This window comes from Streptopelia decaocto (genome assembly GCF_964273445.1).
Source record: "Streptopelia decaocto genome assembly, chromosome: 4".
Lineage (NCBI taxonomy): Eukaryota > Metazoa > Chordata > Aves > Columbiformes > Columbidae > Streptopelia > Streptopelia decaocto.
The window spans coordinates 14,664,741-14,786,636 of record NC_138658.1 but is presented as its reverse complement, the minus strand read 5'-3'; the positions used below and the strand labels follow the sequence as shown (position 1 = coordinate 14,786,636).

The following is a 121,896-nucleotide window of genomic DNA, read 5'->3' as shown; positions in this document are numbered from 1 at the left end:
TTCTGTTTTGATTAACAGAGTGTTACTGAAAACATTCAGTATTCTTCATGTTCATAGAGGCGCAAAATTTTAATTAATTGGAAAACTTATTTTTCCTCCTCCATCACCAATAGCCAGATATTCAGAGAGCACTCTGAGGATATCAGTTTATCATTTTACAGTGAATATTACACACTGAACAGCAGTGAATGTACAAATTATGTGATGTTTTCATATAATAAAGTTATGATCGGGATAAATTATTCAACAGTATATAAAAAAGAACTTTGGTTTTCTGAAATTTTTTAAAGTATTCAATTGATGAGGTCATTAGAATAATCGCTGAAGTTTTACCTGTGTCACACCACAAGGTAGATTTTTTTTTGTTTCTTTGTTAAAAAGCATTTCAAACATAGGCCATTGGTGGGCACCACAGCTGATTTCATTGGGCTTTATCCTGAAGTGCTTTAAGGAGGTGACAACACTGTACCAGGTGGCTGAATGTTCCGGCTGCTCATCTATGTGGCTAAGCCAAAGGACAGTTTAAAGGCCAGTTCAACAGCAGCTTCTGTGACTGAGTCATGAAAGCAGACATAACACTCCTGAGGTTTGGGATGTAGAATGAGCCTCCTGCAGAAAAAAAAAAAACAGAAGAAAATTATCATAGGTGTTAGCTTTTTCTCCTCAACCGTTTGATATATGGTGGTTGTACTCTGAGACAGAATTTTAAATCAAGTTATTCTCTGCTCAGTTTTCTCGAGACTGCATATGAAAAAATCCTTCAGGTTCTCAGCATGTGTACAACACTGGTGTGTTTGCAGTAATCCAAGTTTCTGGGCCACAAACAAAAAACCAAACAAAACACACCACAACAAAAACCTAACAACTACAATTGTTCATCCTCCTTTGTATCACTGAATCAGTGTTATACATGGAGGCAAAACAGGTGGGATTTACTTGCCAGGCAGGGACTGGAGAGGTCAGGAGGGGTGCGAGGAGCACACAGAAAGCGCAGGGTATTAAGTGTCTGATTACAGCACCTGAGCACGTCTGCAGAGTGCAGTGGGCACGGCCAGGGGCACCAGCTCTCCGGGGTGACGCGCTGGCACGCTGCTCACCCTAGTTGCCACACGTGTGTTTTACAGCAGGTGGAACATCACACTAACACAGCTTCCCAGATCCCCAGAGCTAGCTCCGGGGGTCGGCTAGAGTATTTCTGTGATGTGCTAGAGTTAAACTTATTCTTAAAGAGTACAGGGGCACATTCAATATGGGAGACTTTGGGAGAAATACATTCATTTGTCTTTAAACTCACCCCACAACCCAGTAATTCATTGTTGGTGGTGGTTTCTTCTGATCAGTCCAGTTATCTGGAGAGCACTCAAACAAAACTCCATGTTCTGTTACTACATCTAGGTCTTCAGCAAATTCTGAAATCACATTGCCTGCTTTCTTCTGTTTCTGTAAAACAATTATAACAAATATAACTTTAATGTGATCTCTTCAGCAATCTCTGATGAACTATATTGCTGTCAAAAAGCCAGACTTAGGAGATAAAACAGATTTGTTTACATGGTTCTTTTCTCCAGTTTTGTTACTTTGGCATCAACCGGATTTTTTTCATTGCTATACAACTTGGAGGTAGACACATGCCTCCTTTTTTGATTTTTCTTTTCCTTCTAGCTGAACACCATTTCTCTCATGAGACATCTGAGATAATACAGCTTCTTTTAAAAGTGTGTTAAAACAGCTAAAGCTCCAGTCTTTCTTTCTTTCTTTCTCTGCGTGCCTCTCTCATTAAGAACTGTGATGCCAAAAATCCTACTGAATAAACTTGACCAGGCAGGAACTTCTTCTTGTAAATAAACAGTTGAAGCACTTTGCTCAGACCATCTTCTTGCTCTTACTCGGTACAACTGCAGAATTATTTTCTATGTGTATGACATTTTTGCATTTTGTTGAGTTTGAGTTTTGTACGGAGCTTTTGAATAAACCTTGTAAAAGCTGGATATTTGATAGAACTATGAGGGTCTGTACTTTCGTATTCATTAAAACTTCTTTCCTTCTGATTTTATTTAAGAGTAAGAAAATACCAAGAAGATGATGAAGAAAATGAGGCCAGGGCTGCTTATTACATACAGTGACATGTATTTCAGAGTTTAAGACTACAGAGTTTATTTTTGTTCAATTTAAAATTTATTCAAAATTTCTGTACACATTCAGAAATTAAATTGTGAATTTTCAGTTCTTGAAAAGGCAAAATGAGTTATTGATCAATTTACAACAATTTTGCACTACTGGTGCAATTCTGTGAATCCTAAACTATAACAATATTTAACTGATGCCAAAGAATAATCAGTATAATAGAATGCTTCTATATTTGACTTTTCTGGTCATGCACTATGGACAAGAAAAACTTCTATTCACTCTTTTACATTTTCCTCATGCCATAATACAGCCTGGCAATTTTTCAGCATTCATTGTTGGAGCCAACAGGCAAAAATCACCCCAAATTTCTCTAAACGAGACACCTAATTCTGCAGCACACGTTCATCAATTACTTCTAATTTTCAAAGTAGAATGAACCCAGCTGCTGTCTACTGTACTCATGTCTGAAGAAGCCAGAAAAGCATGTGCTGAGGTAGTTGTGGCCAAAACAGAAGTTCTGACTTTCAGGTGTCAGTTTTTCCACTTTTTATGAGCTACAACTAATTCTTTAAAGTGTCTTTTTAACAGTTGTAACCAAAGGTAGTTTGCTGATAAGAAATATTTGTGTATTCTCTCTGTTTGCTTTTGGGTTTCTCCATCTCCCAACAGAAGTGCCCAAAATACAGGACTCATTACCAAAGTCCTGCTCAGCTGAATCTCAGTGTCATTAGCAGCTGACAGAACAATCCACCAAATTAACCTATTTTTCTAACACTTGACAAAATCCTAGATTATTTACAAAGCACATCAGTCTAGCCAGAAGTGGTAACTTTGGTAACTTCAAGAAAACGTTCAGAAAAATTATAAATTATACTGCTATTTGCAAACTGTGGTCATTCAATTTGTACTGTTATTTCCCATTTCTCATTTAATTCACTTGGATTCTTACTTTAGGATCTAAAAATTGCAACTGATAGACAGTATTTCACTTGGGTTTATATTTAATTATTTCTCTTTTCCAAAAGGACTAAACAGGTCACAAAATTGGCAAGAGATCAAAAGTTGCCCTAATTTGGTTCATGTCAATAAAAATCAACTGTGCAATTAACCAGAGTTCTAGCACTATAAAATGTGCATTGAGCACAAAGTGTCTGATCTGAATGGACTGTCTCATAAATTGATTCTCACACCTATTGGTCAGAGTGTTACTACTACCATCTTACTCCAGATGGATCATTTGGAGTAAACCCAATTTTTTAATCAAACACAAGGCAGTGCAGTTGCTGACATCAGAGCTGTCCAAGTCTAATTTAAATACCAAGTACCTGCATCAAGCTCTTGCAGCTGGGATCAGGCTTCAGCCCAAGTCTAGATCAAGACTTGAACTGGTATATTTTGTAAGGCAAAAAAGCCTTACCTATTCTGGCATCCCACCTAATATAAAATCCAAGAGATTTGACAGCATAATTCAAAGGAATGAATCATTAGACACAGTCTTCTTCTAGACAGATACCCATGGGAACAAGCGCTTACAGACATCAGTGGATGGCAAATGTATAAGCAATCTCAGGTGGCACAGAAACCCAAGATGCTCAGAATGAACAACTGTCTCGGTGTTGGAGACCCTCTTCACAACATTGTTCAGACACCTCACTGTCACTGCTCAAATGAAACATGTTCTGTGAGAAAAGAAGGCCTAAATTTTCTTCTGCTGCCAGCCTGAAATCCCTTCCCAGCACTAAAATAGCTAAGCCCTCCTCTTTTGCTATTTACAGTTCTCAAACCCAGTGCACAAAACTTTTTGCCAAGTTACAAATAAGAGTCCTAAAATCAACAGAATAAGAAAATACTATATACTGGAGACATGGAGTACTTACTTTGAGGATGTTTTTGGTGGGAAAGAGAGCCATAAGTACAAGCATACTTGGTTGGGTAGGTCAGAGAAAGAACCTGCCCATAACAGTAAAAACACCAGTTTTCAAAAGAACCCCACACATGCAAAGACACCTGCTAGTGAATGATTTAAATAATGAAGTGAAAACAGTTGTGAAATACTGACTTGAGAATGTAAATAGAAAAACAGAAAACAAAGCTTCCATACTTCTTTCATCATGGATTGCTGAAAAATGGCACGAATTGACAGACAGCAACGATGGAAATTCGCAATTAACTGAGGGTGGATGGACCCACCAAGCTGTGCTACTTCTTTGTGAGTTGGAGTGATGAAGATTCCTTGCATCGTTTCCAAAGATAGATAGTGGAAGAGGGTATTCTCAGGACCAGATGTCAACCTTCAAAAATAGGATAACTCATTTAATATTCAAATAATTTTTAAAATAATGGCAATTAAACAACAAATACTTTTGTTTCTTAAGACAGAATTGTTTTTCTGGTAACTACAATAGAGTACAAAAATGGATACAGACATTCAAAAGGTACCTGTTTCTACATCAAGGAAATACTTCTAATTTGAACTGTTAATCTTCAACTACAACAAAACAAAAATCACCACAAAACCCCTGATGGTACTAGTTAGATATTGCACTTCTGTTCTCAAAAGTTCTCATGCAAAAAAAACAAACAAAAAAAAACAACAACAAAAAAAACAACTTAGGGAAAAATTAAAAAACCCCTTTCTTTAGGGCTCAAACAAAACACCAGAGCAGACTGTGCTGTCACAGGCAACAAGTGGGAACTGGGAAGATCACAGCTGCTTTGTCCTTTGTACATCTACCAAGATGTACCAGGGAGGCACAAGGTATATGCATGGTCCAAAACCTCTTTTATTTGAACTCCCAAAGTCACATATATGTAAGACGTGCATACATTTTACTGACACATTCTTGAGAAACAGCTTTCTTATTAAGCTTTCCGTTTAAGAGCATCACTTTTGAGAATCCTTACACAGCAAAGTTTTGTTTGAATTAGAATGATGCAAAACAGTGACCTGTGAGTCTTCAAAACACAATATAAGTATGGCCTTAAAAATTAAATGCTTAATAAAAAATAATTTCTTACTTGATAGCATTAAGAAGTTCTGTATCTTTATCTGAAAGGTTCTTTCTGAGGTTTCCTAAATTAAATGGATTTGGTAGGGTATGTTTTTTTCTAGTGACCTAAAAAGCAAACAGATAGATGAACTAATAGAAAACACAGCTAATGAGAAACCAGGATCAAACCAACAGATCACCTACTTAAAAGAAAATAACGTAGCATTTTTTAGAAAGGCTCAAACAGTTGCATCAACTTACATAGATGTATTACATAGCCTACTTTAGACTAAGATGGATGAGAAGCAGTTGTTCAACTGTACAGCAGTTTGTTCTGATTAACTTATGTTTACACCATTATTATTTTGGGAATATTCTCCAATTATTTCTGCTGAATCCAACGCAGCTGTGCCCGCTTTGGTCATGGGAAAAAACCCAGATATTTACAAGCAATGTTAAATTTTTAAAATGTAACGGCTGTGGAGCTGACCCAAAGATTTCCAAGGCAACAGAATTATTTTTTACTGAATTCAGGGCCTCTTAGATTTACCTTTTTGCACTATGCTTTTTAAAATTAAAAAGTTACTTCAGTGAGGTTTTTAAAGAATTTCCACCTCCCCCAAGCCCTCCAGAACGTTATCAGTTCTCTTTGCCTTTGTTCTCAGACCTGATCCACTACAGATTGTGGATTACTGCTTTCATCTTCCGCAGGACCTTCGCTACCATGGTCGGGTCCTCCACTGTACCTCGTAGGACTTGGCTTACATGTCATCAAGGAAGAGTCACCAAACAGGGTCCTTTTGCTCGCTGGAGTGGTTACTGATTTGGAAGTATTTTGTAGCTTACTGAGGATGGGTGAGGCAGTTGAGCTGTCCAGTTTGTCACAAGTGGCAGGAAGGAACCAGTCAGCACAAGACAGAGGTGGGATGGAAGGAGAATTGAGCCTTTCCTCGATGCCGGCCTCTATTCCTTCCAGCTGAAGGATAGTGGCTTTGACCTGATCTACATAGATACAGTCTGGTCCTGGATTCCCGATAGCTTTGGATGCGCAGCCTCCTGCCTCCAGCAGCACACACAGCATAAAGTGTCTCTGTAAACATGGAGGTAGCAACATTAGCCTGGGGTTTAAAATATAGTATGTGCTGTATTACATTTATTTATATCTTATCTGGTACTTGGGCTAAATACAGAACTATATTCAACACTCCTTCCTCACCTCCAGAGGAGTGAGCTATTTTTTTTCTAATCAAATCATGTCCAAGGACATCTTTCTGTTATCATGTTATTTAGGTTGAACATGAAAACATAAAAGATATCATTTACATACTCAGTTGTTTGCTTTAAAAAAGTCCACATTTCAAAAAAAATCAAACGCAATTCTGAAGTGTGTTGCCTGAAAATCACAAAAGGAAAAAATATCTTCTACCAAAGTGAAAAAGTATAAAATTAATGAGAATTTATACTTAAACTTGCTAGCTTTACAAATGTATAAATAATGCTATTCTTTGAGAAATTCTATCCCACAAAACACCTATAATACAAATGTTTTGTAAAATTGCCAAGTAAAGTGAAGGGAAAGTCTTGATCTTACTGAACAACAGACAACACAAACCCCCAAAATAGAGCATGAGAGAAAGGGCCCACCAGCAACGTTAACTTACCAAGCCAACTATCAGTAAGAAGTATCTTGCTTCAGGTTCCCTGTATCCTGTGAAACTCGGAGCTTCGCAGGGCTGGATGTGATGATGTGGAAATACTTCCCGCCAGATCACTAACTGCCCCACCTTCTGCTCCGCTGCCAAGGGTAACAGACAATAGTGCCGACAATAGAAACCTATATCAAGAAGATCTTCCTTTGGCAAGTGATTAGCAATCAAGTAACCCTTAATTAAAAAGAGAAAAGGAAGTGCGCTCAGTAAGAAATACAACATCGCTTCTCACTTAAGAGTACTTGTCATCTAGAGATATCCATGCTCCACATGCATCAAGACTGTGAGCTTTCTGGGCAGAGACTGTCATTTTGGTATACAGTTGTACAACAGATAATACCGAGTTTTTGCACCACATCTGAACAATCAACATACTGAACTATAAACAAATAAAACATCAGCATAGATGCAAGTTATCAAAGGTGAGCTGGGAAATACAGGGCTTTAACAGCTTGCAAAACAGCTACAGACTTAAATTACTTTAATTCTCATTTCCTGCCTACCAAAAAAACTGAGCTTTCACTGGAATTAATAAAATTTCCAAAGAAGCTACATAGTACAACAGTGTTTCTAGCGCTAAGGGCATTAGTTAAAGTGCTGTTGTGGTGGATACTGTGCAGTTCCATTTGTGCTAACAGTTTAGTGTCATAACACTACTGGCATAAAGAACAACTGCCTGACAAAATCCTTAAAATGTAAGTTTCCTTCAAGTGAAGGCTGTTGTCTTCCTCTTTCTTTATACTGTTGAATACATTATCTACATTTAATAAAGAGAAATAAATTCACAGAATGAGGCCGAAGAGAGAAAAGCTCTCAATCCAATTTCTCAAGTCTTCAATTTAAAGACAAATTTAAGGTAGATTGTCTGTTATCTTTATTAAAAGACAGCAATGAGCAAAAAATGAGAATATCATACAGTCTCGCCTGAACTGACTCTTTTTACTCTCTTATTCCTGTCTTGCTTCAATCCTTGGATCATATGCAACAAAATACCCATACAACAGTTTCAAACAAGTGTTTTGTTCTTATTGATCATATAGTACAAATCACTTCCCAGCATCATTTTTTTTCTGTTAGAGTGTGTGAGTTTTACCTCTGTTACTAGAAATACACATTTAAAGCAATCATAGATTTTTCCATATTTGTGAGGTTCTGAAAAGAGTTACTCCACGACTGAGTCAGATTTTCATAAGCATTTTCCTAATCTTTAGGCCTTAATCACTTATACTACCTTGTAGAAGAGACAAGAGCCCATAATCATATATAATCTTCTCATATTGTAATAATCTTCAGACTGTGGAAAAAAAAAAACATTATATAATTTTTAATTCAGAATTTTTATTTTATTGACCAAATGCAGGTAAATTAATTCCAGTCAATTGTAATCAGTATCTTATTTAATACTTGAATTTTTGACCACTTTTTATTATCAGTACAGTAGTTAATACTGAACAGCTAAGTGAGATACCAAGTTTTTAGCTTCCGTTATTGATTTTAGTGTCACTACATTTTTTTCTAATGACCTTCAGCTCAAAAGGACAGATTTCCTATTCAGTTATCTGTCCATAGACTATTTTGTTACATTTTGCCAATTCTCAGAGCTGTTAAGAGCACAGCAGCTGAAGCACGACTGTTGACACCAGAGGCCCCCCTAGAGCAAAACTTCCAAGGCAAAGCATTTTTTTCCCAGGATTTGATATTTTACCCAAAATATACCCATTCATTCAATCTCTTAATTTAGACACCCAGTGCTGCTCTCAGATTAGTGACACTAACTTTAGGTGGATATAGTGTATTTTAAATTAAGTGGGTGTGATCAATTTCCATGCAATAAACTACAACTTTTTAACATCGCTTTCTATAAATAACTATGCAGTTTGATTAGTACAGCGATTCTTTTTTTTATTCTTTTGAAAGATGGACTATATGTCTGTCTGCTTTGTATTTTAGGTTTTAAGAATCATTACGTATCTTTTTAAATTAAGAATATGTACGTCCTAAATTGTTGTGCTAAATATGTGATCAAACACGTTACCTTTATGCCCAATTATAAATATACCTATAAAAAATACAATTTAAAAATAGCTGTTCTGGAGCATGAGTTTAAGAAAGCTGAAGTAAAACTGAAATTTCAATATGTTTACATCCCACTGTCCTATACAGCACAGTAAAGTGCATGCACAGCAAGTGATACTTAAGTAAATTACTATCTTCTCGTTTAGCAGGAGAAAAAAATATGTATAACTTGTAATTGCTTTCTGTAAACTGGAAAATTAACTTCTCTGTGCTCCATAGAAGTTTTCAGGTTCACAATTGCTCAGGAAGGAGACAGTTATCTACATGGAAAAAAGAAATGTACCAACAAACAGCTATGTTGAAGTTAGGGTATCTTTGTAGACATCCCATGAATTTAAATTACTGTAAATCATGGGTTTTCAGTGACTAATCCTATGAGATCATAATATAGTTGTAATGTTAACCACAGAGAGAAATTCAGGATAAACAGAATGGGTAAAATGGAGCTATCTTAAAACAAGAATAATACAGTACACCTTTGCTTTGACTCTCATTTGATTAAAAAAAAAGTAGATATTTGGAATTAGCACTTTCTTAAACTACTGAATACGACACCAAGGCAAAGAGACACTGTGCAATGCAAACAGCAAAAGTAAAAGAAAACCATTTACCAGCTCTGCAAAATCAGCTGCTTCCAGGTCACTCAGTACTGTGTCAATTTCAATCTAAAATATTTAAACAATACATTTTAATAGACATTTCTAACACATTAACTTACAGTAATCACATTGTTTACTCTATCTTGCTAGTCTTGGAAGATTAGGATTAATGAGTATAAAGAGGCCAGATAAAAATTTGCACCTACTTTTTAGGAGTAATATCAAATATCGACAACACATCAGTTCATCAGATTAAATAAAAATCCTTCTTAATTGCCACGTATTTCCCTCTTCTTTGAAACTGTAAAACTCCTGTGCTTGTTTGCGTCCTGAACCCAGTGTTTTGTATAAAGGAGATGTCGCTCTTTGAGCCTGCTTTAAAACATGAGGGCTCGAGACTACCCCTTGCAGGCTGGAGACAACTCTGAGATCTGGCAAGCTATTGTATCCAACTGAGTTATTAGAAAAATCTTGTTCACAATGGATTTAGTTTTTGTCTCTATGGAAATTGCCCAAACTTTCTCACACATTATTTTTGTTCTACTGAAACTGCTTTAAGCTTGCACATTTCTCTCACTACAAGAGCTGTTCATTAATGTCAGTTTTGCTAAAAATGCTTTTCTTTAAAGAACATGGTACTTGCCACAGATGTTCACTGCATAGATGTGCTAATTAATGAAAAGAACCTAAACTCTATCACAAAAACTTCTTGGGCTGTATTAACAGGCTGCCTCTGATTAAAATACAGACAGTTTTTCAGACAGGGAAATGTCAGCAAGGCTGTTGGCAGTCAAACACGGATCAATCTCTCAGCTTTTCCCCAGTTAAAATTTAAATGGCTTTCTGCCCAAAAAGAACAGACATTTTTAGTTTTATATGCTTTATAGAATATAAAGATCTTCACCAATACTTAACCGGAAGTTTCTTTTGCAACATTTTTTTTTCTGTAAAATGTGGATGATCTAAGACAATTTTGGAAAGCAACATCCTTATCGTAAGTAAGAACTGCGTTGTTACCTAAATCTCTTTAAAACCTACAATTTTACAAGAAAGAAACAACCTGCAACCTAAACTAGAGACCAAAGCATAATAGAGTCTCTCCACAGAAACTTGAGAGAAAGTAAAAGAAGCAAGCATGGAGGGGGAAAAAAAAAGATCACTAAATAGTACAAGAAAAAAAAAAGTCATTTCCTGGATAAGAAAAAACCATCCAACAACAGTTAGAGGCGCACTAGGTTGTATTTCAAACATACATTAGGTTGCTGACTGATCATATTCTACAACGCCGTGTTGCACAAATGTTTTATTCCCTTCACTTACGGACCATGATTTTGCAAACAAGCAGACGGGTGTGTTACAGCACCATGCGTGTACCTTGACATTTTTCACCTGGATAGCAGATTTAGCTCTGGGGTTATGGCATGAAAGCAACTTTTCTGAGACACTCCATAACTATGTACTTGTGTAGCTTAAAACATATCTAACAGGGTGTTCATACACACAGATTATAAAAGTAGAAGTCTGATTAAAATTGTTGCAAACACACGGCCTCACGCACATTTAGCAAAAATGTATCTAGACACGTACTATGGGGCAAGGTGGAAAGAACTAAATTATCAGACCACTACTAAACATAAAGAAGACAAAATTCATATAACATAGAAAGGAGAAAGAAGGCCACACCAGCAAAGACAAATCTGTTTGGTATGATATGCAAACAACCCTTCCTATGTTACGGAAAATAAATTCCTAGTTGCAGAATTGAAAATATTAAAAAATAAAAATCACAAAGGCACCACCGAATCCTAGATTTGCTAATGTTCAAAAGGATGGAAAATGAAAATGTAGTGAATCTTTATTTTATCGGCTTCAGGCCCTAAAGTGAAATGGCTGAAAATGTAAGGGGCCTACTGTGCCTTAGGACAATGCCTGATATCTAATACTTTGTGAATAAAGGACAATATATAAACTATTACCAAATCACAATTTAAGTATAGGCACTCAATGGAAAGCTATCATCTTAACTGGAATCATATATATTGGAGTTTTTATGTTATATGTAAAATGATTGCACTAAATAGAAAAAGAGGTCCAATTTTAAAATATGTCTCATTAAAGGCCAGCAGATTTAAATAGTAATTAGCTACTTATTAATGTGTTTAGCTCCTTGAATGATACTGCATTTCACTAAATACCTGCAGTGTAGATAGTCTTTATGTGAGCTAGTCCTTTCTTTTCAGGTTCTCTTCATAGTTAATGCGGATGAAGCCACTGGAGTCCTAAGGTGTAATTCATCTAATACTAAAGTAAACAACTGAAGTTGAGCAGTTAAAGTGCCAGATTTTCTCCATTAAATAACAGGAAGAGTTCAGGATTAGCACCTCAGCTGTAGTCACTTATGGTACAGCTCTAAAAGAAGGCGAGATGGATGCCGCCCCGAGCTGCTACCGATTCAGTCAAGTGAAGAAACCTCATTTTGCCTCATTTTTACCTTTGTTTTTCTGGGAGGCTAAAAACCTAATTAGGAAAGAAAACCTCTACAGTATTAAAAAAACAAACATTAATAAAACCTAGAAGGGTGTAACAACTAACACTGATGAGATTACAGAACTTAGAAGAAATTAAAAAAGCCTGGAGAGAGCCAGGGTACTTAGTACTGCTTGAATTTTTGCTTTAGTGGTCTACGAAATAATTTCTTGTGGGTGCTTTATCTATGTGGGCTGTACCATCTTCCAAGAATAGCTTTTCATTTAAGAAAACAGAGAAAATAGGAGTAGGTTTAAAGAAATAAAATAGGAGAGCTTTCATCAACTCTGTGCCACACTAAAGTCTCAGGTCTTCCTGATAAAAAATGAACAGCAATAATTTCATGATCACCATGCCTTGAAAGTAACACATTGACTTCCATACTTCCAGTATAACTGAAAGTAAAGCAGAAGGTGCAGCTAGCAAGCCCCAGGTATCTACACCTGACGGTCCTGTCAGATCAAAACATGATCTAGCAATGCTTTACATGGAACACATAACCCTTAGGCACTGACGCTAAATCGCTTCATAACAAACTGTAACAGGAAAACAGAGAAATAAATCAGAAACTACAAGCTTTTTGAAGGAGAAAAGGAAGTCGTCTGGTTTGTTTCTAAACAAATGAATACATCATTGTGTTAATAAAGAATACATTTGACACAATAATTAACAAAAAAAATACCCAGAGGGGTTTAAAAACAAAAGACTGAGTGAAAGATGATCTGGATACAAAACAACAAAAAAAACATACAAGAAAAAACATTTCAGAGGATCTTTCTTTACATGAGACACAATTATCAGTTTTTGTCTTAAATATAAGTTCATAACAGTTTTCCCCTACATTCTCTGAGGATTGCATCCTATTCACTTCGCAGAACTTACTCCATTGATAAAAGCTGTTAAAATCGGTTGTCTGGCACTACTGTGCAGCACAGCTGGGACTTGCTCAGCGTGCAGAGCCAAGCTCTGCTGGAACTGTGTCACAGGATCTGCCACTCGGAGAACTCCTCTCGCAGACAGCGTTTCGCATAATTCAAACAACTCAGTTTTCATTTTGAGTAATGCAAATGAATATATGATTTCAAATAATACCATAATTTTCTGAATAAATGAGATGTGTTAGTCCTACAACTCCACTGCTGAGATCTCATTGGGATTGTTTTCTCTTGGACAAAAATCATTAGAATTGTTTCAAATTGGAGAAATACCACCTTTATGTAATTTGGTCTAATAACATCAATTCTATAGCGTGTATGAAAAACCACTTCAGAGAAGACTTGGCAAGGATCATGCATCACACGTATAAAGTCTATTATTTTTATTTAAAAATATTCTAAGTAATTATCCAATGATTCCTACTTTAGCTTCCTCAAGTAATGAAAACGAGGTTTAAGACTCAAAGCTGTAATTCTGTTTACTGTGATCTAGCTTTTCTCTTACAACTGCTTAAAGCAGAACTCAGTTTCTCATTGGGAATTAACCAGACACAGTGAAATGGTGTCATACAAATGATACATGGGTATTTATTTTGATTCTGCAACAGCCATTTATAACTCTCCTAAATTACAAGTTACATATGGGCTTCTGGAGTAGTATTTTATACCTAGAAAAAACTGTTAAATGGCCCAAATCAAACATAAAGGCCAACAGCATCCTGGCTTGTATCAGGAATAGTGTGGCCAGCAGGACTAGAGAAGTGATTGTGCCACTGTACTCGGCACAGGTGAGACCACACCTGGAATCCTGTGTTCAGTTTTGGGCCCCTCATCATAAGAAGGACAAATAATGGAGTGCAGAGGAAGCAGCAAAGCTGGTGAGGGGCCTGGAGCACAAGTCTGATGAGGAGTGGTTGAGGGAACTGGGGCTGTTCAGCCTGGAGAAAAGGAGGCTGAGGGGAGACCTTATTGCTGCCTACAACTACCTGAGGTTGTAGCATGGAGGGTGCTGGCCTCTCCTCCCAAGTAACAAGTGACAGGACAAGAGGAAATGGCCTCAAGTTGCACCATGGGAGGTTTAGATTGGATATCGGGAAAAAATTCTTCCTGGAAAGGGTTGTCAGACATTGGAACAGGCTGCCCAGGGCAGTGGTGGAGTCACCATCCCTGAAGGGGTTTAAAAGGCGTTTAGACGAGGGACACAGTTTAGTGCTAGAGTTAGGTTAGGTTATGGTTGGACTTGATGATCCTGAGGGTCTCTTCCAACTGAAATGATTCTATGATTCTATGATAAAGCAACATAGATGGGGCTGTCTTCCCTACTGCATATGCTAGTTGTTATAGATGTGTGTGTATATATATATATTTTTTTTTTAAATTTCTTTGTCATCATGTGTTCTTCCCAAATATCCCTAAAGTCACAAACTACACTCATAGTATCAATCTGTTCCTTGTTGGAATGACTGTGCAGTTCCAAACTTAAATCAAGGATCCTGTAAGAAAACGGGTGGTTTGGGATACATAAACTACACAATAACAACAGAAGATCTCTGCATCAGTTTTATGGTCTCTCATACACGAGTTGTTCCAGAGAGATATGGAGGTGACATTACCTTGATCTCCTGAGGCAGCGTCAGCCAGCGCAGGCCCGGGAGGTTGTCTAAGAATAAGGCGCTGCAGGCTTCATAGTGCTGCGTGCTGGGGCTGGCACTGGGGTTGAGTCTTGCAGGCTGAAGCGCACGCTGGAAGAACAGGTTGAAAAAATGATCCAGGCGAGAAACATTTTCCACCTGGCAAAAAGCACTGAACAAACATGAACTCCAAGTTAGAATAACATCGAGAAACTTGCAGCTTGTTTATATAACCCTCTGTGCTATACAAGTCTCTTTACAGCATGAGACTACGTTTGGATTTTTTTTCTAACATTCATTTTAAATATGAGAAAAACCCAGCGGGCTAATATCCAGGCAGTACCTACAAAGAAAAAACTGCCTTGCTGCCAGCAGTTTAGTGTAATAGCAGATGTCTCACAGCAACTTACGATGAGACAATCATCAGCTTCATCCTTTTGGAAATTAAGGTTACTCTTTGCTTTAGTAATTTATTTAGCTATTTTGCGTGTTATAGATCATCTTATTTTCTTCAGAAGATATAAGAAAGCACTCTACTATTCCAAATGGTCTCCTCTACTTCTATTAAAATCAAGTAGTTTATCCCTCACATTCAAAGCTAAGCTTTTTCTGAGATGCATTTAAACAGCTGCAGATATTAGAAGTAAAGTTACTCTTTGCCATGAATTGACATAAAAAACTTCGTAAGAAAAAGATAAGGTCTGACATTAAGTGAGATTGTTCTTTCTAGAAACTTTTATGCTGTTCAGCACAGAAAAATGAATATTAGGCTTTTCTCTATGGCGTACACACTTTAACCCTGAATTCAATGCAAGCATATGGATAAACCTACCTTGGCAATTTTATTTAGGTTACAGTCAGACTGAAAATTTTCTGGGAGATTTCCAAATGCAGAGACTGACAGACACTGTGCCAAATAAAGTTGAGAAGTCTGGATTGTTTATTTTATTAAAAATATAACACTGATTCATATGTATGTCTTACAAACAGTGCTTTAACACAAAGGATAACAATTGCAGAGTCCTGTTTGCATCTAAAGTGACCAACATTATGTTAATGATTTAACCTAATCAAGGACAAAGCTTTCTGAAGTAACAGACTGTTTAAAAGGAGTCTTACTAGTGGCAAGAACAGAATTCTGGCTATTTTTTTGGAAAGGACCGTGCAAAGAAATTCCACCTAAACATTAAAAATGAATGCTACCAGTTGTCTTTTGCAGTGAGGAATGAAAAATTAGCGACTGAAAATAGTTTTGAAAGAACTCACCTGTCTAAAGAGCTATACATAAATTTCAAGGTCCTGACAACGTCTTCAATCATGTTCTTCAGCTGAGCAAGTGGCACACTAAAAAATAAAATTCAAATGTAAACCTATGTTTGTAACATCTTTACTACGAATAAGAATAGGCATCTTCTGAAGAGCTGTATTCTTATACAGTGATATATTACAAACAAAAAATTCTTCATCGGACTGTATGAGATATTTCCTTTGAGTGACTTGCCCATGATGACACAGACAGTAGGAAAGCTGGGGACAAAACAACCCCCTTCCTCCTAGAACACATAAATATGTAATACTACTGCTGTTATTCAGTAGTCTCTAACCAGGACTTGACTTTACTGTTTTCTAGCATACACATATATCTAAAGGGAGTAAGGTGTCATTAGATCTCAGAGGAAATAAAAAAGAAATTGTAACAATGTATATAAAAGATGTGAACAAAGTCCATCAAAAAGTGGGATTACAAGTATAGAAAGTAGTTGTAGTAAAAAGAGTACTTTGTAAGCCCTCCCTTTCTTATTTTTTTGATAGGGGGAGAGTACAATTTGAGGACACATAATAGGAAATAAAATAGAATTTAAAGGAAAATAATTCATTATATTTGAAACTCACTTTTCTTCAGGAAGGCCGATCACAAGCAACTTGTCAGACTCTTTCCAGTAAACAACTTGAACCAGTTTTTCACATAAGAAAAGGGAGGAACTGGAAAATTGAACCAGAAGTACTTCTGTTAACACTATGAAGTTATAAAACACCATTGAAAGAATAATTTATATGTGTTTTACATGCAAAGTCTTATGCTCATGTAAAATAACATTGTACGCAACTGGGCTGGGTAATTATATGTATTACAGAACTCAAAGACTCCCTGATTTCTATTCCAAACAAAAGATCAGATCACACCATTAGTAACAGTATCTTCAAGTATACAAATACATAGGACGAACAACTGCTACTGAAGCACCACAGTCTTCCTCTGAATCAGTCAGATGCTCTTTAAAGGTTTTCCTGGCATTATACCTGCGGAGCTTTCAACACAAGCAACTCCAAAAATGAATGCCATTTGAGATCACAGGGAGGCAACTGGAGGTACTAATGAAGGTTGTGAATGTAGTAATCACTCACAAAATCCTTTTAAAAGACCCCGCACACATGCTTTGGAAACAAGCCCAAGAGGTATCTGAACATACTGCCTGAGTGACAAACATAAGCTTGAACTCTGATGCTATCATCCTGTATAAAAAACTGCTCCATGAAGCTCAGCAATCCCAGAAAGACACAGAAAACTTTCATCTGAACCACAGGGTGGATTAGAACATGAAACAGGATTAGACCCAGTGTTCTACTTAGCAATAAACCATACATTATGCACCAGATTATCATATTAAATATACTGGTTGCTGCTAAAACAAAGGCCTGTAAGTATCTCCAATACTAAATTCATAACAAGACCCCACCTTTCTTATTATCACATTAGAAATTTTAAATAACAAGATGACACTGCTGCAAAGTGAAAGAAGAGCAACTTCAGTTTATGCTTGAAATATTCAAGAATTTACTTTATAGGATAGAGCTCCATTACTGATTCACTCATACTATAAAATTGATGGTACTGAATAAATCAATAGTATAATTTCATTAGTTATGAAATACCTTAGTATTTCCACAGGTCACCAGAAAAGCTTTATCCTTTGAGTAACCAAAAGTGCTTTCCAAACAAACCAAGTTGTATATTTATAATGCAATTAACTACAAGGAAATAAACATCCCCATCCCAAAAGATAAACAGTACTTGTACAGACACAGTAAGCATAATTTACTCTGCTGACAGAAAAAGCTACACAGCAGAGCTAGGGTCTGTCCTGGTTTTGGAAGAGCTGAGACAGTCCACAGAGATCAGAAGTGCTTTTATATTTTTAGAACTCAAAAAAACGTGAAATTGAGAAGCTAACAGGAAAGGTCTATGTTATCATGGATTTCTGTATAGATCTTCTGATGCATAAGCATTTAACACATTTCACTAGTAATTAATGTGGCACTGCATTAAAATACTGCTATATCGTGTTTGCTACCTGTTGCTAAAAGTCAATCGGCATTCTTGTTGATCAATACATCAGTAACATGACTTTTAGTAACTTACTAATTAGAAAGTTATAAACATGGTTAAAGCACAGTGTTGCAGTCAAAGTAACAGGATACCAACAAGTCTGAGACAAAAAATAAAAGAAAAGAAACAAATGTAAACAAAAGTGAATTCACCAGTACTAATTTTCTGATAAACAACAATATTCAAAATCACTTCAAGAACTGCTTTAAGGAAAAATGTATCAGTGGAAAACCGAACCTAAATCTATTAAACAGGCTTTATGAGTAATTCCTTATTATCATCAATCTGTTCACTCCTACAGTATTGTTCGCACTCTCTATTCTTGGGCTTGCAATCCTACTTATATTTGGCTTTTTTTATACCAAATCCAGGTCTTGTGTCTGACACACAAGGCACGGTTGTGCAGAAGAGAATCTTGCCTGAGACCACCAAAAGGTGTAAACTGATATACTAATTCTCAATGGAAAGAAGTAGTCTGAAACTGAGAAATGATACTTGCTCTTCACTTCTAATTATTCTAATAATCTACTTTAAATATTCAATAATATCTTGACATATCTCCACTATCTCTACACTGCTCCAAAAGGAGTCATTTTTATGAGACTTTTTACTAGAGTCCTAGTCTGTGGGTACAACAATCTTTTGGGGTTGCATATTAAATGTTAATTTTAAAGTAGGAGGCACTCATGAATTTAAGTAAATTACATTTAATCTTTTTAAAAATTTTTAAAAAATTTGATTGAGGCTGTTGTAGAATTTCCAATCTGCTGTCCCAGTTTATATAAGGATGTTTTAAGACATCTAAGAAGGGATCTAAAAACATTTTCACAGAACTGAAAATCCTAGTCATTGCCAGCCATGACAAAGTAGTTACCCTAAGTCCACGTACATCCAGACTGACCAGTCCAACTGCGGCATGCTGTCCTAGTTAAAATATTACTGCCTAAGAGGAAGAGTTGCTCTTGTTTTCTCTAGAACTTGATGCATGACCCATGTGTATTTTTCTGTACACGTATGTGTAAAATAATAAAGTAATAATACATTACATTTCAAATACTTTTACCTGATAATCTGGGTACCAGTAACACTTTCCACTATGTCAGACAGTGTGAGAAATATTCCTCTTACACTTTTCAGTTTTTGGGATGCTTCTGATTTGGGATACTGATAAAGAATTTCTTGCTGTGAAGAAAGTTCACTGTTAGTTAAGCGAAGGAAAACCAAAACCAAAAATCACAAACCCACAGAAAACAAGATAACATTTTTTTTCCTTCTTCTTTCTTTCTTTCTTTCTCTCTTTCTTTCTTTCTCTCTTTCTTTCTTTCTTTCTTTTTATTTAAACATGAGAGCTTTTATTATATATTTTTGCATGGCATCAAAGCAAGCAGTGGTCTGCACAGGTATGCTGGAAAGTTCTAAAACACACATGAATGATTACAAGTTTAACATGTCTATTTTATAAAAAAGTAGGACTTATTTAGAAACATTATTATATGGAGAAACATAGTATTACAAACATTACGGGCACTGCATTTTACAGCTTGAAGTGCACTTAACAAATCTGATTCCAAGAGATAGTTAATATTTGTATGTTTCTGTCAGTATTTTCATTGTGATTTAGGAGCCATGTTGTCCATCAAACATGCAACTCTTGAAAACCAACAATATGAAAACTCCCACATCTCTGTATAATCCCACCTAATTGCTTTACATGAGTAGCATAAAAGATAACTGAGGTATATACTGAAATAACATATACACCATTTAACAACTTTATCACTACTGATCTTCAGTTTCAAGATGACTTCTTTAAGAGTATGCTGACACAGACGGTCAGAAGCTTGGTGACAAATACTTGTGACAATTATTTTTCTTTTTCTAAGCAGTTCTTTAAAATAATTTTTATGTAAGCATTTTCGAAAACGATACATTAATTACTTCATCAACCTAACAATGTAGTAATAATCAAACATATGATTCCATGCATTTATTGCTTTCTGCCAAATCATGATGGGCCAGAAATAATCCATGTCATATTAAGCATGTCCAGTGCAAAGAGCATACTAAATCATCTTTCTACACAAACAAAAGAAACACAGATGTGATTAACTTTTCCTATTTATGTCACTAACCGCATCCAGCCCATGCCAACAGCCATTAGAAGATTTTCCTTCATCACTACTGAAAGAATGCAAAGTTTGATTACAAAAGGACCTGGCAAACTCTTAATTCTTGTCCACTTTAATTAGCTGTATTTTCAAATACTCATTACTGACAAGGATTTTCTATTTTTCTTGAATCAATCCCTCAGCTGGAAAAAGCCCTGCCATTTTCTAATTACAACACTACAAAGGGTGAGAAAGAGCCTTTTTTTCTCCTCACTATGAACTGGGGCCTTTACACAAAATTCATTTGCGAATTATCTGTACACTTTCCCAGGGAAGGAAAAGATAACTGTAAAAAAAGGTCATCACTGCATCATATATTTATTAATGAGTTAGCAAGGTTCAGCACATTACACCATACAAGATCAACTGTCTTCACAGAAGGGCAAAAAGTTCATAAGCCAATGACAATGCAATTAATAAATGAGAAGTAGCTCATTTCTTAAGGAGTATAAACCCTGTCTCAACCCAAAAAACCCAAACCTGGACAGAGTATCTAAACTAACAGAATATCAAACAGCTTCCAATTTTTGACCTGTTTCTGAGCCTAAACAACAACAACGAAAACCACCACCACCAAAAAAACAACCCAACAAACCAAACCAAGCCAACAAAAAAAAGAGACAGAGTACAGTCAGGAGAACATAGGAAGTGGTTAAAAGAAATTGTGTCAAAACGGTGCCAACCTGCTAAACACCTATAATCTTCAGAGTGCACTGATGCTTTACATTGCACCTTACATAAATTAAAAAACAAACAGTAGATGGAAAGACAACTATGAATTGTTAAAGATTAGTTCAGAAGTTACAAAACCAGGGAGAAGTGCCACAGAAGTCCAAGTCAGCATCTGTTTGCACCAAGCTATCACAGCAGCTGCTCAGTAGTATCTGCAGAACACATGCCTCCAGTAACAAAACCATGAACAAAGAATATTAACATTATTCCTTTTAAAACAAGGTATGGCCAAAATAATTTCAAACAGAGGAAGAAGTTACAGTGTTACACTGGTACAAATAACATATGTTATAATGGTATACGTACCTTGAGCAAAAACATAAGAGAGACAAGCCCGACCTTACTCACTGAAACCATTACCATATGGGACACTCCCCACATGCACCCACACATCCTACATTCTTTCTAGTACCACTTTATCATTGAGTAGATACAGCGTACAAGTCTTAGAGCTCATTAATTCTGTTTTTGCGTGCCAAAAGCTCCCAAGTGGAAGAATTAGTTACTAGTTCTAGTTGCCATTGTTGTTGTGGGTGTGATCTGCATACCATGGCTCCTCTGGATATGGGTAAAGAAGCTTCATAAAGGACCATTATATTTTTACTGTGCAATATGGCATAGGTATGTAGTAACTTCAGCACTGATTTGAAGTACTACTGTAAACCAAATCTAGAACAGTGTATCTACAAGATAATTGTCATTTACTGTTCATCAAGTTAAAGACAAATGCCTTGAAGAAGGCAGCATTCTTTTTTTAGGAAACATTATAAAGAACTTGATTACACCAGCAAAGCATCTCTCAACATTAGAGACTATTTGGGGCTGCATAACTGCCAAGACTTCTCAGGAAACATTTCTTCCATGGTGTGAAGGGAGAACAAGTGCATTTCAATTCCTCTTTTACCTCTGCCCAACATTCAGGGTTAATCCTGTTTCTTGGGAGAGTGTAAAGAAATCATGGGGCAAGAAAGCAGTACTCCATTTACTCTGAAGTGCAGGAATTGCAATTAGGTATTTGCATGTCTATTCATCTACTAACAGAGGAGCCAGAGCCCCTAAAATATTTTTTAATACTTTTTTATATTTCAAAAAGCTTACTTACGTGACCAAGAAAACACCGGTCTTTAAGTCTACAGCAATTGTCCATAGCTGTTCTATGCATATAACATAGTAGTCTTGGACTACAAACTTAGAAGTGAAGAAAAAAAGAACCATTTGCAGTATGTAAGTGAACTTTGATAAAGCATCTTAAGTTTATTTAATTCACAGTTAAATTAGCTCTTTTCCTTTTTGTTATAGGGAAATAAAGCAGAAAAATACTGGAGTATTTTTTGTTTTAATAGGAGCAGCTTCAGGGTGGCGAAAAAACATAGAATGACTTTGCCAAGTTGCAACACTATAAAAATAATTATAAGAGACACTTGTATAAAGTAATTTCTGCTGAAGGTACCTCTCATTAAAAATTTTAGTACCTTAAACAGGACTGTTAGGAACTGCAAACCAAAGCTTACAGTGTTAGTATCTTGCTGAAATACACAATGAAGCATCCATTCCCTTAAAAATATTGTGTTAAAAGAGCATGATTTATATTGCAAAGTCACATACTCCAGAGTTATGAAGTACTGGATTTATGTCTGCCTAGTAAGTCTTAATTGTATTATCTGTCTGTCTTGTCCTCTGTAGACAGGCACCTTTCAGAAAAAGTGTAACAGTTCAAGACAACATCATGCTGTGTATTTACAAAAGGACCAAATTAAAGTTGCACAAGTAGCCGTAAGTGTAATTTCCTGGATTTCAAGCACTTAACTCTTCAAACTTCATAACATTTTTAGTGATATTATGATACCAGGTAATTTTCTAGGGTTCTCCTCCCCAGCCCTGTGTCTAGAACTCCACTATGTGTAGCTGTAACACTTATTCTCTATTACACAGCACCAACAGAGAAATACAGACTTCTATCACTTGAAAAATAGTACCCCAAAAATAGAGACATCTCAGAGAAAGGGTGGAGCACTGACTGGATCTAAGGATTAATTCCAGAGGAGAGAAAGCAAACTGTCTTTCTTCTATTCTCCACTCCATCACTGTCTTACCATCCTGCTCTCTGGGGACTGTCAAAACTTGTGCTTCATTTGATGTCTCCACATCACAGATAATATAGATCACTGGGGCGCTATGCTAAATCTAAGGGGAATTTACAGAAGGGGAAAAGGCTAATTTTCCAAATGTCTGTTCCTAACAAGTCCACTGTGGCCATTCGTCATTTTCAGATCAGGGAAGAGGCCAAACTGATCCCTCCACACTGTTCTGTATCTTCCCAGCATCCTCAGTGGAGCATTTGTAGCTATGGCTACATCACGAACAACATCTAAACAAACTTACAATGGGTAATATGTACTCTGGCAAAATTCTTCTGAAGAACACAAAAAACAAAGAGATGTGAAAGAAAACTTTACTGGACAAAAGAAAAGTTCTTCAGTAGCTCAAAAATGTTGCCCAAGCAAGAATCGAGACCGCAAAGAGCAGATGTGAAGAGTCCTCTGAGAAAAGACACATTAGCATTTCAAAACAGGAGGGGCCAGATGGATCATGTGCATGGGCTGCACACGGCTCCCGCTGGGCAAAAACTTTTTTGACTAGGCTGATTTCATAGTTGGAGTTTGAGAGGCATATTGAAAACATCACTGTGAGCAGCTGAGAGACAATAACGAACTTTAAATTTTCCTCTGCTTTGTCTGTTAACACCTCTAACCTGCTCTTTTTACATAAAGCCTTTCAGCAGCACTGAAGTGATTTCAAGTCCAGTTAGTTAGTCAGCAGTGACACTAACTTTTTTTTTCCTGGAACTGCAGACCTTATTTCTGTGAAAATGGACATTTTACAGACTATCCACTATTCAATGACTAGCAAGATTTTTTAATTTTATTTTTAAACATCAAAAGGCATAGCAGTTGCTGTTTTAAGTTGTTACCTTTCACCTTCAGTTTTAGTTAGCCACATACCTCATCCTTCGATGTTTCAGAGTCCAGTTTCAGTGTGAGGAACATGACAATATGAGGCAGGTCTTGTATAGCTTGTTGAAGGTCAGTACTGTCTTCTCCCCACAGGAGCCGAACCAGATTGTTCATACTCGACTGTGTCTGTTTATACCTTTGCTGAGAAGTTCCTTCAGGCTCAAACATTGATGTTTCAAATGTAAGTTTAACCTATTAAGATAATTATTGTGACAATGAGGCTGTATTTACAATTATGTTCTAGTATCAGATGAAACAGATGCAGTCTGAGCCCTTTAAGAGATAAAATTCAGCTTTACTGGCAAAGATGTAAGCATTCAAAAATTTCTGTTCTTTCAAGAAAACCAGCTATATATTCAGCATTGCATAACCATCTATTATTAAGGACAAAGCCAGCTATTACATGCTCTATGAACCATGTAAGTAAGCATGTGGTTTCGTGTGTTTTCATACTTCATTCTTACGGTTTTGAGAATGGAAATGTACACTTACTGCTCTGAGTTTGTTTGAACACAAAACCTATTGCCACGTTTTTGAAACATACACACCATTTGACTTATTTCAAAATGTCAGCACTTTCATAAGTACATATCCTCAAGGTTCTTTCATGTGCATTTCTTTGCTTTTCGAAATGTGCTGACAGATACATTTGCACAGGAATATCGACTTACATTAGACTGCAAAAGTTTGTTAATTTGTAACACTCAGTAACAATGCTTTTTTTAAGCTGCCAACATTTTCACTGTTAACTGTTTTTTTTTTAAATGTAAAGTCAGCAAATAAGATTTTCATTTTCGTATTTCACAATTGTAGTAGCAAGAAGCACAAAAATTGTTTACATCACTTGTGTGCTGTCTTCAGAAGAAAAAATAATGAAACCACTGACAGAGCAGTCCCTCTTAAAAAATAGCTTAGATTATTAAGCTTACTTCGGATAGTGTTATTTTTTCCCCCAATACAACAAAAACAAGGAGTTTTAGGATAAATGCGTATTTCCTGGCTCACAAGCAACACAAAATCCAAACCTGGTGTGGAAATATACTTCACAATTTGCTTTATAAACCTCTTTTTTATGAGCACTGCCTTACAAAAAATATTTTAGTTGTTCCAGCAGTGAGGAGAGATTATTGTCTTCTGCGAATGAACACTTCATCCTAAGTATGAAAGAAGGATATGTGAGAAATACCTGGCTATAGACTGGGCATAAAATTGTAATTTCCAAAGAGAAATTTTTCTTGCATGATACCTTAGTTTTTGTCATTGTTCAACGTGACCTAAAATGTATCAATCTGGACTAAGCAAGAGCACTCTCAGGTCCCTCTTTCATATGTTTTGACTCAAGACTGATTGCTTGCCTTAAAGTATCCTTGACATGCCTATTGACGGGCAAGTTCTAAACATAATACATCACAGCAAATCCTGCTTCTCTTTAAAGTCAGTGACAGTTTAGCCTAATGATTGATTCAACAAAACAGGTTTTTATTTTCCCAGTTGCAATAAATTTGAAAAGCCTAGGCAGAGGTAATTTACACATTTAAATATAGATTATTTATATTTTGTAATTGTGTATATACGTACTTCTGGAGCACCTTTCTTATGAAGAGAGACAGAGAGAGCTGGGTCTGTTCAGCCTGGAGAAGAGAAGGCTGAGAGGGCATCTCATCAATGTTTCTAAATATCTCAAGGGTGGGTGTCAAGAGGCTTGCAGTGGTTCCCAATGACAGGATGAGGGGCAATAGGCACAGACTGAAGCACAGGAGGTTGCATTTGAATTTGAGGAGAAACTTCTTTACTTTGAGGGTGCCAGACCCCTGGAACAGGCTGCCCAGAGAGGCTGTGGAGTCTCCTTTTCTGGAGACATTCAAGACCCACCTGGACACATTCCTGTGTGATCTGCTCTGGTGGACCTGGTTTAGTGGGTGGGTTGGACTAGATGATCTCCAGAGGCCCCTTCCAACCCCAGCCATTCTGTGATTCTGTGATTAAAGAGAGGCGTGCCAGCAAAAAATAATGATGCTTTAAAACACCCATTGCCTGTCAAATTAGATCAGAAAGAAGTGCCATCATCAGCTCTTCCAGCTACAACATTTATGTCACTGGCTGCTGCCTTCCCATTCCTGTCTTCTCCCTCCTGCCAGTTCTCATTAATCTTTTCCTCTCCTATTTTGGCTGCTATCAGCTTTTTTTCTCCTTTCCTTTGCCATTCTCTGGAACAGCATTGCATTCAATCCTGCTCTCCAGCCATGTGCTACCACTTTCTTTTCTGACAGTAACTCATGTGTTGCTCTCTCCTCATCATTTCAGTTTCAATTCATACACTGCATATTAACAGGACTCCAGGAGCAGAAACACCCAGCTAAGCAGCAGTGGCTTTTTAAGACGTAGTAACTTGATGGTTTACAGTTTAGTAGATGTATGTTTTCTCCTCTGGTATTCTGTGACTCAGTTCTCTTTCTTTGTCACACCATCTGCATGTATTTCAGATGCCCTGTTTAACTTCTTGCACGGTTCCTCAAGGCTCAATAGTTATTTCTCCTAACTTCTACTACAGCTTGTCTGTGGACACTTATTCATGACACTTAGGCTAGAGTCTCTACACTAACAATGCACAGATGTAATTCTTGCTGCAGTCTTTTAGTCTCTTAGTTTAAAAATAAAAAGACCTCACTCTCTCTTGTCACAGAGACACAACAGTATGGCCCTCCAAGCAAGAGCTCAAAACCAGCTGAGCCCAAACAGAACTTTAACTCTCCCTCCTCCTGTGGGCATCCGTGCTGCCTCCTGCATCCCCGTGGGCGATACCGCACCGCTCGGATGTGATGTCACTGTATTTTGAAAAAGGTCCCTCCCCACAATTTGACCACAAGTCCAAGTAACACCACAAAACATGACATTTTCTGTTCCTCTCTACTTTTGTCCAAATTCTAATATAATTCCCACATTTTTTTAAAAAATTACTGTGGAAAAGACCAAATAGGCTGGAAAATGCTGTAATAGAAAATGATCAATACACTAAACAGCTACATACCCTAAAAAATTTATGTTGTTTTCGTGGAGAAGAAACAAATCTTCATCCTGAGCAGCGCACAGGATCTGATTAGATACATGACTCTGAAGAACACTTTTGTAAATACTGACTAGGAAATCTTTCACAGCTTTGATTCTATTTCTCTTAATCAGTCCAATGCATAGCAGAAAACACAAAAGGAAATGAAACAAAGAATGGGAAAAGCACTGAAAACACTACTATTCCACACTATAAATATACAGCATACACACATTCTCAATACTTAAAACAGTTCATTCACCCTGCAAGAAGACAATGATGAAGGTGACAATAACAGCAAACTATGAAGCACACAGATGGGGATTTTTCTAATTAGGAAAGATGTGACAGAAGTGGAACATGACATAGCTCTCCAAAGTTGTGGAATGATAAGAGTAAGACACAGACAGTTAACTACTCCTCATAACACAGGAACCTGGGGGTATGAAATGCACTGTGTCAGAAGGCAGTTGGAAACACAAACAAATGTAACACTCAAATCAGTTCTGTAAATCACTGCTACAGGATGCTGTGGAGATCAAAGGAATTTTAAGAACTAGATTAAAAAAGGAGAAGGTACAAAACCTGTAAGTGCCCCAACGAGTCCCTAGCTATTAACTGCTAGAAGATTAAAAGTGTGATGGGAAGGTCACTCTGTATTTTATTTGTTTCTTAATACTCTTTACTTAAAAATTCGTCAGTGTGAGAAATAGAAAATATTGCTGTTGTACTTCTGGTGTGACCTAGAAAGTCGTGATTTTTGTTTGTCTGCAAGAAAGCTCTATGCCTTAGAATATGGATTTTATTATACACAAAGCTGGTAGCACTGCCTGCCATTTCCTGTTGTTAGTCTCTGTTTTCCATTTGCTTAACGTTTGCACAACTGTAAGTGAAAAATTCAGGCTAAAATTTCTGAATATCTGCCTCAGGCTGAATATTATGTGAAATTTTGGGGTAAAATGGTTCTACTACTTCTGAGTATCAAGATAAGGAAAAGTATACTCTTCTAGCATATCCATCCTCCTCTTCCTATTCAGTCTTCTCTGTCTTGTGGAGTTAGGAAACAGCAGCTATTTTGACTATAGAAATACAAAATTGTATAGACTGCAGAATATAATTTCCTCATACTATCTCAAGCTTTGATTGAGGGGTATGCTTTGGCCTGTCACATTCAGTGACTGCTGTAAAATTTCTAAATGAGATGTCCAGTGCTTTAATCAGAATTGGGACATTAGCTTACCAGGTGACATGCAGGCACCCAAAAAAAAAAAAAAAAAAAAAAAAGATTGATGTAGCATTTGTACTTTTATTGCTCAATAAATACACTAAACTAGCCCTTACATGCCTTGGAGCTAGTTTCCCTAAACTGAGGTAAGGAAAGCAAAATTCTGGAAATAAAATCTAGTAATGAGAGACATTATGCCACATGCTGCAAATGAGAAAATCTAGGTAGTTTTTGAAACTCCTTCCAGTAATTTTTAACATTGAACCCAGAAGAGCAGTGACAGCTTATGTAAATAACTTGTGACTATGGTAAAATGGCTTTAAACTGCATCTTTTTTTGATATTTTGCAATGAATGAGACTACACTAACAATCTTGCTTGTGTAATAGCTGTCTTTATTACTAAATCTCAGAAACAACCAGCTTCTTTCTTCAGCAGCATGAACAGTGTTCTACACTGCAACAAACCCACAACTCTGTACTTGAATTCTCCACTGGTTTATTTCAGCAATCACTCTTCTGGCTTGACTCAAACTGCACACTAAAAAGGGAATAATTGCACTTTAATAAAAGGCTTTGGAAAGCCAACACGACAAACAGCTACACATTTCAAGTAATCTCTGTCTGCTCAATAGATTTACTGAGAATGTAAGCATTAATGTTTCATTAAAATTAACTACTATGTATAATGGGTTGCATTGCATTTTAGCAACAAGTAATACATATACTCTAATATACCAAGGATACAATTAAATAAACTATATAATCTCTGCTTTTTAAATCATTCTGTTTTTAATAACAGTTGCAGCAACTCCATATTTGGTCAAAGACAGGCAAGACAAGGTTTTTCTACCATGGAGCTCTGCCAATATCTGACCACAAGTCTGGTAGCTTAGGCTCGCTTCATACTGTCAGATATCTTGGAAAGCTTCCTGAACTGACAAACGAGCGCCCAGTCTCACTGTAGCTGCAGATATAGTTCTACAGCCACTTATGCTACATAACTTGCAAACAGAAGGATGTTTAACCAAACCCGAAGATTTCTACTTCTTTTTATCTCTGGACAGTAAAGCATTTCTATTATTATCACCTCGTATATTCTAACTGAAGAAAAACTACCTAGAGGTTACAGACATACTGTAATTTTAACCTGCTCCGTCTCATATCTATAAAGTTGCAACTTTTACTTTGTCTTCCTGTCTATTAGTTATTTGTCTTCCTATTCTATTCGTTATTTAATTCTTCATTATAGCTAGAAGAGAAGATAGGTGCAGCAGGTTGGGGGGGAGAGACATTACTCATTCACGTAATATTTTTTTTTAATCAGTATTTATTATTGACTTCTGTCAACCTTCATCACTGTTCAGTTTTGAAAGGTCTTAAATGTATTTAATCTAAAAGCTTTAAAAGACTTGAGAACTAATTTTTCTATTTAAAGATGAAAGTGGCATCAACTTCTCCAGTTAAGTGCTCTTAAATATCTTTAATAGCACTACTTGTTTATTCAGGCTTCTTTTTACTCTCTTGTGGTTTGGAAGCCTCCTTTATATTGATGAAGATATAATTATTTTGTTTAAGTATTTCCATACCAAATATTAGTGTTTTAAAAACAGTACCTAACAAAAAAGCCACTACTATTCTGTGGATGACATATTTATTTTTAAGCGCGGTATCAATGTCTTGTTTAATACATGCTATTGGTAGATTGCACGCCTCCAGTCCTTTTACCCACCAGCAGCAAGGCAACACATTACATACCCTGTCCTTCATTTGCCGAGATCGGTGTTCCAAATAACAACTCTCAAAGCAACAATATTTGCCACCTTTTCTCGTAACTACAACTATCACTGGTTAAAAGTATCACTGTGCATGTCTCAAAGGAGTTACCTCCCTGTATTCAACAAGTAATTGATTTTGATGCAAGTGGTAACATAATAATGAGCTTGTTTTCTGAGCAGGAAAAGTCATGAAACTTGATTTTCCACGTAGGTACATACTAGTTCTCGTAAACATGAATACTCAGAATTCTGCAAGCATAGAATACCTTGATTTTCACACTGGGCAAAAAAAACAGGTGTTACGGTTAGTCTAAACCTACAAGTATGCCACCTCTTGCACAATGTTGCGTGTGCTTTCTTACTCTGGCTGATGACGAACAGAACATCAAACAGCTGGACTGCACCTCATGTCCCTTAATGGGAAACTGGCTTGAGTCACTTATTTGCAGCTATTTTCACAAAACTTAACAGAATTAAACTCTGAAATTTCTACTCTCAGTTTTAACTGAAGTCAGCTAATGCATTCAAAAAGTAGATAGGAAAGTTCTAAGAAAAAAAACACCTAAGTTCTCTTTCCTAAGGAAAAAAAATGCTAGAAACAATATTTATTTTTTATAGAGGACATTTAGAATAAATGTTCAACTACTGTACCTGCATAGGACCTGGAATGCAAGACAAAACCCTTTCTATGTTTTCAGAATTCACATCAACATCATTTACAGCAACCAGAGCATCTCCTGGAAATAAAACAGACAAAAGCATAATGAAAGTAATACACCACAGTGTAAAGTCAAACAGTGTTTTGTTTGAAAAGGGAATATGGCATTCAAACAATCATAAGTGTCTTTTTGTTACATTTAAATAGATGGTTTCTACATGCAACATTTACTGTGTTTAGAAACATCCATTTATTACCTCAATGCTTTTAAGGCCTCACTGCTATGCTTGTATCATTTTACAAAAATAACTGTCAAAGCATCTTCCCCCCCATGCAGGCTTATACCACTCTTGTTACTTGATCAGAAAACCCAACAACTTCACCAATTAAGTTACGCCCAAGAAGTATTATTTTTTTCCTCCAAAGCCACCTCTGCTCACTTGCCAGTCCTCCTCCACTGCTCCCTGTTTTGATGTAAACCCTGCTGTTTCCAAAAGCACTCCAAAACTCCCTCCTCTGTAGCAGCTGACAAGCTCTAGGGCCATCACTTACACAAGAGGTTTGAAGCGTTGGCTGCACCTAATTATGGGAGAATCTCAGCAGCCCTGGGCCCCTCTGTCTGAAGCAGCCCTGGCAGTTACCGCGCACCTCGGTAACTCAGTTCACTAAATTGACAGAAACCCATTCACTCTTCCGGCAGCTGATCTTTGTAACCCAGAGACTTGATTAAACAAGCACTAGAATTGGCAAAAGGGAGACAGGGATTGTGCAAACAGAATGTAACAGGCTTTGGACACCCTTATTTTGTGGTATTGAGAGTCAGAGTTTGGCTTAGCTCCTTGTGAAATGTCACTTTTCTTCTTTCTTTTTTTTTTTTTTAATAAATCACAGCTACCTCATCCCTATGCCTCCCTTGTCTGTCAAGCCACATCATGATTTAGTCCTTTCTCTTCCATGCCTTGCCGACCGCTGTGGCTTCTTACTTAGCACTCTTCATGCTTTTAGCTGCCAGATCTTCCTGCCTAACCACATCTTGCACTTTCTGTCTTCCCATTATTGGAAATGGGGATAAAAAAAAACAGGATCTCATAGAAAGTCTTTAACTGCAAATGTAAAAGGTTTGAAAAATTAAAGGCACTAGTTACAAAAGCAAACAGAACCAAATTAGAGCTTGCAAACTTAAAATAGATATTGAAATTTAAAGTACAAAAATCAAACTGGGACTTCTGTCTGAAGTGAGGGGAAAATATTCTAGAGAAGTATACCAGTAATAATTAGTTGATAACCTCTGCCTCAAAAAGATGCATATGTAAGCATGGAGTGTGTAAGAAGGATAAAAGAGACCAAAGGAAAAAAAAACAAGCCTGTGAAGTTAGAAAACATAAAATAACACCAAAAGATAAAACCACTTAAATCTGGCAAAAGGAATAGAAATAGAAATTGAAAAGTAAAAATAGAAGGTTTTTTGGCCATTCATCTACTTAAAAAAAACCAAAACAACAACAAAAAAAACAACAGAAAAGGCAGAAGCAGCAGTAGATATTTCAGGTATGATAGTGGGAGACTAAATCACCCCAAATAATTTATTATTTAAGCTGTCAATTTAGAACATCAGCCCAAGATGTAAAGTGTGATTTTAGGTTAAACCTAAGTCAGAAGAACTGTCACTAAAAGCTTAGTCCTTCATGTTTTCTCTAATGTCAACATCAAAAACTGGAAGCACTTTTCAGTATAAAAGAAACACAGTATCACAGAGGAAAAAAACCCAATAAATATTACTGGAACAACAGAGATATAATGGAATTAAATAGTATATTCATTCTCAAGAAAGCAGTTAAGTAACTCAAAACATGAAAAAGACAAATACAACACCTGGATATGTTAGGAAATGCATTCCCTTTGAATGTAGGTGAGTAATAATAGGAGCTGACAGGATCCTGTCCAGAGCACTCCTTACAATTCTATTCACCTGTGCTCAAGAAAAGTGAAATCAAATGAGATCAGATACATAGAAGTGATACTGCAGTGACCATGGGAAATGGAGAACCCCTTTATGTTGGTTGAAGGTGAGGTGAGTAAAGGTTAGGTCTGAAAGCAGCTAGAGTAGAAATCACAAGGTTCTGTAGTCTCAAAGAATTTCTATAAAGCTTTCCAATAATGCCATCTAGGGCAAAATAGCTAAGATGACATAATGTAAATTTATGAAAAGAACTGTATGAGTTGACTGCCAGTGGCACCAGAATATAGGACTGGATGGTTTATTAGGTGCTTTCCGGAGCCCAGTGTTCACGTCAGAGTAGCAAAACAGGCCTTATTTTCTACTTGATTTGCTTTGGTGTCACTTTCAGTTGTCTCTGCTTTCTGTCCTATTGGGTGAAAAACCTGATTAGTTTACAGCTTCTATCTTCTGTCTGTAGAAAGGGAATAAAAGAAATTAGCTTCTTATTTAACACTGAAAGTGACTTGATTCCCAGGTCATTCTTATTCCTTACGGGCATGAACTGAAAATACCAAACCTGCTCTGGAACAGCAAATGGAAAATCAAGCCCAATTTTGCTTAAGCTACACAAAGACTCCATTAAAAAAGTACCTCCACATCCTCTTAATACTAGCATTATAAAAAGTGTAACATGTAGTATGAGACACTAAATAAATGACTGAAAAAAAAACAGAAAAAATGATTGACTGAGGTACTAGGTTTTCTTTCGGCCTAGCTACTATTGAGCTTTTTTTTTCCTAAGGAAATGAGGCTTTTACATTTGTACCATGAATAGCTTTGATCTCATTACTAAATTTCAGCCAAAGCTGGAAGAGAAGGCACAAGTCATGTTACATGCTACAAGTTCTCTTAATGGGCTGTTGGATAGAGAAGCCCCTTCTGTTCTCCTTCCCTGTCCCACCCCAGGTGAAGCTGCACCCTGAGCTCACCCCCTGTCCTATGGGTGCTCCAGGCAGCACAGGGCAGTTCAGAATCAGACACAGCAAACCCGGACTTGTCCAAAAAGCTGTCAGAGGGCAGCAGAGGGAATGGTGGTGTAAGAGCACTATGAGGCATCCCCTGTATGGAGAAAGGCGTGAGGGGAAGAATTCTGGGACTGGCACAGCAACACTATGTGCATATAATGTAAATTCAGAGATAGCTGGACAGTTCACTACTTCCTCTGTTCACAAGGTTTTTTATTATTTGTATCTACATTTCTCTCTCATCACACTTAGGTGAGCCTTATTGAGAAAACTGAAATAAACCAGCGTGTCCCTCACAGCTGCTGCTGCACTTGCAGGGCTCAGGGAATTACATCAATTCCAGAGCACACTGAGCAGGCTAGAAGCTGCAATCATGATACCCATCCTTTTTTCTTGCACCAGGACATGTGAAAAGCCATCAGAGGCAGCATTACAGCAGTGTTCAACTACAACTGCAGTAGAGAAATCCTCAGCCAGCTAGTAGCAGCAGTGCTCATCACTCTTTCAGGCAGAGTAAAGAGATTAGAAAAAGGACATGGATTTGTAGCAAATGTGCATGTTAGTAAAGCTATATTTTAAGTCCTGACTTGGCAACAAAAATGTACTCAACTGCAGAAACAGAGCGCTGAACAACTGTAAGGTCCAGCATAGATTTCAAGTTTTCTAAGGAGAAGACTTGCTCAGCACAAACTAGTAATAACATGGTGATAATAATAACATGCATAGAGACACAGATTCTCCTTTTCTTTAGTATGCATGAGAATCTAGTAAAGACAACAGAATCTGAAAGTTTAGAAGAATTCTGACAGTTTATAATTATTTCTATCTTCTACCTTGTTAATACCATCAAATATGACTGGAATTCTTCCCAGGTACTAGGTCAACTGCTTAAAATTGGTGTAAAACACAATTAAGGCCAATGAGAGAAAGAACATTCTTCTTAACTAACCATCAGAAAGGAAATACAGAATCCCCCCAAAATGTAAACAATATTCCTCTTTACTGTACTAGGCAACAACCAACAACTGTTATTTTACATCAAAGCAAAATTCATTCCTGCTCCTTCTTACAGCAAAACCAAGAAAAGGTTAGGCTTTGTTATACATACAAAAATGTTATCATCCCTTGGACTGAATTAAATTGCTTTTTCTAGTTCAAGTAATAATAGTTCTCTCCCTAACCTATGTGTTTCTACATGTACAGCACAGTAAAGTTTTAGCCTATTGAATCTCTGACAGAATAATAAATCAAAGACAGGAAAGTTGAAAGTTAAACAACATTTAAAAGCAACTCAGTAAGTCCATGCCAGAGCCCCAGGACTTGAAAATTAGTAATCAAAAGCAGAGCATTCAGGCTCCTCTAATATAACAAGAAATTATAAACAGAATTACTACGTTCTTTGTTGAAGAACAGTGTAATACCGTGTATTAAAGATCATCATTCACTAATACAAGAGAACGCACAAATTGCTCTTGTGCTAATGTGAAACACTGTTTAAACAAAAGTTGTTGGTGTTCTCTTTGTTTCACTAGAGGCATTACAAATTCTGTTGTAAAGACAGTCATATAATCCACAGAGACATTCAAACCAGCCGCACACATTTTGTGAAGACATACGCACCTTACCACTTCAGGCAATATTTTGGAACCACATCTCCCAGGGTGGAATATACAAACACACTTTGAAAGGAGAAGCCCCATCAGTATTTACATGTTATATACTCAAAAGTGTGTTATTTATTTTGACATCTAATGTACATATCTAAAAACTTTATAGCAGCAGTAAATATTTATTCCATTCAATTTGTAAAAATATAATCACATACCATAAATGGAACAGTTTTCCAGAAGCCACAGCCAAAGCAGTCCTGCAAGGCTGCCTTCATTTTGCCAGAAAATGCTGTATCACTATCAAAGAACTGCAACTTGATGTACAACTGAGAAAATCTACATTTATCAGTATGGACTTTCAAAAACCAGAGGTGGGGCAGAGAAGGATGTGTGTTTGCGCTTTTTCCTTCTTTGCTTTTTTGCCAAACACAACAGCATTCAAAGAATAGAGGCTATGAAGTAACAGAATGAAAGACATCACTGGCACAATAGGAATTACGTAAAATTCTAAACACAGAATATCTTAAAGCAGAACATGACCACAAGATCTACCCAGTGTGATAATGCCAGTGAAAGAGTTTCTATATACAAGTGTTCCTTTGTTAGTTTCACATCCACACTTTGAGAATTGTTTCTTCCCCTTTAGCAGTGTGAAAAACTTACGGAAAGTGAGACTTAGTTCTGCAGACATTAAGTCTGTAAAAAAAATAGCACAAATGTATAAAGTTGAATCTAATTTCACTTACAGCTTAATCAGTTTAAGTTAAATGAAATAAAAGGGTAAATGGTGTTTGCAATTGTTGCAGTTGATCTAAGAACCACTTGATGGTTTGCAGAGTTAAGTCAAATTTTCCCAGACTGAAACATCACTGAAATTCAGATGTAGAGAGACATTTTACTAGCAGAGAGAAAAAAGTTGTACGGAGGGTACTGCAAATACATTTTCCAATCATTGTTGTACTCCATGAAGTTGGTGAAAAAAAACCCTTCAAGTGACTTAATTCTTAAGTACAACCAAAGTGAATTTTTTCCTTTTTGCTTAATGTATATACTTACTTAGGCAAGCAGACATTTGCATGAAATGTTTCAAACCTGATAGGAAATAATGTAAAACTGCCTTTTTTTTTTGGTTTAGCTTTTTCAATAATACGGTTGTATACAAAAGCTTTACTGTAAGTATATGGAATAGCACTTGACCTGCTCTTATTGGCTTGCATTTCTACCGGCCAATAAGATCACTATTGTCAGTCATGAAAGTCACCAGTACGTATGTTGAAAGATGAACAAATTCTCACTCAGTCTCATTTTTAGAGACATGGTGAGCAACTGCAATAGAAGAAACAAGTTTTCTTCAGGCACCTCCAGGTTACTAGACCTTGAATAAATATATTTATATTTAGAAAAATACAGATCCTTCTCTTCAAGGAATAAAGTATGCTTACTTTTTTTTAATATCCAATAACAGTGAATAATCAAGCTTTTGAGTTCTATCACAAGATTACAAAGTGATTCTTAGTCCGCAAAGAAATTATAAGACGTCCGTATATGTTCTCCACAGAGAGGGAAGAGAGGAAGAAATTCTTTCCTGTGTTCTTTGTTCTGCCTTTCCATCTTCTCACTAGAAAAGATTCCTCACATCTAGCCAGTATTAGTTAAGAACAACGTATATTGATCTCAAACATCTAGTTTGCACATGGCTGATGAAATTATTCCTGGTTTGTTTTTTTTTTAAACAAAGTTTATAAAAGTATTTGGGACTGCTGGCATCCCTAAAATGTTTATTTCAGAACTGCCTATCAATTTGCCACGAGGCATAGGTATATTACTTTCGTTTGCACCATTTCTAGAGGTAGATCTTCTTTGCATTAAGCCAATGGATACTGATTGATAAGCGAATCCCACTTCCATACCATGATGGAAAATGAACTTTTTTTGGCTGAATTAAAATCAAAACCATGCTGTTCACATGGGAGAAGATGAAGGACACTTTTTTTTTTCCCACAAAGTCCCGAGATTTAGTTTCCTCTGTTCATGGTAATGACTTGGTGGAACTACTTATAAATGTTCACACACTCCTTTCCAAAAAAGGCAAAGTATGGAACACATTCTGCTGAAGAAAGCCAGATCAATTACTTGTTTTATATGTTAGCAGGCTGCTTTTACCCAAACCAATGCTGCTACGCTTCAAGAGGAGATTAAAACAACATAAACGACATCCCAAGCTCCACAGTAAGAACACAGCAAAGCTTACGCAAGCTCTGTATTTCTATCTTGCATGCCCAACATCTCTACTTTGGAGAGCCTTTTCAACAAGTACACCATATATGGTAATTCTTCATGAAAATCTCAAATTCTCACAGTATTTTGGTCCTTTCAAGGACATTTTTCTGACAGGACTCTTAGTTCCACAGTCTGCAAATGACAAAAAACAGCATTTACTTTATCAGAAGATGAGTGCAAGTTGCTTATTTTTATGCAAAGGGTTCATAAAGGGTTATGTAAAGCCAGATACACTTGGCTTTCTAGTAATGATGGTCTGTTTTACCAGAACTTCAGAACTCCAACAGCAATATCTGTGCTTTTACTATTAAAATTAAACGAGCAAAGATTACTATTTAAACATGTATTTATTCAGGGGAAACAAGCAAATAACCCTCCCACATAACACCAACAGAATTATCAGATTAGAAACCCATAAAAAACCCCATTTGTCAGTAAATGGGGCTGGGATCTGGACCTTGAAGCGTGCAACGTGCATCTTTTGTATACTTGTTCAAAACTGGATTATTATAGCCCATCTTTACTATCATCCAAGATTAATCCCTGTCCCTAGGTAGTTTTCACACTTTTTTTGACAATTGTACCTACTGATTAGGTGAGAGAATTCATGCAAACCATTCAGGTATTTGGTGATGAGAGCAGGAAGAACAGAAGATCATTTCAAAGAGCATAACAATAGTACACTTTGCTAGTAAAAAGAGCTTTCTTGTATTTTCAGTGTCATTGGAATGACTTCTCCTTTTGTACTGTAGTAAAGCTGATGATCATCGGCATTTCTAAGAAGCATCCCCCACTGTGAAGCAGATAGACAGGTTCCAATTTGAAGAGGGAAAAGAAAAATCATTATAATGGCATTTCCTATCACAATCCTTATTTGCCTGGATCTAAGTGAGTACTTGGTGAAGATAGACTCAAAAATGAGACTAGAGAGTTTTACATAGCAGACCAAGCTTTGCATATTGTTATTCATGAAGCCAGGCAAGAAAAAAGTTTTGCCCACAACACAAAATACACTTAAAAGACATGAGACAAAAGCAACTGTATTTCATCTCAAGCAAAATAAAAGTGACAGCAAGAATTTAAAAATCAGCAAGGGCTTTTTTGTTTTCAAAACTGAAGATGGATGCTGAACTGCTAAATATAAAAAAAAAGATAAACTAACTGATAAACAACACAAGGATAGAGTGGCATCTTTTTACAGAGTTACAAAGTGGCAGGTTTTATTTAGCTTTGCTGTTGTATTTACTTTCATATGGTCAGCGTCTGCATTCTACTTGGCTAATAAAGTACAGCAACAAGACTTATTACTTCCATATGCAATCTTAAAAAAGAATAAAGTGTAGTACACAAATAATAAACAGATGTTTTAAGTGTTCAAAGCTATAAGGGATACACATTTCAGAATAAATTGAAGAAGCCACCTAAGGGAAGTTATTTCTGCTAAAAATGTTAACGACGTTGTAACTGGTTATTCAGAGTGAAAAAAATCAAGAGAGTTTAGTCTCCTTTATGATTCAACCCTGTCAGCCATTTAAGTGGCTACCATACTTATCACTAACACGTTAACGAATGTGCCAATGAAAATACAAAGTAATCAGTAACTCGGTTATTATTTAACATATTACAAACCCAAGACTTGGGAAAAATCATCTAGAGAGCTCAAATTTTAACTGGGACAGGAGAGCTGGAACACTCTGTGGGTTTAAGTGGCAGGATTTTGGTGGCAGGTGTTGCAGGAGTGACCTGTGTGGCAGGACAGCATGAGCTGCCTTGTGCTGCTCGTAGCCAGTTCTGAAGGTGGTGGAAACAACTTGCTGCGTACCATCACCTGGCCAGGGCAGCTGTGGCACCTCTGCCCAAATGTATTTAAAAAAGAGCAGCAAGTGACTGGGGGAAGGGTTGTAGCCCACAGAGGGGACCCATCCCTGAAGGACCATGGCCTGTGGAGGAGTCATGCTGCAGCACGGGGAAACAAGTAATCAATGAGGGGCAGAAGGAAAACATCACACACACAATCCCACCCATTACCTCATCAAAAGTGTCGGGACATAGTGTTAACATGCAGTGAAGTTAGTGTAGATGAGACCAGGAAGGAGGAGAGAAGAGGTGTTTGAAGTTGAGCCTGGAGAAGGCAGAGAAAAAGGCATTTTCTTAATCAGGGTCTTGTTTAGTTTTCATCTTCTCAGTTCCTGGAACAGTCATCTGAATTTTTATGTTAATCAGCAAAAAACTAAATTCAGTAACAACTCCCTGAGTCAAGATTGTTTGCCTGCAACATGTGTTGCAAACTGGTCACCAGGAGGACCACAGTATGCATTTTAAATCATGTGTTCTAAAATGAAGATATAATTAGTATTTGCTTCACAAAAGACTACTACAAAAATGGCCTGCACCACTGCAGGTTATTAAAATACTAAAACTCAAAACAAGAACATGTTCATATCTATGCATATGCAGGTCAATGAAGATGAACAAAGTTACAACCAAACCAGCCAGCAGGCATCATGGCTATACTGATCAGGGATTTCCCACCTGTGATGGCCCAAGAAGCTGCTAACTTTTGTGCAAATGCTTCAGTTTTAGACTGACCACATAAATATTCTTTACTGACTGTTTCCACAATTCACAACACGATTCTTAAAATTTACTTTTAGCGACAACATAAAAGCAAACTTCTATTGTATTTTTCTTGAACTTTCTGTCCAACTTCAGATCCTGTAATGATCCAAACTACAGTTGCTTCTAAATCAGGTTTTGGGTGTGTACCATAACTATCCCATCCTCTGATGTACAATACAGAGGCAGTAAAGCAAACAGCTTTTTGACTGGATTTTTTTTTTTAACTGTATGTTCTTTATGCAGACAGCACTGAAACCTGAACATCTAATTTATGCAAAGCATCCCTGTTTCTAGATACCGCATAAAAATTGCAGAGTGCTCAGTGTTCACTATAGATATATAATTTGAAAGTATTTTTACATGAAAATTATACATTTCATGCTGTTGGCACAGAATGCAGCCCCTTTTCCCAGTTAAAAGCTGAATAACTACAGTATGCTTGAAAGTATTTGTTTCCAACGTCCAAAAACAAGGCAATACCGGTTGATGATAGCCTAGGACATATTAAACTGCTTGACTCTTTAGATTTATTTAAATGTTCTTCTATTTAAAACAGAACAAAACCCCCACAGTTTTTGTCCTCACTAGCTCTGGGAATCATCAAGTACTGCACATGAAGTACCATCAACATTTAGAAGGTTAGCTTTATCTCCTGGATCTGGTATTCGCCTACACTCTTCTGAGTTCACACCTGCTTTTACAACCATGCATTTGTATGCAAATTTGTGTCCCAAAATAAACTTACAGGTTATAAATACCCACTCTTACACTAACTAGATTAAATACCATTAAGTAGATCAAGCTGAAACTCACTCCCTCCTTCCCCTCGTTCTGCATCCCCCCATTCTTGACTAATCAGTTCTTTCTGGTGAAATTTGAAAGCCCTCCAGTTTTCTCTCTGGAGTATTCTTCAGCATCCCTACCAAAAACATGTGCCAGAAGAATCAGCTAGTCAAAGCACGATTTGCCTTTTTACACACACAACACTGGAATTTAAAAAGCATTCACGCTGACTCTGTGGGATTTGTGCTACCATAGTATTTAGATTTTCATGATCTTCTAACCAACATCACATCTTTGCTCTCTCCCTATGAAGGACCAGTTTCGGGGGTAATTAAACAACCTTCCCCCCTCTGCAGACATAGGCTAGCTGTCTGCATTTACTGTCTCTGGGGTTGGGGTCTTGTGAGTGCTGAGGCCTTTCAGTGGCCTCTGGATGCTGGAAGTGGATGTATTTCTGCTCCTTCACTACTGGCCACAGAAGTTCATTCCTCTCTGTGATTCACACTCAGGTGTTTGTCGGACCTTCTGTGACCCAAGTTTAACTCACTATACCAGCAAAAACTAGAAAGGCAGTTTTTCTGCTGGGTTAGTTTTCTGCTGGGTTATTTAGTTGCATCAGCTGATGCAAGTGTCTGACAAGAGCCAAACCAACACAAACAAAGGAGAACTGCTATACTGGCTCACTGCCTCCTCAAACTGCAGGCCCACTATGCATTTGGAGGCCTTCTGAACACAACTGCTGAAGAAGCACCTGTTCTACTTGCTAAACAGAATATCCAAACAAGTCTGTGCAGAAAGTCTGTAATATATAAATATATCTTACTCAATATTTTTTCCTAATTTTTATCTTGCAAAATCCATTTAAAGCGTATACCTTAAACCTTTTATCTAAGAGTGGTGGTGTGGAAAAGAATGAAAACCGAAGTATTTGGCAGACTATAGCTCTTCCCCCAGTCCCACTTATCCACTGAGCAAATTCTGCATTAAATTAAAGGTGGTGGGGGTATTTGTTGTTCCAAGTTCAAGATGCTCACTCCCCGCACACTTAAAGGATAGTCAACTCCTTACTATATGAATACCTTCTAGTTTACATCACATGCTCTTAAAACCAGTAATGTACCACAAATGAACAGGTAACAAAACATCAGATGCAATGAATTTATTTTAAAAAATCCCTCAAGAACTGACAAAATAGTTGTAATTACTTAAGTCTCTTCAAGTCAGCTGCCACAGAAAAAAAATCAAAAAAACTTCATTTTAAAGGAAGAGTGCAGAAGTTAACTATTAATTGGATTACTTACCAATCAAGATTTGACCCGTTTTCATTGCTGAACTACCTGGCACCAAGCCATGTACTACAAGCTTCTCTTCACCGATGCCTCTCATGACTTTATCCTTCTTGCCTTGTTTTTCTGCTCTTCTGCTGCTCCATGAAGACTGATGGACAATCCCTACTAAGGCCTCCAGCAGCTTGTGCTGTTCATCTTCTCCAGCACTGTACAGTTTTCTGGGATTTACATAAACATATACGTCTTTGTACTTTTGCTGAACAATGACACCCATTTTCTGAGTGGACTGGTGTTTCAATATGGAAGTAGGACCAGCAGAGTGCACATTACAGCTTCCACTGCCTTTCTTAGCAGAATGCTTTGGTAAAAGATTCTTCTTTTTTAATATTTTGGTCAATTTCTTCAGTTCATACTTTCTGTCTTTCCGTGATCCCTCTTGAATAACTTCAGCTTCATTTTCACGGAACCTGACATGATTCACTGCTGGCATTTCTGGACAGCTGTTCTGAAGCAGAGCTTCTTCTTCACTTTCACTCAGTTCTAAGTAAAATAATTCCCCATTTTTCTGCACATCATCCAACCATTCAGGCTCAAGGTCACTGGGAAAGAAAGAAAGAACGAACAATCAGTGACAGCTCTGATAAGGAAGACTGCTACGCAAGCAGCATCTGATTATTCAATGGGGAGGGAATAGGGAGAGTGCAAGGAGAAAATGAACAAACCAACCAAAACCCAGCTCTGTTGCCTCCTGAATATTGAAAGCTCAACCAGTTTAAATTTGCTATGAGGGTAAGAGCTCTTCTCAGACAAACGACAGATATGGCCAGGCAAGGCATCCCTCCCAGATGTTAGAATAGTTTTTTCAAATGCCTTACCGGAAAACAGCCATCATAAAAGGCAATATTCCCTTTTCAGAAAACAAACAAACCCCCAACCCCAAAACCCTCCATGAGCAAGTTTTAATTAGTAATTATATTCATGGGCACGCTGAGTTTTCTCTTAGAGAAAAAAATGCCATTCTATTTGCTCTCTCCTATTGTTTTTCCCTTATGCATTTATAAGAAGGATTGTACTGCAAGCCCTTTGAAAGACAAGATTAAGCATTTTAAAATCACCTCAATATAACCAAAAAACAAAGACAAAATCAAGGTAACACTTTTTAAGACAAGTTAAAAATAGCATACTCGAGCTCGCATGCAAAAATACACAACAAAAAAAAGTAAAGAGGCAGCACTGCTATAAAGAAAAGTTTGAGCAGCTGGAGTGGATCAGTTTAAGTCAGTAGCATCAAGCTGCCGCAAGGAAAAGGCAAGGCAGCTCCAGCATGTATTAACAGGACAGTACCATCTGCACAGCACAAAAAATTTTTTGTCCTAATTTGGCAATGGCAACGTGTCAACCATGTCCAGTTTTGGATAGTACATTTTAAGAAAAATGTAGTAACTGGAACAAGCCCAGAGCACAGAGAAGAATAGTAAGTAGTTTATAAACATGCTTTAAAGGGGAAGAGACTGAAGAAAATCAGCCAAACAAACAAAAAAATGCAAACAAAAAATGATAGCTGAAAGGGCACAGGCCAAATTGTCCACTCCCACCCCAAGATGAACCACACAGCATTACTACAGAAGGATAAGGATCAATAACGGTCGAAGTAGGAGTAGTTAGTGGTTTAATTTACTAAAATATTTAAGCTAAATGTTAAGAGAGTTTTGAGCACATACACACAAAACCAACAAAAAAGTCAGGAGGCTAAGGAACATCTGGGATGTTCTGTAGTGAAAATTTTCAGGAACAAACACGACCAGTTCATTCTTTGTGTCCCAGTAAAACAACATGGACTCACTAGGTCTCTCTTTCTATGAATCTGAGACTGCATTGATAAAAATCAAACAAGGAAAAAACTAGAATGGAGACTTAGATAATAACAACATTAATTGTGTAAAGTTAACATATATTCTTACATTTTATATGAGAACCATCTAATTTTACTAAAGATACAAATTTTGTTTAAAACTACTATATTATTTAAATAGATAATATGAACTCAAATAACTAATTTGAATACACAGATAAATGATCCAGCTTCAAAGTTCTGCTAAACAGAGAACATTATACACAGACACTGCACCACAGCACCTTTAAGGGCTTAAAGAAATAATCTGGCTGGACGAAGAATATAAAAAACATTGGTATTATTCCCTTCCTGGAATCCCAGTGATTAAAGAAGTCTATGGATGTCGCAGACAGGAAGAAACATCATTCACTTTCTTTGCATTTATTATTTTGCCCAAGTTGATGTTTTTAAAAGAACAGCCACAACTTATGATAATTTGGCTATTCCTGATGTAGCTATGGTCATGAGTAAGTCAGAGTTTGCATCTTCTAAAAATTCTTACTCAATATAAGTATCAGAATGAGAACAACACCTACTGGCTGTTAGGATCAGTCAGTTACCTGATCCAACATCTCTCAAAAGGTGACATGTAAGAACAGTTCATGCACTCATGTTCTCCAACTTCGTTGTCTATTTTTATTAGAACCTACTATACAGCCCAAGGGAAACAAAAAAGGTGGAGGGAGTGTTTACATTGGGTCTGCTCAAACAGAGGCATTTCAGGGAGAAGGCTTGTCAAGGAAGAGCACATATGGCAAAGTCACTGCAAATAAGATGATGAAGGCAGAAGAGACTGAAAAAGTGTCTCAAGGGCATTAACTGCTCTCCTTGAAGGCATTTTCATGAGTGTACTGTAAAGAAACTATCACTGTCTGAATTCAGATCCCTACAGACGTCTGAAAAAGCAACATGAAATAAGAAATCTGCACCTAGGATTATGAGTTTCTTCCCTAATGCTGCAGTTTCACAACTGATTTAAAACAAGAAAGAAAAAAACAAAACAAAACCTCATTTCCATTTCTCTTCCCTAGTGCCAAAACAAGCCCTTACACAATAACCTGATCTTCTATACAGGTCCAGAAGCTTCAATCAAGTGATCTAAAATTCTTTAAGACCTGCATTCCTCTAACAGCAGTTTCACTGATTCCACACAGATATTTCTTCTTTGGGATAAATGTGTGAAAAAGTATGCAAATGGAAATTGTCCATGTACAGAAGAAACATACTAGAAACCTGCCTGGACGCCTTCCCGTGTAACCTCATCTAGGTGTTCCTGCTCCTGCAGGGGGATTGGACTAGATGATCTTTTGAGGTCCCTTCCAATCCCTAACATTCTGTGATATGAAGGATCCAAGTTCTGATTCTGAAGCAAGAGAAGACTGTTCTCAGCCAAGGAAACTCAGAAACAATAAATGGGCAACATCTATAAGCCTTGTTTAAATGCAGTTAAAGATGACAACAAATAAAGGGTTAAATGTTTCCTTGCACTCTATGATTAAATTCTACCCATACGACACTTCATAGAAGTGAAGATCATTATCTTTAGTTTTCCCAGCCTTTGCCTATGCAATGATAACTTATCATTTCACACTGAGGCATGAACTCAGTATGAGCAAAGCTGCCACCCTCTTAATGGCTTTGGCTGCCTAGAGGGGCTCTGATCCATCACCATCAGAGAAAGTGACAGCAAATGTTAAACTCTGTTATCACAGATAAAACTATAAAAACAAACACACTACCTTCACAATGGTATATGCAAGCATTCATTTTACAGCTCAGTCTGAAAATAAACCTTGCACAAAATCATAGGGGTCTGGCAAAGAAGCACTTGTATCACCCCTGTTTCTACCCCTCGGTGTATCTTTGTTTGTCCACATTTGCTCTATTAGCAAGTAGTACAGCTTCAGCTGTCAGAGATTATTCTGGAAGTCAGTAACTTTTAATTCAGAAAGCCACTCCCAAGGTTTTTCTTTCCTACATTCAGTAACACCACATACAGATCATCTATAGAGAAACAAATGCCATTATCTTAAAACAGCAAACAGATCTATTTCACCTACTACTTCAAAAAACTCTTACTCTGTTTCTCACTCCCTTTTCACACCTTAACCTCCTCTTGTTTCAGAAGGCTGGAGTGTTATAGGTCCAACAGAAGAAACTGATTGGACCAAAAATTAAAGCTTCACAGTGATAGAAAAGATGGATTGCAATTTATCCACCGTTATTATACATTGCGTTCTATGTTGAAAACTGTAGAATACAGATTTGTCCTCTGAACACATACAAATGATGCAGGTAAATAGGCATTTTAGATGAAAGAATTGGAAGAGAGGGAAAAAAACCCAAGCAAACACACACATACAAAAAGCATGGCTTCAGGCAGAAATGTGTTACAGTTCAGTTCTGGCTTATAAACATGGAAACCAAATGATGTAGGTGTACATCCAACTGCTTTGTCACTCACCAAGCCAGATGTATGGGACAACTACAAAACAAAGTATACTTAAACACACTTCAAACCTCTTGCATCAACATTTTCTTCTTCACTACATTACCTAATGAACATAACATGCCAAATAAAACGTTATTAGACCTTGAAAAATACATTCGAACTGTCAAGCGGAGTTGCTTTAATGCAGGGAACTGGCAGAGAATAAACTTTTATACAAAATTTTTAAAATAACAAATGAAAACCCCAGTGGTTGCATATATGACTTTAAAATATGTACTGGTATTACAGAGCTGTCTTCTGACCTACCATTTCCCAAAGGACAGGCCACTAAAATAAGAAGACAGCATCTCCAACGCTAAAGTATTTATACTCTGTGAGACAAGTCCCTCTTTCCCACCTTTCCGAGGCATCTGGGACACAGGTACCAGCCCACAGCCTGCCCGCCAGCTCAGCTCACGCCGCCGTTCTTTGCGGGGCTGCGGCAGCGCAGCCCCTGGCAGCGAGCGCGGGAACGCGCAGCCCCTGGCAGCGAGCGCGGGAACGCGCAGCCCCTGGCAGCGAGCGCGGGAACGCGCAGCCCCTGGCAGCGAGCGCGGGAACGCGCAGCCCCTGGCAGCGAGCGCGGGAACGCGCAGCCCGGCAGCCTGAGGAGACGCGCTCAGGGAATAAACCACGCGAAACGCCTCCAGGAGCCACAAGCGGGGAGAGGGGGAGGCAAGGAGCGCACAGTGCTCGGGCACACGGCACCACCGAAGCCTCGGTCTCCCGAGTGTCTAACGGCACTCGGGTGTCAGGGCAGCGCGTGAGAAGCCGCTTTCCCGAGGCGCTCACCCCCCGGCCCGGCCCCCGGGACGCGGCGCCTCGCCCCCTCCCCCGCCCGCCCTTACTCGGAGCTCGCGGACAGCGAGGTGGCGCACGAGCCGCTCTCGCTGCCGCCGCTGCCCGCGGGCTCGGCGCCTTCTCCGCGCGACGGCTCCGGGCCCTCGACAGCGCCGCGCCCGCCTGGCCCCCCGGACGCCATGACACCCGCCGCCCCGCGCGCCGGGCGGACACGTGACCCGCGCCGTGCCCTCCCCATTGGCGGCCCCGGCTCGGCGCCATGGAGACGGGGGAAGCCGGGAAGCGCCTCCCGCCCCGGGCCGCCGAGCGCGCGGAGCCTTAACGGTCGCCCCCGGGAGGAGCCCGCGCCGCGCCTGAGCGCCGGGCTGCGGTGAACGGTAACCACGGCACGCACCGCTGATCCACCCGCGAGGATGTAAACTGTAGTTTTGGTGCAGCACCTGGCAGAAAGGCCGCTCGCCTTCCTCCTGTGGCTTACAAGAATGAGACACGAACATTCGAAAGCGCCCCACCTCCCAAAAACGAACAGCTGAGTCCCACTAGTCCCTTGAAAGTCTTTCAGTGCCTCAATATGGAGCACATAATGGAGAACAGACTATTTATTTAGTTGTCTGATATCAAGGTCTCAGCAACAGTCCCATAAAAGAGACTATTAATGAAACTCATGCTCCTCAGAGCATTGCTTATAATCAAAAACTGATTCGGAGAAAGAAACCTGAGGTAAATAGTAATTTTCTTCAATTCACACGGTTAACAGTGGAATACTGCTTTACTCTGTCATGCTCCATTATAATAATTTAAAGCCTTGTGAGAACTAAGATAACTTCTCTTTTGGTTAGTCAGGAGAGTGGTTGGGTTAGGGAGGAGGGGCAAGGATGCGAGACAGAACCAAAAAATCTGGATGATTTGGCACCTTAAAGCAATCAATGAAGTCTACGAATGCAAAATCATGCACAGTCGAGAGAGATATTAAAAAAACTACTCAGCTTTCAGGACTTAAATTATTCGCATCCATGAAAAACAAGACCCATGGCAACCCTGCAGGCAACTTGCTGTGTAGCTGTGTCAGTAAACCTATCAGGACATGCATAGTGAATCAGGGAAGGGATGGAGAATAATTATTGGAATATTTTTAACGGCTTGGATTTAATCTCTGCTCAGTGGGATACTTGCACAACTTCAGCAGTGAGATTTTATAGTGCTGGAGCACTGTGTAGGAGTCATAGAATTCTCGTATGAAATGCTTGTGCTTGAAACTGTTGGGGAAATGTTTGTTAATAAGTGTGATTTCAAGTGAATTAATAGACAGGAATGTTTTTTACTCATAACCATGTGATTAAGGCTTCAACTAGAGTAGTTAGAGATACCCATATTAAATTTTGTGGCCATTCCTAAGTGCCTATATAAGACCTGATTTTACAGATAAATCAGCGTGGCATGGATTTCAAGAATACAAACCTAGCCAAAGGAGGAGACAAAAATATTCTCTACCTAAAGAAGAAAAAATACATTTGTTCTAGTATGGTTTCATTCAGTTTTGAACATGACATAGTAGATAAGTTGTGGGGTTTTTTTTCCTTCCTCTTCATAGGAAGTATGCATGGTAAACAATTATGGTAAACAGATCTGTTTCCAGTTGTCAGAATGCAAGATATACATGCCCCAAAATTCATTCTTTCTACCACTTCCACAAAAACGGGTGGAAAAAACATTTTAAAAGTACCCTACTTCCCAAAAAACTTACTTTGTGAAAACAAAATAGTCTGCATGAACTGCATTTCCCAAAGAGCCTAAAGAGTTATGATTTTCTAAGGGGAACAACACAGGACTTAGTTAATAGAGATAGGTGAGATATGCTGTCCCGCCCTCCCTGATTCTGCTTTTATTTGCAAGCACTTTTAATACAGCAAAGAGCACACTGAAGTATTACTGCAGCGAAGTGATAGTCTGTGCCAGATGGTCCTGTTAGTTAAGTTAAATTTCACTGAGTTAAGGAGTTGGTTAATTGTTTCCAGTTGTTTGCTCAATAAGTGAGAAATACAGGCTCCCCAAAAAGGAGGGGAGTCTTATGCTACTTGCTTTTTTATAGGGATAGCCTTATGATGAAGGAAAGGATGGTGGAAGATTTTGGTCCACTGAGAGAAGTAGTTGGGATTCACCTAAGTATTTTCCTGAAATTAATGTGGATTTTTTGTTGCTGTGGGAACAATTAAAAATCATAAGACACATCTCACACAGCAGGATTTTATTTTAGCGAAGACACAGATTTTCCCACATGATCCCTCTTGAGAAGACACTTTCTCATTTCTTGTGTATAAATATTAGGAAAAGATTTGAAATAATTTATTCTCTGGCAGATCCTTTACACTTAGTCCAATTAGTTGGGCTGATGCTTCTCACTGAGGAATCCACGAGCCTTCTATGCTAGGCTGCTGTTATTAACAAGATGGTAAAATTTGCCCCAGGGCATCCTGGCATCAATACTACTACTCACCCTTACTGGATAACTGGTTAACAAGCATTTAAAAGTGGATAATTAAAAAGCACTCTATTTTGCCTAAAGGTTGTTCTGATTAGGTGTTCCTACAAGGAACTAACTCCATGTGTGGAAATTCATTTCAGAACAAGAGTTCCTTGTTACTTTTTTGGCTTAACCTTCTTCAAAAGCTGTTGTGCTTTAAAGATAAGAACAGTCTGCCTTGATCCACATTTATATTCAGGAATAGATCATAGTCAAAAGAGGACAGTGTATAGGACACACCAAAGTGATATACTGGTCCTTTCTAATGAAGGAGGAAAATAACTAGGGCATAACTCCATTTTTTAGTCCTGTTGCATGGATACTTACAAACCCCTACTCCAACCACTGTCCATGTAACTGAAAATTTAAACTACTAACATTTTTTCATTGTTACACACTGACAGCTGGTTTTTTTCAACCTGAAGAAGAAATGAGGCTGGAGTTATAGCCTTTTCTAGCAGGTAGATGGGAAAGCACAGGGAAATTTAGATCGGTGTTTATGATTATTCTTAACTTCTTGTCCTGTTTGGTTTTGTATAGTTAGGCCTGATCTTGGCAATTTTACCAGGACCCGTGATTTGCTGATGACACGCCAGATTGATTTTGCTGATCCACGTTCAGCAGGCATCTTGGGCCTGAATCATGGATGTAGTTGAGCTCTTCTCAACACAGGGCTGAAAATTGAGACAGTGTTATGCCTTTGACATACTGGGGCAAACTAACGCTCCCTCTGCTATAAGTGAATGCTACTTGATGCTTAGGAGTGCCCAATTTATGCCTCTGAGGTGCCAATGCACTACCCAGGAATTATATCAGATCCTTGATTTTTCAGCAATCTCCTGTTTTTGGTTCAGGGGTTTTCCCCCTGTTAAATGCCAGTGTGGGTGAGGAAGAACACAGACTGCAGTGTTGCTTCTGCACTATCTGAATAGTGCTCCGAACTGGGAGGATTCTCTAACAACCGGATCTGACAGCTTTCTGGTGGTTCTGTACAGTGTAGGCAGTATAAGCAGGCCATGGTAATACTGTGAGACACAAATAAGTTCATCTTTTTTCAAGATTAATGACGACAGTACAGCTTTCCCCTACCCTGCCAAAATTTTTCCTTGCTTAAGAGAGGCAAAAGGCTTGCTTCCCTAGGCATTCCTTAACAAATAAGATTTTGTGACTTCAATAAAGACATGAATATGACTATTGATTACAAAATCTTCTGTTCACAGCTTTTCTGACATTATTGCGTAGAAACCATCCGTAGCAAAGTGGCATGAATTGAACAGTGATACCAGACTGTCATTTTAATTGGGATATCTACACATAAACAGACTTAAATGAAGGCTACCTTTGTAACCAAAGGAACAGAAATTTTGTGAGAAGACACTGCAGCGCTCAATAAATAAAATATGCTGTTCTTTCTTTTTAATTTTTTTTGCATCAACTTCCTTCTATGCAACTGTTAAAATGGATCATAGAAAGTATCCTAGAAAAAGAACATAAAAATAACAGGACAGCCATGAAGAATTTGGGAAGGTTAGTTCAACCCATCTCATTCTTTTGCAAAACAGCCTTACAGAGTTAAGAGTTCCATCCAGCATGAGAAGCAACTGTAATTTCAAGTATGATTTTTCCTACTGTTTTTACTTCACTTTAAATCTACAGGCTTTTTTTAAGGATCACCTGCTATGCATACCAGGCATGTCAAGCATGAAAGAAAACCATTATTTGCAGTCAGTCAACATGCAAATGTTTCAAGTATGAATAGTACCTTATTACAGTGAAAGTATACTAATATAAGCACTACCACGGGGCTGCATGATTTTAATCCAACTTTGAAATGAAACATTTTTTGTTAAGTCACTGACAAATGCATCCATGGGGTTTCAGATACCAGAGGGTTCCCTGGTAGTGTGTGGGTACATTTATTGCTTATAAAGTAGCTTCTGAGTGCAATGCAGGTATGGGCTGATTCTAGCGTGCCCTTCTTGCTGCACTTCATGTTTTCATCCTCAGTGTTCACAGGACTGGATTTCAAGTGACTATTCAGTTTGGTGTTTTGAGCTGGAAAGATGCTGAGTTGACGATTAGTTGTTAGTTTCCATAGCAAGATCTGTTTGGAGTTGGCACTGAGAGAGAGTGCACTTTTTCTTTGCAGTAGGAAATAAATCAATGAAGCTGAGAAAACACGTTAGGAAATGAATGGTTTACAGAACAACTGGAGATGAGCTTCTGTTGGATACGCTGAATGGGATGGTGTTTCCCTTGTAACATTTAAGCAGCTGACAGCCGCTTAGAAAATGGCAGTGAGAGCGGCTTTGAAAGTCCTGCACTGGCCTATTGGATAAGATCTTATTGTCAAGATTTCTTTGTGAGGAAATACTGTGGAGAATTGCTCGTTAGGGCTGGTGAGGGCAAGGGAAAAAGCTGCTTCTTTCTCATACAGTGTGCCTCCTGGAGTGCCCATCTTGAGTTTGTGTGTACGCATACTTTTTTTTTTCTGTATACAGATTATTCCCCCCCCCCCTTAAAGAAAAGTTCACAATGCTTATAGAATCGATGCAACAGAGTTTCTGTCAGGGCATTTACACGTGTAAGAAATCCATGGGCAAGCCTCTGGGTTCGCACGCAGCCTTGCAGAGGTCGGCGGGCGCCCTTCAGCAGCGGCCGCACCAGGCAGGTCCGCCGCTTCTCCGGGACGCATGGGAAACCGAGGGCGAGTGGGTGTCCCGCGGACAGCCGCTCTTTTCCCTCCGCGCCCACACCGGGCAGCCCCAGTTCCCGCTGCCCTCCTTCCTCTACCCGCGGCGGGCACGGCGGCTCAGCCGCCCGCGCCCCCCGGCGCTCGGGGCAGGTAAGGAGAGATAGGGACACGGCCCTTTTCCCTTCCTGCCGCAGCAACAAAAGGCTGCCGCAGGGAGCCCCTCCGGAGAGACGGGGGTTCCCGGCCGTCCCACCACTGTCCGCCTCCTGCCCGGGGCGCCGCCGACCGGCAGCTCCTGGCCGGGCTGCGGCTACCTCCTCCTGTGCGAAGGGGCCGGGGCACTTCTCACCCGGCCGCTCTTCTGCCAGGGGAAGCAGTTGGAAAGCGATGGGCGCCGGAGCCACCCAAGCCTGCGAACGAAACTGCAGCCGCCCCCCGCCGCGAAGTTTGCGGCGGGCCAGGGCAGGAGCCACCTCCCCGTCCCCGCCACTGACCTGTGCAACAGGACGCTCTGCACCGAGTCCAGGTCCTCCAGGTTCCTGGTGACGGGCCGCGGGATACTGTACCTGCCCGCCCCGAACATCGCGAGCGCCCGCGGCCCCTTCATCGCCTGCCCCACCGCCTGTCCCGCGGCACCGGAGACTGCGGGCGGCCGCGGGCAGGTGGGAGCCCTTCAACCCGCCCGCCTCCGCCGCGCCTCCCGCGCGGTCCTAGAGCCCGCCGGCGCCACGCCGCGGGGCACGGGGGAAACGCGTCCCACGCAGCTGAGAGCTAAAGCGTGCGCCGGGGAGACAGTGGGACTGGTCCTGAAGAGATGGTGGTCTGCTGCCGCCTGCTCACGTCGAGGGATCTGCCCCTGCTGTTTTATCGGCCGCTGAGGGGGGCAACCTAACGCTGCTTCATGGTATTGTTTCTCTCAGGAAGGAGCAAATGCTGAAAACACAAGTTTAATTTAAAGGTAGTGAAATCATTCCTAACTGCAGCCATACTTTTTTCCCCAGAGCTGCATCCACAGCTCTCATTGTGTGAAAAAATATTATTCCCCACGTGTTTTCCTGTAATAATGGAATTGGTCAGTTGATTCAAGTTCTTTAAGTATTAATATGAAAAATTATCAATCCAACAAAATCTTATCCAGTCTTACTTTCCGTCTTTCACGAGACAGTAATTAAAAACGCTTTCAGATGATCACTGCATTACAGGACTCCTTACTAGTTTCCCATCTGCAAAATTCTGACACAGGTACAGGTATGTGAATGTATAAAAGTGGTGTGACCCATATCTTTGCCATTTTTATTTTTTACCCATGAACTATCATCATTTATGTTCTCTGCTCCTTTTACAATCCATTTTCTCTAATGTTTAGAATTTGGCAAAAGTTGGTCCTTGCCTCCAGATTTTCTTCCATAGGTGATTTAAGATGAATGGCTAATGAGGTCTTGCAATCAGTTATTAAAAACATCAATTTTAGTTTCCCTCAGTCACTGTGTCTGACATAATTATGGATTTGTTTCCCAGAAAGACCATTAAGAAGAGGACCATTAGCATGATACAGAATGGATAATGGATTTGGGCGTTGGACTATATGACTTTGAAGGTCCCTTCCAACCCAAACAATTCTATGATTCTGTGATAACAAATTGGAAGTTATTGAATATTTTAGCACCCAAATCCATGGGACATTGGCCATTACATGGAGTAAAAGCTTATACTTTCTTGAAGACTTTGGCTTGTGTAGACAGTGACAACAGCTCGGTTTGGAGAGGGTGAATGCAGGATAACCATGAGTCTGGCTGGGATTCTCATCAAGTAGTATGACTCTAATATTTAGGTACCTTACAATTTTTTTTTTGTTGTGTGTGTGTGTAATTTTGCTTTCCTTTCTTTGATACCAGCTAGAAATTTTAAGAGAAGGACAATCTCCTCTGAATTCTACAACTGTCAATGATGTGAGAACCACCATCATCCACTGAGGTGAGCAACAACAGTACTATCTAGGATTATGACTATAAAACCTTTTTATTGATCTTTAGCATCAGGGCTATGGTGTTAGGGAAGCTGAAGGTGTACCAGGATTTTGGGTCCAAGTAGCTGTGGCTGGAGGAGTTTGGGATAGACAGTATCAAAATAAGCACAATTCTGCAGTGGTCTCTGTGAGAACTTGTAATACCCACATCTCAATTTCAGAAAGCTGATGGAAATTGCATGGTGATCGTGCACCCATCACTCTAAGAAATCACTTAGGCACAATCCATGTTTCTAGGTGACTGCACCACTGGGCAATGTATTATGTGAAACTTAGAATGTTTCATACACAAATGTTCCTGGAAGTATGGATCAGATGGCAAGGTTCAAAATTTTCCCCCTGTTCATAGTTATAGCTACTTTTGTGTCTTCACAGCATGCCTGCTATGGTAACTGAGTCCTTTGAAAGTGGGGAACAGACAGTTCAAGTCATTTTAAGCTGAGTATTCAGTCTTCATGCTGAAACAAACAAACAAAACAAAACAAAACAAAACAAACCCAAAGATTATCTGATGATGCTTAAGGTGGCATTGATTAATCTGAAAATATTTTGTAACTGCTCTTTGAAATAGTCAAAGAGCTCAGCAACTGACAGTACGATGAGAAGCCAGAGCTGCCAGCACTGTGTGTATTTTCCTCAAGCAAACATGAAGCAAAAGTCCCTGCACATGCATGCTGAGGCTATACATTTTTGACTTCAGCAACTTATCTGGACCTCTGTAACAACATGTTTTTCAGAACAGCATTATATAACTGCAGCAAAGGAAAAAGCTGCAGAGATTTATTTTGTACTAATTTTTTCCACTCTTAACACTATTTTTATGTCCTGGGGGAGCAGAGATGGTTAATTTTGTATGCAACAAGGCTGTATTTTCCCAATTCACTTAGGACACCACAAACCCCACTTCTGGGGCTGGCATTTGCTGGTAGAAAACAATAATAAACCCAGACATTACCATCAAAATCACACTGCATTGCCAGAAGGCCTTTCCAAGATGCTTGTCAGCTTTTCTTCCTCCCCGTGCTCCTTCTCCCAGGAGACCATTTTTTGTGTTCCTTGAAACTACTGACCTAATACTGAGCTTAAGGATAACATCATCTGCTACTAGTATTGTGCTTTTACAGGGGCTTGTGAAGATGTTTATTAGAATTGCTTCCATCTCAACAAAACTAGAGCATGTAAATCTAAATAAAGAGAGCCTCAAAATGTGGCAAAATTAAAAAAATGTGATTTAGGTTTTGTGTGGATTATGAAATAACAGATCCAACAGCACCATGCTGCTGGAATACAGGAAAAATAATTCACTTTAAACCAAAATATAATATTTTTCTATATATGAATTACAACTTTTGCTACATTTAGAGTGCAATGGCTCGATATTTATGGGTGACCACACTGGAAAAAGGAAAGAGGAGCAGAAAGAGGAATAGAAATTCAACAGTGATACAGTGGATACTGTCAGAGACATGTGTTTTTTCTCTGAATATATTTATGTTACCTTAGCTGCACACAAGTTTCTTAAGTTAAACGAGAGAGTTCTGAGCTAGAAGGATTAATGCTCACACACAATTTTTGCAAACCTTCCAGCCTTTGACATTTACAAGAATTACTATAGTTGAATCTTGCAGAGTAAAATGCAAAGTCCCATTTCATTGTATTTTCTGCAAGATTTTAGCATATGATCAATATGCCACAGAAAAATGAAGGTCACCATTCCAACTGAAGTCTGTCTGCTCTTGTATTTAACTCTCTACATATAGAAAACGTGGCATTACAGTGTATTTCTTGAACCCAATGAAATACATGCAACTGAAGGAAGATTTAAAAGTTCTGTGATGCAGAGAAACAAACCACTAGGGATTGGGGAAGGAGGAAATTTAACTGTGTCAAAAACAGAACAATGACAACAAAAGAGAATTTTAATAGGCACCCTGCATACAAAATAATTGTATGCCTGGGCTCCCCTTCTGTTTGTGGTACTTTTATTGCCAGCTGAACTGCCTTATAAAAGCCCTTCTGCTTTGTTAAAGAGTGATTCTGGTGCTTCTGATGTAAAATTAAAAAAAAAAAGCCAAGTATTTTGATGCTATGCTTATGACAGAGATCTCTTTCTGAGATTGTAGTGTGTTTTTTTTCTTAAAGAAGCAGTTGTTAGGCTCTTGATTATGAAACTATTTCCTATGCTGACAGGCTCAGGAGTTTTTGAAGCATAATCCTCTTTTGCAAAAGACTAAAAGAGGTATTAAATTACTTTTGCTGTATTTGAAGACCTTTGGCTTCCTTGACTTGGCTAGTAAGTTTTAGCGTGCTTAGGGATCAAAGACTAACCTGCTTTCAGCACAAGGCTGAAATCAGGTTATCATTATTTCATATGTATCATTTGTCGTTTGTATCGTTAGCCAGGAGATTTAGCACTCCAGGGATGGTTGAAATCTTTTGGAAGAGCCTCCATTCCTTCCACTGATTTTGGAGGGGAAATATTAGATAATTATTAATCAGTCCCCTTCTCTTGAGGCAACACATGCTTCCTAGTCCAATATCCTGGCAGTAGCCAACTGTGGGCTATTGTTGGCTGCAGACCCAGGCCGGGTCAAGTAAGAGACTGAAAAGAAAGTGGGTCAGCTGCGACTGCATCTGGATAAGACAAAAGTTGTGACAAGATTGCAAGAATTTAATGGAAATTAGGAGTGCCAAGTAGGAAGAATTTGGAAGATTTGTCTTTTTTAGATAATCTTTGCCCTGGTGATAAATTCATAGAAAAAGCTTATTTTTCCTGCTCAGTTATACCTATGAGTAAGGGAAACTATACCTTACCATACTCAGTTCCCAAACTAAGGGCTATGGCAAATTGTGTTTGGAGCACAAGGTTACTTTCCTGGCTATTCTATCCCTTCTCACCTCTTTGCTTATGAAACTACTCCTTTAACAGAGGCAGCAGAACAGGCACTGAGAATGCATCTTACCAGCTGCAATTCATAGTCCAGCATGTTAGCTTAAGCCCCCTGTCCACTTCCACCTGGTTCGTTATGCCAAGCTATAACTGCGGCAGCTGTGTCAAGTTCACATATCACTTGCATTAAGCTGTGGTAACTGAAGGGATGTAGGAATGATGAACCAGAGACCACATTTTCTACTGATCTGGAAAGCCAGAGATTTGACTGCCTAAGGATTTTTATTTTCCATCTGACTGGGTGATGTGTAGTTTACCTTTTACTTTTAAATAGGGGATTGTTTATCTTTGGATGTACTAGGCAAGCTGGTGCTCTACATTAACTCAAGGGATGAAAACCCATAGAGGAAATGGATCAGTTAGCACTGGATTATTCTCTCTTGTGTTCGATTGCCTTTTCTGCAAGTGGGTTCATTACAAAATAAGCTTCTACTGTCTTAAAAACTTAAGAGTAACTGCAAAGATTAGTAAAAAACAGTGATTTACATCAGTGAATGTAGTTCTTCAGAATCGTGACCTGTCAAGAATGAATATGCACAAATTCTGCCGTTCTGTGTAGGGACATTCTTCAAGCCTGCAGTGGTTTATTTCTAGTATTACTTGGTCTTTTGGTAATTAATAGTGGATAGCGATGGCAATTTTGTGGAGTGGATATTTGTTCTCAGGTAACAGAGTAGGCTCTCACTCACTGTAAGGTGCATACTTGGGCTGCTGCTGCCCATCTGTTGCCACATTTAGAAGATTGATGGGTGGGGTATTTTTGCCAAGGACATGTTTCCAGGCTCTGCCTTCTTTCCAGAACCAGCTGTCAAGGCTACAGGAGGCAGACACAATACTATACTTTTCATTTCTGATGGAATAGAATGTGGTCATTCACCTCTGGATTTGCTTTTCATTCTACTGAGGCTAGATGTCTATAAAAAAACACCAAACACAGATTTTGGTGCCATTGCATCACTTAAAGAATAGCTCCTTATTTTCTGTCTGTATGAAGAAAGCTGGGTTTCTCGAGTTGTCCTGTTATAACTCACTTGTATTGCATCAGGACTGCACTGCAGAGAGCAGGTTTAGCTCTGCTGTGCTGAGTTTAATGATCTGTCCTTCTCAGTGTGTGTGTGGGCACTAAACACTAGGTGCAGTTGCTATGTCTGCCTTCAGTTCAGCCTTTCACCAGAAAGAGGGAAAATCCACTTTATTTGTCAAACAAATTTCCTGTAATTCTGGGATGTCTTCAAAACCAGACACAAAGGCAATGATTTGGACAAACTGGTGAAGTCAGTAATACAAGAAAACATGGAAATAAGAATTAATAGTCCACAAGTAAATCATAACTCCAAGGAGTAAGTGATAAACTGAAGAGCAACATGGGGTGATGTCACTCGCTTCGTATCAGTCTATCAGTTCACCTCTGCAAAGACTTTTCAGTTTGCAGAATAGTGTGAATAGGGTGGCAACATGCAGCTGCTTTATGACCTTTAAAATAATTTGCTGTATTCTTATTAATTCTTTTAAGACAGTTTTTTTTATACTAACAAGGAGCCTAAATCTAATTGAAAATTCTACCTTAAAAATTATTAGATTGTGCGTATATTGCAAAGACTGCTAAAACATAATTAAACTATGTTAAACTGAAGCTGATAAAGTTCTCATTAATTTGTCTATAAATATGGTTTGTGACCATCTGGTCTTCTGAGAACTAGATGAGAACCATAAAACAGGCAACTTAGGTTTCATACAAACATCTGGGCAAAATATAAGAATTTCTGGCAAACACACCAAATTTAAAAAAAGAAAAAAAATCCTTGAACTTTGACCCCAGATTTATTTCCTTTCATGGATTTCTCCTTTTCTATAATTGTTTTTAAGGCACTCTCTCCCTTTTATCTCCACCTTCTGGACTTGCCTGACTTTCTGGAGGCAAAGATGTTGTTGTTCAGCTAACTCATTCCTGCTGTTTTTATTCTTCCTTCAAGCAGCAAGTGGGCCTGTTTGCCTGTCTCATCCAAGGCAAACATCCTGATGTTGTTGTGTTATGCTTTTATTTGCAAACATTTATTTGAATGTGTGTTGTTTTTTTTTTTTTTACAAAAATTAGCACTTTTCCTCCAAGTCCAGCTGCCAGAGACATGTGAAAATTTAATTTTATTTAGAAAAAATTTGTTCCTACACCTAATTCTAGTGGCTTTGATGTAGAACGTGAAAATTCAACTCTATTGATACTACATAAGAAGGCAAAAATCATACTTTTATTATTTTCAGATCTCATAATTAAAAATAAATCTAATGGTTCATGAGTTGACTTGTGCTAATCAATACTTGGGGCTCTCAATGCAGTATATGGTACAGTAACCCATGGCAAAAAACATTCCGTCCTATATTCATGTAAAGGCAATGTTTGGCATTGTGTATTAACCTTATTTAACTCTGAAGGCAAGGGAAATTATGGGATGTTAATTAGACAGGCTGTCTATAATTTAAAAAATTACAAGCAAATACACATATTTTGTATGTGTCATCTCACAAGCAGATACTCTGCTTCCTAAGTATATAAATGCATAAGATTGAAAGCAGTCACAACTGCCTTATAGCTTGAGAAAATAGATACTTTTCTCACTTGTTTAGGTTTAATAGAAGTTATTCTTTCAAAATATTAATATTTTAGTAGCTCACAAGATTTTTTTTAAAAGCAGACTAGCACCACCTGGTGCTGAGCAAAGTTTTTACGATCCGTTCAAATAACCTTTTTTTGGGATTATTGCTATACTGTTAAACTACCCCCTTTCACAGTCATGATTTTGGGTCAAATAATTAGGGACATAAAATTATCTCTATTTTTAATGCTTCCTGGCCGTTTTTTCTTATGGGCACTTTTTTTTTTTTCCTAAATCTTTATCCATTATTTACCAGTTTTGGGGGACTTTAAAAGAAGTTCTTCTCGTAACCTAAGCATTCTGGACACATGTAAAAAGTTATTGATTAAAATCTGATTTCTCAGCTTTTCTTCAGCTGGTCTGTATTTGAGGATGATGAAGAACTCCACCTAAAAGTGTACCTTGCCACTCTTTTTCTTTATTTTTATTATTTCTGGGCTTCCTTATGGTGCTCAGAAGTAAAAGCGTAATTGAGGTTAAAACCTACATCCTGAAATGACTTAAGATGCCTAAAACCTGTCAAAATCAATGGGAAGATAAGTGCCTGAGGATGTATCCCTAAGAACTAAATTTCCTGGCATTATATATTTGTTTCTGCAAATAATTAAAGATAGTGTCTAGTTTTTAAGTTATCTGTTTCCTGCTTGATATTTATAATGTCCTCAATGGAAGCCTATGAAAAGTATAAAAACCCCTTTTGCATGTGAAATCCTAGCAGGAGCCTTAAATTCCAGCTCTATATTGAAGATAGTGACTGATAGCTAGTAATATTATGATCACTTTGTCCCATTGACACCACTTTGTGTGTCACTGTTTTGATTATGTTACTTTTTAAAGATCACTTGCACATACTTTTTTTGTGAAGAAAGTTACTTTTATAAAACCAATACATTTGTACAATAAACAGCAATACATTCACAAAATAAACAAGCCATAACTAGGTCAACTGTCACAAATGATTAAGGGATAGTTTGTTTGTCACAACAATGGTTTGGAACTTTTTTTTTAATTTTATGTGTTTAAAGTATTGAAAACAGTTCAAAATGGTATTTTTTTCAGATTAATGAGGCAGAACTAATCACCTTTATATACAGAAATTGCTGACCGGGAAGCTAATGCGAAGAGCTATTAAGAGTATATCTTGAGCGCACACAGCAGGAGGGTAGAGATCTCTGAACTACTAAGCCAAAAACTTACACAATAAGAGTGATAGTGTATTATTTGCTTGACCCTGAAAGTCTGATCAAAGCTGGTTAACTTGGGCGTAGTGCTGTAATGATACATTACTGTGCTGTGCTACATATCAGGAAATCAAAGCTCTAAAAATAACTATTATTTCTTAGATAGTTGCTAGCTAGATGACAAAATCCTGGTGTTAATGTAGCCTTTATGATTTCTGTCATTTGGGAGAGAACTTTGTACACACATTGTGTCATGGCTCAGCTTGATTGCCTGTTGTTTTCCAGCATCCATGCTATTTCTCACTGTGTACATACATAAAAATTTGAACAATCATGAAGTTGTTTAGGACAGCAGACTCTCTGTTACTGAGGTAACACAATTCTAATCATACTATCATGAAACTTCGGTTTCCTCCAGTCTCTGAAATCTCAGCTATTTGTTTGCTTTCCACCTTCTCAAGACACTTTGATCTAACATATTCTCCTTCTACTTCCTTGATTCCTTCCATGTAGCAGATGTGCTTGGCCATCTTGATCCAGTGCATAGGATCAGCTGAAAGGAGGCTGGGGGACTGCAGAGACAGAGCCATTGTGTCTAATCCCATGCCTCTAACCCCTGGAAGATCCACTCAGCTGCTGGTAGTGTCACAGCTTCTTTCTCACTGTGTGACACTAGCTGTAAGCAAGTATCCATCACATTTCTTGTGCAGGCATGTCCTGAATGCGTGGGTTGACCAATAAATGGGATCTTATAGTCTGCAAGAGAAGTTGAGAGGCCTGCTATTCACTGTTTCAATTTCAAACACTGAAAACATTCCTCAGCCTGTTTCCATTGCGGACAGTTTTACTTAACTTTCTGTGCTTCATGATATGGCTGTAGTTACAGTGGGCTTGTTTTCAGTATCAGCAGAGGGACCTCATAATCCAACTAACCAACTGTGCTAACAAATTTTCACTGACTATAAATTTTAATTTGCAAGCAAGAAACACTAGAGGGCATTGAAAGTTCTGTGCACATGTATCTGGTAACTCCACAGTGCTCTAATTCAACAGCTGTCTTCTCGACGTGATTAACAAATAAAAGATTACTAACATGATGGAAAAAGCTGTGGAGGCCATGTGCAGACTGAAAAAAAAAAAACCAACAACTTCTGGCACTTAAATGACAAGTACAATGATTGCTTTGGTCAGCAAGCACATGCAGCACACACAATACAAACCAACATAATGGAAGTTGCACATGGATTTCTCTGAAAATGGAGGCAAACCAATATTAGGTACAGCCATTTCTGAAAATTGAATTGTATAATGGATTATGTAACTTGGGACTGGCAGCTAGTAGGGTCGTATACTCTAACCTATCTCTGGTCTGAGAAATAGAATGTGGTTTTTGTTCTGCATGCATTGTACAAATTCTGTTCAAAACTTAAATCCTGATAATTTCTCTAGGGTCTGTTTTAAGTGCATGTGTTCTCATAAAGAGAGGAAGGAAGTAAAGGCAGAATGAGTATACACAAAGGGAAGATTTTAGAAGTAGTTTGGAAGTAATTTGCCAGTGATAGGAGTAGAACTTGCAGGATGGTTCTTTGATTTTCCTGCAAAAAATGTGGGCTTTTCAGAAACTTCTGTGTCCTGTAATACAAGTCACTGAACTTTCTTCCTGAAAACAATAGTGCAGGAAAAATTCCAAGGAGGTGAAGTTCTTGAGGTGGAGCTGCGCATATGGAATATAGCAGAGGAATGTCTTCCTTTGAGGAGAAAGGTTGCTTGCCCTCTCTTATCTCTCCATCTGTTTCAGAGGTCTGTATGTGTCTGATATGTCTGTATATGGCAGATTTCAAAAAGGGTATTATTTTGAAAAGTGCAGATGCTGCCACAGTGCCAGAGGTAGTGATGTAAAGCGGTGCAAGGAAAGGCAGCCTCCTCCTGCTTCTCCATTCCTATCAATCTTGCAAACCTGCACAGAACTACGTACCATCATAGGCCAGGTGTCCAAAATACCGGCATTTATTGCTGTTTTACTTGCGTGTAGTTCTGTGTTTAATCAAAAATGAGTAAGCCTGGCTGTTTTTACCTTAATCTTTTTGCATATTGCTAAACTACCCAGCCCATATAGCTATTTAACATCATCTGTCATAACTGAACTGCTCTTAGGGATTTTAGAGATTTCTGTATCAAGAAAAAGACATTACTTCGTGACTCTGAGTTTTCTTTTGGGAAAATCAGAGAAAATGGAGCATACTTCATACAGAAGTAGGATACATACACACACTGATGTCATTATCAGGGATATCACTGCAGTGAAGCAGAGAAATAGAAAGCCAACTCCAATGAAACTGTCCCATGACTTTAAACCAGTTCCAACAAAGGCATATTTCCATTAGAGAATGAAGACACGTAGTAGATAGGAATCTTATGAAGTATGTTCTGCAATAAGAAAACAAGCAGACAACACTTTTTGTCCAAAGGGGAATCATTGCCTATTGCTATTCTAAGGCTTTTGTGCAAAATCCAATGTAGAATGTAGTACTTTGACTTGCACATAAACCAATGGTGACTAAAATGTGCTTTTACAAATAGCAAATAAGTTATTTCAAGATCTGAATTATGTACTATGGCTACAATACAGATGATGCTTTCAAAAAAGTATGTTTTCTAGGGGAAAAGAAAAGGGGAAAGGAGCTTTTTCATCACTGGATTAGTGTTTCATTTTCAAAAAATCTGATGACCAAATAGAAGATAAGTAAAAAGTAAAATTTAAGCACCTTCAAGAACACTGGTGGCAAGGTTGTTCTAGAGTGTATATTTACTTGGTAACAAGAAGAATAAAGAATAACTTTTAGCAAGCGAGAACATCAAATGGACTTTCTCTACCTGTCATAAGCCCCAGGGCTTACAAAAATAACGGAAATCTTACTGTATCTTTCACAAGTTGCCAATAAAAATTTGTAAGGGTTGACGTCACACAGAAATGTTTCAAGAAATTACAGCAAATCATCAATGGAAGCTACAAAATGAAGACCAGAACTCCCCTAGTGTTCCCCTGTGGTGCAGCACAAGATTTGTGTTCACCAGTTCAGGCTTTTGTGAATAGCTTTCTTTTTCATTATGACAAACTACTGGAGTTACCACTAGCTATATTTTTCAGCAGAACAATTGCACCATGGGATTTGAAAATGTTTCTGTTCAAAGTCTCAGATGCTGTGGATTCTGCTTTTTGCTTGCAGCTGTTATGGAAGGGAATTTAGAAGCAGGCAGACAAGCTGAAGCCCAACACTGAACTGAACCACAGTACCTGAACCTTCTGCACCAGAAATACCTTGTGTTTTGTCATCGTATTTGTCTTTAAACCTTGTTTTCTTTACCATTTAACTGTTTTTCTGTTCATAATCAATTGGCGCTAAGAGTGTGCACCTTATCAGTGCTTAGTTGTTGTCCATCTCAGGTAGTGGAGAATGATACAATCTTTTTTTCTAGCTATGGCTAATCAGAAAATTATTTTGACTTGCCACAATGATCCATGCCTTAATCTGCAATTTTGTGGTTTCAAACAACATACATTTTCATAGCTACTGTACCACTGGGAAACAGGAGCGTAACTGTCATTTAAGGTCTACTGTGACAAGTTGAGATGTACCATCACTCTCTGTGAGCCACACTGTGGTGGGGTTTCTGGCACAAATCAAATATTATTAAAACACAGAACAAGTATTTGTAGGCAGGTTGAAGAGACAGCTGCATAACCAGAACGCAGCCAAAACAAATGAGAGTAAAGCATTTTATATTGGCTGTTGCTGCTGTTTAATCTGACTATAACGGCTTTAGCTTCACTAGGAAAAGATGTGTAATGAGTTGAACATTAGAGTCATAGTGTACTTAAGGCAGATGCCATTACATTTTTAGGTTATTAAGATAAAGGAAAATATCTTTCTCAGGAGGATCTTAAGACAAGGCCTTCAATGCTGGAATCTGCAAATTATTCGCATGTCTTTAATGTGCACAAAATACCTGTCTGATTGCCTGATAGCATTGTAATATCTGGTATCTGCTGCATAAACCACTTCAACTTATGTTTACCTAGAGTTCTCTTAAGCACGATGGTTTATATGAAGAAAAATCAAACTGCATTACAGCAGAGCACATATCTTCAAGTTAAAATGGCATGCCAAAATAAAACCAAAGGATTCCAGAAACATCTATAAAGGCAGAACTTATGCAGCTGTTTTTATTAATGCCTCGTTATGTCAAGATGCATAACAGGCCTTCATGATTATAATAAATCAATGACAAGGTATGCAATAAAAGTCATACTGTAGATTAGGGTTCTGTTTTCTGATTGGTAACTGATGAAGTCATACTCTGAATTTACTGGAGAATACTGGAAGGGTAAGGTGTAATCATATTGTTTAGATTATGCACTAGTTTCCATCTAATAGTAAACTATAAACTACACCTTCTTTTTTCTTTTCTGAAGTATTATTTGAAACGTTTATAATATTTCTGCTTATATTACATGTGGACAGTGTTTTAAAAATACTTCTAAAACAATGTCACTTAATATACCAACACTTTAAAGCTCACTGATTGTACTAGCGCTGGCACCTTTTATTGTGTTGACAAGTACCACAGTGGTGTTGTGCATTCCTTTGGATATTTATTTATTAAAATATCCTGTTTTCTTTATCTCACGTGAAATGAATGTTCAGTACAGAGAGGAACAGCTAAAGATGTATGAAAACAGCAGCTGGTCGGTGCAATTAAAAATACATTCTTAAACTTGGAGAACAGGATTCTCAGCTTTAAGGTCTGTAATTTATATGTCTTCAGTTCCATATAAGTAAAGCTGTGGAAAGTGTGCAAGTTTTTAAACGGTAGGTCAGAATCTGACTAGAAGATAGGGCTTGCGCAAGAATTTCTCTGATTTCATGCTGAGCATTGAGGAATGGAGTCAGATAAGTTACTTTTCAGAATCCTTTTGAGTTGTGGTTGTGCCCTGATCATTTTCAGCATTCTGCAGGGCAACAGCAGCTCTGTGACAGGAGAACACTAAGAATTACCCTCTAGCCCATTAAGGAATTCTGTAAAGGTTAAGGAATTATATGTCGGGAGAGAATCCCAGTTTGATCTCCTCCACAAAAGAAGCCAACAGTAGCAGCAGGGTGTTATTGATTAAAGGCTGGAAAATGCAGACAATACCATTTTACAAAGGGCTAAAGAAAAAAATTCATGCTGTGCGATTTGAAAATATATTGGCGCAAACATTTTAAAAGAATACGTATTTCATCAATTGTATTATTTTTAATTCTACAACCGTTATACCTAATAACACCTTATAGCATAGCTAACCTTCATATACTATTTCTGTATTTGAAAGCTTTTCTGGTTTTATCTGAAATAAAATAAAGAAGTCCAGTTAGTGCTTTGCACTCGATGATCAAGTGTTTTGTCAAGTATAGGTTTTAATGGAGTAAATTCCACTTAATCTGCAGATGCCATTGGAAACAGCCAATCCCATCTAGTTGCTTCCCCAGAAATCAGGGGAACTTTGCTTGAGTACTGAGCCCTGGAGAGGGGTCAAGTAACAACTGACTGCGACTAACTTTGTACATTGTTATCCAACAAGAATTGCCTGGAATTATTTTAGGCTTCATATGTTAAAATACATTTTTGCAATACTTCCCCTAAATGGCAGTAACAAGTTCCTGGTACCTTTTCTCTGTACTGTGGGTCATAAGCAGGATTTGAAACAACAACTGTCACTGCTGTTGCATGGACCGGTGCTTTCTGAGCAAAAGAAATAGCTGTCTACCTGGTAGCAGTACTAAGACAGTATCCTCTGGAAGAATGTAAAATGTGTCTTTTTTACATAATTTTGTAAGATTATCCTAAACCTCCTGGAATATCCTAATCTCAAGATTACTTCAGTAAAACAACCTGAAGATACTTCTCTCTTGCCTACCAGTCAATTAAAAATGGGAAGTTTTTTTTGGAATAAATCCACATATTCCAAAGAGATTGTGTGCCACTACAGTTCAAATGAAAAATTATAGGCATCCTGGAAGAGCAGTGTGCTTGTTAGTAGTGAAAATGACTGCGTAATACCTCTCTTACATGCTGTAGCCTAATCCCATATTATTTTATATTTGTTTATAATGTTGTCAGAAAAAACACTGAACTTGTTTGTACCTGGGTTGAAGCCAAAGGCTGTTATTTCAATGAAAATGTTTGGAGTGTAAGCACAGACCTTGGTAATGGAAGATGCCTAAAACATGAAAAGCTGTTTGTGCTACATAGGACACTAATAAGAATATTTTTTCCAGAATAGCACAATTAAAATAGGTAACACTAAATGTGGTCCTTTTATTTAATCACCTGAGTTGTATTAAATGGTCCATCTCCACAATTTTCTTCCTCAGTTTTTATTTTTTATCTTTTTTTTTTTAAAAAAAAAAGCTTACCCTGATACATAGTTTTTTATTGTAACTATTCCTTTGTTCAGCAATACTACCATCTCTGAAATCTTTTGTCTTGATGCATGTTCGATGCTACCTACCTGTTAGACAAAGAAAAATGGATATATCAGAAAAAAGTGAGAGGTTATTCTTTAGAGCCATAGACAAAAACATTTCAAAAAGTTATTGAATTGTGAACACTTGTAAACTCTGACAACATCCATGATTCTTCTCCCTCCCTCTTTTTGGCTATTATAGACTAAATACAATGGATCATTTTGAATTGAGTCTAGATGCTGGGGTGAATTATAAGACAAGTATTTAGTTTGTACATTGTGACTATTCCTGCTGACCCAGTATACAACTCAGTGTACACCATAATTTTTTACATAAACAGGATCCTAGAGATAGGGCGTTTAGAAAATTTTTAGGACAGCAATCTTGGAGTTCATGAAATCTAGTGCAATTATGGCTTGACTCCCAAATTGGACAAAATTTGCACTTTTTATTAGTCTGATACATGGCTTTATGAAGGTCAATATGGTTCACAAATAACAATAACAATGTGACTGATTGCATTTAGTGGCACATAATTGATAAAATAGGTACTTTAAAACATCCCTTGAATATCTAAATAGCACTTAATCTGAAATTCACAGCTTATTCACTGCCTTGCCTTTAAGTAAATAAGGTTTATTTAAACTCATTAATACAAAAAGATAGCCTTAACTGTGTTGAGTGATGCGGGGTTTTGTGTATTATCATTATGAGCAGCCCTGTGGAGATGACTTTTAGCTGATTGTATTGTTAATTATTCTACCCCGCCAAAAAAGATATATTGGGTAAGCCCACAGGAGTAAACAACTGTAAAAGCGAAGTTTGGATGCCTTTGACCTTTCTGATGAACCGCACATCCAAACTCTGCAAAAAGGAGAAATATCCTATACATGTTAGAACACACTGGTGTGTACTAATAGTTGTTCAGTCTTCATCTGATTTTAATGATACATTATTCCAGAAAAGGGACTTTTTAGAGACAGTAGAACAGAGAGATAAAGAGGCTGTGGATTCTCCATTTCTAGTGATATTCAGGACTTGACTGGATATGACTCTGAGCAGCCTGATCCAACTTTGAAGTTGGATCTAAATTCAGTTAGCCCTGCTTTGACCAAGGTGTCGTACCAGCTGACCTCCTCCAGTCCTTTGCAACCTGGTTTATTCTATGATTCTATGATAACATGTCATTTTACAGACCTCCAAATATTTTTGTCTACTAGTTAATGTCTATGGACAACCTGCAGAATAGAAACACAAGCTTACAAAACTGGACAGGCAGCTAGGAAGCTTTGCAATCGTATTTTGGAAGATTCAGATTTTCATTTGGACAAGCTATGGAGAGTTATAACCACATATACTTTTTTGTGTGTGGTGAAAGGGTATTTTCAGAGCTTGGAAAAGGATGCAATGATAAAATAGAAGGCTCTTTATTGTGATACAACAGGACAATGCTTCTCAGTAAAATTAGAAAAGAGCACGATGTACTTTGTGCTGACTTTACAGCTGAGATATCTTTTCTGCACAACGATCTAAAAATATAACCTACCATCATTGCAAAGTGTAGCAGAGTTATCTTTTATGTCTAATCTAACCTAACCCATGCATGGGAACTTTTAAAATCCTAGACATGTAAAGGGAGCAGAAGCCCCAAGGACGTATGTTTCAAGGAGTACCTGTTTGGAGTTATTGAGTTATTGCCAATCTAATCTAATCTAACTCAATTGAAGCAGACTGGAGTGTACTTAGGCTATCAGATAGTTCCTTGGGAAAGCAGATGTTTGTCTAACATGGCAGTTCTCAGACCCTCTGCTTGCAATTCTGCTGCCCCGTGTGACACCTGCCTTGTTATTTTTTTGGCAAATTGAAGTTTCCTGTCCTTCGCTTGTTAGCACAGCAAGGAGCTGACTGCTGTCCTATTTACAAACACTCTTTACAAAGTGAAATACATGTCTTACCCTCACTTTTCTCTTTTATAGAATGAAGTAAATTCCCTCAGGTTTCCCTCATATATCAAGTTTTCTAAATGTGTTTCCCTCCTGTTCTCCTTCAAAACCATCCCCTATATCTCTCCCACATGACGGTGCCTGAAGCTGTGCACACACTCAGTTGAGGTTCCACTACAGAGCAATTTTTAATGTGATTTTGTTATGACAGTTATGTTAGTATATTCTATACTGAACCAGCTTTCTTTGCAGTAGTATTCTTGGATCATTTGGGATTCTCTTCACTTCCTGATCTACTACCTGCTAGTTATTTCATTTGTGACACCTGGCGTTTACCTTTGTTACTATCATTTTTAAGTATAACTCACATCCGCCAAGGTAGTTTTTGATTCTGAATCTGTCCTTCAAAGTCCTTGCAACAGCTTTTCCTATTGACATGCATACCTGTGATCTTATGAAATTTAATTAATTTTATAAAAGCGTAACTAGAGAAAGCAATGTATACCTCAGCCTCCTCTTAATTTGTTCTCTTTCCTCCTTAAGTAATGGACTGTCTTCTTTCTTGTTAAGATAGAAAATACATACCTCAAATCAAGTAGTAAACTTTGGCCTCTTTGTCCTACAGACTTCTTGAGACGTGAAAGAAATAAGAGTTTTCCCAAATGCATCTGTAAGGTCTGGATCCCTTTTAGCCTCCAAACAGGAAAACGCCACCCTGTGTCACAAAAGACAATAAAACAATCTCTTACAAGATAAAAATAAAAACGTGGTGAATTAAAGATACTGTATTCAAATTATTGCTATTATTTTATTAAACCTCAAAACATATGACATTTATTTTATTTTATTTCAGGAAGAATTTGGGTATTTGTAAGATTTGTAGTGAACACTGTGAGAGAATATGGGATCTCTGGAAAGCAAATTATGCATTAATATGAGCACATTCCTTTTTAAGGATGGTAAGAAAATGTATCATTTCCATTAAACTCAGTGAGAAAACTCCTCAGGAACTAAAACTATGAAGAAAACAAGATTTGCCTCCTAGTCTAATCAGAGAGGAGTTATCAATTAGCATTAAAAATGTGTATTGGAACTTCAAGTGTTTGATGCCTATAGTAATTTGGCTTCTTTGTAGGAATGATGGTCTTGCTCATGTTTGCTGAGTCACATATGGGAAACTTCATTTGGGTAAATGTAGTTAACAACTTTGTAGGTATGATGAAAAAAAGAAAACCTTTTGAAGATTTTCCTCCTAATTTGCCATCCCTTTAGTAGCTGACCTGCATTCTAACTCTCATAAAAAGGCATTTCAAGAACTCATAAGAAGATAAATGGAATAATACTTTTACTTTCCTGTCCTTATATGATTAAGAATGATAAACTCATTAGTGTTCTCAGGTATGTTTTATAATTTATAAGTGTGTTGCTGTTAAACTATGAGGCATATCTAGAAAATATATAGCAAACTAACAGGTTAAGAATTTCTAATTGCGTTATGTGTACACAGCATATTTGGGATGCCAGTGGACTATCAGTTCCAATTAATTGGAGCATTTTGTGTGTGTGATTGGGATCTGTGCTTCCATTGTTGATAACTTAGTTTGCTTTCACATTTGTTTTTGTTTTTTTCTATCAAATAATATGTATTATTTTTTCTTTTTTAAACCAGCAAGTTACAAGGGTACTGTGAAGCATTTATGAAATAATTGCAGAAGTTCTGAGATGTATATATATGTATATACAAATTGATGTATTTTCTCCGCCAAAGGAGATATAAAGCATTACATTTTATACTACTAAATGATCTAAATCTCTCTTTTTCCAATGGGAAGAGTTATATCCACATTCCTTGAACTAATGAAGTACTAGCTGAGTGAGGTAGAACAAATTGTACAAATTGTAGAGATGAAGAACTGATTGCGTCTTATGTAGCAAGTAAGTTTAAGGAATGGCATCTCACTGCTTGTAGACATTTTTATGTTCAGCTCACTCAGTATCATATGACTGTTATAAAATATTCCTTTAGCTATTAGAATCCAAATGTTGTTATCAAGATGTGAAATTAGCCAGCAAAATAGAAAAGAAGTTTAAAAAAACAACAATGAAACAATGACAAACTCTTACATTATGCCAGGTGTTCTAATTCCTCCCTGCAGTGAGGATTTTACAGATATTTTAAGATGTTTAACCTTTCCCCTATTTTTTCTAAGGAATTGTGAAAGTTCTGCTCTCTCCTGGTCTAGATATCTTTCTGCTCAGACATAGGCAGTAAAGTCTAACCTTCAAAAAGCATTTTGGCACTTACAAGTGAAGCCAGTAAAAATTAACACACTGAAATAAAACTGCTGAAAGGCAGGGAGGACAGATATCGTTCTGTTTTGAAGTGTGGCAGGCTAAACAATTTCCTCCTGATGTTGGTTTGTGTACTGGGATGTGGAGCAGCCGCAGGGAGGGTAAAAGACAGGTCTCTGCCCAGCAATGATCTCTACAGCTGCCATGTACTCCGGAGGAGCTGAGGGAGCCCTGCTAGGACACTGTGAATTCCCACAGCCATGCCAGTGGTTGGATTAATATCCCCTTAGCTCTGTCTTTCTTGTAACTCCACACGCACTGAGACTTGGGAGAACATGGGGCAGCCTGGGCCCACCATTACCCCGGGTAATTGGCTCAAGTAGTTAACCACATTTAAAAATCTGTGCCCTATCTCCAGCTTAAATTTGTGTCAATTCAGCTACAGCCGTTATCCATACTGTGTCTTTTGTTAAACAGAATTTATTTGTCTTTTCTGAAGAAAGCAACTCAGTCCTTTTTTTTTTTTTTTTTTTTTTTTTTTTTTTCTAATAAGCATATTGACCTACATAGAGTATCTCACTCTAAGGCAGGTTCTCTTCTCCTTGTATCATCTTAATGTCTCTTGTATTATCTTCTTCAGCTTTGTAAATACAGTAGAACTATCAGGATCAAAACTATGCAGTATTGCAGGCCCGATCTCCTAATGTTACACAAAATAATAATGCCCATTTATTTATATTCAGTCCTCCCCAGTCATAGGCCTGAAGGTCACATTCACTCTATGAGCTGTAGCTTGACAGCAGAAGGAATGCAAGTGTTCTCTCAATTCTGACTCTAAATATTTTCCAATCATTACTCTGCAGGATGCAGCCTCTAGTCTATAAATAAAATCTGCATTCTTTACTCCTGGACATAACTCTGAATTTGGCAATGGTGAAATAGAATTCTAATGATCCAAGCTTGCCAAATGATCCAGATCACATCACTTCCTTCCAGTCTGACACTCGTCATGGATTCCGCACATTTTATCAACTGTGATTTTGTATTTACTTCCAGATCATTGATAAAAATGTTGAATACCAATAAGCTTAGTTCTAATGCCAGGAAAACCCTATCAGATGCAGCCTTACTGAATGAAGATTTCTAATGGATGTCTATTTTGAGATCTATAAATAAACCATTTTTAAGCTAATTAACTTGTGATTTACGAATATTTTAATGAACCATTTTTCAGTTATAGTTGAAAAATCTAAACACATTGCCTTTTAATTTTTAATGTGGTCCAAAGCCAAATATAAACCAAGGATAGTTTCTTTCTTTATTGTACTATTGTTTATAACTTGAAATTTGTATTAATTGACTCTAACACCAAATTTTCATTTATGTCTCTAATTTCTGATTAGGAATAGCTTAACCCATCTCGATTAACTTGAATGGGAAGAAACTTCTTTACAATTTAAAGTAGTGTTTCCTATGGATTAGCCTCTATAGAGTGAGTCTGGAAGCAGGAAATCCTGGTTTTCAAAATAACTGAAAATCCTTTTTACTTTTGAGTATTTAAGTCTTTCATCAGAATGCAAAGAAAGATTGCCGATTTTCCCCCAATGGCTGATACGGTCACCATCAACAGTAAGTTGCAAAAGTCAATTTAGGTGATTTATTACAGGCCAAATTTTATTTTGCGATGTTTCAAATCTGGTACTGGCTGCACTTTGAGTTGTTTCAGCATGGCCACAGGCACTGAATTTGATTCTTTAAGGAACAAATATAGTTCTCAGTTTTTACAAGTTCATATATTCATTTTCATGATGCTGTACTCAACCTAATGGATACATTTAAAACCAAATATACAGCATTTGATTACATAAGCATTTATATCTCCCCAGTGTTCCTATCAGATGTGGAGAGCTGTCAGCATGCAATGCAATTCTGTAACTTTTCAACATTATATAATGAAAAAAATGCATCAGAACACCAGAACATTTTATGTGTTTTTATTATTCAGAGATGCCCATAATTGCTTTGCATTGAAAAAATACACACCATATTCCAACTATGCTCTCCAGAGATCTGGAACAAGAATTCCCCCTGCTAATATTTAGTTATATTTCTCTGACTGCTGGTGCTTTTGTTTGAAATTACCCATTCAGTCATTACCTTCTGCAGATTTCTACATTAAATGCAACAGTAATAAATGCTTTAATTTTACATTTTATTATCCAGTAAGGCCCTCCAGCTGGCCAGATTCCTCCTCTGTAAACATTCTGACACTTTTGTTTAGAAGATGTATCAGCATGTACAAGGCAATGGCCAGTGAAATTCCATTATCTCTGTGTGACAGGGAATGCTTTGAAAGGCTGTGTATTTTTAATGAATAGGAAAAATCAAAGACAAAAGAACATCTTGGGCCTTCATACATAACAAAAAGGGCATATTTGTTGACTCATTAATACTAAATGTCAGAGTGCCATGTTGACAGCCGGCAGTCTCAAGTGTTCCATCACCTATGGGGAGTATTAAATATAGAATAAATAGTTTGGTGTAAACTGAGGGGCCATTTATCTATCAGAGTAGTGGGTGGGTCTATTAAGTTAATTTATTAACAGTGAAACTCAAGTCACAAAACCTCAGATGAAATTCCAAGCTGTAACTCATCATTTTATAGCTTTCTATTCCCTCCTCCCCAAAACCTTGAACATAGCTCTTTCTACAGAAAAAAAGTGGCCTTGTTTTTTTCTCTTTTCACTCTTCTTCCAGGCTTGGTATTGATTCTGTTTCTTCCCTCACTTTGCTTGCAGAGTTTTTAACCGCTCTTCTCCCTCCATTCTCTTCCCTTCTTGTACTGTACTACTGACACGTGTTCATTCCCGTTTGTTGCTCTAACACTCAGTATTTGCTCTTCCCATTTCTCATCTTTCATTAGAGCTCCCTTTCTTGCATGGTACAATGACTCTTTGGAGTAGCAGGCTATTAAGAGATCGTATTAAATATTTTGCTCTGTGTTCTTCCTAGTTGTCCACTGGTAAATATTTTACAGTGTTTCGTTTCACTTTAAATAACCAGAGGAATAAAAATATTCTCAGCTTTGTTTGCGTGAGCATTTTATCTCCTGGTAGAAATCACAGTTGGAAAATATTTCCTCTATCCCACTCCCATTTATCTTCTTTGATTTCAAAGAATGAAGGAGTCACTGTGGGTTGCTACTATCCAGATTTATTAACAAAAGGGACAGTATTTCACTAAATTTGTACGCGATTTAGAAGCATGTCTATATCTATATAGCCAACACAGCAGTGTGCCTTATTGTAACATTTCCCTGGTTTTTCTTTGCCAGATTCCACCACATGCTATTCTCACTTGTTATATCTCCTCTTCAACTTCCAATCTGATTCAACAGGACAAGGACCTGCTGTGTTTGGATAGTGTGTAGTAATTCAGCTTCCTACAGTTTAAGGCCATCAGGTGTTATTACATAAAACAAAGAATAATAATCCTATTTCTCATATTTATAGTGTCTGTTATTAACCTAAGCTATTCCTATCCCTTGATGTTTACAGTATCTAACATGGATTTATAGACATTTGTCCCAACTATAAATACTATTTTTTGTACTTAAAAAAATCTGTCCCAGTGATGTTCCATGTAGGGCAATGTCTTCAGTTCTCCATTTGTCAGACTTTTTAATGATAGAACTGTCATGAAAGCAGCTCCAAGAAGCATGGTTATTGTGTATGGAAAAGAAAAAAAACATGTCATAATTGTGTTATTAGAGAAATATAATGGCCACATAATAATTTTCCAAAATGTATGTGATTTCTTTTGGCTCCCCTGGGATATCAGGTCTAATTCTTTATGCACACAGAAAGGCTGATCATGTCTGAATTTAAATTATATAAATAACCCTAATTTCCTGATAAACAAAGGAGAAAAACATTAGCTCACAAATTTTTAGGCTCTTAGACTGTTTGGGTTGGATGATTTTCTGGACATTCCTAAACTGACCACAGAGAGCTATCGGTTTTGTATATATAGAGTGAGTAATGAAACCTTAAATAACTTTAAAATACAAGTTGTTCCTAATTAGAACTGATCATAATTTCTGATTCTTGAATGGTGAAAACAGGACTAGGACAAGATAGTCAAGAGGAAGTATGAACAAGAGATTTTTATGGTAAATATTATGCTATGCCGGTACAGGTGTTGGCAGGTGTGTAAGATAAGGCGCCAAGGCCCTGAATGGTGCATTGCATAAAAACTAGTCACAATCTGGCCTGCTAGAAACAGGCTTGAATTAAAACCTTCAGTATGAAGAATCGGTGAATTAAAATATCCAGTAATGTGACTTCTTCCATTGGTAAATATTTTTGCTCCATCAATTTCAGCCCACAAAATCTTCCAGGACCTTATGAGAATTTGCTAGGACAAAAATGGCCACAACTTATCAGAAGAACAGCAATGAACAGTCTGTTTGATACCCTATACCAAAGGCTCCAGGAAAATCTATCCTGCAGTTGACCCTGTGATGTCAGCAGCCACTCCATGTGTTCAGGGCTGCTCAGCTCTAACACTCATTTGATCACAAGCCAGGCCTGCTGATTACTGAATGTCAACGAAAACAAGAAAAACCGCGTAGATAACACATCATTGTGCAGAGGAAGGATTGTTGCTGAGAGAGTTCAAAAAGAATATTTTGGATGTGAGTCAAGAAAAAGTTGAGATTATTTGAAAAAGAGTATAAGGTGAAAGGATATGCCAGTGAAAAGGTCAAAAAGGAAGTTTAAGGAAAAAACAACTTGTCTTAGATATTTGAGAACCTTGAATTAACATACTAAGGCTTGATATTGTTGCAAAGAACCAGCAGCTTTCTCAATCAAATCCTATCAGGCTATTGTGTTTACACAAGGTATGACTAACAAATTCTGAAGTCCTTGCTCATATACAGCAAGTCTTGAAGAAAACCCGTGCTGGATCCTACAATGCAGTTCTTACTGAACTGCATCAGAACAGTAAGATAGGTAAGTACCAAACTACGTTCCTGATGGGTGACGGCAACAATGGATGTTTTTGGTTAACTGACTGAAGACAAAGCATCCTCTTAGAATAACTCTAGAAAGTGGTCATTCAAATAAGTGCTTTTCAATTGTGCTCTTTGGAAAATATTTTCAGCACACATCCCAGTTTTATTATGCAATGGTGCATAAAAGTCTATCAAACATGCTTCACGACAACAAAAGTAATTCCTTTGAAGAGACTGTCAATCTTGAGATCAACCTTAGAGGTTCAGAGATTAATTGATCATATTAAATAAGGCTTTTAAATTTTATTCTAAGTATACCTCTAAAATTGTACTCATTTTAAAATGTCAACTGCTGTAACTCATTATCCCCTTCAGAGCTGCAAGCCTTGGGGCTTATTCTTTCACCAGTTAAGTAACAGCGTAATGTGCTCTTGTGGAGAAATTTAGATCAGAGATTTTAATCTTTTCCTCATTCAAGTATTTCTTCAGAAAAAAGTCCAGAATGACAATGCTGTTACCAACTAACTGTTGCCATCCAAAGGGGCCTACAATTTAGCTTGGCCTGATTTGTCATTGTGGAGATAATTTACTGTTCTCTAGAAGAAATCAGTCAGTTCAGCTGACTCTTCCAGAGCTGCCTGTTTCAGAGGATATTAGTTGGCTTACTATAACCTGGTTACATTTCAGTACGTTTATATCAGGGGTCGAAGTGAAAGGGATGGGAATATAAATTTTTTTGTATTGAAATTTATCATTAACAATAATATCTTTTTGATGGAATTTTCTAGAGCATCTTTCTTCACTTGTCACTGCTTGTTCAAGACCCCAGGGAATTTTGGCAAGAGAGAAACAGGGTAATAATACTCTACTGTGGTCTGTTATGTTTAAGGGACAACCACAACCCTCTTAATTTTGTTACCCTTACCCCGAAAAAGCTTCCAGGTGAGGTGTTCTGGCAAAAATAGGCAATAGATAAATACAGGATGACCAAAGCTTTTTTAATATTATATTTTTTTTAAATAAACTGTCTATTTCACAGGAAGAATCACTGAGCTGTGAACAATTATTAGTGAAGAGAGAGCCATGCATTACTAATTTTAATGTGACCTCCAAATTTCTCTATAATCAGTGCTGCATCAAATACCCTATAAAATCTCAGCAGCAAAACTGTTATATGTATCATATATGTAGTAATTTATGTATTAATTCAGGTCTTTTACTGTTTTTCAAAAATAAAGTAAAACTTGAGAATGGTTAGTGTGCAAAAACTCAAATGCAGGGCAGAAGAAAAAAATCTAACGTTACATGTTCACCTTTTCAAATATACACACTTCATTGCTAGATCGATTTGTATACAAAAGATATCACCAGAACCACAGGTTTGCTCTATCAAACACTCCTTCAAAATTATTCTTCTTGCAAACACAATGGAATGGTATTGCACCTCCTTAAGTAGTTCAGAACATCAGATTGATTATATCTGGAGAAGATAGTGCTAAAATGTGACTTAAAATAGCCTAAGTGCATTGGTTAAAGATGGTCTGATCAGATCTTCCAGACAGAAGGCAACAACAACAGAAATTCTCTGATTAGCAGTGCTTTCAATTAATTTCAGAAAATAAAATGTCTAGATTGTTGTGAAAACATTGCAGTAAGCTGTGAGCACACTCCACTGTCTTGTTTTTAACATTCAGCTGAATTCTGCATGTATTTTTACTGTTTGTTTGTTCTGAAAACATAGCAATCTGCCTCAAGCAGATTAGTAAGAGACAAGCTGGCATATTCGATGCTATAAGGGATTCTGAACAAGCAGCTGAAAAGCAACTATTTAAAAATCTGCAACCCTATTTCAGACTGAGACAAAATGAGAGGCTCCAAGGCATTCTCTTTACCAGGTTTTATAACTATTTGAATTGCAACAACAAGGAAAAAAAAAACAGATTTGTTTCTTTGAATGGCTTTGTTGGAGAAATTTCTTTCAAAAATGACAACATAATAGAAGTGAGTCTCTTTTATACACAGGCCAATTTGCATCATAGTTGCAGCACGCAGAAGAGAAAAGTCAGTAACAATGCCATTTTTGATTGAAATGCTTTAGAGAATCGCAGCCTTCACTTTTCTTTTCTGAAGGAAAGTAATTATCAAGTTAAAGAAATAATTATTTAAAAAGCACATTTAACAAATTTTCATTAGAAGTTGCCTTCTTAGCTTATGTATTTTTATAATATATTAATAATACATCTTAAAACTCACCCTCGACTATATATCTGGAGTGTGTCTGAATGTGACAAAGGGCACCTGTTGGTTTTAAGCCCATTTGCAGCTCTTTCAGTGTAACAGCACAGCTGGTTCACTTCAGTCGCTGCCTCCCTTCTGCTGATTCCAGTGCTCCAAATCTCTTCTCTCTCCCATTTCCCAGTGGCACCTTAGCCTTGTCCATTTGCGCATGTAAAAAATATGTTAGCTGTTTCTTTCAGTAGAGTGGGTCTAATGCTCTCCTTTTTAACACCAGTGACCTCAGTGGGACTGCATGTGTGTGACTGAGGAGAAGATGATCCTTTGTTATTAAGACAGTAAGAAAAATTATTTGGAGAACAAATACTTCTGAGGATTTTTCTGTAATGCAAATGTGTATGACTGTCTCCTTTATGTGTCTGCCATCATGCAGTATCTTCATTTTTCGGACTTGTGTCCTGTAAAAAGCTTTCATTCATCCTGTATCTAGTTCTGTTTCACAGAACATAGAGGATACTGGAGTGCTGCTATAGTTCAGCTTGTGTGGCACCTCTGTCACTACCAGGTAGAGTCCCCATCGTGGTATATGAACTTGCTATTTACCCCCAGGATGTAATTTCATCATTGCCAAAGCATATTCACAGATATTTATAATGGCAGAAATGAGAACACAGAGTCTTAAATCAGATTGGAAAAAGCATTCAGAAGTAAACTTGTTTTGCAGGAGCAAATAACAGACATTTTCATAGAATTATCATAATCAGCTAATTATTATAACTGTATCCTTTTAATAATAATGATAATGATAATAATAATATTTTAATCTTGTCTGGCAAACACAAATACAAGATCTAATTTTAGAAACAGTCAGAAGACTGCAGTCAGTTATTTTATAATCTCCATGTAGATTTTGCATTTTTCTGCCATGCTGTTCACAGGTTTCTTTCCTGATCCTTCACATGCACTGATCTTAGTTTGCGGCACAATTTCCACTGAAGGTTTTAGGATGATACATGAGATTTTTGTTGGTTGGGGTTTTGTTTGTTGGTAGTTTTTGTTTGTTTTGGGGTTTTTGTTGTTTTGTTTGTTTTTGTGTTTTACTTGTTTGTTTTTGTTGTTTTCATCATAATAGTTAAGATATAAAAACTAAGGAAATCAACTGAGGTAATAAGAAGAAAATTTTGAGCGGTGCTTGTTTGTGATTTTTGTCTTGCTAATGTCCTCCTAAGGAAGAGAAGGTTCAGCTCAAATACTGCACTGATGATAGTGTGGGATGCAATATGAAGCATCACTCAGCTAATGTGTTCCCATACTGCCTAGTTACTTTCCCCTACCTTTTCTTCACTTGCTATTAGCATGCAGGTAGAGGCGTGGAAAGTACTTGAAGGTACAACTCTTTTTATATGTCCTAGCTCATCAACATCTAGAGCTCTGTAAATCACCTTTACTGAAAGCAGAAATGCTCTTCAATGCCATGCTCATAGTGTATGGATTGGAGAAAAAGGTGAAGGAAGGAGCATCGTAAACCAAGAGACTGGAACCAAGCTGGGTCCTAAGAAAACCAGAAGGGAAAACGTTACAGTGTGAGAAAACAGGCATCCACAAACTTCTTACATAAACATCCCAGTTATTGTTCATTTGTTGACTGTTGACTCTTGAAGGCTATTGTATATAGGAACTATATTTTTCATATGAAAATTGTACTTAGCTTGCTAAGGAGGATTTATATGTGCAATGTGGTGACGGGGTGAACTTTGGCCATCTATCTTTGACCTTTTCATTCTTTAAGGACTGAGAAATTTGTTTAGTTTTCTGATTGGGTATCAGAAGAAGATTATAATTTGCAATAGAAGCTGAGTTAGCTAAACTTATAGTAAGAGTAAGATATAGCTCTATTATGTAAGTACTGTTAAGAAAAAGGAAGTTAAATGACTAAATTATAATATAAAATCCAAAGATTTGAGTAGGCAAAACGATAATAGGATAGTTTTATTTTTCGGACTATATATGTTTTTCCATTAATAAATGCTGTTTTCTTTGAATTTCAGTCTTTGAGGAATTGCTTTTATTACTTTTAGATTTTGTTAGTGAGTCCTACAGTGAAATGATGAGAGAAACAGGGTAATTGCACTAGTTCCTATCTAGAGGTGATTTTGATGCCGTTTTCACTTGGAGGCTGGAAAATAATATTTCAGTTAAGGTTCCTGTGATAACCTCATCAGTGACCTGGGTATATCAAGTAAAATACACACATGAAGCTGAGAATACTCCCAGATTTTACATTACTGAATGCTCTGAAAAAACATCACTGGTGACCAGACAGGACAGGGACAAATTAACTTCAGAAATGGAGTCTGCCTTTGTGACTTCAAAAATTAGGAAATGTCTGTCCTTAGAAGAATTAGAGTAATAGGAGAAGAGAGGTACAGAAGAATTAAATTTCTTCTGTTTGTTTATTTGGAATGGTGTGACAGATTATGCATTTGCTATATAATATTTTCAAAGCTGGTGTAAGTGTAACTGATGAAAAAAACACCTATTATTAAAACTGCATTGTGATATGTTAGCATGTACTGCCCTAGGGGACTAACTTACCTTTGTACATATTCCTCATGAATGAGAGTTTTTGTATGCTTATATGACATGGTAGGAGAGTCTTTTCTGATTTGGAAGTAGGAAAGCAGCTCAAGCACTATTTGTATGTGCTCAGACCAGCAACCATATGTGTAAAAAACAAAAAGCATTGTACTTGACCCCGCTCAGATATTCATTATGTTTTTTTAAAAAATTAGTTGCAATTCTTTGTTTCTTTAATTACATTTTTGTTGAGAATCTTATAGTACAGGACTTAGCCTTGTGGAATCATGGGGAAAAATGGCACAAAGCTGGAAAGGCAGGTGTTCTATGAAAAGCTATTAGGCTTGGCAGAAGGCGAAAGGCTTGGATTGTAGAAGGTCATGTTCCTGATGTCCTGTGATTTCTCAGATTCATCAAGAGTATTTTCTGATTGACAGCATAAGCTGTTACAGGAAAGTCTATTGGCTAGATAAAGCTTGCCCTACTGATACAAAACAGTGAGAGTCATTGCAGTATAGTGCCAACTTGACCAAGAGAATAGTGGAAAAGAGAAGAGGTTAATGCTATTTTCTCCTAGCATCTTGTTTAGTCTGCTTCAAAACTGGCAATCAGACATTGAATGACACTCTTGTGAAATCTTTTGTCTTGTTTGTTCAATGAAATACAGACTGGACTTGTCAGGATGGATAGCAGGTTCTTGAAGGATGAATGGGTTGTCCATATGTATTAACAGGGGTCAGAGTCAGAGGAAGTGATGCAATTTACAGTTGGACTCAGTGATCTTAAAGGTCTTTTCCAACCTAAGTGATTCTGTGATTCTGTGATGCTTTGCTTTTGTTGTCATTCTCTGCCCATACTCCTCCTTTGCCTAATACTATCTTGGCTACAAGATGACCTGTACTGTAAATCCCATTTTGGTGTACTTCTTCAATAACAGGATTTGTTACTTATACATCCATCTCCTTGCATCAAACCAGGTGGTCCTGCCCTGGATATCTGGGTGACAGCATCTTGCTTCCCAGCTGTGATAATAAATAAGGGTTATAAGATCTGGCACTTGTAAACTCTTTTATTTTGGAAGCTTCTGGCCAACATCTGGATAAAATTATTCAAAACCTTATTCCTCCAAATATTTTTATCTAAACAATATTATATGCCTTGCATGCAGATAAACCATTAGTCAGATGCACTGATTAGCAGCAACAACATGAAAATGCAAGCATCTCCATCTCTTTGTTTGAAAGATGTGCATGGGCTAAACTCATAATTAGTTACTAAATTATACCTATCATTTGTATCTCATTCTTGGGCAGATATTCTAATCAGACTGAGATTCCTTTTTTGGTAGTTTAACAGACAATAACAAAACCATGAGTATGAGTCAAATACTTCAAGTGCAGGTATGTAGTGTTATTTTACGTGCTCTGAGGTATCCCATCTGGTTTCCAGCTGCTGCTATAGAAGGGCAGCTCTTCCAGCTCTTCCATTTGTCATGTGTCAGACCTAGCCAGGCAAAAGGCCTGGCTGCCCTGGGGTATTTAAAAAGCCACTGATCAGGCACATGGATTGTTTCAGTGTCTCTTGCTGGCAGTGGTGGTTACTAAGAGTCTGTAGAAGAGGATTGTTAATGAAGTTTTTTTTTTCTTACCTGAGCTGCCTCCTGTGATTGGAAAGTTTAGTCCCAAATACAGTATGCCTGACTTTGGCAGCATGTCTGGCCAATAACATAAAGCAGTGCTACATATTTTCATACAGGCTATAAAGCTGACTTGGCGCAATTGAAATAAACTGCAAAATGTTTAAGGATCAAATATTAGAAACACTTTACTTTAAAGTTCCATTTATAAATAGCCTTTTAATATCTGTTACATGGTTGCCAGATGGACTCCTGTTCTTTTATAACTTACAATATAGTATGTTGTACTTTTGCTCTTTCTTATTATGTTGAATTCCCAGCAAGTGATTCTTTTGCAAGAACTATAAATAGCATGTAATCCAAGCAAATGTTGTTCAAATATGCTTGATTTATACCTTTTTTTTAGATTATTCAAAGTCTGATTTTTTTCCCATAACATCAGAGTTTTGTTTGGGTATAAAAGGGCTCCACCATTATGACTTAAAATGAAAAGAGGCCTGGGTCCCATATACTATTTCTTCCAAGGAGTTTTACAAAAAGATCATCTTGATTGACCATCTTTTAACATGTCCTGGATATTCCCGTTTTCTTTATTGATAAGTTTAAAGGTAAGGTGTATACGTCTGTAGCTCTGGTTGATTTCCGACTTTCAGATCCATCTGGTATGATGGAAATAATGTGTGTTACAGGTTCACGGTTTGGTCTTGAAGTTGGAGACTTTTGGTGATCAAATCTTGTTTAAATTGGCTTGGATGGGCATATTCTTCACTGGGTAGAAAACTGGCTGGATGTCTGGGTCCAAAGAGTGGTGGAGAATGGAGCCAAATCCAGTTGATGGCAAATCACAAATGGTGTTCCCCAGGGCTCAGTTCCCCAGTTCTGTTTAATCTCTATCAATGATCTGGATGAGGGGATTGAGTGCACCCTTAGCAAGTTTGCAGATGACAGCAAGTTGGGTGGGAGTGCTGATCTGCTGGAGGGTAGGATGGCCATACAGAGGGATCTGGACCAGCTGGATCATGGGCCTGAGACTAACTGTATGAGGTTCAACAAGGTCAAGTGCTGGGTCCTGTACTTGGGTCACAACAACCCCAGGCAGTGCTACAGGCACAGGAAAGAGTGGCTGGAAAGTGCCTGGGGGGAAAAGGACCTAGGGGTGTTGGTTGACAGCAGCTGAACATGAGCCAGCATGTGCCTAGGTGGCCATAAAGGCCAAAAGCATCCAGGTTTGTATCAGGAATAGTGTGGCCAGCAGGACTAGACAAGTGCTTGTGCCACTGTACTCAGCACTGGTGAGACTCCACCTTGAATCCTGTGTTCAGTTTTGGGTCGTGAAGGGTCTAGAGCACAAGTGTTACAAGGAGGGGCTGAGGGAACTGGGGCTGCTCAGCCTGGAGAAAAGGAGGCTGAGGGGAGACCTTACCGCTGTCTACAACTACCTGAAAGGAGGTTGTAGTGTGAAGGGTGTTGGTCTCTTCTCCAAGTAACAAGCAATAGGATGAGAGGAAATGGCCTCAAGTTGCACCAGGGGAGGTTCAGATTGGATATTAGGAAAAATCGCTTCACAGAAAGGGTTGTCAGGCATTGGAACAGGCTGCTCAGGGAAGTGGTGGAATCACCATCCCTGGAGGTACATAAAAGAAGTGTTGTTGTGGCACTTAGGGACAAGATTTAGTGGTGGACTTGGCAGTGCTAGGTTAACAGTTTGACTTGATGATCTTAAGGGTCTTTTCCAACAAAAATGGTTCTATGATTCTATATGTCTATATTTGCTAATATTGAAGTTAATGACAATACCGAACATGATGGCTTAGAGAATACATCATTATTTAATATCAGTCTATATGATAAACTATTCTTTCAATCCTATGTTTAGCTATGCAAGCTCTGCTGTAATTATGGCAACTTTGTTAGAAAATAATAACAATTCAAGATGGTCTGTAATGGTTTGTGACAGAAGCTCTCCATGTGCTGGGGAAATCTATGAAGTTTGTGTTGAGTGGTAAATGGTATTTGATGCTCTCTTTGATGATCATACTTAGGGTAAAAATCTGGCTAACACATGAAATGTAGCTTGTTTTTGCTTTATTTCCTCTGGAAAAAAAAAAAAAAAAGGAAAAGTGCTTAAAATGACACAGCAGATGACTCACCTCAATCACTAACTCACATTCATGCAAGACACTTTTTTAGTATCTCAATTTCAAGTGTTGTTATTTTAATGGTTTTCTTGTTCCATATCATGGGGACATGCCTTCACTTTCGCAAATTTCAACTGTTTGTAGGTCTTCCAGTCCTCACTTTGTGACCTGACATGTTTAATGTTTAATTTTGAGAATGTAATTTCTTTGTTGAAGTGTCCTGTGGTGCTAGTTGAGTTAGTCCTTGGAAAGTGATGCTTCTCGTTTTTTTCTGTGTGTGACTTTTTTTTTTCTGTTTGTCCTTGACAGCTTCTCCACATAGTGTAAACTGGCTAGCTGGACCTTGGTGAGCTGATAAACTGATTTAGTATTACTTCTTTCAGCAGCCACTTCAACTTCTTTGGCAATATTATTCACATACTTCCTCTTGCCTTTCTACATCCATTTTTTGTTGCCCTGTTCTTTCTTTTATACAGATTTTTTCTCTGCTTTTTATCCTGGACAAAAGACATCTCCAAAAGTGTTTTTGAAGTGCTCATGCTTACTTTGGCACGTTTCCTTTCTTGAGCACAGTTCCCCATAGCATCTCTGAGCAGGTCTGTGGGTTTATTTGTCTGGGAGACAGCTGCAATTATATCATGTCTGTGATATTGCCATGAAAAAAAGACAATGGCATATTCATAGTGTCTTCTTGTGATGTACTAAGGTCATATAATATCTGAAATCTGCTCCTCAGTTTAATTTGAAATTACTGCTCTAATGCTTTTTATTTCAACTTTTCGATACTGCACTTAGTAAATTCAGGGAGGGGTTTTCTTAAAAAAAACCAGATATTAATTCTCTCCCCACATAAATTAGCGATGTAATTTTCACATCAGTTTCTCTGAATGTCTTAAAAAGTAGATCTAACTATTCTTGCACTACTTAATGAGTCATTCTGGTTCCTTCTGGTTTCCTCTGGTGCTTTCTAACATCTTTTGGTGGAACAGCTTTTCACTACTTATGAAAGCTAAAAGCAAGTGCAGTTTTGCCAGGCTTTCCACACTCTGATTTTGAGACTGGCGAAGCTTGTCTGTAGCATGCAACTTCATTGTCCTGGTCCCCACCCTTTATTCAAAAATAGGTTACAAAATGCACAGAATTTCACAATTTAAAATAATTTATTAACTTTGTTGATCGAAGTTATTGCACTGAGAGAATAGCCACACTCTTTTGTTGTATTCCCACAAGAGGCTGTGGCAGATAATCTTTCATAGAATATTTGGCAGTACTTCTGTGGTCATGGTTGTTGCTATGGTTTGTTTAATTGAAATTAAGATGACTGCAGTTTAAGAGTTTGATCTACAAGCCAAGGGACAAAAAAGTAATTTTATAAAGTTTTAGACAAATTGTTTGTCTAATACAAAATACAAAAAGGCACAGAGAAACGGGAGGCAATCTGACCCTTGCAAATGAGAATGCCTGGGGCTTGCAGAGAAAAGACCCAGGTTTCTCTTCTGCATCCAAACCTTGCAAGTGGCTGTAGGCCACCACTTTGAATTAATGTTTTTCCACTTGGAGTTTATTTTAGAAATAGAGTGAAACTTCAAGGATGTGGAGAACCTTTCACCTGGAACATGGTTTTTCCATATTTTCTTAAAAGGCTGTGTTACTTTGCTAATAGCTACACTCTGGCTTGCAAAGAAGACAAAACCTCACTTTTGTACTGAGTTGTATTGATTCTACTTGTCAGTCATTCCATAATATATACTCTGAGTAAAATATTACTTGACAGAATCATTATATGTATGACACTTTCAGTGTACAATACTAAAGATTAAAAATTCTCATTGTAAAAATAACTATCCTAACCTGACAGACCTTCTGAAATGCAAAAGTGGATATTTTAAAGAGGTTCATTAAGTTGCAATACGCACTGTCAGATGTACTTTTATGCTGAGAAATGACAGCTCATGTCTTTCATTATTCATATAGCTGTAACTTAGGTCTTCATGGTTTCTTTCTGAATATAAAATTGTTTCAGAAATATAATATCAATGGAATATTAAAGTTTTGGCAGCTGTCTTTGAGGACTTATAAAGAAGAAATAAGATTCATGGAAGGTAAACATGTCTGTCTTCACAAGGAAATTAGTAAAATAAAATTATACACAAGTTGTCCCATGCTAAAACTCTCAGAAAAATAAAAGAACAAATAATCAACTAATCCATTTGCAGATACATAACAAGTAATTAAGTGACCAGAAAGGACAAACACGGAGTTTTCAAGATAAATCATATTAAAACAAGCTAATTTTCATCTCTGGTAGGATTCCTTGTTTAAATTAGAAGCAGTACATGTCACATCTACTGTAATAAAGATTTTGACACTGCCTCAGATGATATTCTGCTAAGCAAATGAGTACAAGTTGATGTAGATTAAATTACTATCATGTGAATCCATGGAAAGTTATACTCAATGTAAGTATCAAGGGCCCCCAACAAAATGGCAAAACAGGCCAAGTGGACTTCAGCAGGGGTCTCTCCTGTGTTCGTTACTGTTCATAGTTTCATCAATAACTTGAATTATGGAATAAAATATTTCATTAAAGTTCCTGTGGAGAAAGTAATCCTAGATTTAATCATTTCATATTAGAATTATCTGGTAATATTAGAATTTTGAAGTATCTTGACCAATTGCTGCAAAGTTTTGAAGTATTTAAAAGTACAATTCACTTATGATGTGTAAAAACCCCTGCATTCAGGTAGGAATAATTGGAGGCCATGATTTTCTGAGATGAAATATTTAGTGGTAATCTCTGCCTAAGATAAACATGGAGTAGGTCTCAGAGAAAGCCTGTCTGAAGTTTTTAAGAACAGGTTAGAAAAGCATGTATCAATGATGGTTTCTGTGTATCTGATCCTGCCCACTGTCAGTGGGGTGGATCAAATAGCCTTCCAAGTTCCCAGTCTGCTATGGATTCTGTTAATATTTTCAAATGAACCTCAGGTTCCGTTAGAGCCAGCACTCTTGTGCAAAGGTCCTATTTCTGTATTAGCAACTCACACAAACACAACAAAGCAGAGGAGGAAAGGTTTGGACAGGACTCTAGCACATGAAAAATTTAAAGATGGCTTTGTGATCCATTTTTCCTGTTAGGAAGCCCTCCCTCCTGCCCCCAAATATCAAAAGAACATTGAACTAGAAAAGCTAATTTTATTGGAGCACAAACTAGAACTACGAGCTTCTACCAAGTAGAAAAAAAAATCCGCTGAGTAAGACAGAAAAAACCATTTATATAGAACCATAGAATCATTTTGATTGGAAGAGACACTTAAGATCGTTGAGTCCAACCATAACCTAACTCTAGCACTAAACCATGTCCATAAGAGCCTCATCTAACCACCTTTTAACCACCTCCAGGGATGGTGACTCCACCACTTCCCTGGGCAGCCTGTTCCAATGCCTGACAACCCTTGCCATGAAGAAATGTTTTCTAATATTCAAGCTGAACCTTCCCTGGCATAACTTGAGGCCATTTCCTCTTGCCCTATTGCTTGCTACTTGAATGTGAGTCATCTTCTCTACATGTTGTATCCTTGCATGAAGTGTCTTCAGGTTTGCTGTTCTTTCTGGTAGAGTGTCATGGCCTGATAACCTGCAGGGACCCCTGCTGAGTATTCTGTGAGTCCTTGGAAAAAATATGTGTGAGAGTTTCATCACCTCTAAGGCTTGTAACAGTGAAGTCCCTGGTATCTCTTGTAGCATGTTTCTCCTTGTGTGTGCTGCTTCCTCTCTCTGACTGCTTCAGGCTGCTTCAGATCCTTTACTGTGCTGAGCAAGTTTCTCTGCTCTGGGGAGAGACACTCCTGTCTCTACTTGACCCAAAGGGCAGCAGCCAGCACTGCAGGAACAGTGAGCTGCTCAGCCTTCTCCTTTCAAAGTAACACAGCGTACAGCAACTGGGAACAAAACAGATCCATCCACTCCAGTAATTTTCAGGGATCTGTGTACCAATTTATAATCCCTACTGAACATTTAAGTAGATCTGGAGAATCATATTCACCCTTCATCTGTGCCAGGTTCCTTTTGAGCTGGTTGTAGCTCTCTAGTCACACACCCAACAGATTGGGAACACTGTCAGAAATTATTTTCTCAACCTGTGAATTAAAAACTATATGAATCTCTAGCATCTTTCCTAAATTGGTTGACTTTGTATGAGCCTGGCCTCTGTAATGTACATAGAGACACTTCAGAAAAATTGCTGGACTTTGTTCTTTAAATGGGAAGAGTCTGCCTATATTACCAATAACATTTCAGTTTTGCAGTCCACTCCTGAAGCTGGACATATGATTCACATTGCTCTGTGTCCCAAAATAGCCATAATGGAGGGATATGCATTCAAGTGAAAAACTGCTTATTTTTGACAACTGCAGCCTTTGTTATCAAGAATTTATAAGACAAAGGCCTTCTATATTTGGAATCTAACCTCCTTTTCTTCCTCCTCGAAGACATCAGACTTTAGAACATGTGCAATGAAATGTCTAATATTTACAGGAGTACTTACAGATGTTTGCATTGAAATCTAAGCCATAATAACTCACTTCATACTAACAGCTAGATTATATCAAAAGTCATATCCTGTGATAGGGAAGGGGGAGAGTTACACAGAAGTGCTCAAGAATCCTTGATTCCCTCCTTCACACTAGACAAGCAGTAATTTGACTGGCAGCAGCTGCAGATTAATGCCACCTGTTCACAGGTTCTTTAGCACTCAGGACCATGTTAGGCAGTACACAAAACATCTCACATTCCCTTTCTGCTGTGTTCCACTTGCTTCAGTGGGGAATATATGGACGTATGCCGATATTTTTGTGTACCGACAGCCTATGAAAGTTCTTACTTACTGATACTTTGCTGAAGCATTCAGTTAAATGGGACTTAGCCTGTCAGTTTTGTCAGTTCAAAAATGGAAGAGAAGGTTTGACAGGAAGCAGAAAAAATGGAGCAAAAATGAATCAGGAGTATTTTAAATACTAAGAGTCCAACTGATTTATTTGCAGTAACTAAAATAATTTTGGAAAATTTGATATTTTTAAACTGAAATAGGCTAGAGAGTAATTTCAAAAGGTGAGATAATTTAAAAATGAACACTCTATTGAACTACTGTGTGACTTAGAAATGGAGCTACTGTGTGGCATATGAAACCATTTCTATTAAAACATTGTCAGATCTATTCACTTTATACACGAGTCATCATATTTGAAGTAAATGAGAAAATTTTGGAGTAAGACCAGCAAATTCTAGTCCGTAGTGGGAGGAACAGCCACAATATCTTAGTTCAAATGCGCAACCTGTTCTAATGTTTCTTTTACAATTTAAATGGAAGGCAATACAGGCAAGGACACATACACCAGGACCCATTCATTGCTCCCATGTCTGAGGAAGCCATGGGCTTGTGTCTTTACTACTGTGACTAGCACATGATATGGAATTGCAGGCTATACCAGTTACCACTAATGCGACACTAATGCTCCCATTGCCTCTCCCATTGCCCTCTGGCAAAGAACTGGTATTCCTATAAATCTGAAGGCAGCATGTTGTGTTTTTCTCTGAGAAAGGATTACATTTTTCTTCTTGCAATATTTTCTGTGAGAAACTTGAAAAAAAAAAGGTTCCGACTCAAGCTTCAGAGGAATTTGAAAGTAAATGTGCCTTTATGTCCCATAATAGTTTTAAAGCAAAACTGTCTTCCATTTTAAGATAGTTGATTGCTAGTTACGTTGTACAATCTAGATGTGAACTTTGGCTTTGCTTTGGCCTAGAGTCACAGCATCTAGCCTGTTTCAGCACAGAATATGTAAAGCATTCAGCTATATAAATCTCTAGTCTCCAAGGAGCTATCTTTCCATATCTGACGTTAATGAGGTACACCTGCACAGGGTTTGACTATTCCATGGATCTCTGTATCATTACATTTATCAGAGCTATCTAAATCTAGCAATACACCAGAACTAAGACAATAAAAAAGGAACAGCTTGCTCATTCAGAATGCAAAAGTTTCAGTGTTTTGGCTTTCATTCTTCATAACATCTGTTGTACAGCACTAGGCTTGATCAATGTCTAAATATCTACATACACATTTATGAAAACAATAGTGCAAATTAAGTTTCCTCTCCAGTATTGTCACTGGGGAGAGGGGAAAGCACATGATTGCACACGTAGTCTGAAAGCTGGTAAAAAGAGATGGTGTGTCAACTTTCTGCATTTTGTTTAAATTAAAAGCCATTCATTATCTTTGTTTATTTAACCAAGTAAAACACTGAGTTGTTTGACTGAATATGTGTCCATGTGAGAAAGAAATCTGAAAGAGTCAGAGAGAAATTTCAAAAACATGGAATGAAGAAAGGAATGCAAGACTTACAGAGCCAACTGGTATCTATAACTTCACCTGCTTTCCTTTAGGGTGAATCTCTGTCCTTAATGCCTGTCTTAAGACTTGTGTTTGGGCAGAAATACTTTTGTAAGGAGCAGAGCGATTCTGGTCTCGACCTTGCTGAAGATCAGCTAAACACTTGCAAATTTGGGAAGCTGAAAACTACATCAAACCTCCTTAATAGTGCAGGCAAAACTGGGTTACGGTTCCTCAGCTGTGCAAGTAAGGTTCAGTTCTGTGGTGATGTGGTTCTGGCAGGAGTGGTGAAAAGCTGTTGGATGAAAAGCAGTTGGATGAGATTAAAGGAAGCTGGATCAGATAAGGAGGGTGCAAATGAGAAATGAGAAGAGTACTGAAGAAAACTGGGCAGTTGAGAAGGAGTGAGGGTGAGAGTATGTGTGTGCGTGCACATCAGGGTGAATCTGAACTGACAAAGATGTTGAAGAATGAGCTAAGAAATCGGGGCTGTTTTAAAGGGTTGTGAAAGGCTGTGTTATTGGGGTTTTTCTCTCCTGCCTTCCTGAAAGTATGCAGCCTTTCCTGCCCCTTGAATCCATGCTCTTTTTTTTTATTTTTTAATTTTTTTTTTTTAGGAGTTCCACAATTACTTTTCTTCCCCAAAACCCAAATTCCCTTTTCTCCACTATACTTCATTCCTCCTTCTCCTCTGCAGTTACGTGTACCTGTGAGGATGAGGAATTATCTGATATCTCCATTCTTCTTGTTTCCTTCTCCAAACTATCTATCTGGCACTCAGTATGACTTATTCTTCACTGTTCTTTGCACTGATGTCACTGGGACAGATTTGGTGTAAGAATTTGGAGCTTCACTGGAGTTAATCCAACAAGTGTCCATCAAAGACCAAGATTTATGGTTAAAGGGTAGTATCACTTGTGTTTCAACTTAGAGGTCTTCGTAGTCTGCGTATATTTTTGGCTGATCTCTCTTCAGAGATCATGTTTTCCTGTTTTATTTTTACAGCTTCATCTTAACAAAAGGACTGTGCTTGCTTATATGCTCATTTACCAAAATTAGTTGGACTTGAAAGGTGCTAATTTCTATTATATACTGAGGTTTAGATGTTTATGTTTGAGCGGTTTACATATATTTTGAAGAGTTAGGTTATGAAAAATATTGAGTTTTTTGTGGCCTATTCTCAGACACCTTCAAGATAAACCTCAAAATTTAGATGCAGGGTGCATCTTAACTATAATCATGGGAAGGATTAAAGCATTTTTAGTTTTATTGTTGCTGAAACAGATTTTAATAGATTTGTCCTCATTTTGCATATAACAATTTAAAGAATCTGCTGACCCTGTTGTTAGCAGTGATTTTTCTCTTTGTTTTTCACTAGTATATCTATTAATTTAAAAAAAATCACCCACTCCCCCAAAAAAGCAGAAGAAAACCTGAAAACCTAAAACTGATATTGCTTGAGAGGCAAGGATGACTTATGGTTTTACATAATACTCGTTTGAATATTTCTACAGGGAATTAGTAAATAAGTTACATTTCTGGAGAAGAAAAGAGAACATGTTCAAACAGAAAGGTAAATATCAATGTATACTGCTGTTTTTCGCTTATCAATGTTTTGTGCTTAGAGAAAGAAGTAAAGAAATTCCAGGCTGTGAAACGTCAGGGAATTGCTGTAGCACTGGACTGCTTTTGAGGAATAATTTAGGCTGACACTGGGAAGCTGCATATTCTCCTTTTATTTCTGTGTACTTGTCTTTGCCTTCTCACTTTTTTCAATGTGATTTAAATGGTTGCTGTCACTTGCAACAATTTCTTTTATGTGCCTTTGCTTGTGCTCCAAGGGTAAGCAGCCTCCATTCCCCTTTTGATATGTGCTTGAACTGCTGTGAAATTAGGGGTAGGAACTCTATCTCTTGAAGATTCCCACCTACAAGAGAAGTCCCTCCATCAACGTTTCTGACTCTTTTCTGCACTTTGGACCACTTGAATTGCACAAAATTAATAGGAAGCACAGAGAAGTGACTCAACACAATAATAGCATCTGACTCAAGTATCTGACTTTAAATATAATATTTTTTGCCTCTTGAGCTAGCTATGTGGAAGACAGTCATCTTCAAGAGGTAATGAAGTAGCTGAATGTGTAAGCAAATAAGTGTAGGGAAGTGCAACCAGGGAACTTAAGTATGTTTGCACTTGCTTTACACCCAAGTGCTATATATTGGCCTATAGCCATATGTAATGGACTGAATGTCTTTTACTTAAATGTTCCTTTCTCAGACTGCCTTTCTTTTTATAGTCTCATTCTTCCTTCCTTGTCTGTATTGACAAACCACTATGGCATCTGTGGGAGTGGACAGGAGCCCACAGAAGTACAATATACGGCTGCAGGCTCGCTGCCAGAGCAGATCGCAATTACACTTATTTCCAGTTGGAGGTTCGGGTTTCTCGCCTCCACAGGTAATAACCAGAAGAATGAGCTCCCTGCCATGTGGCACATCCAAGATACACACAGACACTGGAACTGACAGCAGAGCCGGGAATACACATTCACTCTGCTCTAGAGCAATACAGTAGCTTCTGCATTTTTTTTTTTGGTGTATTGAGTACTTTAAAACAAAGTAGTTTTGTTTACTCCTGTAGAATTTTTCCAACACTGCATTTCATATTAGGTTAAAGAAAAAAATTATGTACTTCCAAAAAGTTATTGTTCCATTTGTGGTAAACAAAATTGTTTATCAACAGAGACAGTCATATTTTTGTGTGTGTGAACTAGAAGCCAGTGAAATGTCCGCAGTAAAACAAATATCCCAAAGAGTGCATGAATCCAGCAATAAAACTGTTTCTAATCAGGCAGCAGCATATGTGTCCCAAGCCAAAACTCTACTCCAAAGCTATTTTCAACCTCCGAAACACACAGGAGATTGCTGCTATGTTACAGCTTCTCTTTCCTGGTAATGTGATCCACAGAATGCAAATCAGAAAATTAGAAGTTAGACAAAATTATATTACAGCACTTTTATTAAAACTCTGACTGCTTTGGTCAAAAGTCTGTGAGAGGAATTTGTGCAATGCCTGTGACCTGCCACATCTTCATAAGGAATTATTTTCAGTAATGATCTGAAAGGCAGAGAAAGGGTTTTTGGATATTGAAGGATGCCAAGGGACATAACCGACAAAATGAAGCTACAAATCAAGTGACAGAAGGGGTATCTCCTGTATAAAATGGTTAGATCTCTCTGTCATAAGAATTCTGAGGGTTTTTCTGCAAAATAATGCCTAACTGCTAGTTAGCATTCATGGAGATATTTTCTAATTCAATTTGTCCCTTGGAACTAGAGGAGAGCTCCTTCAAGCTATGCTTCTCGATAGCCTGGCAAACCAGGTACTATCATCTCTCTCTTCTTCAGAACACATTCTGAAGCCATGGGTACACAGTTTCCTAATGTCACTGCATGATACAAATAGCTTACAAATATTATAATCCTACAGCAAAATTCAAAAGGAAATGGGTAGCTGCGTACTTAAGGATCTGTGCAGCTGTAATTTAACCATTTCAGTCATTTTGCTTTAGGTAGCCTACCGAAAATTGGTATACTATTATAATAATATGCATATCATTAATATTCATATTTTATCACAGATTAACAATGTTATTGGTTGTATTAGTTTGTACTGCAGCTTTTTCCATCTGTTGAACTCAAGGAGAATTAAAGCATATTCCCTGGGTCTCTCTGTGTAGCACTGAAGACAGTGTCTTGAATTTCAAACATAACAACCCTGATGGGAGTAGTTGGATTTCTCTTTGATTTCAGCTCTCACGTTTTAAATAGTAATTTTCCCCACTAATGCATGTGCAGCATTCTCTCAGCATGTAGAAAGCATTATTAATTAAATGTCTGTAGAGGATTCTGTTTAAGAACCAAGAGAGTATCAGCAGCATGACTTTAATCTCCTCCCAAGCTTTTGTATATGTGACCTTCACAATTCTTCCCCCTTTTTTCATATCATGCATCACATTTTATTATACATTCATTGTACTCCTGAAATTTAATAAACTAACATATTGATAAATCAGCAGCATTGAAAGAGGGCCTATGAGCAAGAGAAATTAATTTCAAAGATGTCTCTAAAAAATGTAAATGTTTTTGTTTAGGAATACGTAATGTATAATAGAGGCAGGTAAAATAGCAAATCAAATACTTTAGGATAAGCAACAAAGTAACAATAAACTACATTATGTTCAGAATCATATGTCAGTAAAAGGTTTTGCCAATTCATTTCCTCACTTAAATTTAGCTTTGTCTTCTCAACTCCTTTATTTTTGTTTTTTTCCTGGCATCTGTTAATTCAGAACATAGAGTTCAACAATAGCAGACTTAGGAAAACCTCTTACTCATATGCCACTGATTGCAAAAATACTTATGCTATATTTGCATTTGTGTTTTGTTTTGTTTCCAGGGCGGGTTTTTTCACTGACAAGACACAAAAAATAACTGCCATAAATGCCATTTTCAACAATGATTGAATTTTCAGAGGCGGAAAAATGGACTGTTAATACATCCTCATTCTTTATATCTCAGATAAGGTCATCAAAGGGTTTGACTTTTGCTTTATTAATTGGGAAGATGATGTGGTAATATATTCCTATTGTTCAATTTATATTGTAATCAGTGCATTGACTTGCTTTTGATGTGAATGATGTGATAAGTTGTATCCTGCCTTTACCCCTATATTCCCTTTTACTATGAGTATTTTTAGAATTTCCCAAGTGCTTTAAAAAGTAGATTATCTCAGTGATCTTAGTACCAACCAATTCTTATTTTCACTATGATCTATCCAATACTATCATGACTACACTGCCACATCTTTCCATATAGTGATACTATGCAAAAAATGTTTCAGTTTTTTCTCTTCCACAGTGTGGTTAAGTGTTCTAATTTGTATCATAAAAAGTTATCATAACAAGACACAGCACCCTTCTGCAGGAAGGGTGTTGTAACTCTTTGAAATCTGTTCAGAGACTTTTTACTCTTACTTTTATTGTAAAAAAATATACAAAAATTAAAATTTCTATATAAAAATACGGAATATTCTTTATTTTCAGATGGTTTGTTATCCATAATCTGAGAGTGTAAGTAACATACTTGTAACTGTAAACTACATTTGAGACAGTCTTAAAAGACATAGACCAAATACATCTGAAAACAAAAGACATAGGAAATACCATCTGAATCTTAAATTGTCTCTCTCTTACAAATACATTTATGTATAATATGCTTCCTCTGATTCTACGCAGCAGTTCAGTGACTTTGAAGAGACTGATTATGGAAGCTCCTTATGTGATTACTATTATTGAGAGTAAAGTACTTACATAATTTTACACCCTCAAATGAAAATAAAATTAAACCTGGAAATCAAACAGAGCACTTGAAAGATGAATAATCTTTGTGTGAATTAGAATTACTGTGGACTAGAGCATGTGCTACAGGTAACATCCCATTAGATAACTGCATATCTTCCATGATAATCAATAAACCTCAGTAACCCGTGGCAATATTTTCAGGGATGACTACATGAAGAATAATGTTATTCTCAACAGATAAGTTTCATTTTTTTGATTATCAGACAAATGATACACTGTAGTGACTTGTAGCCCCCTTTTAGCTGCTATTTTGGCAAAAATACTTGCTTTCTTTTTACTCCCACTAGGGTTGTCTGGTTGGCCCAATAGAGAGAAGCAGATGGCTGCTTCTGTACCAACAGAACGGCTTGTGGTGTTTCAGATAGGAAGAATGATTTACCTCAGCCTGCTGACTACACTCTTGCTTATTAAATAGGTGTGTACTGGGTTGTATGAACAGTTGGATCTATGTTGGATTGTAACTGGACTCTATACATCATTTCCCAGTGAGCGTTTACTGATACTACAGAAAAAACCCATCCCAAAGGAAACAGAACAGCTAAAAGCAAGGTTGTCTCCATACTGTTGTGATGCTTTCCTTTATCTAACATCAAAAGCTTCTAATTTCCGTTTTCCTTTTTAAAGGTAGAAGCCCAATGATGAAACCAGTGTGGTAACTCAGCTAAAAGACAGACCAGTGCCAGAGGTACCACTGTGAATTTTTTCCAGAGACTTTTGCCCTGTCCCTGAAACTGTGTGCTCAAGATTGAATGGTAAGTGGCAAAATTACCAGTAATAACACAGAGCTCTTTGAACAGAAGCTTGATGGCTCACTGGAGTGAAGGTTGAATACTCGAGCACAGACTTTCACCTAGCATGCTGTCAGTGTGTTTTTATACTCTCTCACTTAACTTTTCCAGTCATAATGTATGCGGGTCTAACTTATCACTGCAACTGTGCTACCTCTTGCAAAGTCTTTCTGATTGAAACTTGACAACAACAGAGTCTGTGCTGTTTTTTTCTGTGGGGGTGTATCACTAACTCAGTCAATTCATCTGACTCTATTCAGAAAACAGATGAAAAATTATTTACAGTAGGAAAATACTCATGTTCTGGACAGATGGATTTATGAAAAGTTCACATAACTAGGTTTTAGGGATGAAAAAGCAAAATTTTTTTGTGTGGCCTGGTCCTTCAGTTCTCGCTCATGAATATATTGGCTTTGAAGTAAATGGAGTTCATTCATAAGAGTGAGAAATACTTCAATGAATAAAGACACTATGACATTACTACAGAAATTATAGGACTAGAAGATTGTAATATTGGATTAGAGATTTTATTTAGTCATCAGTGAGGATGAAATTTGCTGAAGAAGGTAAATTGATTTGTGATTTGGTTCCTGGAAGTCAGCCTGTACGTGTCTTCTCTGTACATTAGTCTTTCTAAATTCTCAGTCTGTCTCTTTTGACATCAACTGAATATCTATGAGACTGGTTAAACTGAGGATATGACTCTCCCCTCTCCTTTGAGCTGCTAGCTAAGTTCCTATACTTGCGAAAACAATCCTTTCTCCTTGTACCTCCTTATGTTGCTTCCTGCCCAGCAGAGGGCCATTTGCTGTCTATACATCTACCAGTTGGTTTGCACCAAGGAAGAAACTTCAATATTTTGCTCCTGTGGGCCCTTGCTTAATGATAATTGATGGTGCGATGGTATCTTGACCTATGCAATAGTGTGAGGAGTAATAATTCATCTTTTCCTTCAAATGTTGCCTAAAGAGTTGTTATTCTGTTCAGTTTATAAATAGAAGCCAAAATCTCAACAAGTAAATGGTTTCTGCTTATTTGTATTCGAAGTATCATTCTGGCTTAATGTATTCCAGTATGGAAGTCTTAATTTGACACTTCAGCAGGGACAAGGTTTGTTATGAAGTAAACTGAAAATAATGGCATGGTAAGTATAAAGTTACATGGGAATTTTGTTTTCTGTAACTTTCGGGGAATGGTTATTTTAAGAAGTTAATAGAAGCTGCACTTATTCAGAAGTAGAATTCAGCCCTAAAATTTAATGATTTGTCTGAACTTTAGAAATTGTTTTACTGTAGTTGAGAAAAATAAACTCTTCTTCCAGTGCAATCCTTTTGTGTGAACTTCTGAAACATGTCTGTCTTGTTTACCTTTTCTGTAATTAAATTTTGTGTGACTTTAGTAATTTTTAGAAGTTGCTTTTACTGACTATGCACCAGAAAAACAGTTAAAAAAGGAAAGAGTCCTTTAGCACACATTAGATTAAAATGTCTATATTTTCAAGTAGTTATCACAATTATACTAAAACACTATATTTCTATTCGGCACACTGCCTTGTTTAATCTAATCTTCCTGTCTCAGCATAATAGTCCTTTTTACTCTGTGTAACTTTTCTTACGTTCACATCAGCCAGAATGTGAAATAGATTTTGTTTTAGTGTTTAGTAAACATTTAGTTTGTTTTAGATCACAAACAGATAATGAATTCATAATTGATAGCTCCACCTGTTGGTAAAAAGATAAACTTTAAAATGAACCCAGAAATCGACGAAACAGTAACCGGAGGGTGGCAGAAAATAACTAACAAATTTTACTTTATTTTTTATATTATTTTCAGATTACAAATGTATTTGAAATTCACAAATTAGACATGCTACAAGAGGGCCACAATGTTTTAGTAAATATACCATCTTACCTTAACATGATAATATGTATTCCATGGAAATTGTCCACATTGCTGCTTATTATTAGCAGCAAGTAAAAAATAATCAACTGTAAAATAAATTCAAAATTACATTAAAGGCAGTGGCTTTCATCCATCAATTCTTTGAAATATTTCAAAGCTGAATCTGGACAGAGTATGCTAACAATATCGTGACTAATAATCTTGTCCTAACTAGGGCCATCATCTATCATCGTGACAGGCTTAAGCTGAAAGACCTCATATTAGAGTTCTGACTTATATATCATTCAGACAAACTTTCTAGCTCTGGGCATCAACCCTTGAGGGGGATGTTGGGAACAGCAGCCTCAGGGAAGTCTGAGCAATCCTACCTGCAGTATGACCAGTGAACTGGACACGAAGTCTGAGCGCAATGCCTGGTTCTTACTCTATTTCATTTCAGAATCAAATTAATCACATATAGTTTAAGATAACCTATCGCTCTTGGTACTGGAATGGAGCGGGGGAGAAACATTCATGCATACAGGCAGAAAATTGGTGAGGTGCTATGTGTTCATGAGTAAGTAAAGGAATTAAGACTTTGCCTTGTAAGAGAACTCAGACTAATTAGGACCCAACAAGAGAAAGTCAGAAAACTTGTTAAGGCTGTTGACTTGAGTTAGATCAAAAGAGAAATGCCAATATGCCAGGAAATGACTCGGCAGAAGTACAGGCAGAGGGAAAGAGATGCACCTTCTTGGTCCATAGACAGATTGCTGAAGTTCTGAAATATGAGTCAATGTTCTGTAACAACCAAAATTGAATTGATATGATTTTTTATTATAAGGCTGTAAGCCTGCAAGATTCTCCCTAAACTGATTGGAAAGTTATGAGTGAAAGGAAATCCACACTTACACTTGTCCAGTATATTATTCTTGCCTTTTAAAAGCAGAAGGGCATAGCAAAATATCATTGTGCAGTATCTATGATGTAAAACTACCTGAGTAATGTGATTTCTATGGCTTTAAACAGCTAGGCTGACTTTAAAGATCTTGAAAATACTAAATATTTCTCTTACCTCTTTGTTTGAATTTCTCAGGCAGCTGACAATTCTCCTTCTGAGGCTGAATTTCTGAGATGTAGATGAAGCCTGTTGTTACTACACCACCTGGTTCTGGTCTCCTGACTCAGCAGCAAAAAGTGCAAAAGTCATAAAACTACTGCTATCTTGTGATTCTCGCCCAGCAGAATGTCTTTTGAAATTGGAGCTGACTTGAGGCTGTTTTATTTACATCAGAGGGGCAATACCCCCTCTCTCCATAATGAACACATCTGTGCACTCTTGTTCTCCTTCAGTGCATTCAAAAGAGCTGGGATTCTCTAAAGGTCTTGTTCCATGTTTCTAGAAGTCTGGAAAATTAATGGGTTGAGTTTCCTGTGCTACACAGCCACAACAGCACGTTTAGCTCTATAAATTTAAATTGAATGCCTGCATTGTCTAGAAATGCATCTAGTTTAAAAATTCAGCAAATCAATATAAAAATGCACTGGAAGATCCTAACGATGAAGTAATTTCAAAGCATCTTTTGTAAATCATGATGGACTGAAACATTTTCCCCATAGTTCAGTAATGGTGAATCTCAAACAAGAAGGAAGCTTGCTATCTTTGGAATATAAAAACAAGGGTTTGTATTTTCTGCCTCAGCTCTTGTCTACAGTAGAGACTGATGAAGTTGTTGTTGGCAAAATAACTTCAGCTTCATGATTAGGCACAGAACTGATGCAACACAAGGTGCCTCTACTGCTACTGAGTTTTCTGACACAACCATTGCGCTAATGAGTCTCCATCTGCCTAACATGCAAACTCAGGGGTCTGGCTGTGGTCTGCACATCTTGGCCCCCCCAGGAGCTGCCTCCCGGCAGCGCTCAGATATTTTCAGTGCTTTTGCAATTCACTTACCCTGAGCTCAGCTCAGATACATTACCAAGTTTATAGCACACTTTTACACATTTTTCCAGCTGGTTTTACTGAGGCATAGGTAGGTCAAATAACTTGATGCAAGGTCATATGGAAAAGTTTACTGATGATTCAGGAGGCTTTATAAATACCCCATGTAATAAGATAGTCCATCAAATGTTTTTTCTCTTTTAGTAAATAGTGATTGAAGCAAAAAAATAGTGGAGTGCTGGTCTAGAATTTGTTGTCAAGGACAACAAATGCTTAATGTTAATGCTTAACATTCACAGTTCTGAAGTACATACTACTGATCCTGCTCTAAGTTGTGGAACATATCTTGATAATGCTGCAAAAAGTTTCTTACAATTTGTTGTCTTTAAACAGTCTATGTAATAGAGCAAGAGAGGATGCAAAAGAGACACAAGTATGCTGTCTTTATTAGTATTTCGTTGCAATGCCAAGGAAGACTTCAGTGATAGCAGAGGACAAAGAAACCAACCAGTGCCCTTACAAGAAGGAATCAAGTGTGTGCCTCTTTAATATATTTTCATAATCTGAAGACATGAGAACACTTGTAGAGGTTGAGGTTTAACTGGTGAGCTAAAAGCAAATGAAAGCAATGCAGCTCTTATAACTGATATTGTTTGAGATTTATTTGGATGTATGTTTTGGATTTATCATTAGATTAAGAAGTACCACCCAGACTTGATCTGTTTCTAAACTCTTCTGTGTCCTAGAGAATATCTTATTCAGTTACTTTTGTTTATTTGATCTAGCCTGAACTTTTAATAATGCTCACATTTGGGAAGGAGGTACACAGTCAGAAAACAAGCATCTAACTGCAAAATTACATCCTTATTTACTCAGAGAATTATCTTCTTTTATTGCCTGCTAAAGCAGATGAAAAAATCCATTTGTCCAGGTAGCTCCCCTAGCTGAATTAATTTCATTGATGTCCCTTGTTTTTTACTGATGAGAAAATTAACTTGGAGGCTACCTCAGATGAATAGAATTTTCATGTTATAATAAGTAAAATCTTACATTCAGTCTTCTCACAAACAGCAATGATTTAGGTGGAACTACTGAAAAATGAGATCTTTTGAGTAAGCATTAACAATTACAACAAATAAGAAATTATTCCTTTTCTGCTTATAGTGTTTTGTCATGAGTTAAGACTTTCCCAAAGATACATAAATTTATTTTTATTCTCCTACATTTCTCTTTATATGTGCCGTACATTTTTCAGTGTGAACGTTCTAGGTGGCCTCAAGGACTTTCCTGTCACAGATAAATGTGTTTTACCTCTCTTTGTGTACGAATAGACCACCCTGACAACCTCCTGCCATTTTCTCTAATGATTCATCAGATTTGAAGAGCATTTTCTCTCCTAGCTAGCAAGTAACATTTTTACAATAAAGCTGAACTGAAGGGGAAAGAATGATTCCTTTAGCTCAAGGTCTGTTCAGAGGAGTCAGAGCTATTTGGCTGTCCATGAGACAGCAGCTCCCTGTATATCTGCAACTAGAATCAGACTCGGTTAATTTTGTCAATTAGGGAACATTTGGTAGAATCTGTTGTGTGCTGCCTCAACTTTCTTTTCCAAAGCTTGCCTAATAATAAGCAGTGTGATAAATCTCTCCTCTTTGTGGTACCACCAAAAAAGTCTTTCCTTGAGGCAACATAAACAAGAGTTATGGAATACAATATCTAATACTACCTTGATCTAACAATCCAAAAGGAACATTCAAAATTAGCAAGCAGTGACATTTTGGAACTCTGTCTGCACCTCACAACGTGCAATTTCCAGATCATAGCATCTAGTAAAGGAAAAGAAGAAAAGCAGTAAAGATGTCTGTGTTGCTAGTGCAAATAGATCCAACTTCACCAGTGGAAAGCAGTTTATACTAAGAAAGAAAGAATTATTATTTATTTATTTCACAGAACCACTTTATGGAGCGGAACCACACTTTTTTATTTTCCATTTGGTTTAGTAATACATGTTTTTGCTTCAGTTGACATTGGCAAATGTAGCTGAGTGTATTGGCAGAGTTGTGGTAACGAATCACCATTAAGATGATGATTTTCAGATGAGCAGCAGGAAATTTTGGATAATTATGATGCTGATAATCAACAACAACAACAGAGAATGTAAAAGCCACCAGAGGCTTTCAGGACAGAAAATGGAATTGATGCCTGGTTATCACATACTGCAGTCTGAAATATCTGCTGAGCAGAGATTTTTACCTGATTTCCCCCAAGCTGTGTTCATTATTATAACTGTGTTAATGCCAGTGGCAATCAAGAGGACCCTTTGGTGGGTGTGGCAAGGTATTGTTTTCTGTGGCTTGAAAAAAAGCAGTGAAAGACATTCCTTTTTGCTAATTTTCCAGTGCATTTTTGGGAAATCAGACCATGAAGTTTGCCTCAAGAAATTGTTTCAGTGTGGCTAAGACCCTTGTTTACGTGTTCTCAATTAAGGAATCCTTAATAAGCTGTTCCATTTGCACACAGATTGCCCAGAGAGGGTATTTCAAACCTCTTTGTGAAGCTTTGGCAGTAGGTAATGTATTAAATCTTTGGTTTATGGAACTGAAAGGTCAGATATTCAGAAATGTGTATGCTTAACTTCACTTCCGCTTTGTTTTAAAATTAGCTTCTTACTTACTCTTATTGAGAAATGAGTGCCAGTGTTAATTCTGTTATTTTCAGACACGTTAGAAAAACTAAATTGAACATTTATTGGAGCTTCAGTATTTAGGTCGAGAGAGGTTCTCCTTCCCCTCTACTCTGCCCTGGTGAGACCACACCTGGAATATTGTGTCCGGTTCTGGGCCCCTCAGTTCAAGAAGGACAGGGAACTGCTGGAGAGGGTCCAGCACAGGGCAACAAAGATGATCAAGGGAGTGGAGCATCTCCCTTATGAGGAAAGGCTGAGGGAGCTGGGGCTCTTTAGCTTGGAGAAGAGGAGACTGAGGGGTCACCTTACTAATGTTTATAAATATATAAAGGGGGAGTGTCACAAGGATGGAGCCAGGCTCTTCTCAGTGACAACCAATGGTAGGACGAGGGGTAATGGGTACAAACTGAAACACAGGAGGTTCCACTTAAATATGAGAAGAAACTTCTTCAAAGTGAGGGTGACAGACACTGGAACAGGCTGCCAAGGGAAGTTGTGGAGTCTCCTTCTCTGGAGGCATTCAAAACCCACCTGGACACCTTCCTGTGTAACCTCATCTGGGTGTTCCTACTCCGGCAAGGGGATTGGACTAGATGATCTTTCGAGGTCCCTTCCAATCCCTAATGTTCTGTGATTCTGTGAAAATGCTTGAGATCCCTAGGGAAGAGATCTGAGGCATACTCAGTGAGTAGCTCTGCTGCACTGTTCTTGGGAGCAGACATTGAATTATTTGACTTTGATGTTTTATTTGACTTATCTGTTTATCCGTGAATCAGTTCAGCAAGTTTAGATTTCCTTCTTAGAGCAACACTGTGCCAGTGGTGACATAGTGGCAGTGTGTCTGCAGCACAGCTTACAGCCTTTATCAGAATATTTTACTATTCTGCCCAGAATGGCATCAGTTACAAAGCAGACATTTGTCCAGTCATGACTCACAGTCACCATGCGACTGGCAACTTAGTAGAGCAAGGCATTAAAACATCCATCTGCTTTTGATCGTTTGCAGGGTGTTCTTTATTTGAACTAGGGAACGGTCTCTCATTTTTAGTTTTGAATCGTCCATTTATTGCAGTAGGGGAAGCTGCCATCCCTAAGTGAAAACTGGAGTTGGCCCATGAGGAACCAAGAAACAGATGGGGCATGGCATGGACAAACAAGGCTTAAATCCCTTCTCCCTGCAACACAGGGTGAGAATCCCCTGGAAGTGAACTCAGCCCAGTCTGTATTAGCTTCTGTGCAGAGCTGTTTCCCATGGGGCAATGTTGCTGCAGGAGCTGCAGCACACCTGAGATGACAGTGATATGGGCCTAAAATAGGTAACAGTGACTGAAGGTCTCTGTACAACACAGACTGATATCTGTCCCCTAGCAGAGAAGTACATATGTTAAACTCTGGGAGCAGAATTCTCTTGGCCACAGCAGAATTAATTTTTTAAGTCTCTCTGCACTTTTCTTACCTATATGGTGACTTTTGTTAAACATAAAGGGTTAATTGCCTCGCCTCCCTTCTGTGTCCTGGCAATGTGGTGTTTAGGTTCTCAAACCAAGTTAGCTGCTGAGAAATTTATCTAAGCTGTGGTTTGCATTTCAGTTTTTTTGTGATGTCTGGAATTGGTGGAGATAAAACATGGGCTTTATTTTCTGCACTTCATTATTTGTGGGTGACCTTTGTGAGTCTGGATCTACGTACTTAATTGTCTAGCTCTTAAGAATGTCTTTGTTAAGAGAACATGTAGGAATGTTAGCTTAATAGCTGTAAGATTTCTATGTGGAATAGTCAGGAAAGAAAAAAAAACCAACAGCTTGCCTTTTTTTTTTTGGGTATGAGCACGAACTTTCTAAAATGAAGTAATACTGATGATTCAGGACCACCAGAGGGCACTCTGGCTCTTTAAGTGTTCTTTATTCAGCTTTTACTTGTAAGGACTGTAGAAACGACAATCAAACCTTTGGAGGAAAAATACTGATTTATTTCTTGTGGAAGAAATTTAAAATAGATATATCTTTCCTTGCTTATCAATAGTCTTATCACAATCTTGGTATTAACTATGCACAAAGATATCACTGGTTTTGGAATGCATTTGTAAGATGTTAAAATGGGAAGATGCACCATACGTCTTTTCTGACACAGTTAGTTCTTGAAGATGATTTGAAAACAGAAGTATATCAGTATATCTGATATTTTTTCCCCACATTGGAAGTCTGATAATTCTACCAAGTAAAATACACGTAAACAACAGTATAATTTTTTTTTTTTTGTTTGTGCAAAGACATCTGCTGGTAAGCTCTCATGATTACTTCACTCCAAAAGCAGCCCATCTGAGCTGACAGAGAAAGGTGTTTAGGATTAGACTCCATATGTATTTGGCCATGTTCTAATTTTTATACAAGTAGTGCATTAACTGAGAGATCAGAAATCAATACATGAAATGTTTATCCTTGTGGTTTTGTTCCTGTGAGTTCCAATAGGAATGATTTTTGTCTGAACTAGTGATGTGCTGAACACCAATCACAATGAGTTTCTTCTAATGGAAAGGTTAATGTAATAACCTTTTATAACCTTTCTCAATTTCTCTTAAGTTCTTTCATCTGTTTTTAGACCTGGTATGGACCCATCTGATGAGATTCTGCGAACAGTGCTTTCCTTCTGTGCGTTAAACCTTACCAGATTCCCCAATAATAAAACTTTTGGCTTTTTTCTTCCACTGTTTTGCAGTTCCAGTACTGGTCTGTTGTTTAAGTGAAGGCAACCGATTGTTTAGAGTTGACTAAAGGATAAAGAAATGCCTCCATTTCATGTGCCTTTGACCACTGTAACTTACAAAGTGACTGTAATAAGATCACCACAACCCCATAGCCAAAAGTTGCACAGCCGAAGTGTATGACCCATTTTATTTGACTGTTCCTCCCTTTATGCAGAGCATTGCCTACACGGCAAAGAAAGACGGTCTTGGTAACAAATCCCCAGTTGTTGCATGCAGGCTTGGCTTCTCTTAGTGAGTCTCTGACAGGCAGAAGACTCTCAGGCAATTTCTGACTCAGCCCCAGCTCCCATCTTTTGCAGATTATAGGCTCTCTTCCTGGCCAGTGACCAAGAAATCCTTCTCTGCAAGCCTGATTCCTATTACTAGTGTAGGGGGGCAGAGCCCAGAGCACTTCGTTAACCCATTCTTGGCCAGAGTATGGTTTGCAGATTCCAACACCTTCGCTTATTTTCTTTCAAAACTTGTGATTAGGTGTATGCACATCTCTGTCTTCATATATATCAAATGCATACAGCCAAAGTACAGCAAGTTTTCTTTAAATTGTTTTGAAAGCACAGAGAATTGCGATTTTTGACAGTGGTAGAGAGTTAGAATAGCACTTGTTGAAGAACTGGTTAAAATATATTGTCAGTGCCTTAAGTTCACAAAACACTGAGTAGGAACTGTGGGGCTCGGGGGAAGAAGTGTTTTCATGGTCTGTGGAGGGCTGGCAGTTTGAAGTTATTCCCTCTGCATAAATATGGCAACATTTGTAAGCTACTCCAGATCACTTACTGGAATGTAAAGTCAGCAGAATTCTGCACTTTAGAAAATGTACAGCACGACCCCTGTAGAGGAAGTATTTTGTGCCTCAATAAGACAATATATTCAGCTATTTAGTTGCTTTATTTGTGTTCCGTAAGGCATGAATTGTGGTATATTTCCCTACTTTCTGTTTCTTCCTCACAGAAGAGCCTACGTCCTGAGCTGCTTCTCTTTATTGTCATGGCTGATCCATACACAATGCAAGGAAGGTTGTTTCACAGGATGGTGCAGTGGTTTTGCTATTTAGGAAAAACCATGCCTCTTTCTTAAATTTGGTTTCCTCCCCAGTATTGACTGGCAGCCAGGAGTCATGGTCAAGTCTTGAGTTCAAAACTCAACTGCAAATTAAAGATCAGAGCTGGTATCTAAACCGGCATCCAGAGCAGTGAGCAGGTCACTAGAATCCAAACCAGCCACTGTGCTAAGCACAGAACTGCCTAGAATTAACATGGGGAAATGATGAGGATAGGGTGAATGCTAAATTTGGACCATCATATGATTCAGTCTGGGCTTCAAGGCTTGCCCACCCACTTGGGACCTTCACTCTGGACCACTGTCTTTGGGATGATATTTGGATAATTTCTGGGTTGTGGCTGAAGCGCTTGCCCAGGATGTGTGGAGACTGGTTCAGTTCCTTTGCCTGTGAGGATTCAAGCTTCTCACCTATATACCTCAGTTATTTTCCCTGTCCTGGTCCTATTCCTTTCCTTTATCCAACAACTGTTCCATGCAAAATACAGAAGACCATCTGGCAACAAATGCAGTCTCTTCTTGAGCTCTGCTAATTGTGCCAGATGCCTTCCATGGATTCTCCAAACCACAGTAGTTTTAGTTCTCAAAATTCTGATGATACATAAAGATAGCAGAAAGTAATATAATGTGGTAAATTGATTTTTGGAGTGATTTCAAGGAATACAGAATACTTAAAGATATAAAATGTAATAGAAACTTGTGTCAGACAAACGAGAACACAGGAAATATGAGGTAATTTCCCTTTGGTATACTAAAAGTGTTATGGGCTATGTGGCTGCAGTGTTCCTCAGGAGGCTACAGTGGCATTTGTGGAACTACTTCTTGGTGCTCTCGTAATTCACACTGCATTGTCGTTTTTGATGTTGGACACCTTTGGTTTTTCTCCAACACTAGGTGAAATTAAGCTGTAAAGTATTCTTGGAGGAGCAATGTCCTGTATAACACTTGAAAGGTTAGCTGTGAGAGAAGTTCCAGTTGATATGTATTTGACTCACACTTGAGGACTCAGATATTCTGGTAAATGGGTCACTTTGGCATCAGTCTTCTGAAACGATGACAGTTTTTGTGGCTTCTTTGTTCAGTCTCACATTCAGCAACTTATATCCTATACATACATGCCAAACATCTGTGCCTATTACTTTTGTGTTATTTTGAAAATCTCTCTGTTCTTGACACTAGCATGGGGCATCAGGGAATCTGGTGAGATCAATTACTATTCTAGCTTTTAAATAAGGACGCTTGACACAAAAATAGCCCTGACCACTGATACTTCAGGCTCATAAATACTGGAAGTATAGTATTCTTCAAACTATTAAGAAGTATAATCAACCTTGTGGTTATAGCTTAGATACTGAAACAAGCAGCAAACACTGGTTACTGAAGACTGTTGCTGTTTCTCAGTTCTTCAGTTACTGATACAGAAGACACTGGGTAACCTGGAATTAAGGTCACAAAGCAGCTGAATCAAATCTGTATATTTAGAGGATTATATGAGATCAAAAGGTTAAAATGACACTTTCAAAGGCGTCCTTTCCATGCTTCCTGAAGATTCATCCTTTCTTTTATCACAGAAAGAAAGAAATGTAATCTTAGTCATCTGTAGTCAGAACACAATTATACTGACAATTGGGAGATAAATATGGCTCAGGACATCTTGTAAAAGGGACTGAAGTAAGTAATTATTCTTAGGAAGAGAACCAGTGTCAAGAACCATCAGTGAAATGTGCAGATACCTTTGCAAGACTTCCAAATTTCAGCAAAATTGTATCCTGAATAATGGTAGATTCAGGCTTTGCCAAAATGCAGCTTGGCAAATCTGTTACTTCCCATATGGAAAGCAACTGTTCAAGTAAGTTATATAATTATACATTATAACATTGCTTCTGTCCAAAACCTCGGGCTGTTGCAGGCATAAGCCAAGATTTTTTTTCTTTTCTTGCTCTAACTAGATTTTGTTGTTGTTATTCAATTAAATCCATAAGGGAATAAACAATCTCATTCTTTTTGCTTTCCAACCTCACCATTCCCATATCTGATGATTTACCATTCGCTGTTCTGAAACATGAGTTTTGGACTTGCTGCTGGATGTTGGTCTCCTGGACTTGAGACCAATGAAACAATAAGGATTTTTCTGCTGTAGTAAGCTCTGATTTCCTAACCCTTCGCTTCCAAACATGGATTCTGCAACTGATACTCTAACTTAAAGAAGTCGACATAAAGAAAATGAAGCAATTGGAAAACAAACAGATCTTCCCCTCATCTTGAATAAAAAGCACTAGAAGTATTCAGCACTTAGTGCTTGTCTTTCGAGCCCTTTCGCGAATACTTGCCTTATGCAACAGAAGCACACATTTAAAACTCATACCTCCAAAAGCAGGAAGAAAGGTCTGTATTTAGAAGAATAGTAGCCTAATTAACATGTAACTATACTAGATGTGGTAACCTGAGAAGGTAGTTGGTTAGCCCTGCAGGACCTGTTCATTTTCTTGCCAAGATACGTGCACTGCTTTTTAGATGGTGATGGCTGAGAGACCAAAGGACATGTGAATTTTATGTGAACAGATGACTTGCACTTTACCATAGCAGTTTTACATAAACTTTGATCTGGCATAATTTTGATCTGAGTTAAAACTAACCCAGCAAAAAGCTGTGCATGTTTAACCTGGATCATGGATAAATATGTGATTAATCCAGTTAATCTTGCTGCAGCCCAAAGACTTGTTCTGGCATGGGGGACAGAACAGTGCAGAAGGAGACACAGTTGCCTTTTCCTGTGACAGGTCCACTTTATGATGGATAAAATGCTTGTGTAAATATAAATGAACTTATTTAATTCTAGGGTTAAGTTTTCTGAACCTGTAAGAGAGGTCTCCTTTGCCAGTGGGCTGTTTAATGAGGGGCACAACTTACAGCAGCCCTGTAGAATTCTCCACTAGGGCTGAAACCCCCACAGCAATCTTGCCTGTGTTGGCTCCTGGATAGAATATATAACACCTCAGGGACCTGCAAATACTCAGTGCCTTGTAGAACCAGATTTGTGAAATAAAGATGAAGCTTTCACAGCATGTAGACCTTTTTGCTTGTACCTAAACGTTCCTCTGGCAATATGGAACATAGGGAAAAGATTCTGTGGAGTCATCCTATTTCACAAAGTATCTTCCTGCTCTGTAGACCTTCAGACTTACTGTGTTTCTTTGTGATGTATTTCCATGAGAAATAAAAGACATGGGGTACAGATTTGTGAGGCAAGCAACTGAACAAAGTAGTTTAAGTCATTGTAGTGGTACAGTGCTAATATAAGGTACTGATTTTGCTGCAGGAAACTTGGAAGTTGATTGTATATCACTGATAACAGCATCAATGATTCAAGACATAGCATATAATATATTTGGAACATGCTAGCTGGAAAAAAAACCCTTCTATTTACTAAAAGGGAGTAAATACGACTGCTGTTTTTATGTGAATGAGTGAAGTTGTGCTTCTGCAAGTGAGACGTAGGTAAATGTTGGGGTATGGCATAGATGCGTGAGCTACTCAGGGAGCTATATCAAGGAAGTGTGAGGAATTAGATGTAGTGATTGTTTTGAGCTGGAGGTAGACATAGCTATTTTCTCCTGACAGACACCTCACTGGACACATTTCCTCTGAACAGCTGTGGACATCTGGAATTCCAAAGCCTCTGCTCAGAGATTTGGTGCTTTGGCTTGTCCCAGGCCTTGTGTCAGGACATTTACCAAAGTGCATAGCCTGTTCATGATGTAAAACCCCTTATGGAGCAGGGGTGGTTCCACCTGCCCTTTTTCTGTTTGGCCCGCTGCGTCTTAACTACTGTGAGAGTTTCACAGTTCCTGGCTGAAGGTCCTTGGGCAGGTCAAGTTCAGGCTCCAGATTAGGATGAGACAGGGATATGTGTCACCTTGCCCCCACCTCCTCCCTAGCACACAGGGTGAGAGGGAGGTACATGAGCCGTGGGCTCCTCTCTGGATGGCTGGGGGGTGGCAGGGGACCGGGGATGTGGGGAACGATGCAGAATGACCCGCACTGCAACCTCAACATGGACGAGCAGGGCAACTCTGCGCCTCTCCAGGGCTGTCCCAGTGCTACCAAAGACATAGCTGTAGAAACCCCCAGGAAGCACTATATAGTCTCGTTTGCCCTTCCTGGTCCTTCGCCCAGTAAAATCCAAATGGATAAGCCCGGGAAGGAATTAATGAAGGGTTTATGGCTGATTTATTTACCTTCAGAAACAGTGAAATCAATGTGTTTAGGATTTTTATGAACACTCCTGTCTTCTCAAAAAGGTTTTGGTTTCAACAATATTATTGGGTTTTGTGAGGCACAGTTTCCCCTCAATTTAAACCACTGTTTTCATGGGAAATTTAATTAAAAAACGTATATGTCTTACTAAATGGGAGCCTGTACTACAAAAACAGTGGAGGTTTTCTGAAGCCAGTACTTGTCTGGTTCTGGCATTAGTGAAGGAATTGCTTTTAAAAGAGTTCTAATCTTATGAGAGCAAACCAGAACCAGGACCTGAAAACTTTAAATTTGTTTTAGAACGCTGTTATTATTTTTCAAGTTGAATCTAAATTTAACCTCTTCTTAGTGATATGTTTGAGCTGCCACGGCTTTAAAATCGTCTAGTTAGGTGCATTTATGCTGTACACCCCTTTGTAGTAGCTGTTCTCCATAGGACCACTGATAGGCTCCATAGAAGAGCTGCAGAAACCATCACATGCCTTCAGAGATGGTGCTGGCGAGGAGACCGGCGCCCTCAGCCATGGGCAGAAGACGGGGACACCCTCAGTTGGTGTTGCTGTTTGTCTTTTGAAGGAAAGTGGTTGAACCCAGGTTTCCTTGGCAGCTGCCATCAGCTACAATATAAGTACCAAAAGTGAGATAGCTTGTGTCCAGGAAAATCTTCTAACTCAAGTTTGTCTGCTTCATGTCCTCTTGCCCATGTATATTTCCCCCAAAATTGCCTTCTAAGTTGTTACCAGTGTAATCATACTTGGTTTATAATGGTTTCAGGTTAACTGGTATAAGTGACCTTGCTTTATTTTATAATTTATTGTGCTTCCCAGTTATTTGTGTGTATTAGTAGTTGGAACAAAATAGACTTCTCAGCTGGAATTTGAATATCAATAGGAAAATGTTGCCTCAGACTTTCAAGAATCATTGAGAGTTATTTATCTTTGAGAATCTTTAAGGGTTTTTTTCTCACTTTTTGTTTGTTATGCTACTACAGACTTATGTCTCACATTGCATATTAATCACAGGTTGACTGTTTCTTGAGACGTAATATCATATCACTCACAGCTTATACCTTATTTTCCTGTGTCCCTCTAAAATTACATATGTACATAAAACAGATTGGAGAAAGAAAGTCTACCTAGTAAAAATACACAAAGTTGCTGCATAACTCCCTGAAAACAGGGTCATTTGCATTCTAATACAGGCGTTTTGAACTGCAATTTCTATGTTGATATCTGCTTTCTAGAGGTGCCAGTGTAACATTCTAAAAGTACACGGTATTTCAATTAGATATTTCTGTTCAATATGGCAAGAACATAGACTTTTGGCTTAGGTCTGCAAAATCAAGGATCTTCCTCTGCTTCAGAGAAAACTTACCCCAGTGGACACTTCCTGAGTTGCTTCCCACCCTGATTATAATGCTCAGACATTATCCTCATTATTATGGTGGCTTTGAACTTTTCTTATGGAATAAGACTAAAATAACTTCCATATATTCTTATTTATATTTTTCCCCTCAAATGATAAAGCCATTTGTTAGTTTTAGAAGTAAAAGCTTTGTTTTTTTTTAAAGAAAGTTCCATGGCATTTGAAATAAAATATATAAAGTAGTTGACTTCCCAGCTGCTTAACAGTTCTGAGGGTCAGTCATAAAAAATTACTTTTCCAGTAGTCAAGATCATGAACAGTTTCTTTTCAAGCCTTTGAATTACTCTCTGAGCATTAATCACTTTTAATAAAAACAAACCCTCTTTTTAATTGTTGGAACTAAACGTTTTTAATTTTATTCACTTAAGCAAGTGGAAGGCTCCCATGGCTCTGACCAATGCTGGTTGTTATTTTTCTTTAAGGCAAGTTTTGACACTTAAAAAGGGCCACTGTTTAATAAATTAGGATTTTTATTAAATGGCTTAACAAAATAGTAAGTTTTCTTAATTTTTAAACCTGCTGTTGAAAAAGAGAGGTGCTAGCGGAAAAAAAGGCTGGCTTCGCACAGACCACCGACTGGTTGTGTTAGTCTGAATGGGAACACTAACCAAACTGTTTCTCTGCCATTGTGGTCAATTTAGCAGCTCTCATTCTTGAAGGGAACTCCTGGAATTCCCTCTCATCCCTCAGCTCCTGTGAGAGGTGCCCATTTCCGAAACTCTGTTTAGTGATACCTAATGAAATGTTCTGTTATTTCTGATTCCCAGACTTCTCCATAACTGTTCTCACAGCGGAGCTTATGAACTCAACAAAATGCCGGGTTTAACATGGACACTCTTTTTCTCATTCTCCTACAAGCTGCTGGATCTTTCAACAAGTACTTTTTAAAAATACTGATCATTATTTCCTTCCTTTCTTCTCCCTATACTTCCCTGAAAAATTCTATTTACACAGGCTCCAGTGATGCCCAGTTCTGCATCTTCCTGACAGTCTTGTCTGTACAAGCTCCTGGTACACATTCCTTCAGATTTTGTCAAGTTTGAGGTTAGACACATTTATAAGTCTAAATAATTTTGTTGGTTACCTGAATCTGCTCTGACAAATCATTTTGCTATTGAAAACCTCAGGATATAGAGTGATATGACTGGAACTGTATTGTCTGAAGTTAGTGTAGCTGAGCAGAAATGACAGAGTATTACCTTATGGAAATGAAACAGTATATGGAATCTATGCAAGAGTGAAACAAAAACAAGGAAAGGGGGCCTGAGAGTAAGAAAGTAGGGAGCCCTGAAGAAGGGATGTTACAGAAAGAGGAGTGTGGGCACTCAAAAGGAGTGGAGTGTGATAGTTTACCGTTTTCCATGTCCACCTGTGTCATAAACAGTTGTGTTAGAGTAACTGTTTCTCAGTTTGCTTAACATTTTGCATCCTCTCCAACTATTGCTTCATGCGGTTTTTGTTATTGGCAGGACAGAAACTGTATACCTATTGTACAGCTTTAACATCATTAGAAATATGTAGTGCTCAACATAAATTCATCCTGAGGGTCCTGAACTAAAGTATGTGATGAGAGGTATGATCTGCCCAGGGAATCCAAACCATGGAAAGAAAATAGGGACACTGAAACTCTTGAAAACATGAGCAGTTTTTCCCAATAATATTTTTTCTTTGATTTTTTTTTCACGTTACAGTTTATTTTCTTTGAGGCTTAACTTATTTTTTTTTTTACATTCTACTCTATGTGTGTATCTATGTGCACAAATACAGAAGGTATCCTCAGTCCCTTTCTTTCTCCCCTTCCCTATTGTCTTCTTGCAGCTGCAAAACTGAAGCCGGTTATTACACAATTCATCCCTCTTCAGACACTTAGAAGAATTCCATAGAGTGCCCAAATCATTATGTTGTTTAAGTAGCAATAACATTTTTGTATGTTAACTTAAATGCTTTCTGATTTCTAGTTCTAGGTCTTTTTTCTTACCAACCTTATCAAGGTCTCAAAGGTTAGTTTAAAAATGCCCAAAGATTTTGATGTAGACCCTCAGATCTATAAAAAAGGGCTATGTGCAAAACTCTAAATTTTGATCACAAGTTTCACAGGAACACTGGCACAGTTGTCAGTGTAACTGAAACCTGAATACTCTGAAGCTTCTGTATCTCATCAAATCCCTGGATTAACTTCCTTTTGGAACTCAGTCCAGGCCTCCTTTCTGCGAATGCCCCTGTTCTCAATCTGTTAATAGTTCCTTACTCTGCCCTTGCCTGCTTTTCACCAGATTTATTCAGCCATATCCATCACCTGAAGGCTATTGGAGCTCCCAGCAAATACAGGCATAGGGAATTTGAGCTTTGAAGTTTTATAACTACTGATCAGCTTGAAGTCTGGTGAAGAAGTAGGAGAGCAAGCTTTAGGCACCATGTAAAACTAAAGAGTACTGAGACCTTTTGAAGCTAAACCTAACTATGTTTTTGGATGTCAGATTGTAGTTCTAAGATGAAAATCATTACAGTGACTTTACTGGTAGCTACTTAATGTTTTTTAGGATTTTGTGTGTTTGTTTCCAAAAGTGAAAGAAAAAATTAAATTAAAACTCTGAAATATTTTACAAAACAGGCAGGGACAGAACATCTATATTATCTTGTTTTCCTTCCTCTCTCCCATTATGTCATATAGCTTCCTTCCTGTAAAAATTACACTGCTATCTTACCACTTTACCATTATGAGCATTGAGCTCTCTCTTCTGTATCCCTGGACTTTTCTATGACAGTTTATCTTAATAATATGAAATCAGCTGTCAAACATTGTTTGGAAATGCTGAGACAAATAGTCTTCCTGACCCTTATTGGTTACTCCATCACTACAACACAGAATAATCAATGTACGTATCGTTTAATTGTTTACTTCTAATATGCTCAATGAAATATATATTAAAAGCTAGAGACAATGCCAAGGAAGAGAATATTTGTGAAACAAAGGCAGGGAATGTAGAAGAACAGCTTTGACGTGATTCTTACAGAATCCCTATTTATGGAAGAAGACACTAGACTGAAAGTTTTACCTGAAACAAGCAGGCTTCTCCCTTCCCAGGAGGAGTATTACATTTTTGAGGTGGTGCATGCAAGTTTAATCTTCAAAAATGTTTTTTCTTCTTCAGCTAGTCAAGTTCTTCCTTTAAAGGCATGCTGAATAATATTGTTTTTTTTAGGGATAAAATGTTTAATGTTATGAAAAAGTATTTTTTGTTCCCATAAAATGGAAAGGTACTGTCAAATGACACACCTGAATGTGGATAACTGTTGAGAACCACTATAGATAGATAAAGAGGTCACATAATCAATGTGACAGCAGAGAAAATATGTGTATTTATTTGGTCTTCAATTAAGACAGTAACATTCCTCTTATTAGATTTTATCTTAAAATACTCAACTGTATAAAATTGCTCTTGATAGATGACCAGACTTTATAAATTTGCTCTTACTGAACCTTTGGATAGCATTACTTGGTTTGATTAATAGCTAAACCCACAATGTTAGATTAGTAATTAAATTGCTACTATGTATCATAAATTCACACAATCAGCATATTTTACAGATATCATTAATTCTCAAAATGACCTGGTAAAAGAGATAACAGTATTTTGTAGATCAAGAAAATGACTGATTTTACAGAGTAAGAAAAATTCCTCTAAGGGATTTTTTAGAGCAAAAGATTCTGGAATGCATCAAATGTGAATGTTGAACCCCGGCTACTCAAGGCATCACTGACCTTCTCTGGTGTGGTGTCAATATTACCTGCATTTTGAGATTAAGAATTATTTTTGATTAATCTATGCAGAGCATATATTTTGCCTGGTGCCCGCTTGTTACGTAAACATCTGTCATATGATTGTGGGATAACTGGTTAACGCTGTGTCCATTATTTGGCATAATATATAATTCCTCTCCTATCTTGCTCTCCAAATATTTTGCAAGAAGCCATATAGAATCTGTACTCTAACAGAAGATCCTACATCAGAAGTGCAGGAAACTTATCAGAAATATAAAAGGTATATGGCAGGCTTGGTGAAATTCTCATATATAGGTATGGTAGGAAAAGTCCACTGATTTGCCTGCAATCAGTGCTATGGCACTTTTGCACCTTTGTCAGTCAGTAACACAAAGCAGAACTGGTGGTGTTTTGTGGTTTTGTTCTTGTTGTTTGGTTTGTTTTTTTTTTTTTTTAATGCAGAGCAAGCTGTGAGAGACCTTTGGAATGAGTTGAAGTTTGTCTGTGAGCTCAGTTTGTGCTTCTCATGCAACCATATCAAAAGCATCTAGAACATTCTATCACCACAGTCTTGCGAGATGACATTAAAATTTCCATGTGATGGAAAATAGATGTGTTGATTGCTCTTTTCTGAAAATGGTTGCATATCAGAGAAAAGGTCAGATTGATATTCCAACTGATATACTAAACAAAATCAAGCTTATATTTCTGTAGGAACATAAATTGTCTTCTGGACTCTTCAAAATGAGTGGGGCACTGGCAGAGAAAAATCCTAATACAGGGTATCTCCCTGAGCACATGGTGAGATTGCAGTCAGACTGGCTTACAGCTAAGCAAAGACAGCTATAGGGGCCAGCTAGTCCAGTGACTGGCTTGTTCACCGGTCCAAAGGGTTGGTTTGTGAATGCCAGTAATAGTCCATGATTATAGAGGTGAGAGAGATTGAAAACTACCAAGAAGACACTTTTATTTAAGAGGTAAAAGCACAGCTGGAGCTGGAGTATGTATGTGTCAGACTATCATTCTCCCCCTGGCAACCAAGTGTAGCTCATCCAATCTGTGCAGCCATGGGAACACTGGCTCCCCTGTTGAATATGGTGGTCACAGGGCTTCAAAACCAGAGACCACTATTCTCAAGGCATCTGATAGATTCTGTGGTATTACAGTACACAAGGAGTTAGTATGGTTTAGTGAATATATGCTATAAGAAATCTGGGCATTTCTTGTGTTTCAAACCTATTTGGCTTAGAGCCCCTGGATGGAACATAACCTCCCTCTTTCTCTTCCTTCAGAATCAACCCAGGTCAGCGATTTCTTTGTGGAGGTTAAATTGCACCATTTAATTACCTCCCTTAATTCAAGGCAGTTCTAAACACAAACCCTTGGGAATGAAACAAAAGGAAAAGCTATAAAACACAATAAAGAGAAAATATGAAACACATTATTTGTCTTAAAAAAATATTCTTAATATGTAAACAGTGCGGAGGCTTTTGTGAATAGTGGCTGCAAATCTGACAGTTGCCCTCTGAGGCCACAGATTCCTCCCAGGTTTCCTGCTAAAACATGAACAGATGAGAAAGGAGTTCTTTTAGTTCTCAGCGTATAACGGTCTATTGCACTAAATTTCTGTAATCGGTGGGGTGCTTTGTCAAACATATAGCTCTTTTTCACAGAGACAGGAATAAGAATGTTCAGATTTTTTTTTTTTTTCTAATTACTTTTTGTGGCTGGTGCAAAACTGACCATTTTCCTTCCATTTAGCCAAATGCTATCATTTCTTTGCATGTGAATTAACACTTAGGAGACCTCAACCACCTTTTGCTGCAACACAGAACATGTGGTCAGAGCATGGATGCTCTGGTGTTCAGAGCAAGTGCCACAGCTGGTGGTCGGGCACTCTGTGCTGAAGTGGGGGCGCTGATTATTTTTAAGCACTTTACAACAAGGCCTCTTTTCAGTCATATTGGAACCACTATATATTTAAAGGGTTCTTGAAATTTGTCGCTTTCAGTATGTAACATTTTCCTAAACTGGCTAGTGACATCTTAGACAGCCTTTCCTTTTGCTGTGAATTCCCAGGGCTTTGTCCATTATGAGAAATGGTTGTGTCTGAAGTCCTCATTCATGACCTCTTCTGAGCAGCGTATGGGCTGGGAGGGAGGGTAGGAAGTGGAATAAGCCTGCTGTATAGATTACAGCTTTGTAGCAGCCTATTGCCAGGAACCAGCGATATTCTTAACTCTTCAGATCCATTTAAGATATATTTTCTGCTCTGCTTCTGTCTTGCCAGTTCCAGTTTTGGAAGAAATCTTATTGCAGTAAATGGCTATGCTAAAGCGAGTAACAACTACTGACTTAAGGATTTGCAAGTTTAGCACTCTGCCTTACAAGAAAAATATCACTTCCTGATGCTAGCACGTTAGGTAGTAGAAATTGCCCAGTGAAGATCCTACTTATAGAAAAGGGAATGCTAAAAATCTAAATCCTGAACTCTTGTTTTCCACTTGCTATGAAAAAATATAAATGTCATAAAGATGAATCAAAGACATAAACAGATCAAACGCCTTCATTTTCCAAGCTGTTTTATCAATACTATTTTTTAGTGGATATCGGTCAAATATTTTGTCTATGCTACCAATCTTTGCAAACATCTGCGAGACACTTTGGGGGGCCTACTCGCTGAAAGCTGGTCTTAGGGACAGCTAAACAGTCAGTGGAATCAATCAGAACTCATCATACCCTCATTGAAGACTCTTTTCTCACTCTTTTTTAAGTTCTTGTCCTTTTCTTTGCCACCTCCCACCCACCATCCCCAGAGAAACCGGGGAGAGACCATTCCGCTAAACTTGTGTCATCTGGGCTTCCACTCCAATGAAGGAATTAATGATCCGCTGAGGACACCCAACTCTTTCCTACAGAGTGAAAGTGCTGGAACACAGCCCAGAATTTGGGCCAGTGTATCTATTTAGACATAAACATTTACATAGAGATGAAAAGGCAAAACTCATTCCTCCTGTCAGACCACTGAAACCTATGGAAATACAAAGGGATTCAGTTGAGTTGCACTGGGGAGAGGTGGGGTGAAGAAAAGCTACCAAAATTGAAGATGAAAGTAAAAATTCTTTCTTTGCTTCCTTTTTGGATGTTTTCTTTACTCTTTCAGGATTCCTTAAGTCATCCCCTTTTGTGGATAGATCAATCAGAAGTAACTATGCTTACCATTTCTGTTCCAACCAAATCAATTCAAGAAGCTTTCTTAGCCACATTGTCTGGTGAATGGGTTATTTCAGTGGCAGAAATATGTTTTCCAGGTAAGGAATTTAAGAAGTTATTAAAAAATAACCAGCAACTAAATGGTCTCACACATTGTGATGTACCATGAAACATGAGTAACAAAGCTGTTGTGAAGACCTCTCATTTAGGTATAGCTTAAAAAAGTATCACTTTAAGCTAGAGCATGAATTCCTGTCAGTAATATGTCCTACTTTTATCTAATTCCCAGGCACACTGAGAGAGAAAAATTGGGAAATATATTCTAGCCTTCATTTTTTTGACTGTATTGCTAAAGAAATGGTTTTACAAAATAGTTCCGGCATGTATTCATTTTGCTTTCTCTATGTTCATTTAGTTATGTGTTTTGTCTTCAGGAGACTAGAGTATCGTATCTGTAGTCTAGTAAGCAAGTGGGGAATCGGGAATATTTTTGGCTCCTTTTGTACTGTTCTGCTGCTGGTAAATAGCTTCCACCTCTATTTGTTCACAATATCTGTAGGAGTGGATGGATCTTGTGTGTCAGTGGGGCAGGAATTGTGAATG

The 121,896-nt window shown here is 37.8% G+C and overlaps 1 protein-coding gene across 4 annotated transcripts; it reads right to left on the bottom strand.

The window, feature by feature from the left end:
- Positions 1–322: 322 nt before the first annotated feature.
- Positions 323–53,399, bottom strand: INTU (inturned planar cell polarity protein). 4 transcript variants are annotated; one of them, XM_082051488.1, is made up of 16 exons: positions 53,042–53,399; positions 42,158–42,744; positions 30,594–30,679; positions 23,884–24,087; positions 19,045–19,163; positions 16,487–16,576; positions 15,860–15,937; positions 14,576–14,765; positions 9,514–9,567; positions 8,058–8,120; positions 6,779–7,000; positions 5,785–6,207; positions 5,146–5,243; positions 4,229–4,418; positions 1,295–1,440; positions 323–609 (listed from the first exon to the last, which is right to left on the bottom strand). In XM_082051488.1, exons 1-16 carry the CDS (start codon positions 53,152–53,154, stop codon positions 498–500), a joined length of 2,775 nt encoding a protein of 924 aa, XP_081907614.1. In that variant the 5' UTR covers positions 53,155–53,399; the 3' UTR covers positions 323–497. The 4 variants fall into 4 exon arrangements, 3 of the variants coding, with proteins under 3 accessions (XP_081907614.1, XP_081907613.1, XP_081907615.1); XM_082051487.1 differs by lacking the exon at positions 53,042–53,399 and adding an exon at positions 47,379–47,527; XM_082051489.1 differs by lacking the exon at positions 53,042–53,399 and adding an exon at positions 46,889–47,255.
- Positions 53,400–121,896: the final 68,497 nt, after the last annotated feature.

What these genes read in the sequence shown, in the direction of transcription:
- INTU (XM_082051487.1), bottom strand. Translation starts at nt 47,512, where the DNA reads ATGGCGTCCGGGGGGCCAGGCGGGCGCGGCGCTGTCGAGGGCCCGGAG. An exon ending in GCTCTTGTCTCTTCTACAAG is followed by an intron (nt 7,001 to 8,057) that starts GTAGTATAAGTG and finishes TTTTTAATTAAG; the next exon opens with GGTTACTTGATTGCTAATCA. An exon ending in CACAATCTGTAGTGGATCAG is followed by an intron (nt 5,244 to 5,784) that starts GTCTGAGAACAA and finishes TTTGCTTTTTAG; the next exon opens with GTCACTAGAAAAAAACATAC.